Genomic DNA, 144,179 nt, shown 5'->3' with positions numbered 1-144,179 from the left:
AGGTTTGGGTTGTCCTGTAGTATACGAAAGAATTAAAAACAATATATCACAATTGTTCTATTGATATAATAGTGGCAGAAGATATATCTAATCTATTATATTTTGAACAGAATAAAACAATTAAAGATTATATACATATTCTAAAGGGTCCATGAAGGACTAGAATAGAATAGAATAACCATATCAAATATATAAATCAGATACAAAAGTATAAATGGATAAAAGGAAAGCAATGAACTTACGAAGTTGTCGCCTCTATAGTTAACCCTGAACTGATCTAAATATTCTGTCCTCTCTGAAATTGCCTTTGAAATAAAAAGTGCAGTCTTACTAGTGATATGACAGTTCTTTCTTAATGCCCTCCCGCAAATGTTTTATTTTTAAAGAAGAGTCAAAGTTAGCAGCCTTTTCTACACACCACAGTTTACAGTCAAAAAGAATGGCCCAATGTCTTCAATGACTGGTGTTCCACAAATCCAGTCTTTCTCCAAATGAAATTCCATGAAACTTCCCAATGTCTTACCATGGAGTCCAGTTATTCAAAGTGAGGGGGGGGCTAGAAAAAACTCATCTGAGATGTTGAGGCATGTAGGTTGTTAACAATTTTTCTAACTGGGAAACTGGTTTGTGTTGAGTCAACCACTTCAAAGGAAGGAGTTTTTCCCAGGAAGCAGAAGCTAAATGAAGCAAGCATCAAAAATTTGGAACTAGTCAAAAGTGAGCAAACCTTCAAAAGTGCTGATCCAACTCAGCTGAATTTCTTTCCCCTCAGACCAGGGTTGGACATCTCAAGCCAAGGTGGCCCAGTGGTTAAATGCAGCACTGCAGGCTACTGCTAGATCAGCAGGTCAGCGGTTCAAATCTCACCGGCTCAGGGTTGACTCAGCCTTCCATCCTTCCGAGGTGGGTAAAATGAGGACCCAGATTGTTGGGGGCAATATGCTGACTCTCTGTAAACCGCTTAGAGAGGGCTGAAAGCCCTATGAAGCGGTATATAAGTCTACTGCTAAGTCTACTGCTATCAAAGGCCTCTAAACATCTCTGGCCTGTAAGGGATGGAATGTGGGAGGGGAAAAAACTAAAATTCAACCCAGAGATGATGGAGTCATTAATGATTTCAAGCATTGGACTTTAGAGTTCAAGAGGCAAGGTTATTTTGGATAGGGTTGCATTCCCTCTCAAGGATCAGGCTTAAAATCTGTGGAACCTCCTGGCTCTAGTGCTGATTGATAATGTAACATCAGTTAGAAGAAGAACCTTATTTATCAGCTTCAGCACCCTGCTGGAGGAAAAAATATCTGGCTTCTGTTATTTATGTACTGGTAACCTGAAGACTGGATCATTTTAATGCATTTTAACTGGGGGGAGGGAGATTGTTAGGTACAATAAGCTGACACTGCAAACTACTTAGAGAGGGCTGTAAAGTATTGTGTAGCAGTATATAAGTCTAAGTGCTACTGCTATTTGTAATAGCTTAATGATTTCTGTTCTCTTTTCTGCCATTTCTTTTTCTCCTTAGTTTTCCTGTATCAGAAACTTCCAACAGTTTTGAAGCTAAAACAGAAACATCCATGTTAGTTTTATATATGAAATAAAATGATAAGTGTCAGACCTGCAGTTATATCCCTTTTAGGATCTTTGCCCTGCCACACTCTCTCTTATTTCAATATGCTGTTTCATTAGTGTAGTAGTTGGGAGGGGGGAATAGAAAGGAGTAGAATTGTGGAATGTGTTGTTGTCATTCTTTTCTAGAAGCCCAAGGTCATCTTTTGTCTCCGCACCTCTGCACCTGACCGGAACCAGCTGGGTGGAGATGCCAGCGTGGAAGAAGAAGATTGGACCATATGATGGATTTGTGGGTGTGGGGACAAGATCATGAACTTTCAACTGGGTGGGAATCCTAGGTAACTTCCAGAATTGGGATTCCACAGATGTGTCAAGATATCTGACTTATTAAATTGGAACTTTAAGGATCGTTTTGCCTTGGACTCTGATTTAATTCTGCATGATACTTGGAACATTGACAATAAGAAGTTTCAGGGCAGTGTCAGATGTGGCTTCTGATGCAAATGGAAAATAAAATAAGCTTGCTGCAGATCGCTCTACTTTGTCATAGGATATTTTCCATTGTGCTGGGTCCATTTCCTGCTGCTGCATAAAATCTCATCACTGCAGGCAATCAGTGATATTTAATGTCCATGAACACTGCCTGTTATAAAACTGGTCTCTTCCCCACCCTCTAGCTTTCCACTCTCTAAATCTGGCAACCACAGGGCAAAATGCTGTTTGGACCTGTAAAACTACAGTACAGCTGCAGATACTGTCTGGTTTCTGGCAAGTTACACTGTAGTTAACTACGGGGTTTTTTGCACTGCAACCTCTTGTGGGGATCCACTGTGGAGGGTAAAGCTTCAAGCTCTCTCAACAGCTGCTTGCTTCACAAAACAACAAAAAGCCTCCTGGCACTGTTGTGTACACTTTTTGTGAAGCAAGTATGATTTATATGATCTGAAGAGAAACCAGAGTTTGTGTGAAGCAAATACAGGTAGTCCTCGACTTACAACTAAAATTGAGCTCAAAATTTCTGTTGTTAAGTGAGTTTTGCCCCATTTCTTGCCACCGTTCTTAAGTGAATCACTGCAGTTGTTTAGTTATTAACACAGATCTAAAGTGAATCTGACTTCACCATTGTCTTTACTTGTCAGAAGGTTGCAAAAGTGGATCACATGACGATGGGGATGCTGCAACGGTCGTAAGTGTGAAAAGCAGTCATAAGTCACCTTTTTCAGTGCTTTTGTAAGTTTGAACAGTCACTAAGTGAACTGTAAAGGACTACCAATAGCTATCCATTTTATACCTTAAGTTTCAATCAAGCTCAGGCCTCCACACGCATAATTGCCATAATCAAAAATCAGAGGGCAGATGGACTGAATGCATTTGATATATGTAGTTTGTCAGGGTTAAATTACAGATAACAAAATACACTAGTTTCTTATGTGTTACTTGTCTGGGGTTAGACAAAAAAATAACCTGGGTTAATATGTAGCGTGAGATGCAATCTGAAAGTAAGCATAATGGGGTTCTGAACTATTCTAGCATCAGCATGCATTAAAGATCAGGCAGAAACCATCTCCCCCGCTCCCCGTGTTTTATTTATTTTATTTATATAACATAAAAATTCAATTTCCATCAAACAGTGTGTTGTCTGGGTACAATCGTTTTTAGGCAATCATAATCAAAATGTTTACAATAGTATTCATCACAATAATATTAATACTATAATAACAATAACATTTATTTACGTTAACAAATCTCCGTTTTAGCATTTATCCTTTTTATATCCCCACATTTCTAACTTCTGTTTCTATTGTCTAATCATTGGTAAAATAGGTCCCATATCAAAAAACATTGTTTCTTCTTTGTCCTTAATAGTAAGCGTTAGTCTATCCATTTCTGCACATTCTAACAGCTTCTTAATGAGCAGGTGGAAACCATCTTGTTGAGCCATTTGCTTTCTGAAATTTCCCTTTCTCTCTAAATTTCTATTGGCACCAGTGGAAATTTCTAGGAGAGGAAGGGGAAATGTTGAGAAGGCATTGGCTCTTCTTATTACTCTGTACTTCTGGTCCAGATCAGTACTTTGTGCATATAGAACAAAATGTAATCAACCTTAGAATGATTCTAGAGTTTAGAATCAAGTATAGAATCTTAGAGTTAATAAACTGTTTTAGACTCAGATTGACTGGTTGATTAACTAGGTACTACTGTGTCAGTTTTTATTCTTAGCAACCAGATTGATAGATTTTTCTTTATGATGATCCTTCCCTAACCTGGTCCTTCAGCTCTTCCAGTAGTGCAATAATCACTACTGTAACTGAATCCACCCACCTTGTTTCTTCTCTTCCCTTCCAGCATTCTCCAGAGAGCTATCATAATAAGTAGGATAATTTGAATCTGGTCATTTGTGCCACAAGAGAGCATTCTGGTTGACTTTACCCTTCCTTCTTTCCTTCCTCTTTCTTTCTTTCTTTCTTTCTTTCTTTCTTTCTTTCTTTCTTTCTTTCTTTCTTTCCTTCCTTCCTTCCTTCCTTCCTTCCTCTTTTTCTTTCTTTCTTTCTTTCTTTCTTTCTTTCTTTCTTTCTTTCTTTCTTTCTTTCTTTCTTTCTTTCTCCCATGGTACTTTTAGGAGTCTTTTCCCATCCCAAAGGCATCAATACTCTCCCTATCCTGTTTCTTCAAAATCCCCTTTTTACTTCCATCAAGTATCCCAGGGAATATCATTCCTTGTACAATTCTGATCTTTGTAAACCGAGAAGCAGAAAATGAGATCTTCTTACTGTTTAACTCTGTGATGACATAATGGAATGGAGGCTAATTTGTATTAAAACAATCTGACTCACTTCTCTTTATGCTCCAATTTCCCTAGTGGGATGAGAATTTGCCTGAATTGCTTTAGATCTGCTGACAGCTTGTTGAAGTAAGCTATTTCTAGGTTTACTCACAAAGTGAAAAAGCCACATAAATGCCAGGAAAGGCGGAGGTTTCAAGCTTAGCAAACAAACATCCATGGAATACCTGGCTTTTTAAACATAGGTTCTTTAGGGTAAAGCCCTTAGAGCAGGGGTCTCCAACCTTGGCAACCTAAAGCCTGGTGGACTTCAACTCCCAGAATTCCCCAGCCAAAAAGCTTTTCTGTCTGCTTTTCTGAGTAGGGAAATGTTCTTGGAAACACCTGTAGCACCACCTTGTGGGCATTGTGATATCTGTCACAAATAGTTTATACAAAGGATACTCTCTAGTGAAACATTAACCAAGTGTGAACTAGAATATTCTTATTCACACTTGTAGTTCTTTTGAACAAACTAATTAGTACTGAAGAAGATCACTGTATGTGTGTGTGGGGGGGAGGGAGAGTGTCTGATTGCTAAATACGAAAGTTATCTACATTGCTCCCACAGAAACCCAACTTGAAACATTGTCACTTGGCCTTTCTGCCACCCGCTTTTTGCAATCTTTCTCTAACTCAGGGGTTGAGTTGAGTTTATTATATTTCTATGCCGCCCTATTCCCCGGAGGCGACTCTGGGCGGCTCACAACCAAGTCGGGGGTGGGGTACAAATAAGAAAAAAGAACACAAACAAAACAATACCACAATTTAAAACACTCAACAACCATACCATTCGAGGGGGGACAAAAAACTCATTAGCCCCAGGCCTGTCAGAACAGCCAGGTTTTAAGGGCTTTGCGGAAGGCCTGGAGGGTGGTGAGGGTCCGAATCTCCACAGGGAGCTCGTTCCAAAGGGCCGGAGCAGCCACAGAGAAGGCTCTCCTCCGGGTGGTCGCCAGTCGGCATTGGCCAGTAGATGGAATTCGGAGGAGGCCTAATCTGTGGGATCTAATCGGTCTATTGGAGGTAATTGGCAGTAGGCGGTCTCTCAAGTACCCAGGTCCAATACCATGAAGGGCTTTATAAGTGACGACTAGCGCCTTGAAGCGTATCCGAAGACCAATAGGCAGCCAGTGCAGCTCGCGGCTGCATTCTGGACAAGCTGAAGTCTCCGAATGCTCTTCAAGGGCTGCCCCATGTAAAGCACGATGCAGTAGTTCCCAATCTTGGCAACTTTAAGACATGTGGACAAAAAGCAGAATTGTCTTCTGCTCCATTCCCACAGAAGTATTCTGCCCCTCAAGGCTCAAAGGAAGAATATTTACATATAGGTTGAACCAAAGAAGAAATTTAAAAACAAATCTTGATCATCATGATGTTACCAGGAGTAGAGAAACTTTCACATCCAATTTCAGGAAAGGTTTTGAAGACCTCATTCCAGTTTGGATGAAACCAAAGTCAATGTGAATGAAGAAAAAAATTGTAAAATGCCCATAGGCAACAACTGCATGAGCTTTTTTCTGAAGGTTTATTCAGAAGTAAGCATGGACATCAGTTGAAAAATATGCTACTCTCCATCCTTTCCAGAAGTGAGACTCGACAGATGCAGTATGACATATTCCCAGGGAAGTCTTTGTAAGAGTGCAATTTTCTTACATGGATCATGTCTTTCTCTACGTTCCTTTGGCCAATGCCAAAGCATCTATTTTACACTTTTGCCCATGAAATGTTTTAAATAAATTACTATTTACAAAGTGCAATCTTATGAATACCTAGTTCAATTGAGTTCAGTGATCTTTTCCCCTTGGAATTGGATAGGACAATTGCAACTTTCTTATACCACTTTCTGCAACAGAGGCAGCACCTGGGCATTTCTACATAGACTTTATATCCTTCATATCTCCACGTTGGTATCTTGCTTGTTATGCTCCATTCTCCTCTGCAGCAGGACAATGCTTTCTCCAGCTGTTCAACTAGAAAGATTACATTTGCTTTGCTGACACAACTGCTCTGACTCCCTCATGTTGCATTGCATGGTAAAGCAAGAAAGCAAAGCCAATAGGAAACCTGCCCACAAGCTCCTGTGTTTCAAGAAAAGGCCCAGGACTGGTGCACTTTCAAACAGACTGAGGGGAAGCTACTTCCTCTCTCCAGAGGAGCAGCGAGGAGTGAGGAAAGGGACAACTCACAGCCTGGTCAGCCCTTCTTTATTCTCATACTATCTGGAAGGAGATATAGAAGCATAGGTCCTATGCAGACAGGTTGAAGAACAGTTTTTATCCGTGGGTTTTCAGACTCCTGAATGAGAAATAACCCTACAACAACACAGTACGATTGACTTGCAGGGCTGGCGCGACCTGCAATAAGTTCACATAGTACAATAGGACTGGGTGTTTGTTAGTAGGATTCACTCAGCCGGGGATTTTCTTTCACTGTCAGTTGTATTGTGTTTGGGCGGGGGGGCGCACAAAGGGAGGCTCAGCCAATCTCACTATACACATGTTGTACTCTGACAATAAAAGTTTGAAGTTAGAACTGACTGGTGATGGTGCAAAAGAGGATGTGAAAGGCCTTCGGGTCCAGCTCTTGGGGCATATGGGGCTCTTGTAGGGCCGAATTTGTTATGGTTCCAATTTGTGGGGGGGGAGTGGTAGTCCCAGGAAATTCAAGAAAATTATGAACTATATTCTCTTCCTGCCCCTTCATATGTGTGTGTTGGTCATTATGTTTACTAAGTCATTTCTCCATGAAAACTTGCTTGAAAGCTGTGGAAAGTTATCACCCAGCCCTCTCCCAGAAAAATGAAATATCTTAGGAAATATCGAAAAGGCAGAATATTATATTTCCCTGGATGTGAAAAGGAGAAACGTTTTAAAGAGAAACTTCCTGCAGCTTCCTGCCTCCCCCACTTTTGTCAATGGGCCATTAAGAAGGCCAAGCTAGCCCCTTTATGTAATAAAGAGTTCTCCACTTCAGCTCCAGGGGGATGGGTTTAAGGCATGATAATATTGGCACTTTACCCAACTCACCACATGGCATCTGAGAACTCAACCAAACCTGGATTCAAAACGCAGCCTAGAGAGTTGCCCCTTGCATGGCCCCATGGGAGTCTGACAACCAATCAGAATACAAGCTCAAGAGCAAGGGCCAGAGGGGGATAAAACCAGGGTCTCAGCATCTCAGTTGGCCCTTCTCTTCTTCTCCACCAACATTGAAGCATGTGATCACCTTTTTCTGTTCAGGACTCAAGCCATGTGGTCCTGTCCACCAATAAACCATCTTTCCAAGCAGCCTCCATGTCTCCACTGTCTTTTTCCCCACTTGGAGCCGAACCCAGAAGGACATTTCTTTCAACAAAGCAAAGCAGTGATTCCTTTTGAGTTTATTTAAAGAAAGCAGGAAAGTTGGAGAAGGAAAAGCCATGCAGGGTTCTAATTCCTGACTCCTTTTTGCTACAGAAATAAGGCTGTGTAGAGAGGAGTACAATGAAGGGCATAACGTGGGCAGTTTATAAAGACCTGCACAGAAAGCTGCCTTGGCAAGATTTGGAGCTGCATTCTCTGGATGAGCGTGGAGTGAGTAACAGTCACAAAGAGATAATTACAAGCCTCCAGTAATTAACACAGCATATTAAAGTTAATTATATACTACTGAAATGGGGAAAATTCTTGTGATTGGTTGCAAACATCACAATCTCTGAAACCAAGAAATAGTTATGTCATCCTTCCTCAACCTGGCCTTCTAGATGTGTTGGAGCCTGACTCTTCAGCAATTATAAGCTAGGATAATTACACTGACTATGGTGATAAGTCATGAAGCAACCCATTTGGAGTACATTGGTTTTGGAAAGGTTGAATTAGAGTGTGGAACTCAGAGGTTAGTTTGCTTGTACTATACTCCCGTGGCTAGTAAAAATAAAAAGACCCCAAAAGCTGAGAATCCAAAAGCTAACAAAAAACAGTTCCTTAGTTCTGCAAGCATCTCGTCTCAGGACCCTAATAATGACAATCTCAAACTTACAGTAGTAACATATAAATCTGCCCCAAATTTAGAATCAGCATTTTTTTAAACTTTTAAATCTTGCTACTTTGCTTCCGTGACCCGTCAAAACCGCGGTCCACAAAAGCGCGCTCGACGAAAGTGCGCATTTGACGTCATCACAGTGCGACGAAAAAAATTAAACATTGAAATAAAAATAAAATTAAAGCAAGCCGATTCACATAAAGGTAAGGGTTAGGTTTAGGTTAAGGGTTAGGGTTAGGTTAAGGGTTAGGGTTAGGTTTAGAGCGTTAGGGTTACGTTTAGCATTAGGTTAAGGGTTAGCGTTAGGTTTAGCGTTAGGTTAAGGGTTACGTTTAGGGTTAGATTTAGGGTTAGGTTAAGGGTTAGGTTTAGGGTTAGGTTTGTGGGGGTTAGGGTAAGGTTTTCGCTTTATTTTTACATTTATCGATCACAGCACGATGTTTTCGTCGCACTGTGATGACGTCACGTACGCGCTTTCGTCGAGCGCGATTTTGTCGTCCGCGGTTTTGTGGTGGAACCCTTTGCTTCAGCCAGAACAACTGAGAACTAGAGGGATCTATTTTGTCTTTTCACCCAGGCGTTAATTTTTGTTTCATCTCCCATTGAAAGCAAGCAGATCATCCACCTGGTAAACTTTGCAGCTCCATTTGAGGATATCTAGGGAAAATAAGATAGGGGGAAGGCTTTTCCTGAGATATTCTTCAAACACGCCATTAGCAAAGTACCAGGATGATGGAAGCTATCTTGGGCCAACCTAGATCAGGTTTCTCAGCTGGCCTGTTTAGAGAAGAACTATCCTACCAGTGGAGCAACTCATCTATTCTGTCCAACACCCCATCAGCAGAATGTTGGATTAGTCTGTTAATGTTCTTATATATGAGTGGAGCTTTGATCTCTGGAAATATGAGCCCTTATCCAAGGAATTTAAAATTATTAAACCATAAAGGAAAGCAGTTGCATCAAAGACTAGTGGAAATCAGATAAAGCCAACATCATCAGCCAACAAGAAATTATTCCTGAATCATAGCTCTATTACAACTTCTTCTGTCTAATACCATGAATGTCTAATGCTCATGAACCCCAAGCAGAGAGAATAAGCTATGCAGAAAACCTACCATTTTATGGTGGAAAACTAGGTATCTATCTCCAGTGCTGCTTCTCTATTCCATAATCAAAGAAGTAGACTTTTACATCGATAGGCAACCACCTCTATATTTGTTGGGGGGAAATAGCTCATTAAGTGTCCACAACACTCCACATTGCCTCTGGGAGGAATAGGACTTTGCTATAACATCATTCTATTGTGTGATATTCCACATATGGCGTACTGCCATTCATAAAATAGTAGTTATGCCAACATGTTATTCTGGAAGTTAAAAAGAAAAAAATAAGGACATAGAAGGTCATAAATTCGACCATTGAATGAATTTCCAGTGATTTTTGTACGCCAACTCTTCCTTGAAAAGATTCCAACAGTACAGCCCTAACAAATATTTAGACTTTAATGTTCATAGAATTTCCCCTTCAATATAGAAATATGTTTTGTTAGCTAAAGAGACAGAAGAGAGATCATTTAAAGGTCTGTATTTTCTCAGGACTTCTCAATTGACCTCATTTGGATGATCTGCCATTCATCCCTTGCTTTGTAGTGTTTCTTTGGTGAGCAATAGTCAAGCCACTGAAGCGAGATTGTTGACCTTGTGAGTACTGGCTGGAATGTCTGTTTATTTATTTGATGGAAGTATGTCCCACCCTTTAATGAAAATATTTCTAGGATGTTTATAAAAGCAGCTGTGCTAGAGGAATAAAACATAATACAATAGCAAAAAAGTGCTTTAAGAAAGCAGCTTAGCAAGACTAAAACATTCCCCCCCAAAGGTCAAAAGGTTTGATAGTGATGTTCTTTTAATGTCTATGCTTGGCATTTCCTATTAGCTGGCCAGTGATTCAGGATTAAGGTCAGAGTTTAGTTTTGATGTGAAGTTGAATACGGAAATATATCTTTGCGCCTAAATCCCAAAATTAACTTCATTTGGTGAACCACTTTCTTAATACATTTAATATTATCAATATAACAATGTACATCAAAGCAAGGGAAAGAAAATAATGTTGATGGTCATTGTAATTTTTATTGTTATCAGTTTGGATGATACACTACATTGTTACTGAAATGCTATCTAATAAAGCACTAAAACATTCAGGGTCCTCTGAATTTGAAAAAATAAATCATCTTCTCTATGTGCATTTATCTTAAGAACATCCTACCCTCTCATGAGATTCCTGAGGTTGGAACAAGATATCTGGCTTCAATAGTCCCTGCACTTTGGAATCTGCTACATCCAATTTGCCCAAAGTCACCATTGAATTGGAAAGGCCTTGATGATTATTTTATTCTAATCGGTTTTTGTCCATAGTATGATTATCGGACAATCCTTGTTTATTCATGTCTGATTTCTAAGTTGTACTCTATTATGTGTTTCTTAATTTTTCTTGTCTTTGGAGTAACAGGTAAAAAGCATACATAAAATAAACACATGAATAATAGAAAATAACTCTTCATTATATCAGCCAAATGCCAAAACTATACAAAATTCACTCCAATTGCACTGAATACATAGAGTTGAATAATACAGACTGGGGGCATAGGCATGCTTCCATTTAAATTGCTCTGTGTTCATTTTGCTCTGCCTTGACTTTGAACCCTGCTTTAAAATAAAATCCTGTCCCAAGTAAGACAAATGGGCAACTGCTTGAAAATATGCAATCAGTAAAATCTCCCCATTGGACAATTCCTTCATCTGTCTCATCCAGGACAGTGACTGCCAATCACTTTCCTTCCTATGGGTGGGTCTTTAGGGGTTTATATACCTTTATACATATACATGTATAAAGGGGTTGATGAGTTCCCTTCCCCTCTCGATTGTGTGTCTGTTGGCTATTTTAAATGCTTGTGTTTGTAGTTCTTGTGTTTCCCTTCCCCTTTGGGGTTTGTGAGCCGCCCTGAGTCCCGCTGGGAATAGGGCGGCATATAAATAAGGTTCCACCACAAATCCGCGGTAGACTAAAGCGCGCTCGACGAAAGCGCGTACGTGACGTCATCACAGCGCGACGAAAACGGCACGCTGTGAGCGGTAAACTTAAAATTAACGCGTAAATCTAAACCTAACCCCCCCAAACCTAACCCTAAACCTAACCCTAAGCCTAACCCTTAACCTAACCCTAAACCTAACCCTAAACCTAACCCTAACGCTTAATGTAACCCTAACCCTAACCCTAACCCTTAACCTAACCCTAACCCTAACCCTAACCCTTACCTTTATGTGAATCGGCTTGCTTTAATTTAATTTTAATTTTAATTTAATTTATTTTTTATTTTATTTGTTGCGCTGCTGATGACATCACGTACGTGCTTTGATCGGGCGCGCTGTAGTGGACCGCGGTTTTGACGGGTCACGATAAATAAAACGAAACCTGAAACCTAAAACATGTGTGTATTTCTCCATCTATGTTGGAGCTATTGGGGAAATTGGAAATGAAACCTATTTATCTTAGGAGACTGGAAAAAATAGTGAAACTAGAACTGCCTTTACTAAATAACTAATAAAACATCAGGAAATAACCTAGGTGTCAAGACTAATTTTGATTTTGCTTGTCAAAAGGTTGCAAAAGGTGATGACGTGTCTTTGAGAAACAGAAGCGGTCTGAAGTCTGAACCAGTTTCCAAGCATCTGAATTTTGATCACATGATCATGGGGATTCTACCAAACTTGTAAGTGTGAAAAATGGTCATAAGTCACTGTTTTCAGTGCCGTTGTAACTTTGAGCAGTCACTAAATGAACTATTGTAAGTCAAGGACTAACCTGTGCTCAACCTGTATTGTTCTAAAATGTGTGCCCTTTTTATAACAAAACCAATGCAACAAAATTAAAATACTGGTCATTCATAAACTTCTGCTATATTATGGTACTTTAGAGCAGTGATTGTTTTTCATAGCCATCTGGAAGAACAGTTAAGAGGGTGGTTTCTAAGGCTTCGCACACTGGAAACATGATTAAGAAGTGCTTCAGATGTTTCTACAAAGCTAGAACACCCTGGCTCTTTATTAAAGCAGCCTCTCCGTTTGCTGGTTTCCATGTGAGGTTGAAAAAAAGGGAGGGGGGCTCACACAAAAGCCACAAAGAGGAGGGGGTGCTTTAACAAATGGCAGAACTGCTGTGATCAAGCAAGAGCTGAAGCACTTCTTCTCATTTATTTTCAAGTATGCCTAGCCACAACGGTTTCACATGAAGCACAATATTGGAGAACTGTATCTCCATCACCAGCTTCATGATTAAAATATTCCTACTTTTACTCAGAATAATGTCCTTTTCATTCAGAGATCCCTGGAGTATTAATGATGATCATTATTTGTATTGCCTGAGGAATGAAAGTTGATTGATTAAATGCCAAAGTATTGTTCCTCATGCAGTTGGACTGGAAGCACTAAAAGGGATGAAAAATCCTGACCGGAGAGAGATGGTGTTGGAACCATGGGATATTGGGATGATCATGCATTCAATCACACTGCATTTAATAATGACCTCATAAGTACACATCAAATGGGTTGAGCCTGTGCCAGTGTGTGTTTGATGTTTTATTTTTGAGTGCTATTTGATTTCTTAATTATTTCCAAGAAACACACTGATGTCTTTGAGTTTTATGTCTTCTAACAACAGTTCAGCCTCGCTCTCACAGCAACACATTATGGGAAGATGAATAAGTGTAAAGCGGTTTCTCTCCTCTCCTTTGAAGATTATTTTCTGTAAGCATCTCTGTGGCACAGAGGAGACAGAATCAGTCCAGTAGAGCTTTGCTTTGAATTTGCAGTTTAAGAATCTGCTCCTAACTACATCGGCTGCCTTTTTAAAAGCAACTCTGAACATTTCCCACCATCCTCCCATGTGTCAACCATGTGCCACAGTGTTCAGCTTTCTTCCTTGCTTTGCCAAGCTCATAACAACTTTAACCACTTGGTCTAACCATGCTAATTGGAATCCATCCTAATTGTGTCATCTTTTTCAGAGAAAAGTAAGACTAACTTATGAAGCACTGCATGCCAGCTTCCTTACTCCTACCTACACCTAAAGTAATCAAACTCATCTAATCTGTCCAAAAAGAGAATGGTCAGAATAACCATTTTGAGAAGTTTGAACTTCTCTCCTTTTCCATAAAGCAACCTAAGCTATTACAACATTTATTTGTTTGTTTGTTTGTTTGTTTTAACTCAGGTCTACAAACAGGAATTCATTCATTGTCCTATCCACCAATATGCGGACGATGTGCGCCAGTTGCGGCCCTACCTGAATCGGGAGGCCCTCACAACAGTCACTCGAGCCCTTGTGATCTCTAGGCTGGAATACTGTAATGTGCTCTACATGGGGCTGCCCTTGAAGAGCATCCGAAGACTTCAGCTAGTCCAGAATGCGGCCGCGCGAGTGATCGTGGGCACACCACGGTTCGCCCACATAACACCGATCCTCCGTGAGCTGCACTGGCTACCTGTTGATCTCCGGGTGCACTTCAAGGTCCTACTCACCACCTATAAAGCGCTCCATGGTAGTGGATCTGGCTATTTGAGAGACCGCCTTCTGCCAATTACCTCCCTGCGTCCCATCAGATCGCATAGAGTTGGCCTCCTCCGTATTCCATCTGCCAGTCAGTGCCGACTGGCGACTACTCGGAGGAGAGCCTTCTCTGTTGCGGCTCCGACACTATGGAACAATCTCCCCGTGGAGATTCGTACCCTCACCACCGTCCAGGCCTTCCGCACAGCCCTCAAGAACTGGCTAGCCCGTCAGGCCTGGGGATAATCTTATTTTCGCCCCTCCCGAATGCTGAGTGAATGTTGAGTTTTATTGTCTAATTTACTTTGTGCACATTTCTTTTTGGTATTGTCCTGCACTCCCCTTCCTTTTTTGATTGTAAGCCGCCCTGAGTCCCCTCAGGGAAAAGGGCGGCCTATAAATAAATAAATCTACAAATCTACAATCTATCCCTCACCTGTTTGCTTTATCCAATGAACACAAATGTACTGTACAAGATCAGGGGGATCAATACTGTTAATTCTTTTCAATGATTGACAATTTGATAAAGTTGTTTACCAGCTTCTGATAGCTAAACAGTCACCTGCTACTTCGAAGTTACATTCCACATGGATGCAATTATCTTACAAGTATCTTAAGATGCATTCATGTCATAAATCCCTGTATTCTGATGCAGCTCAACAGTGCCTCCCAGAGCATCTCCTAGGTTAACCCAAAACTTAAAAGCCTTAATATTGTATGTTTTGTCTCTGGATGCACATTCAACACAAACATCTTTGTGCAATTATCTGTTCACAAATTATTCCACAGAACTTGTTAATTTAACCTCCCTGTAAATTAAAAATGCCCTTTACTTATTAAAAAAGAGCAAAGAAATGCCAAAGAATCTAGCCATTAATTAATTGTGTACCCTTTCTGGTGGTTCTTATTGCAACTGAGCACCTGCATGAAGTATTATCGGATGTAACAAATCTAAAAATGATATTAATTACAATTAACAATCCAGGACTAGTGTTACAATTATTGAGGCCATGAATTACAAGTGGTGTGGCAGAAGATCATCTATACACTACCAACAATAAATTGGCGGTGTCAGCAATTATGTATAACTAATGGTGGGATTTAGCTGGTTTGCACTGGTTCGGGCAAACTGATTGTTAAATTACCCATCCCCCACTATCAAAGTGGATCCTGGGTGCTGTGTTGCGCTGCAATGGAGAAATGGGCAATGGAGTGGCTGACGTGAGGGAAGGAGAAGGCCACTTTCCCTCTTTCTTCACCCTGCTCTTCCTCCTCCCCTCGTGCTGGCTGCTCTATTGTCCATTTTTCCATTGCATTGCAGTGCCCAGGATCCACTTTGAGAGCAGTGTGTGTATGTAATAATTTGCCTGGCCAAAATAACCCCACAGCCTCCCCTACATTGGGCCCACCTTCGATCATGCTGCCAACTTAATTCCTAACCCATCTCACTTTGCCCACAGACTGACCAACACCCCCTGCACATAACTCCATGGGGAGGGTGGGAATCCCTACCTCCATTTTCCCCCAATTCTTCAGTTTCCCACATGAGCTCTCAGGAGCATCAACTTCTTGTCTCTATAGTAACCCACCCCTTTCATTCCTTGGAAACCTCGCCTCTTAAAGAGCTGCGTCCAGAAGGTGGAAACAGTGCGAGACCAACATGCATTGCAGATTCTCGGAAATAGCCTTTGGCAAAGGGTGGAAATTTAACAACTGGTTCACCGAGGGTCAAGCTGGCCATCACGGGAGGCTCATCCCACATGTGCAGTGGAGCAGGAGGACACGGATGGGCCAGACCTCCCATGATAGCCAACTTGACCCTGGGTGAACCAGTTGTTAAATTATTTGAATCCCACCACCACGTATAACTCTAACATGTAAGAAAACATGAGTGGCAAAGAGGCAATGTAATGTAATATAATGTAAATAAAAGGGACTATACATGGAGCAAAAAAAGAGAAAAGTCAGTAAAACATGTGCAGTCCAGAACTCCAATGAAAAGATCATAATATATTTGTATGGTGCATATCCCAGTAGGAACGCAAAATACCTTGTTTAAAACTTTCAACATATTTTGTAAATAAATAAAGGCATAGTATTGACTGATGCATACTCCAAGAAAATGAGGAACTTCCAGGTTATTTTACCTTTTTATTCCCTTGTGTGTTTTCCTGGTAGAAAGTAATTGTTATATCCCTCAAAAGCAACAATATTTGTGTACTATAATCATAACGGCACTGTAAAAAGCAAAGGGGGAGAGAAAGGAGTTCACAATCCTTTTAAAAGAAAATATGCAGAAGTCAGCGTTTATTGATAGAGTTCATTCGCAACTTCAGTTTCAGTGAACTCAAAGCAGTTTACAGAAGTAATAACAACAACAACAAAAACAACACACCAGATATCATGGTTGTAGAGGGCCAAAGTATATAGTTTATTGATATCGCTTTACCAGGAGAAGCCAGAGTCAAAGAAAAAGAACTTTAAAAAATCATGAAATATCGCAACCTGGCCATCGAAACTACATGGCTATAGATGAAACATGTAACACTGATACCCATTGTCATCAGGGCACTTGGTACCATGTCCAAGAATTTTACGAAACACATAAAGAAATTACAGCTTCCTGCAATAACACCAGTGGAACTGCAAAAACCTGCACTACTAGGAACATCATATATTTTAAGAAGGTACTTGGTTGATACCTAAGATGCTGGCAGTAACTTGAATCAACCATTAGCACCAGTCAATGGTATTTGTGACACATCTTTAAATGTTCACTTGACTGAGTTTCATGCATAATGAATAAAAGAAATAATAATAACAACAACAACAACAACAACAACAACAACAACAACTCCGCCGTTGCCGGTTCCAAGCCCAGATGAGGAAGGAGGAGGGTTGGGGTCAGGTTGGCAACCTGGTCCCATAAAAAAAATCCACCAACCCATACAATATGGTGAAAGAAACGAATAAAAATTTTATACCGCATCGGTCATCGCGCGGGTTAACAAGAGCCGCAGCGAATGTTGGGGTCCCTGGACATCTGTCGATAAGTGGGCTACAAGTGGACCAGCCAACAAAACAACAAAAATATAGTGCAGATGAAAACCGTGCCATAATGGCCTGTTACTACAACTCAGAGCCAGAAAAAAGAGGCTATTTAAAGCGAATGTATGAATTATGGAAACAACAATATCCAGATTCAAATGTTAGTGAACAATGACTAGCAGATCAAAGGCGATTTATTATACGGAATAAAGTGTTTAGTGAAGTTGAACTAGAGGAAATTCAGGCAAATTGCAAAACCAAAAAAACAATATCACAAGCGGAAATAACTGATATTCAAGACACAACTAAAGACATTATAGTAGAACTCCCAGAAGAAGCTCTCGGGGAGGCAATAACACCACCACCACTAGAACCAGTTATCACTGAACCAACTGATGAACTAACTCAAAAACAAAAAGAATTGAAGGATAAGATCATGGAGCATTTTCTGCTTAATGAAGAAAGGCAACGTTTACCATCGCTAAAAACTGTGCCTAAGAAAATTTTGGCCCCTATCATGAAAATGGTTAATGCAGTGTTTTCAACAATTGAATCGGGATCCATCTTGGAAACGAACCAGTTAATGTACAGCTCAGCTGTAATAGTCACTAACGAACTAGGCATTAAAATTAAAGTACCTAGTCACACAACAGAAAAAGCATCAAAGCCAAAGTGGAAAATCCAATTAGAACAAAAAGTCAAAAAATTAAGGGCAGATGCTAGTAACTTAAAGAACATGCATGAGCAACGGCTTAAAAACAACAAAATCATAGATAGGCTAATCAGAAGATATAGATTGGATACAAGAAACATCAATGAAGCTGTAGAGATTGTAAAACAGCAGATAACAGCAACAGCTAGAAAAATTGAAAGATATGAGGCACGAATCATCCAATATAAACAAAATCAGCAATTTCGATCAGACCAACGGCGTTTTTATCAAAGTCTTAATGTGAATGGTGACACCAAAAGTGAAAAACCAGAAAAACAGGCCACAGTTGAATTCTGGAAAGAATTGTGGGAAAATGCAAAGGACTACAATAAGGAAGCAAAGTGGATACATGACTTTGAGAAAAGCATTGACAACAAACAAATGCAAGTATTAGAAATAACAACTGAGATGGTCAAAAATCGAGTAAAAAGGGTAAAGAATTGGACATCACCTGGAAAGGACCAATTACATGGTTTCTGGCTCAAATATCTGACCAGTTTACATGCAATATTGGCCAGGCAACTGAATGAAATTTTACAAAAAGGCCAAATTGATGAATGGTTGACAACTGGAAAAACATACTTGATTCAGAAAGATGCAACTAAAGGAACAACACCTGAAAACTACAGACCAATAACATGCTTGCCAACAACCTTCAAATTACTCACAGGCATTATTGCAGATAACATGATGGATTATTTGGAAACAAACAACATCTTGCCAGTAGAGCAAAAAGGCAACAAAAGAAGGAGCAGGGGCACAAAAGATCAGCTCCTAATTGATAAAATGATATTAGAAAATTGTAAGAACAGAAAAACGAACTTGAATATGGTCTGGATTGATTACAAAAAGGCATTTGACTCACTGCCACATAGTTGGATCATAAAATGCTTAGAAACAACTGGCATTAGCAAAAATATTACATCCTTTACTGAAAAGGCGATGAAACAATGGAGAACTGAGTTAGCAGTAGGGAATGAGATCTACGGAATGGTTAATATCAAGCGAGGAATTTTCCAGGGTGATTCACTTTCACCTCTTCTCTTCATCATCGCAATGATCCCACTATCAGTAATCTTAAAAAAAATGAAATTAGGCTACCAAACAGCCAAAGAAGCTGAACAAATTTCGCATTTACTATATATGGATGATTTGAAACTCTATGGAATGTCAGAAATAGAAATCCAATCATTGACAAACACAGTCCGAGTATTCAGCACAGATATTTCAATGCAGTTTGGCATGGAAAAATGCGCCACTGTATCCATAAAAAGGGGCAAAATCACTGATATGAGGGAATTGAAATGCCCACTGGCCAACTAATTAAATGCAACGAAAATAAAGCCTACAAATACTTAGGCATTCTGCAGTTGGATAACATCAAGCATGGAGAAGTAAAAACTATTGTCAGGCGAGAGTACACCAACAGAGTTAGGAAAATTTTGAAATCTAAATTGAATGGTGGAAATACAATCAAGGCCATAAATACCTGGGCAATACCAGTTATAAGATACACAGCTGGTATAGTTAACTGGACACAAGCTGATTTGGACCTTTTGGACCGAAAAACCAGGAAACTAATGACAATGCACTACAGTTTACATCCACGTGGTGATACTGATAGACTATATCTGCCCCGAAAATCAGGTGGCAGAGGATTATTACAAGTGAAGCAAACAGTTGAAGAAGAAAAACATGCACTGGCTGATTATTTAAAAGAAAATCAAGAACATCTATTAATCGAAGTAAAGAACAAAAATCTACTGAAGGCCCAACAGACGAAACAAGAATACAGAAAAGATGTGATAAAATCAAGAATGGAGAGTTGGCAGAACAAAGCACTGCATGGCCAATTTCTGGAAAAACTAAAAGATAAAGTGGACAGTGAACAAACTTGGTTATGGTTAACAACAGGTACATTAAAGAAAGAAACAGAGTCACTAATCCTGGCTGCGCAAGAACAAGCTATCCGCACAAATGCCATTAAGACCAAAATCGAAAAATCCTCTGATGATGCCAAATGCAGACTTTACAAAGAAGCTGATGAAACTGTTGATCACATACTCAGCTGCTGTAAAAAAATCACGCAGACTGATTATAAATTGCGGCACAATTCAGTAGCACAAATGATCCATTGGAATTTGTGCAAAAATTATAATATTAAAACAGCAACAAACTGGTGGGAACATCAGCCTGAAAAAGTCACCGAAAATCAGATGGTCAAGATCTTGTGGGATTTTCGCATACAAACGGACAAAATACTGGCGCATAATACACCAGACATCACACTGGTTGAGAAAAACAAGGTGACAATCATAGACATCGCAATACCAGGTGATAGCAGGGTCGCCGAGAAGGAACATGAAAAAATCGCAAGATACCAGGACTTAAAAATCGAAATTCAACGACTATGGCACAAACCAGCAGTGGTAATTCCAGTGGTAATTGGCACACTGGGTGCTATTCCAAAAGCACTGGAATTACATTTAAAACAGTTAAAAATTGACAAAATCACCATCAGTCAAATGCAAAAAGCCGCACTGCTTGGATCTGCACGCATATTACGAAAATACGTTACGACGTCCTAGGCCCCTGGGTGGGGCCCGACTAGTAACCAATGCCAAATCCGGCGAAACAACTGGCCGCTGTGATACAATTGTACAACAACAACAACAATAATAATAATAATAACAACAACAACAACAACAACAACTAATAAAACTAACAAAGCAAATACATAGCTAAGAATGGCTCCACACTTGGCCCCTGAGAGTCTTCAGGAAAAGCCAGGTTTTAACCATCTTACAGAAGACCCTATGAGTGGTAGCCACCCTTTGCCTTGGGGTGCTACTGCAGATAACAGCTGGCATTTAGATTCCCTTTGTGCCTCACTTGCTGGTGGATGGGGATTTTCTGGCAGTATGAATTTGACAGGCAGAATCTCTATGAGAAAGACAGTCTCTTAGGCACCCAATTTCCAAGCTCTTTGAAATCTACCGGCTATGATCTTGAACTGCATTTGGAAACACATTGGCAACCAGTGCAGCTCCCACAACAACAGTGTGAAGTGACATGGCAATATTGAGATTGCCCAGTAGGCTTATCATCTATCATCCCCAGATCTTCAGGGGTCATGAGAAAGGCATGAGTAATTTTCTTTAGTTTATCCTATTCACGGTAAGATCTCAAATGGATGTATCAGCCAAAGGTTGAAAGGCTCTCCTGACCATGACTTCCACCTGGATCTGGATCTGTGTGTCCAGGAGTACTCATGATTGTGAATCTGTTCTTTCTGGAGAGGCAAAATCTTATCAAGAGTCTGGAATGATACAATCCTAGTAGATATATGGTATATTTCTGAAATAACAGCCCTTCTATTTTGCCTAGACTGAGTTTGAATCTTATACCCTAATAGTGCATGAGATAAAGTATGTTTTAATTCTGTGGAATGGTTCAGCATTGTTATCAAAATTAGATTCACACATCACATTAAGACATCAGGTGATTTCTTTAGTTTGGGTTTAATGCAGTAATCTGAGTGATTTATACATCTTGGTTTATCCCTTACCATGATATGCAAAGCCAGAAAAGTAGTTTATTATAACTACCATAGATGAATCAAGGCTTAGCATGATAAACATGCAAATATTGTAATGTATTCTTTGAAACATTGTTTTTATATATTTAAAGGAAATTAAGGATACCAGAGGATGAAATTATTAAGTGCTAGAGCATGGGTATAATACTAGGGCCTATTTTGAAATTCGGGTGAAATATTTCTACCTCAACTGACTGGAAAAATAATGCAACTGCATATCACTGGAGGTTTTTAGGATGAAAGAAAGAAGGAAGGAAGGAAGGAAAGAAAGAAAGAAAGAAAGAAAGAAAGAAAGAAAGAAAGAAAGAAAGAACAGGGAAAAGTAGAAAACTCAGGAGAAGAAAGGAATTATCACAACTATAACACATCCAGTTTTTACTGGGTTTTGAATCAGCAATCTATTTACAAGGTACCATTATGCTAGTTTAGAAGCTATAATCTAAAGTCATCAGAAACAAACAGGGAGTAATACAGCTTGTTGTACCTATCTGTATTTGCATTTTAATGCTTTGTCTTGGTATATATAAATTCAATATAATGTTGTATGTTTGTAAGTGTATAGGTATGTATTGCATTCCATAAAGCAATAAACATACAGGGTGTTCTCACTTATGTGAATTCACTTTTATGTGACTGATTATTTTTATCCAATGCTGGCTAGAGGATATATGGCCCCTGAGTCACATTGACTCAAGGTACCATCTCCTGCCAATGCAAATATTTGGATTTTAAGAATAGCAATAGCACTTGGACTTATATATCACTTCATAGTGCTATACACTGCTCTCTAAGTGATTTACAGAGTCATCATTTTGCCACCAACAATCTGGGTATTCATTTTACTGATCTCAGAAGGATGGAAGGCTGAGTCGCTTTGAGCCGGTGAGCATCGAACTGCTGGAGTGAACAGTGAATTAGCCTGCAGTACTGCATTCTAACCACTATGCCACCACAGCTCTTACGGAATGATTAATGGAGAGAAAAAGGACCCCTCTAATACCAAAAACAAAGTTAAGACACCAAAGCTGGTGAAGGGTCTTTAGACCAAGTTTTCAATCTTGGCAAGTGTACTGTGTGCAACATAACAATAACATAATTTGTAGTGCTGTAATGCACTGGTTCAAATATCTCATGTTATGCAATTGACTTTATGGAAGGTTACATACACAAACATACATTATACATGTATGATAAATGTATAGATACATAAATGTCTAGAAAAAGGCAGTCCCAGGAAGGAAACCAGTTGGCATATATCTCTCTGGACAAAGTGGGAGAGCACAGTTACAGAAAAGTTGGCTATTAGGAAAGCACATTAGCCAGCTATTAATCATTTGAAAACTGTATCCAAAGTTTTTCAGTCCAGACTGGATTTTCTTAAATTGGTTTGGAGTGAAACCAGCATTGAGTATAGGACCAGAGTATTTTCAACAAGAAATGTCAATATGCCTTCAATTTTATGCAGCTGCTGAATTTCAGTCAAATGAAGAAAATTACATGCAGGAAAACTAAGCACAGAACATATTTCAAACCCTGAATATTTGAGCAATGACAATAGACCTTTCGAGGCTGAGGGATGGCCATGTGATCCAAAGAAACACAAGCTACATGGTTCCATAAATAAATCTGGAAGTCTTCTACAAATGTATAATAATTAAAATTATAAAAGTTCCACAATATACGGTATGTGTGTTTAAATGCATGAACTTCTTTTAACTATAAGTTTCTATTCAAATTTTTACTGCACCATTATTAATTGCTCACTAGAGTATAAACTTTTAAAACAGAAAGCTGGCCTTAAGTCAATATAACTCTTGTCATGAAACATCTAATATGATTCTCTGAATCTCACTTACTGCTTTGAAGTATAGGAGAATAATTTCTGAAAGAGATTTAAGTATCTTGAAAAATAAACAGCAAGTTTAAGTAAAATCCTATTCACTTCAATATTTTTGTCAGTGAATTAGTTAACTTCCTCAACATCAAAGCTGGTGAGAAACAAGCATGACTTCACAGGATGTTCAGATATTGTAGGCTGTTCATGCAAACACGGAAGGACAAATGGCTATTTACACAACCAAAACATCTGGTTTCCAGAAAATGTACATCCATGTCATACAATGCATTCTCTGCAGAAAGGCACGAAGCCAATGATGTCAATACTTGGATGGTTCAGAGAACAGAAAGGAAATGGCAAAAGAGCCATGGGGCATTTTTTTGTCTGCTCTGTTTATATTTTTTTTTATCATTCTGACCTTCCAAAATCTGTGATCCCACACATCATTATTTAAATTCTGCATGGGGTGTTATCTGATAGCATAGTTTATTGGAATCTACATGTTTTTTAAAAAAAAAATTATGTTACATTATTGTACAATTATAATTATACAATAAATACTATGTTACTTATCTTCACTGGAGTGGTAATTCTGTAATGGTGTTCCATTCTTATAGAAAATCTTTATTTGGAGTTGCATGGCAGTAAACAAAGGGACTTCCTACATAGTGGAACAAATGCACTGACATTTGTTCAAACCTTTTCCAGAAACGGATTATCTCTATACATTATGCCAGTTGTTAAGCCCCTACCCCCCATCCTTTGCTATTGGCTGAGGTGTCTATTCTGCCATCATTTCAGACAATGTGGAACATATTTATTGCTGGCAAAATTTCATCATGAGAAAACAGACAATGAAAATATTCTGAGTTGTTTCCAATGAAAGGAATTATATGATTAATATCTTAACAGATGCAGCTCTAAAATAAAACTTACCAACTGGCAAATTCTGGGATGATGAAATGATTTCTATCAGATTTGTAATACTTTACCAAATTTAAAGGTGCACTAGATTTCAGAAGTTATTTGTTATGCAAAATCCTATGTATTGTTACATTGGTTTCAGATTTTCCTGATGATTAATAATCCAGCTAAAATATATTACCATGAAATCCTTATTGTTTTGAGGAATTTGTTTGTCGCAGGATCCCCAGCCCAATACCTCTGGCCACCAAAATGCCTTGGCACCTCCCTTGGCAACTCTCTCAAAAGAACAAATATGATTAATGAGCAAGTAAATGGCATGCTACTCATACAAAGCACAAGTTTCCAGCTTTATTTTTATTTCTAGGAATACTTCTGGACATCACTTGGGAACTAAGACATTCGAGAGATATTGCAAGAGAGAAAGATTGGCATCCCCACTTAGTTTAGAATGTGTCTAGGCAAGGAAGTGTTAGGCTGTCAACTTTAAGGATTAGTGGGGAACACACACACACACACACACACACCATAATCATCACAGCAGTGATTTTAAGGCCACCCACAATAAGATTCCATGTGTCCACTCCACTAATCTCTAAAAATTGGTGTCCTGTCCTATAGAACTCAGCCATTTGTAACACAAGCTGTATCTCTAGCTAAGGATCATTCTACAGTGCCTTCCCCAAAAGAGAGGAAATAGATTGAGCTAGATCAGGGGTAGCAAACTCACGTCATCACGCCATCATCATGCGACCTATTGGGACCAGGTGTGGGTGTGGCCAGCCAGCACATGATGCATCCGGCTTGCCGGCTGGGAGTTTGACTGCCCTAATCTAGATTAAGAAGATCCTGATTTTAGGAGGTAGCCCCAAAAGAGTTCCTAAGGAAACACCCATAATAAAATAACAGTTGTAATCTACAAATAAAAGTTGAACCTGGGCCAACTTTTCCATAACAATCATAAATCCCATGTAACTAGATATCCTTTTGTTTCTTTAAGTGGCTCAAATGAATGTGTGGGAGCTACACTTTACACAGACAATGAGTAAGACTCAAATCACAGTTTTAATAACTACTTTAATAGGTTGTTGGAGAGGGAGACCCTGCCCCCCACTGGGGCTTTTTTCTTCTTCTTACTAGTTAGCTTGGATGTGGAAATCAAGTTAGCCTGTGTGGTTGCTGGTATGTCCTGCCCAAAATTCATTTCAGCAGAATATGCAGGTTCCAAAACATTGAAACACCATTATCCAGGATATATTGTAACACATTATATTATGTGTTATAATGCCTTTATAATGCATGGTGCTGCATTAACCCCTTTTATTTAAAAGAAAACTAAAGAATTTGGAATTATATAGTTTGATAATATGTAACAATAAGACACAGTGAGGCAGAATAGATCCCGAGAAACACAGAATAGTAATTGTAATTCATTTAAGGAACTCAAGATGCAGATTTAAAGAAAAAATGTTTCAAAGGGGGGGGTGGAATAATCCAAATAAAAATATATTAAAAATACTTTGGGTAGGAAATTAAATATGATTCCTACCATGTACACAGGGCCTGTTGAAGCAATTTGAGACTCCAATGCAAGCAGAGGTTTGGGTTCCTGCCAAATTGGACATTATAACTATGTATTCAAAAATAATATCCAGAAGGCACAAACTGATATTTAAAGATGTACTGTGCAGGATTATTGGATACAAAATTTAAACAGTAACTCTTTTCATTCTAAGACAACATCTTTTCTTTTTCCAGCAAGTGGGATTGGAGAGGGCAATGCCTAGCTTTTGTAGCAGGATCTCCAATAATTGTGGCAAGCATGCCCAAGATGGCAGGATGTCCTGGTGATTCTAATAGCTGGCAAAAAAGGGGTGCCCTGATTAGTGATGCAGTGGGGATATGGCTGGGCATTGTCCAGACTGTTAGCAGCCACAGAGCTAGGGTTGCTAATAAAATATTCCAAAAAAGAAGAATATCACCCCAAGCTCCCCCACCCAATATATTCATTAACATTAACTCTATACAACCTTTCCTTTTTCTTGGCACTGATTTTTCCATCTAAGAAGTTTCTGAAGAGCATCTATTCCTTTACTTCGCATTGATATCGGCTGCAGAATGCATGACAATAATCTTGTCGATACTTTATTATGAGTTTATGTATTCTCTTGATTATCCTGTGTTAAATTAAACCATTCATTTTGACATGTTGCTATTTCTAGTTGCCACTGAGTCTTTCAGCAACATGTCTAGGGTTCCTCTGTGTTTACCATTAATCAAAGTCAGCATCATTTGCTCTGGCCCAAGGAGATTTCTCTGTATTGATTATTTATTTATCAAATGTATATAGCCACCCATCTCACAAGAAGTGACTCTGGGAAGTAGACAATAATCAAAATGAAAAAAATACATATTTAAAAACTGAGCATTTGAAATATAAAAAGGCAAAATTAAAAATTTAGAGGCTAATTAAAATGAAAATATATTTGCAAAATCCAGACAGAAAGAGAATTAATATATCCAGTTTAATAGTGGAGCTATCTAAACATGCTTCCAATTTCTTGGGACACCCCCAGGCATGGTGACAATACCAGTTCTTGAGGAATTTCAGGAACATCAGGAGGGATTGAACTATCTTTCTTTCTTTCTTTCTTTCTTTCTTTCTTTCTTTCTTTCTTTCTTTCTTTCTTTCTTTCTTTCTTCAAATTGAAATTGATGCCTATGGGTGAAAATTTGGTTACATGTTCATTTAAGGAATATGAATTCCATATTTTTTTCCAAATCCATTAAATGTCTAAATATGTGGTGGAATATATTCTGAATTCCCAACATGGAGGGGCTGCATTCCGGAGATGGGGGGCAAGATGCAGCAAAGTTTAAGTAATTTGGTTGGGAGAAAGTTAAGGCTCCTCCTTAGCAATTCTCAGAGTATATATTTAACAACAAATAGTTGCTTTCGTTTGGCAACATTTCTGTCTATTGGTGTGGAACAATAAAGGAAACTGCTCAGAAGTAATTCCATGTGTCATTCATGGTTCTTGGGGGGCTTCATTTAAGATGAAGCTGTCACAGAATTAAGAAGCAAGCTCAAAGCAACACTTGGTGTTTTAGGTGCTATTACTATAGGAGAGAGAATGCTTTCCTAGATTTGTGCCAAATTCTGTTTTTATCTTCTTTCATCCAGGAGAGGAATCCTGGCATTGAAAACTCCTGTGTTAAGGAATACAGAGACTACTTGGGTTCTTTTTTTTTAAAACCAGTAAGCAAATTTAAACTTAGTTTGCACCAAATTCCACACTTAAGCAGTCAGTATGTTCTATGCTAAAATAAATAGGTATGATTTTATCACACAGATATATGACCATGTAATATATAAAAGTATTCCCATAGCTAATTTTATTTATTTATTTACCCTGGCTTTATTATTTTTATAAGTAACTTAAGGTAGCACCCATACCTAATACCCCTTTTTCTATTTTCCCCACAACAACAACCCTGTGAGGTGAGTTGGGCTGAAAGAAGGTGACTGGCCCAAATCACTCAGCTGGGTTTCATGCCTCAGGCAGGACTAGAACTCACAGTCTCCTGGTTTCTAGCCCTGGTGTCAGTGTTGGGACTCAATTTTTTTTACTACTGGTTCTGTGGGCATGGCTTGGTGGGCGTGGCAGGGAAAGGATACTGTAAAATCTACATTCCTTCCCCACTCCAGGGGAAGGTTACTGCAAAATCCCCATTTCTTCCCAATCAGCTGGGACTCGGTAGGCAAAGAATAGATGAGAGTGGGGCCAGTCCAATGTTCCCTCTAATTTTTTTTCAGTGTGTGCGGAAAAGTATAGTGTTCGAGTGGCACATTTTCATGCCTGAGCACCTGAAATTTTTTTAGCCCTAATTGCCATCAGAGCAGATGTTGGGAGTGGGGCAAAGAGGAAAAGGGTCCCGTCCCTCTCCCTCAGACCCCCAGGAAGGAAGGGAGGGAAGGGAGTGGGAGGGAAAGGAAATGGGAAAGAAGAAAGGAAAGGAAAAGAGAAAGGAAAGGAGAAAGAAAAGGAAATGGAAAAGAAGGAAAGGAGAAAGGAAAGGAAAGGAGAAAGGAAAGGAAAAGAAGGAAAGGAAAGGAGAAAGGAAAGGAAATGGAAAAGAAGGAAAGGAAAGGAGAAAGGAAAGGAGAAAGGAAAAGAAATGGAAAAGAAGGAAAGGAAAAGGAAAGGAAAATAGAAGGACAGAAAGGAAAAGGAAAGAGTGGAATGGATTGGTACTGCTCAAAAATCAAGCCTCAATATCCCATGGACCCCTCTGGCTCAGGCAGTCCAACTCCACGCTGCTTCCCTTTCTCCCCAAAGCGAAGGGATCGCAGAAAAACTGCCGAGCCCAGAACGGGACTTCAGACGACGCAATGCCTGAGAAACCCCGGATGTGCAGAGAAACGCAGGCTACAACCAGCGAATCCCGTTTTCCCAGGAACTGACGAAGCCCCAGAGGACCAATGGGAATTCTTCCTTCTGCAGCACCATTGGTCTGCGGGCAGAGTCTTCCTTGATTTCACCAATCACCAAATGGAGGCGAGAGTTCGGTGCAGAGAGAGAAGGGAGGGAGGGGGGATATTTTTAGTCACATTTAAAGACATTAAAAAACACTGCGCTGCAATTTGAAACTTGTGCACAGTGTTTTCTTGTTACATGTGTGGCCGCGCAGGCACGCAGCTTAGAGGGAACATTGGGCCAGTCAGAGGTGGTATTTACTGGTTCTCTAAACTACTCAAAATGTCCACTACCGGTTCTCCAGAACTAGTCAGAACCTGCTGAATACCATCTCTGCCTGGTGTTAACCACTAGGGCAAACTGGACCAAACTGAATAACACAGTGTTTGTCAACCTTGTCAACTTGAAGATGTCTGGACTTCAACTCCCAGAATTCCCCAGCCAGCATTCGCTGGCTGGGGAATTCTGGGAATTGAAGTCCAGACATCTTCAAGTTGACAAGGTTGACAAACACTGGAATAACAGATAGGCAGGCTCCGCTTAATGAGTGCCCTGTTTAGGGTCTTTCTAAAACATGGGTATCAAACTCGATCACATCATGTGACATATTGCAATGTTTTTTTCCCTTTGCAGAGGCAGGGTGTGTGTGCCCTGCACGTGACACATCCGGGCCATAGGCCTCTAGTTTGACAGGCCTGGTCTAAAGTTATAACAGTGAAAAAGTGACTTCATGATTCTTCCTTACATTTCCAATTGTCATGCCACAATCACATGATTACAATTCAGGTACTTCACAACTGGCAGGTGTTTATGATCATCACATCATCCTGTGGTCACACGATTGCCATTTGTGCCCTTCACAGAAATCAGCAGTAAAATCACAAATTGTGGTTGTGTGAAGCCTTCTTAATAACTGCAGATGATTCATTGAACAACTGCAGTGGAAGTAAGGATGTAAATTCATTGTGGTCACATGATGTTTTGCTTAGTGACAGAGTTGTTGGTCCCAACTGTGGTTGTTAAGCAAGGACTATTTGTACTCCAGTGATGGATAACTCAACTTTTGAGAGCTTGCAGTTGTAATTGCTTTTCCTAAATTTCTAGAAAGACCCAACCAGTCATCTAGTGATATAATGAGTGGTGCTGAAATTTGGGGGCCATCTTTGTAAGGTTCGGGATAATTAAAGGGGAATACTGGAGGAGGAGATATTGGTGGATAAACCTTTATTTCTACCTTAATTTCTCCAAATTATTCTACTCAAATAAGCTGTTTTAAGATTAAAACATTAATTTTAGTAGGAGAACTATGTATTTTTGTTTATGCTAACAAAACTTTACAATTAGGCCCATATTCAATCTATTACCAGAATATCATTTTGAGTGGATAACAAATTGATGAGGAAAAGGTTAACATCTAGCTCTCATTTCCCGATTGCTTTTCACATGAGATCAATAGTGGTACAAACCCATGCCTAACCTTTGATTTGGCAATGCCATTTAGGCAATATGTCAAGACATTGGCTATAGATCAAGAGTTTTCTTTTGTTAACCTTATATGATCTTTTGTTTAAAGAGCAAAGTGATGATTTCAGGATTTGGGAACTAAAATACATGAAGAAGATAGGGGAAAGGTTATGGTGACAATTATGTGATAGAGAAAAAGGTGGAAGGCATAATTCTATATTTCCCCTTTTTTCATTTCTGCATTTTAAAAACTTTCTATTCTTTTCCTTGTTCATTTTTATTGCATTGGGAAAATTGTAATAAACTTATTTTTTAAACAACGACAACAAGAGTGCCCGCATTACACTAAGTACTATACAACTGGCTTTTAGAATTGTCTATTGACTTTATGCTTGCCTGAAAGCAACACCCTTGAAGGTGTTGTGTGGTTCATGGAGACATGCCACCTATCTGGAACTTCCTTGAAGCCTCCAGTGGTTAGAGATATGGAAGATGTGGGAGATCAGACACCACTTGTCACAGGGGGGGACTTATATTATCAGTTATTGGAAATAAGTAAATAAATATTTTTGAGCTAAAGCTTCTAATTAGCTATGTTTTTTTGAAACCAATAATGTGGAACATGGGAAGGCGTAGACATGATGTGATCATTTACAACAAAGAATAAATTTCCAACCCCTAGGCGTGCAAAAGCAGGCAATTTAAAGTGTCAAGATTACAATTTCAGGATGCCCCCTATCCATTTAATAGTGACATCCATGAGGTGAGATGGCACATAACCCCATCTCACAGGATTTGGATTTAGAGGGCATTAGATTGAACTCTGGAGGATTAGCTCCAGTAGGAGTGCAGAAAAACTGTTCCAAACAACCCCTTTCACAAACTGAAAGATACAAACAGAAAAGGGCCTAGCACTTAATGAAGTTTTAGAATGGGGGGACACAAATGACAAAGGTATTAATTAGCTGGGGCAGGCGTTTGCTGACCTTTGAATCCTTAACTGTCATCTACTGTCTCTGCTGTATCTCCAGTTTTAAAAGATAATGTAATTATTAAGTACTGCCAGCTCCCACTAGGTGCCAGATTAATTTAGCTGGAGGAAGAAGAAAAAAAGAACACTGAAGCTCTATGAAAAACCCTGCTGCTTTCTCTAGCATTTTAACAGCACTCAAGGATGACTCACTCACAAATATATACCCCATATTATGCATTAGCAGTTATAAATGACTAAGGAATCTGGGAAATTAGCACTTTGTTTCTTCAGATGGTTAACCGAATGGTGTCCTCACAGCTCAGCATCATCCACCTCCACGTTATGTGGGCTGCCTGAAGAGAAGTCTTTGGCCTTGGAAATTAGGCACACGCTGATTTGTTCTCCCACTTAGTCTTACATGGGAATCCTGTCCTGTATGGTTACATATATTTAAGTAGCATCAGAGCCAAAAGAGGGCAAGTGTCCTACCTTCCTGTCCTAGTGCTCTCTAGGTATCTCACAACAGTTTCACTTTCAGTCTTATTGGCTGCGAATGCTGGGAATTCTAGTTTCCTAGCACATTTTGGAAAGCACCAGTTTAGAGGCAGATGCTCCAGTGGCCCAACCCTGCATTGCAAGTGAGAAGGGAGAAGCAAAAACCCTTACAAAATATTTTATAGACCATTGATGGCAAACCTTTTTCACCTCAGGTGCCAAAAGCAAGTGCGTGCATACTATTGCAAGTTTTGTGTGCCAACTCCCATAATTTAATGCCCCCATTGCGCTGTGTCCCGTGTATGCCTAGGGCAGCAGTGGGAGTCACACGTATATGCATACATGGCTTTCTTAGAGCTTTGGGAGGGTGAAAACGCCCCCACCCCCCAGAGGCCCTCTGGAGGCCAGAAATGGCCCATTTTCCGACTTCCGATGGGCCAGGTAGGTCCATTTTTTCCCTCCCCAAGGTCCAGAGGCTTTCTAGGAGCCTGGGGAGGGCAAACAATGGCCCAAGACACAAACTGGAAGTTCGGGAACATACTTCCGGATTGCCTGTTGGGCTGTTTTTCTCCCTCCGGGGGCTTTAGGAGGCTTCCCTGGAGCCTCCGGTGGGTGAAAAATGGCCAAAAATCAAGGCCAAAAGTCAGCTGGACAACACCCACAGGGACGCTGGAGTTGACAGGGCAACGTCTTGCATGTCCTCGGAAATGGCTCTGCGTGCCACCTGTGGCACGGGGGCCATTGGTTCACCATCACAGTTATAGACCCATGGGAATAATTGTATCCAACTACACAGCTTTTAAAAAGGCAAAAACAGTGGTGGATTCAGCCAGTTTGCACCACTTCGGGAGAACCTTTTATTAACTTTCTGAGCAGTTTGGTGAACTGGTTGTTGGAAGAAATAATTAGGGCAGAGAATTGGTTGTTAAATTAATTGAATCCCACCACTGGGCAAAAGGTTTAAAGAACAAGAGCTTTTGGCTAAAATCTTCATTATTTTTGGTTTATCAAGTCATTGTCAATTCCTGATGAATACCTGGGCAAGTCCCTACAGACGTTTGGCACAACAAAAAGAAAAAGAAACAAATATGTCACTAGCCATTACCACCTTCATTCTAGGGCTGAGAAAGAGTGACTGGCCCAAAGTCACCCAGCTTGCTTTGTGCCTAAAGTAGGAGTACAACTCACAGTTTCCTGATTTCTGAAAGCTTGTGCCTTAATTATTACTCCAAACTGATTCTCATGGTTAAAATCTAAGCAGATAGAAATATATAAAAGTACCCTAGAAACCGTGGTAGAACCATACATTCTATGTCTATGTCACAATGGTCTGATTCATTTCCTCATATCCCACATCCAGAAGCTTACGTATTGTCAAAACTATTTCCTTTCAGGTGAAGCCCCAAATTGTGTCTGTGATATTTATCTCACTGTGGATTGGACTGTGTATCCACGTGCAATTGGATTGGTGTTTAATTTCTTCTCCTAGCATTGGCAAAGGGATGGACATGATGGCTCGCAATGGGATATTTAAGTTATTTTGTTATTTTAATAGTTTTCAATTATTTATATGAGTTTCTCATTGTTCTTTAACTTGTGAGGTGCCCAGAGTCACTTAAGTGAAATAGACATCTATATAAATTGAAATTGAAATAAATAAATCACTGTGGCATCTGCAGCATAGTCACCTAAAAAAATGAGCTGGGAACAAAGCGTTCGGGATCCTCTGTCTTGTTCTTGGCTGCTGATCACTTTGCCTAATGAAAGGCCTTTTGACTTCTCTTGCACATGGAACAGTCAGGCCAAAAAATCTTCCAATAATCATCATATTTTATTTCATGGTCAAAAATATCTTTTATACAAACAACTTTCTCATATACTTGTTGACTTATTCAAATTGAGCTTCTGTTTCTGCCACTTGCTTGCTTTAAGAGAAGAGCAGAAAAAGGGATGGATGGATGGATCAATCAATCAGAAAACATTTGGGAATGCCTAATTTGATAGTGGGCTGTGGAACAAGTTTAAGCCAGGCATACACAGCATTTTGGGAATAGGCAGCATGCAAATACAATTAATTAACTAACCTGTAGGGTAGTCTCAAAGCAGCATGTTTCCCCTCCCACACAAACTTGGATTATAATTCCCAACATGCTTCCAGAAGGAAGATTCAGTTTATTTTTTAATACAGAAGTGGAAAACTATGAAGTATATGGGGAAATAATAATCTTAACTCTACTCACCCTGATTAATGTTTTAAGTTGCATTAGAAGTAAGTTAAATGCATTTCTTTTCCTTACTGTTTTCATGGGTAAAGTACAATGCAGTAAATGGAGAAAAAGTACTTGAGGAATTAGGCTTTGTGTTGAAAACAACAAGAGCTACACCTTGTAGTACTTGGAGAAAACATCCTAACTCATCTGTAGTGAAGTCTCATTTTAGAAAAGGGATCAGATGCCTGGCAATCCAGAAAATTTTGAAGTCCTCTGTGTGAGAAACTGATGGACATATTTTCAATTTCTTCTTTAAAGTATATGAAAGATTGGGTAACTCAGCCTTCTCTGCCACTTTGCTTTTTTCTGCCATCACTTTGTGCCATCCTAAAGTTGTTATTACAGATCGAAATCCTCCCACACAGATCCAAAAAAAACCCCTCTCTTTTATGATGCTGGGTTGTGAGATTCGCTCTGCATTTATTAAGGGAAAGGCAAACTTGTCATCTTAAAATTTGAAGGAAAAGTGTTCTAATTAATCAAACCATAAAAAACAAGTTGAATTTGTAAGGTAATCCCCTTTTTGAGAAGAGGTACTAGGAGCAAGAGCAAGAATATTTCAACAGACCTAAATTACATAATATATTGCACCAAAATCAATAAATGTGGTTATTTATTTTATGGGACCTACTGTCCTTTCTCTACTCCATGCCACTTATGAAAACAACAGATGCATTAACAATCAGTTTGAAAAAAATCCTGCTTTTGGCGGCTTAATATCTGACCATACAAATAATTTGTGGAACTGACTACAATGGTCGCGGTGAACTGTTGTTAAAGAAATTCATGATTGCCCCCACTTAACCTCAAGAAATCTAGGAACCTCTAGCATCCCTTATCATTGCACAGAATGGTTGAGTCTATCACAACAGTAATAAAAGCACAAGGAATAGAAATGATGCAGCAAAAATTCAAGGCAAGCCAGGTGCTCAATCCATCAATTGTATCATACATCTATACAATCCTCTAGGTGCCACCTTTACAATTCCAAAAGCCATGATAGAGTTCGAAAGCACTATGAGTTTATTTCATGCTACCTATTCACAAAAATCTGATCTACAAATAGTCAAGGAAAATTGGTGCCAGATAAGAGTCAATGAACTTCAAGGGAGGCTGGATTTAGTCTCTTATGGTGACATAGTACTCCAACCTTATGATACATTTGACCCCACTCTCAGGTTCAGCCTAGTCATCTCCTACAGGTGTGGAGGAAAATCCTACTTTGGGATATGTGTGCCACAATGTGAACATCCACAAAGATCTAGGGATGTTAAATCAGCGGTCCTTCAGACAATATTGAATCACAGCTTTTCGAAGCTCCAACCATTCTGGGCAAATATAAGAGATGCTGGAGGTTCACAGCATAACTTACCAGGCCAATAAAGGTATATGTATCCAAGGAAGATCAGAATTTGTTTCATTTTTTTTCATTGTGCTATTAAAATATTTTGATAATCAAACAAATATACACTGCTTTGAAATACCTATTTTTCTTGAAGAATGATCAAGACAATATCAAAGCATGCAACAACATTTTTTTAAAAGAAAACACTAAGATGGCAAGACCATCAACATAGAAGCAAAATACCCCAGAATATTGCCATAATTGAGAGTTAATGTTTAAAGTTAATGAAAAATCAAAATGGAAAAAAGAAGGAAGAACATCTGGAGAGGTAACAGATGTAGTAGAGGACTGTAGAGGAATATGCAGGTACTATGAAGAACAATTCTGTTAGAAAATGATGATTCCGCTCAACATTTTGTTGATGGCCCATTTGTTAAGAATTGGATGCAGAGAGCTTAAAATAAAATGCCAAATATTCCAGTGCCTTGACATAATAGTGCTATAAAGCAGCAGCGTCATCTGGAATACTAATAAAGTATATACTAAGATATATACTATAAAGTATACCTCTTGCCTTTCCATTTTGAACAGGAGCAGAAAAAATGTAATCCAAAGGATCAAGAGCATCTTTAGCAGGAAATGCTAAATCATTTTACAGATTTTTTTTATCTCTATAAATGAGAATATTCTCAGAGGAGTTTGCTTGTGGTTTACAAAAATATAAACAGTGGGGTACAGGAATGTGTTTCTTCACTTACAAAATTGGAACTTTGGAACAGCCAACAAAAATAATTTGTGCAGATTCAGAACAGACAAATTAAAGAATGTCATGCAATGTATAACTGATTCGTAGAATTCACTGTCATGATTTATAATTGAATATATAACTGCCTATCTACAGATTATCTGCAGTGTAATTTTTAAAACACACCATGCTGGCCATTATTTTATGATTTGTCATTAAGTGGTTGAAATTTCCATTTCAACCATTAGGATTCTCCTCCCCCCGCCCCACAAATGAACACCACTTTGTTGGTATCCTGTTGTTGAACTCCCACCAAAACTGGAAGGTTTTGTATGACTCACTCCGATAATGCTGCTGTCACTTAATAGCACAGGGAATGTTCACACACAGAACAAGATTTATGGATAAATTGTAACTGTGAATATTCTGAATAATCTTATAATAATGCAGGTAACTGTCAACAGCATTCAACATATACAAGACAAATTGCAAAAATCTTTTCATGCTATACGTATGTTTCACAATATTTTAAGAGTTATTGTGACATGCAAAATGTAAAATCCATAAAAGAAACCTACAATTATGCTATATCTTTTTAATAAATTTGAAAAGGCAAGATTTGGTGTCAGCATTAGGGGTGGTACTGAGAATAATAAGGAAAATGTCAATGTTTTAAAATAATGTAGCTAGAGACATTATCACTCAGGAGAGTGCAATGTACATATCTCACTGGGTTACTTATTATCTGTGCATACATTAACAGAAAACATGAAGTCTATCACCTTCTTTTATTGCTTGTTATCAAACTAATGGTTTACATGACCCAGATCTACATGAGGGTACCATCAATAGATAGATGTCAGAATAATCAGATGATCACTAAGGATGAAAAAGCCATAGAAAACATGAAACAATGTTTGATCTTTGTTATAGTTTCAAAAATCATGGTTGATTTGTTCCTTTTTCATACAATCCTGGGTATGTGCTGAAGGGAAAAAAAACCTCCACAATACTGTATCTGCAGCTGCCCCCTCACATTCCATCAATTGGACTGAATTGTTGCTGTATCATATTAACCTTTTCCATTCTTCCCCTTCCACTTGCTTTTGTAACATCTCCAGAAGAGAACTGACTATCAAAATCATTTGTGTGTGTTCATGATCCTTCATTTATGGCCACCACATTTGGGCTACAAAAACTTGAGTAACCCTGTAATTCATTTAGCTTAACAATAGTTGTCAGACATTATTCTGGCAGTATTAAAAACCTTGTAGGCAAAGATCCGGACACAAATATTTCATTACATTTATTGGAAGAACTAGAAAATCTTAAAGAAGCAATTATCAAGTATAAAATGCAAGCCCCATTCATAATAGAAACAATGTTCAATTCAGCATCTTATGCTCTTGGTAAGAGGATAATGGCTATCCCTGCCTTGTTTGGGGAGAGTTGTCTTTGAAGGAAATATTGGACTCAAGGAAATTCTTTGCATCTGTTCATTGTGTCATTCTTATTGCAACCAGACCTTACTGCTTGAAGGGCAAAGGGAAGACTTTTCCTCATTAAATGAATCAGTCAAGCAGTGTGTGTCTTAAAGCAGTGTTTCTCAGCCTTAACAACGATAAGATTGATGGACTTCAGCAAGGCTAGCTGGGGAATTCTGGTAGTTGAAGTTCAGATAACTTAGAGTTACCAAGATTGAGAAACATTGATCTAAGGAAAATCAAGTCTTAACACACATTGCCTTGGAACCACTCTAGCTACTGATATGAGATGATAGAGCATCTTTCTTCAAGCTGGCACCCAGCAAGCATGAATCCTTAGAGTTGCAATGGCATATAGCTAGAGGATGTTACATTAGGGAAGGCTCTGACAGACAATGGAGATAGTGAGGCAAGTGAGTGGAGGATAACCACAACAGTTTGTCTACACTTGGCACATATAGTTTCACTTTTGTAAGTTTCTAGAAAAAGTCTTGGAGAAGAATTTTTAAATCATATGCACAAAGTTTTGGTAAGAATAAAAGGTGCTCAAGATACTTGAAAACAAAGTAAGAAGGCTTGGTAATACTTGGAGCAGAGGTGGATTGCTCCTGATTTGGCCGAGATCAGGTGAATTGGTAGTAGCGGTGGTGGGAGACTCCACCCACCCACCTGGATGCTTCTGCACATGCGCAGACCAAACGCACCCAAACCAGTAGTAAAAAAAAATGGCAACCTACTACTGACTTGGAGTTTTATTAAGCTACCAGATCTGTTACTGCAGGAAAGAGCTAATGAAAACTCTCTTTGCTGCTAATGGCTTTGGAAGTTTTGCAGCCCAAATCTGGCATGCTTAGCTGTATGCTAAGGAAAGAAGTCAAATAGATTGAATGTAACAAGGGCTCCTGAAGCTGCTTCTAGTTCTAGATGAATATCTTTCCTATTGTGACCCTATATGTTCTTCCCAGAACAAACAGTTTTTTTAAGAGAGAATACTACACCAGACGACATATTACAGATTGTTCCTTTTAGCAGTGCAAATTACATCAGATGGCTGTACAAGTGTTTCTCTCATTAAATATTCCCTCTATTAAATTTGAGTAATAAAAAAGAAACCTTGTGCCCAGTTCTTAAGAAGGCATATTTGAATTAAGGTGCTTTTCACCTGAACTGTCATTAAAAGTTTATTTGGGAATAAAACAAACAGATATCTTGCCTTAGCTCCAGGGAAATAGTGCTAGGATCACTAAATGGTATCAGTCCACCAACTGGGCCAAAGATGGGGATTTAGACTTGAATGCCCCCTCACCATCAGTATGGCCATCCAACAACATAGAATAATAGAACACAGAACATGGTGGGGAAACTCAAGGACAACTCATGCTTGATGCCTGTACTTGCGGTAAAATTAGCAAACTTCCTATGAAACATTAGCTCAGAGCATTTTATTTACTCACTCACATCAACACCAACTTTACATTATGGGAATCTGTGGATAGCAGTTGTGAACATAGTTTTCAACTTACATTGCAAATTCCTAATGGGAATGTTGTGTTTCAACAGTACTTGCTATGCTTCTACTAGTAAACATGATTGCTAAATAGACATGCCTGCTAAAGACAATCCCATATATGAATATATCAGTACGGTTTACCACTACTAAAAGATAGTCAGTAGTCCTCTGGAGAACATACAACATGAATGTTTGCTGACTTCAACATTCACAGTACATGAAGCTCCTTATTCTTAGAGGGTTTGAAGAGAACAGCAAGTCAGAAAGCATGTTTCAAACAAAGAAATCCCGAATTTCCTACCTCTTTCTCTATGAACAAATGCTTGTACTGCACTGTATGCTAGGTAGATTTATCTTGTACTCATAATTTAAATTTTTAAATTTAAATTTCTTTATTTAAGAGGAAGATCTACTAAAGATTATAATCATCTGATAGCTGATGGCTGCCTGCCTTCATTTCTCTCCACATGCAAGGAACAATTGCAAGAAGGGTGTTTATCTCCACTTTACCAAGATTTGTTAAGATGAATTCTATCAGCTGAACTATCACAGCCAATGTATTACCATGTGCTTTAGGGCAGAGACTTTCTGATTTTCTTTCTAGAAATCTTCCAGGTTTCTGCCTTGACAACAAAGAAGCTTGCAGTGGCTGTTTACATATTTCTTCTGAAACTTTGAACTCACTCAACTCAATTGAACCCACTTTCACAGCTATGACCTAGTCTTATATTTCTGTCTTCCTGAGTCTGTTTATTACAATATCAAGGTAACTTCACCAGGTATCTGGAGGTTAGTTACCTTCTCCAATAAATAATGCAGTATCTGCCTGAATAGTTGTTTGCAATATAATCTCATATGATGGTATCAGAAGTATGTGAGTAAAACAAAACTGCTAAATTCTGCTAATAAACAGTTGGCAATTGAATTTGCAAGCTGAAAATAAATTCTGGTCTTGTTTACCAAGTACAGCAAATATTGCAGTATAATCTACATTAGAGCCCCTTTTACAGCTTGATGGTTATATCCTAAAGAAGGCAAATACAGTATTTCAGATTCAATAAAACACCCAGTGCAAAGTGTCCTATATAGTGTTAATAAACCCACATTGGTAAACACATGCCATAAGTTACCTGTAGCATTGTAACTGTAGGAATATCTTTCTATTTGCTATTTATGGTCTTATCTTTTATATCAGGTAACTTCATGTAAGCTTCTGCTGATTAAACATTAAAAATAAAGATTGTATATTCACAGTTGTGCAGTGGAAACTGTACCCCACAGGAAAAAGATTCTGACAAGTATAATTTTATTTTCTGATGTTAGAGGAAAAAGGCAAAATGTCAGGAGAAACTTGGTCCCTCAGAAAATGGTCCTTCCAGTGTAGGATAAGATAGTATTCAGCTACATTCATTCTGGAAGTTCATAAATTGAACAAATGACACATAGCTCTTTTCTACTGTTGCTAATTATTGTTATTATTACCTCATATTTAAGGTATTCTATCTGTGATTCAGATTCAGAAAGTGCTAAACAGCCTATAAGACCAGTAACTATTGATAGCTCTGGCTTCCATGCATTTGTATGGTTTAAAATCATCCAATTTATTTTCAAACCACCTTAGGTGTCTGTGAATTCCACCATTTATTTGTGTTATATATTATCAGCTTTGATGCACTCCTGCAATGGATGTTTCCAAGATGTCACCTGGGAAAGCAGGTGAAAAATGAATCTTTTGGTACTACAACCAGCCTACGAACCCCTTAGAATTCAAATTTAAACTGCACAGTCAATCAACAGTACATACCCTCAACCAGCCCACATAACCCCCCCATCCCACCCCCAACCAGCATTTCACCTCCCAATGTCACTGATGTGACCTCCCCATTTCAAGACCCATCACAAGACCTTCAACTGACACAACCCACACTTGACCCATCACAAGATTCTCACCTGCTGTGACCTCCCCATTGCAAGACTTAGTGACCACACAAAGCCCTTCTAAACAGAGGAACATTGACACTGACATCCCTTAAACTCAGCTGAAGATGTTACCTAGCCTGGCATTGAAACATTCAGAAGTCAACCCACAAACTTGGAGAATGAACCTCCACCCTCATCCTACATCCAAGCTACAGATATTTGCCAACATGGCAAATATATCTTTTTCTCTCACATTTTTTTCAGTAACTTGCATGAAACTTGTCTTCCTTTATTCCAGACACTGTAGTATTTCTTCATAGTGCAATGGTATTAATAAATATTGGAAACACAAGTTTAGTAGCTTTAAAATAATGTAAGAATGATCATAGCCACCCCCACCCCCACCTTCCATACTAAGGCTGTGCCTATCTTACATGGGCACTGTCTCCCTGTGCTGCAGCATTTGTAGAGTTTGGGAAGATAACTGATTAACTACAGGCTCCACTCCTACCTGAGAAGAAATATGGAGGGTATAAAGTTTATAGCATTTCCTGTTAGGATGTAAGGTGGGCAGTTTCCCCACTGTTGAGAAGCCTCATTGTATCCTAGCTTCTGGTGTTTCCCCCTTCCCTCCTATATTCAAACCAATAAGCTTATTGTTGTAACCACAGGTCGTAATAATGTGAAATGGGATGAATTGAGTAGCAAGAACAAGGAAAGCAGAGAGAAAAAACAAAGAAAAAAGCAATGGAGAGAATTAAGATGAAACCAATATTACAATTAAGAGCTTAAGCATTTTTAAGTTTAAATGCAAACTAGCAAAGATGGAAACCTAATTGTTAACATTTGGAATCACACTTATAAGAAGGTAGTTCAGTGGTTCAGCACCCAACCCCTTGTTTGTATATTGACAATGTCAACATCTATTTAGTTTTTATATTAAGATGATACAGTATATAGCAAATTAAACACACAATGTTTACTTACAGTTAAAGTAATTATCTTCCATGTTAATTAGGAAGCTCACATTATAGACTGTCATTCAAAAATAGTTGAGCATGCTGAAATGTCACTGAAATTCAGTCCAAATGGAAATGCATTTGTATTTACTCCATACTCTGATACTGTTATTATTAATTTCAGTGGCGATTGCATTGAGTTTCCTAGTGGAAGATGTGTTGCTTCTAACAATCAGCACAACCTGACTGCTTTTCTTTCTCTCTTTTAAAACATGCGGTTTCTGTTGACAGCAAACAGTTTCCTCACTCCTACACAAAGTGCATCAATTCTAAATAGATTTATTGAGGCCTTTTGCTCTTATAGTTTAGTGTACATCGTAACATGAAAATATTTGCTTATGGCTAATTTTTGCTTGCTAGCACCTCTTTACAAGTTAGTCACACATTTTAAACATGTAATCAATTCCTATAGTTATCCTAAGTGTGCAACTTCCTAGAGGTTTTGTTATTAAGAAAGCAGGTTTTGAGCACAGATTTTGTATCAGGGAAAAGATACCAAGTTATTGAAAACTTATGTAACTTGTGCACCTTCACTGCATTCTGGAGATGTAATACCCAAAGGAGAAACATAGTATGTACATAATGTTATATAAATATACATGACATATTTATGTATGACATAAATATAGTGCATTCAGAAAGTATTCACTCTTGTCAATTTTGTTATGCTGCAGCCGGACTCCACATTTGTTGAAATTCATTTTGTTTTCATTAACCTACACTTAGTACCCCATAATGGCAAAGTGAAAACAGAATTTTAGAAATGTCCAAGTCTCTCATCCCTTGCTCAGTTGATCCTAAAGTGTTGGAAACACAGATTAAAGGTCACTAATACCGGAATTACTGACCTCAACTTTCCTATTATCATGCTATCTTGTTTTTTCAGGTACAACAAAGAATGTTAAGAGAGAACAAAGAGTCTCCACATATTTGCATTTCCAAACTTAATTCAGCTAGTATGTTTATACAGGATGTTCTCTATTAGACAGAACTTTATACACTTTTTAATTTTGCATTTAAAATACATACAAATGTTTTCTTGTACAATAAATGTAATGAAAATGTAATTTAACATAAAAGTAAGATGAATTTCCCTTCCCTTCCATCTTCCTAGCCCATTAGATTATTCTCTTGACAAGCACTAAATTTGTGTACTGTTTTAAAGCCATTTCCCCCCACGCAGATTTTTTTCACATTATCTCATTACCCCCCACCCCCGATTTCTTCATGGCCTCTGTTCAGGCTCACATACTCCAGTGTGAGAACTCTTGCTTTATCATAGCCCTATGGTGACCCTTCCCAGGAATTAAAAAAAAAGCTGTTTAAAAAAGTCCATTATGAATAACTTTTGAAAAGTGTTTACTTTTGTACTAGAAACTGACCTATTAATAACAATACTGTTTGTGTATGTACAATTTTTGCATATGTTTATGCAAGTTTATTCAAAAGCAAAACTTATGTTCAATGGAGTTCTAATTTTTAGGACCTGAAGCCTTGGCATTGTTCAGTTAATAAATGTTAATTCTATTTTGAATTAGTTACATTTTCCTTTTCTTCTGGTAAAGTTTATATTTCCCTTCTGAAAGTTTTTATACAGTTAAAAAGATAAAAACTAATGCAAACAAAACATAAAAAAGAAAAATAGCAAGAGCAGAAAAGAAAATATAAGAAATGAAAAGTAAGAATATAGTACAGAAAAAGAAATGGGTAAAGAAATGACTTCCGTCTTTATCATAAAAAGTATGAACAGTTTTAGCAAAATATTAGCTTCTTTTAAAATGAAACAAATAAGTTTTTCTTCCCATATCCCATCTCTTATCTATAAACAAATCTTTAAAGCTCCCAATTTCAGTCCTGATCAGCAAAAGACTATTAAGGGTTACAGAGATAACATATCTATTTTAAATTTGATCCAATAAACCAACTTTATATTCCTTTCTGCTAACAATCTTGATATTTAGTCCCTTCAAACAATGCCCCAGAACTTCACTTCTTTTTATTTTTTCTTTGTCCCTTCTCAGAAAATTCTTCAAAGCTTTAACAAATCTGTTTTGTAAATTCAATATAGGAAAGTTATTCAGGTCATTCTGTTTATTTTTCATATATCCCATTTAATAATTAAAAAACACATAAACCAGTTTATTTTGTATGTCCAGTGTAGCATCGTTCCCCGTATCACTCTTGGAGTCTGTCATTTTTAAATATACTTTCAGATCAGTCTAGTAAAACTTGATCCTCTTCTATAACATCTTTTCAACATAATATCTATAGAGGTAGACAATGTTAAAATTAACTTCTGGGTCCATTGTTCAAAAATGTCCTTCAGTATATGCAATCTTAAAATATTTTGCTCCATTCTGTATTAGCACAACAAATTTAACTGTTCTACTTGTTTCATTGTAATCTTTAGTTCCTTCTTGTTCCCTCCAACCATCTCATCTATCATTTTTTTAAAGGGAGAGATCAAATCAAAAGTATTTTTCCATGGGAAGTATTCTTTTAATTAATTCCAAAATCTTATTTCAAATCCATCTAGCCTCTCAGTCCATTTGTCCATCATTTTGCAAATATAACTTTTTTTTCACTAAGGATTGAAGGAAACTGACCCAGAGATGTAAAATCACCCTTCCTTCCCCAGAAATCCTCCTTTTAAGAATTTTGAGCATTCCGTATAAACTTTTAAGTAGGATATCTTCCTGACTAATGAAGACCATATAATATATTGCTGAAGATTGTGTAACAGTTGTGAATATACTTTAGGTTAACCAAGGTCCCTATTAGAATAGCAACAGAAAAGACACATCATGTTCTTTGTTCCTCCTTTTTTTTGTGTTTGCCACCACTCATAGCAAGAGAAAGAAGTAGGCTGGTTGCTAGGGAGAACTGGGAAAGTGACCCATCGTGTATCATTCAGGGTGTCTAGTGTCTAAATTTAGGATTCAGCAGTGCCTGAAAATCAAATCAGGCTCAAATACTGTCAAGTAACACAAAACAGTTCTGGAAGAAGCTATTGCTGGGGAAATCATTCAACGTTCATTCAAGTTCATGTTAATGACAACACATATGAAGCTCTGTGGGTTTTGTGAATTGCTAAAATAGTGAATTGAAAAAGCTTCCAAGTGACCAGTATGTTGTTTAATAGCCTGCCCTTGAAGAATTAAACTAGAAAGTGGATTTCCCATTTATTCCTTTATTCAACCATGCCTCAATATGGAAAGTAGACTCTTCCTGTCTCTCCAGACATTCAGTTACCAGAAAGCAGAGCCTTCACATGAAAGTTCTCAAATCATTTGTGACCAGCTTAGAAAGGTCCTAAAGGGAGTAGAGTTGAAAATAATATTTAAAAAAACATCAGTAATGTTAAAAGCTATGAGGCTGATTGCCTTTGCCCTTGGAAATGTTTAAAACAAGTATAAACATGACAATTTACATGGATACAGTCACCATAGCAGCATGGTAACAGTAAAAGCTTGTTCTAAACATACCCAGAAGGAAACTAAAAATAGTTTGATAGTGTCAAAGTATCTCTGAGTGAGTGTGTGTATGTACAAGTATGTATGTATATGTGTGTGTATGTATACACACATACAAAACCACATATGCTAGCTAAAAGAGACATAAAGCAGATTGAGGGTATACTTTTTTTATATGGCAGTGCATTCGATTTAGCAGTTAATTGGCTCGGTGATTTTTATCAGCATAAGCAGCAATGTAGATTATTCAGTTCTTAATCAACAAGCACCAGTAAATTTCCTTAGGCCACCAGAGACTTTTTTTTCTAATATAGGTAATATAGGTCCAAAATAATGTCGCTCTGGTATGAAGCATCCCATACTTCGTTAGTCTCTTTGAAGAAGCAACTCTCGAGTCCTACTTCATGAACATGCATTTGGACTTTTTCATTATGGGATTAATTGGTTAAGAAGTAATAAATTAACTGTGCTTCTGTGTTCTATAATGTCCTGTTTTTTAAAAAAAATATATATTGCAAGTTGCTCAGTTTATTTAATGCAGCATATCTTTTACATGGATCAACTCCTGGCTACGTTTTTGACATCTGTTAATATTTATTACTTCAGGGCTTTATGTATTTTATAGCTTTTTAAGCTGCTCCAATATGTCCAGTAGATTCTGTGTGGCCTATAATAGAATAAGAAGTGTAAAAGTTCATAACTGCCCATAAAACACTCACCGTTACACAAGCAGTTCTGGTTAAAAGCATGATAATACAGATGGCTTCACAAATCACCAGGGAGAAGGAATCTCTGCACAACAAGAGGCAAGAATTTCAAAAGTTATGGGGATGGGAGCACAACGGAAGAGGCTAGTTGAGATCTCCTGGGATTCTTAGTAGGTCATCTCACTGTGTCTTTCCTGGAATGGGAAATCTGACTTATTGAAATGTTTCTGATGTAACCTGGTGCTACACCATACAGGGCTACAGATGATGATTAGCACATCAAACTGCTGTCAGAAATCTATTGGTAACTAATGCTGTGACTTTAATCGTGGTGTTCTCACCGGCTCAAGGTTCACTCAGCCTTCCATCCTTCCGAGGTGGGTGAAATGAGGAGCCAGACTGTGGGGGCGATATGCTGACTCTGTAAACCGCTTAGAGAGGGCTGAAAGCCCTATGAAGCGGTATATAAGTCTAACTGCTATTACTGCTATGTTGTCCCACATTGTTGGATGTCAGATCCTATACCATTGGGCATGATCAAGGAAACAAGAGTTATACAGCTTTCAGTAACGCTAGCCTTGAAGTAAATTGAAGACTATATGTAGTTCAACATTACATTAACTGTTGTAAGTTGAGGACTACCTGTATTATTGCAATAATTTCAGGGCCTTAATAAGATGAGAAATAACAATATCTTTGAAATTTGGAAATTTGTCAAGGTAGAGTGCAAACAGAAGCTGTTTACAATGCTGAAAACTAACCTCATCAGAGTCTTCTTTCTAGCACTGCCTACTTTATTGTTTTCTTGGGGAATTCCATCTATGCAAAAAACAATCAAAAATGTGTAAATATTTTTCTAGTCCCTCAAAACATTTTAATTCTGGGTAATTGAATAACTTGGTATGCACAAAAGTTATACAACTTAAAATGATAATGCATATCTAGATTGCTATTCTGATTATTTTTTATCTCGTAGTATGTATTACTAACCAGCTCCTACATTGCTTAGCTTTTTTAAGATCAGAAAAATCAGCAATAACCTCAAATAATGGAAGTGGAAAGATGGTTTTGATAATGAAATCATTCGAAGTCAACTGACAAAATTAAACAGAGAAACCAAAACAAAAATTGCAATTAACAACCCATACATTCTAAGTTAGTAAAATTGAGAAATCCTTGCAAGCCTCTTAAAACATAAGAGAAAATACCATTTTTCATGATAGCGTGTTTTAGAAAGGGCATGAACTTTATGCCACCATTCGCAAAGCTTATCCTGCCTCTATTACTTCTGTTCGTAATCAGAGCCAACCGCCTATTTCCCTCGAAAGTAATGAATGAGAAAACTTAGTATATTTCACAAACATTGAAACTTCTCTTGGCCAAACGATCCAAGAGAAAAAGAGGCCAATATGACTGTCTCTTTCATAAACTGGAGTTGAGATGAAAGCAATGTCATGAGTACATGGCAATTAAAAAAAATGTGTTTGTTCTGTTATTTACCCACTATTAAGATTTCCCTACTCTTGTTCCTTCCGGATCCTACAACTTTCATAATTCCTACCAGAGAGCTTTGCCAGCGGCTGCTTGTGTCAGTTCCACTTTTCCACCAGTATAGATTTATCACATGGCAGTCTAGTGGCAAGTTTACTCATCACAAGCTGTAGTAACTACCAGTAGTAGAATCAATGTTAACAATTTTCAGTACTAAAACATTTTTTTAAGCTTACAGGAAATTTGATGTAGCAGGATAATCCTTGAGCCATTTTTACCCAATGATGCCCATACCATGCATAGGTAAAATGTATTAATGCACCAAATCTAGTACAATTCATAATCTAGCAGTTCTATTAGACAGTGAAACACATATAATTCCAGTATTTCTTAAAACTATTTTGTAAAACCAACTTCATTATGAGAAATAAATACTACAATATTTGGTAAGTCTTGTTTGGCTCCTCCTATTCACATGAGCCAACTACCTAACAAAACCTCCATCTAGTTTGTTTAATATTGATCTATGTGATCTAGGATGCTTGGCTTGTTTATTTCTTAACAAGCCAAAATCATAAGACAGAGTTTATTTTTTATTATATGCCAACTGGATGTGTGCCATTTTAAATTTCTCTTTCCTGACAGTAACAGGAGAATCAATTTCCTATGGAGAAAAGTTCACATTTGTTCTGAGCATATTTCCTCTGTGCTTCTTTTGTTTCTATCTATTCAACTGTTGCTGTGGTGATTATTATTATTTTTTGCTAGTAATATTATTTCAACGGATTTTTTTTCTGAGTCACATGCAAAGGTCTCCAATATTGCTGAGAAAAAACCAGAAGGGAAAACTACTTAGTTCAAAGCAGGGTAATCACTGAATTATGTTAGACTGTAGCAATGATTGATGAAAGAATGTCAAATTAATTTAAAATATATTGGTTGAGCCTGTGAAGGTCACAGCCAAGTCCCTTGCTTAGTTTAAATCAGAATTCCTTCACTTGAGTGCCCTGCAGATGTATACATCAGTTCTCCAAATTCTCCAACCAGCATGCTCGTTATTGAAAAATACAAAAGTAGAAGTCTTCTCAAATTTTGGATGGCAGGTCTAACCATCTTATTTTAATATTTCTTTCTTATGAATCTCTTTCTAAAAGCTCCTTAAGGGAAGGGAACTTTGCAACTTTGCAACTTTAATAAGATTTGTATGCCGCCCACTCCCCAGGGACTCTGGGCGGCTCACAACAAAAGCAAAGACATAAAAACATTAAAAATACAATTATTTAAAATATCATCCATTCAATCACGTGGGGCTGGATTTCAATCAACAGCCCCAGGCCTGCCGGAACAGCCAGGTCTTGGTCGCTTTACGGAAGGCCAGGAGACTGGTAAGGGTCCGGATCTCTGCGGGTAGCTCATTCCATAAGGCCGGTGCAGCTACAGAGAAGGCCCTCCCTCGGGGAGCCGCCAGCCAGCATTGTCCGGTCGACGGCACCCGGAGGAGGTCCATCCTGTGCGATCTTATTGGTCGTTGGAAGGTGAATGGCAGGAGGCGGTCTCTCAGGTAGCCAGGTCCAATACCATGTAGGGCTTTAAAAGTAATGACTAGAAGGAAGGATTCAAATACAAAAAATGGACAAATATAATGGATTACACAATGGATTAGTAAGAACCTTAATTACACCCAAGCAATTTATTGGAGGTTTCACAGTTATTTTGAAAATACTGCGTATGCATTCCCTTGTATAACATGTTGGAATTTTTTTCTTTGGAAAACAAAACAAATATATTTGTCCCCCAGTAGATTTCCAGGAAGACAAGCAGCATGTTGAGCTAAGCGAGTTCACCCAATCCCTTTTGAAAAGTCAGTTGTGCTCTTGGTTGATTTCCTGTTACTCAGCATTATTAAGTTAGTTGCGATCCTGATAATGCTAGAAGAGAGGAAATCTTTTTGGTATTTCCAGATACTAAATTCAGACAGATAATGACAGATACTGTAGCTCCAGGCATGAAATCCTATTTTCTTTGCTACTAGTTTGGGAGCACTTCTGGACATGCATGATGACATCAGCTTGGCTACCACTACCGGTTTAGCTTCAGCCAAACCAATGATGACATCAGCGCCACCGCCACTGCCGGTTCGGCCGAACCAGTGCGAACTGGCAGAATACCACCTCTGTGCACATTGCTATCAATCAATGTGTCCTGTACAGTGATAACGTCTCTTTTGCTCCTTAACTGCTCTTTTACAATAAGAAGAAAGAAAACAAAAGAAACGATGTTACAGGAAATAAAATATTTAACAGGAGGTATAACATGCATATAGTTTTATAAACTTTGATTCCATCTCCCATTGTATCCTGTCGAGAACCAAGAACATAAAACCTTTGCTGGCCTTTTGGCAATAATGAAGCTTGATTTGATAGTAAAACTGCAACTGTCTACTCACTTTCCCCTTGTGAAATCAAGATGAAATTAGGTAGCTTTCCGCTTGGTATGGTTTTTGTGAAGGACTAATGCAGGGCTCCCCAAACTTGGCAACTTTAAAACTTGTGGACTTCATCTCCCAGAATTCTCCAGCCAGCATAACTCCAGCATAAAATACCTGGCTGGAGAATTCTGGGAGTTGAAGTCCACAAGTCTTAAAGTTGCCAAGTTTGGGGACCCCTGGATTAATGAATGGCTCTCAGCTATTATCTATTTGCTGAATTCATAAAAGCCTGAGGCAGTTATCAAGTTTCTGCAAGAGACTTTCATGAATACCAAAACCATTCTGGAAGAGCAGATGATGTCCTATTATGGATCTTCTGAGCCAATCATTGTCCTACTTCTGAAATGCTGCATTCTTAGTGGAAACCTATCAAAATGCACAGTTCCTGGAATTCTATATATGGAGATTAGAGGGTGAATGTTCTCCAAGCTAAAGTACCTTTCTTGGAAGGATTTAGGTTATTAATACTTATCAGTAATCTAGTATAGTCACATGTTTTTTTTAAAAAAAATCTTTCTGTTGGTTTCTTGCTGTTTTGATCTGGGTTTTTTTTTTCTTGCAGCAGAAATGTTCCTTCTAGGAAAAGTCATCACAACACATCTGAATAAAGTTTGCTATCATTGCTGCTGCTGCTGCAAAAAGTAATCATGAAAACAAATGAAGGAAGAAACTTTAAAAGGAAATTTCTTCTGTCATAAAAAGGAGACACAGAAACAATGACTATCAAATGAGGGTTTTTTTCTCCTTTTATTCTATTTCCTATTATTTGCATTTCTTTTTAACTCAGAGAACTGCACTGGAAAATTTACCTTGAGAGTATTTAATACAACCTTTACAAGAGATACATTCTTCTTCATTTCTGTGTTAAACGATATTTATACCACTTAGTTTAAAATTTCCTGTAAGCCATTTTGGTGCACATTGGCAGGGTGCAGAATGCAGCCAAATTAATACACCAGAATACTCTGTGTACTGATTAAAGTATACCATCTGTGAGCAAGAGTGACTTAAAGCAATCACGCTGAATACTTTCTACACCACAACTAATGCTCCACAAACATTAACTGATTTATAGCTAAACTTAAGAGAATATCTAACGCATACTCTACCAATACATGAAAAGTAAACCTGTCATCAAGCAAAGAATTTTTGAATAAGAGACCAGGGATATAAAAATTGTGGTCTAAGGACTTTATAGATGTCTTTTCTGAGGCCTCCAGAGCCTCTCCAACTAGAGTCAGGGGTGTGAAACTGTTTGCCTGAGGGCTGGATGTATCACACACAGGCCACGCCCATCCCAGCTTTGTGAAAGGGAAAATGTCACGAAATGTCACATGACGGCAACATGATGCTGTGAGTTTGACACCCATGAATTAGATGGAACAGAAATATTGTATGTTTGAGAGTTGGAAGGAGACTTTAAAGGGGAAAAGATTCCTAATATTTAAAGCATTTAAATATTAGATATTTAAAACATTTAATTTTATCCCTAAAGTGTCTGTTTTTTCCAAGTAGGCCCTGATCCCACTCACTCTGGAAGAGCAATAGCAATAGCAGTTAGACTTATATACCGCTTCATAGGCTTTCAGCCCTCTCTAAGCGGTTTACAGAGTCAGCATATCACCCCCACAGTCTGGGTCCTCATTTCACCCACCTCGGAAGGATGGAAGGCTGAGTCAACCTTGAGCCGGTGAGATTAGAACTGCTGAACTGCAGATAACAGTCAGCTGAAGTGGCCTGCAGTACTGCACCCTAACCACTGCGCCACCTTGGCTCTTGCAGTCTTCAACATATCATTGTTTTGCCTTTAAGTGGACAGAATTGCCCAATTTTCTGTAGAGCTTTCAAACATCAATGTAATAGAAATATTTTCAATGGGCAGTTCTTTTTACTAGCAAAGATTTTTGTCTTTGACAACTTTAGTTCTGTGTCTGTGTCATGCAAGTCAAATGATAGGCAAGATGGATTCAGATCAGAACCACAATGGTGATGAGAACTATTCCCGCTGCCCCATCAGCATCTTGGTTATTTTGGACATTATCTGCTCTTGACTTTTAGAAAACCATTCATTAATTTAAGAAGGTAAGAATAGGAAACTGCTGACCCAAATCATTACCATTCCACTGGATAGCATTTTGGTAAACAATGGCAAGCAGATGCTAATGTAAAACTTACCAATCAGGACATAAAGAAGTTATTTTCCCATAGTTAACCATGAAACTTTTCTCCCTACCCTTCTTTTTTCTATATGCACTTTTAATTTGATTTTTGTTTAAAGAGGGATTTAATCATGTGAACCCAGCCAAAAAAAATTCCTGTGTAGTCTAGATAATCAGTTTGTTTTCTTAGTAAGAACTGTGCCAAAATCCTAGACTGCATACCAAATGCTCTTTTGGGGATTGGCTTTTTACAGCTGACTACTAAGAGATGGAGTTGCATTTTCTATATTTAAATTATACATTTGAATTATATTATTCTGTTCTCCAACTAGTAACTTCTTTGAGCAGGTACAGGATGAGGAAGCAAGGACGAGACCAGAGGATCTGATTTCTTTCATCTCATAAGTTGCTCTAATATTATTATTTTTCTTATGGTGCCTGAGGATCTTATTATTCCTGCTATGACTTCCCCTGACTTGCCCGTGGAGCCAGAAGCTTCACCTAGGAATGCTAGCTATGGCTCATGGCACATGTTTATTCCTAGATTTGTGTTGTGGTGACCAAGTTGTCAGAAAGCTGTGATTCTGAATCACTCTTCTGCACTAGAATGAGTCTGGCATGAGATAGATGTGAAGTATGTCTGACTATATGATGAGTCAAATAAAATTAAGATATGTCTCCTGAGAAAGAACACTGCCCTTAAATAAGATCCACTTACCAGAAAGAGCAAAGACAAGCATTCCTAAAAAGAAAAAGCAGGGAATAAGCAAAGTGTTCTTTGAACTGCTCCCTTATACTTCGAATATTTCGTGTTTTTTGGTAGTCATGAAACATACAGTCATTTAACTTTTTGTGTGTGTCAGTACAACCCTATAGCAGTGAAACTAATCTCCTTGATGATTGCTAAAGGGATGTAAAAGAAATCTGCCAAAAAATATTATGGGAACAGATCTGCCAAGATGGACTCTTCTCTGGTATAAATAGCAGCCCTGAATATGGTCTGCCAAGACCCATTAAAATCACTCTGCACTGGGAAAACATTCATAATATTTCTATTCAGTGGTATTCAGTATTGCCACCTGGGTAGATGGGAGGATTATAGATAATGTAGTTCTTGTGGTTTCATATGTTCTCCTATGTATTATCCCACTCTCTCCTTATTTATCTCTTCTTGGCTCTCTTCTTTTTCTTCCTGGTACCCATTCCCATCACTGTGCATTCTCATATCTACCCACAAGATATATTCCAGCTCTCCCCCAAGATTCTCCTTGTAGCCTTTTCCTCTGTACCTTCCAATAGCCCCTCCACAGTTGCTTGTGGACTTCATGTCTTGTGCTAATGTGATCATCTCTCCTTCCTTGTTACTTTGAATAGCAACAGCCTCTCCATTTTATTGGTCTTGCACCCCCTTTTGCTCTAATGCTACATAAGTAACAGAGGATAGAAAATTTTAATTTTTTTTTTTTGTTAAAATCCAAATTTATAGTAATTGTTGAAATCCTAGTTACCGTTTTCCTGGACCAGGAATCAAGAATACCCCCCCCCCACTTGTTTTTTTTTTAATTCTGATTATGGCATACCACATCACTGCAACTTCACAGAATACCACAAAGTGTGGGGCTGTTCATAATTAATATTTGCTTTCCTTGACTATTGTACACATTTGTCAAGTGGAACATCTCATCATCAACAAAATTCCATTGGAGCTTTGGATACCATTAGACCCATTATGCCCAAATAGAACATTGTAATACTTTATTTAATTCATCTTAATGGGCTATCACTTATAGAGAGAGATTACTGGATGGTATCTCCATGATAGGAACAGGTAATGTTCTGAAGCTTTAAGAAAATATATGTAGATATTTTATAATACTGTTAAATAAAAGATTGCTCTCTTAATTACGAGATTTTCCATGGAGCAATGAGTAATCTTTATTCTGCTGCATTGAAACATATTTATTTGATTTTTTATATCTCAAATAAATTTCTCATTCCTGAAGCAGCTAAGAACCTATCATAATTTTTTTTTAAAAAAACACACAATTTAAAAAATCAGTAGAAAGCAAGGATTATTATTCTCAATTCTAATTTATTCAAAAAAGTATTTCATCTTGATGTTCTGTACCAATGAGGCACGAAGTAGACGAATGTCCCAGGGGGGGGCAGTTGCATTTTTAGGAACCCACATCAGAGAAAGCCTTTAATTTAATTATTTTTATATAAAATATTTTGATACTGCTTTCTATCCAAAGAAGCATTTGCAAATTAAGCCTGGCAATTATAATTAAAAACAGCTAAAACAATAAGATATTTTACAAACTATGCCAAAAAAAGTCAACATTATTCAACATTATTCAAACATACATTGTTCAAAAAATCAACATTAACTTATCGGAGAAAATAAAAACAGAAATGAAGTTTTCAAAATATCACAACATTAACCCAGGATAAGAAGCCCTGGCAGAATAAAATAATGAGGACTGTGTGTGTGGTCCCCAAAAAACAATAAGGTTTGTGCTAAGACAATGGGGAACATTCCAAAGTTGGGAGGGGGAGTTACTGTTTGGAGAGGTTCCCTCCCAGAAAGCCATTCTCCATATTTCAGTATACAAGAGTACTTGGGTAATTAACTTTTTTTCACTGAAGAGTGGAGCAGAATTCAAATTTATTTGATAGGTGATGGTCTAATCAATATAATTTATTACAGAGAGATTAGACAATGTTTCAACCAATCTTATTGTGCTCTAGTCATATGACTAATGAATCACAGATTGCTATATCATTTGCAGCTGCCACCTGACCAGCAATTGGGTGAGCTCTGAGAAAAAGCTGGCATGCTGAGCCAGGAAGTGAACAGTCTCCTCCACAGTGTTTATCATGCTCCCCTGGAATCCATCAAGCAGCTAATTGTCAACCTACTGGGAACAAAGGGCTGTGCAAAGGGTTGGAGCACTAGCAGTCAGATTTATACTGTCTACTACAGGTTGTTCACCTGTTCTTTGAAGAAAATACTAAAATATGAAACTGTCCTTGGAAAGAGGCCTCAAACTGATTAACATTGGGTTATATGAGAGAGTGTGTTCTAATATATAAACCTGGGTACAATTTTAGGCTGTGATATTCTGTGCAAGTTTCTAAAACATTTTTTCCATGGGATATTCATCTCCAGCAAATCTCAAGAATCTAAGCTGGATTTGAGCAAGCAACTTGTGATAAGAAACCATAAAAGATACTGTGGGTACCTCTGACTAAATTACCCAAAACCTTTCTACCTGCAACCACCATCCAATCACCCAAAAGCAGAACCAAACCCAGGAGCACTTCTGGTTCTAAAAATGCCGCAGAGCAGCTTTTTTACACATATTGCGTCATTTCTGGCTTTTTGCACTACTTCTCAACTGATTAGCTTACTCTTAGCTTTCCATAAATATCAGATTATTTGTTTGTTTATCACATACGGCTGCCTATTTCTCAAAAGTGACTCTGGACAGAATACAACAATCAGTAAAATAGCAATATATAAAAATAATCATTATAAAAATATAAGTCATTATTTAAAAACCAAAAAACCACTATAAAATTAAAGTATACAAACCACATGGAAAGATCAACTACGATGGAGCCATTTAAGGATATCTCTACTTTCAGATATTGATGGAAAAATTCTGCTGCTTTGAACTGAAAAGACTGTTAGATTTGAGCATCATATCAATCCTGAAATGTTCAAATTCTGCCAGTAGATTCAGGGAAATGTTTAAATATCTCAGGGTTGTTCTGAGAGTGAGATAGGCAGTTTCTAAATTTGATAAATAAATGAAAACTGAACCAACAGCAACAGGTACAAACTGAATTTATATGGGACCTTATCAATTAGTGATCATATGCTGAGCAGCCCTGGTACACATTGTCAGCAAGGCAATCTTTAATCTTAAAGAAAAGATTTTTTTTTAAAAAAACCTAACTAAAATACAGAAGAAGAAAGAAAGAAAAGAAAGAAGACAAATCTACATTATGTTTTATACCAGTAGTTCTCAACATTCAGCCCACTCCCCACAGGGGAGCAATTTGAACTTTGTTTAAACCAAGTTAATGGCCTTTTAGGCTTCCTCTGTATGAGTAGAGTTCACTTTTTGATTAAAGTAAGGATTATATGTCACTGGGGGGGGGGATCAGGATTTTAGAGATGCTTAGGAGGGGCATGGCCAAAAAAACAGTTGGGAACCACTGTTTTATACTTATATATAGTTATTAGCTTAATAATGAATTCGCTATTATAACAGGTAAAATATATTGTTGTAAGATATCACAAAATATCTTCCATTGTAAGATGTTTTGCTGCATCTTTTGATTAGTAGAAAATATATACAGGTAGTATATTTATACAGGTAGTATATATTGGAATTGTATAACCATAATTCAGCCCAAAATTTCTGTTGCAAAGTGATACAGTTGTTAAGTGAGTTTTGCCCCATTTTACAATGTTTCCTGCCACAGAGTTTAATTAGTAACAGAGTTGTAAAGTGAAACTGGCTTCCCCATTGACTTTACTTGTCAAAAAGTTACAAAAGGTGATCACATGTCCCCGGACACAGCAACCTTCATAAATATGAAGTAGTTGCCAAGTGGCCAAATTTTGATCACAAAACCATGCAGATGCTGCAATGGTTGTAAGTGTGAAAAACAGTGCAGTTATAACTTACAAATGGTCACTAAATGAATGGCTGTAACCTGAGAACTATCTGTAGTTCAACATTACATTAACTCCTTTAATATTTAAATATTTCCCCATATTATACTGTGCATTAATACATTCTCCCCAAAATACCATATGATATCAGATGGCTCATTGAATTCTCAAATATTTTACCTCCAGCACAACAAAATCTGATTCTCATCCTCTGATTTTTGATGAATTAACCTTAATTTCAGATATTTTGATATCATTTTAACAGTTTTAAGAACATAAGTGCATTGGTGAGACCTTATTACAAATTCCAGTTCTTTAATTCATGTCTCAAATATCCCAGAAATGTCCACTTTAAAAATATTTTTAAGCTTTTGATCGAGATGTTCTATTGCCATGATGGTGAACCCCTGGCCTGTTTGCCACAGGTGGCATGCAGAGTCCTCTGTATGGGCACACCAGCTGTCACCCCAGCCTAAATCCACCGCCCATCCGTGCATGCCTCCCATTGGTCATGGTCCCTGCTGCGTATGCATTGGGCGGGCACATGTGCTGGGGGCTCATATTGCATTTTGAGGATTCAAATGCATGCACACACAAACCCTGCACCCCATTTTGGGCCTGGAAGGCCTCCTGCAAACCAAAATGGGGCACAGGGTGCTGCATGAGACTCCCGAGTTCCGTTTTGGGCCTGGAAAGCCTCCTGCACCAACCTGCAAGCCAAAAATGGGTGAGAGGGGTGGGGCACATCAGTGGGGGGTTTAAGGTTTAAGGTTTAAGGTTTATTGGGATTTATATGCCGCCCTTTTCCCTGAGGGGACTCAGGGCGGCTTACAACCACAGGGGAAGGGGGTGCAAGGTCAAAAACAAAACAATATGTGCACAAAGAAAAAAATAATAAAACACAACTTTCATTCAGCAATCAAACACTCGGGCGGGTAATTGGAAGCCTATCCCCAGGCCTGCTGGGAGAGCCAGATCTTGAGGGCTGCGCGGAAGGTCTGGATAGTGGTGAGGGTACGGATCTCCATGGGGAGCTCGTTCCATAGGGTCGGGGCAGCAACAGAAAAGGCTCTCCTCCGTGTAGTCGCCAGTCGGCATTGACTGGCAGATGGGATTCGGAGGAGGCCCTGTGCGATCTGATTGGTCGATTTAGGGAGGTAATCGGCAGAAGGTGGTCTCTCAAGTACCCAGATCCACTACCATGGAGTGCTTTAAAGATGGTCATCAGTATCCTGAAGCGCACCCGGAGACCAACAGGCAGCCAGTGCAGCTCGCGGAGGACAGGTGTAACGTGGGCGAACCGCGGTGCGCCCACTATCACTCGCGCGGCTGCATTTTGGACTAGCTGTAGTCGCCGGATGCACCTCAAGGGCAACCCCATGTAGAGCCCATTGCAGTATTCCAGTCTAGAGATCACAAGGGCTCGAGTGACTGTTGTGAGAGCCCCCCGGTCTAGGTAGGGCCGCAACTGGCGGACCAGGCGAACCTGGGCAAACGCCCCCCTGGTCACAGCTGACAGCTGGTGATCAAAAGTCAGCTGTGGGTCCAGGAGGACTCCTAAGTTGCGGACCCTATCTGAGGGGTATAAAATTTGACCCCCCAGCCTAAGCGTTGGTGTATTAGCCAAATTATTGGGGGGGAAACACAACAGCCACTCGGTCTTATCCGGGTTGAGTACCAGTTTGTTAGCACTCATCCAGTTCTTAACGGCCTCCAAACCCTGGTTCATCACGTCCACCGCTTCATTGAGTTGGCACGGGGCGGACAGATACAATTGCGTATCGTCCGCATATTGATGGTATTTTATCCCGTGCCTCCGAATGATCTCGCCCAGCGGTTTCATGTATATGTTAAATAGTAGGGGGGATAGGACCGAACCCTGAGGTACCCCACATGTTAGGGGCCTCAGGGACGATCTCTGCCCCCCGACCAACACCGACTGCGACCTGTCCGAGAGGTAGGAGGAGAACCACCGCAGGACAGTGCCTCCCACTCCCACCTCCCGCAGTCGTCGCAGAAGGATACCATGGTCGATGGTATCGAAAGCCGCTGAGAGGTCAAGGAGAACCAGGATGGACGCATAGCCTCCATCTCTGGCCCTCCAGTGGGGCACATGCACAGGGGGATGCTCGCATTGCATTTTGGGGTTGCACATGGGCCCTTGCGCTTTGGGCACTCGGCACCAAAAAGGTTAGCCATCACTATCCTATAGGTTTTAATTCTGTACAAGATTCCATTAAGAAAGTAGAATGTTATGTAAGCCTACTGTGAAACGCAACATTATGGAACTAGTCTTGCATTCACGTTATTATTTTTATTATTTCCCATGAAATAGTGAGGCATCTATGTCATCCTTTATGATATCTAGTATTCTAATACCTCTGGTCATTGTGTGTACTTTCTGTGTGAAAACTCTGAAGATGTACCACCGAGCATAACCATGTAAGAACTAATCAATAACCAAGAAGTTGATAGATGTCCAATACTTTGTTTGTGTGCCATTAATCAGACTCTAGTGTTTTTCTTGCCACTCAGGCAATCAAAGGAAGAGCTTGGAGTGCAAACACTGTTCAGTTAAGATGATGAAATCATTAGATTGTTTACATGTTTGGATAACTAATGAACCTCAATGAATCTGTGCATTATACAAGGATGTGCTATGGCTCCTAGGCATGTGGATGTGACAGATCATTGCTTATTTGCTGCTATGCAATTTCTGGAGCAGTGTGAGGGGCAAAAATCCATAATCTTCACCCTCCTTAAAAACATGCTGAGAAAAAAAATGTTATCTGTAGAAAACACCATAGACTTCCTGTAACAGACATCTCCCCACTGCTTTCCTGGGCAGCTTCTAACAACACCCCATGGAACGCCTGCAAATCCATATCTTGCTCTGTGAGTTGGAGAAGGGCTAGCAGCTCCTGCAGCAGAACCTCCTCCCTCAGCTCCAGTCACAGGTTAGGAAGAACAGTGAGTAGTTGAAAGTCTGTAGATATTCTCAGTCATCCAGGTCCCAAAACCATGGGACTTTTAGCTATACAATTTGAGATGAATACCTTTTGAATGGTTTGGGAGTAGGAATGAATTTCAGGGGTGGGGTGGGGATTGCAGACTACATTACCAGGAGCACTGCTCAGGTGACCCTGAGGACACAGATAAACCTCCAAGTGCTTCAATGACCCTCTAAAAGGATGTAAATATCCAGCTGTCTGCAAGGAATATATAAATCCTTCCATTCCCCACTATCCTGTCAGAGCTGAAAAAGCTTTTTGGATGAGAAGTGAAACATCTTCACAAGAAAAAAAACAAGGAAGTCCGGTTGCCTCCTGAAAAATCACCTTTGGAACAGTGAGTAGTTGCTTTTTCTACCAGCAAATTATGATTAGTGGGAAGAGAAATTTAGCCAGGAGGAACTCCTAGTTGGTAACTTGCAGGCATTAAAACTGTAAGAATATCACCCCTTGTTGGGCTGATTACTGAGGAAGAACAGAACTCTACATCATGGCAGCAACTTTTCCACCAGGATTTTTTTTAAATTTGGCTCTAGGACTGATACATTGCATGTTAATGTGGTTGTTGAGTTGCATTCTAAAGTAATTTATTATACTGAGCAAGAGTTTAGAATTTATTCTAGATATGCTTAAAACTTTGACTCATTATTTGCATCGCTATTTTCCCATAAAATGTAGTCTCCATTTTGGATAGGCTTCTCTATTTTCTTTGGTTTAGTCTTTGAGTCAAGTCCTCTTTTTCTAAACTGAATACTCATCCATGTTTCTCTTGTGCTGTTGCACAGAGGAATAAAGGAAATTCTATTTAAAACATATTTTTGATGCCACAATGTCCTGGCTGGAGAATGTGCTCTAGTAACATTGCAGATCTCTACAAACTGATTACCAGTTGCTGGACTTGGATTAGTTTTTCTTAACAGAAAAGGGTAAAAGACTTCAACTTTCTGACTGCCTTCCTCTTTGCTTTGGGGAGAGTGAAGAAGGAAGGTGGCAGCACAACCAAAGAAGAAGTTCTGACCACATTCATCCCAGCCTGTCCTGGTTGGGTGGACAATTCTGATGAGTAAAACATCTTATACACCCTCGAATCATTCTTTGTTGTGAGTTTTTTTTAAACTGTTCTTTGTAATTTGTTTCTTGTTTTGTTTGTTCTTGTATTGTTCCCTTCCCCTTGGTTTGTTAGCCGCCCTGAGTCCCTCTGGGAATAGGGCAGCATACAACTTTAATAAACCCTTAAACCCTTTTTAGATAAATATCATTTCTATTATATGAACTTTAAGAACATTTTAGATAAAAATCACACAGGTCGTTACCATTTAGTGACTGCCTCCTATAGGGACCATTTGCAGTTTCAAGGGATGGAAAATAACTTTGCAACCAGTCCATGATTTTACAGTCTTCACAGGTCTATAAAGCAAAAGAAAATGGCAGTAAAATAATGATGTTTCACTTAGCAACAGCTTTACCTAATGACCAATTGTGGTTATTAAAAGAAGGACTATCATAACTGTTCTCTTTCCAAACATTACTTTGGCCCATGGCTCTGCTGGTCCTTTGTAAGGCACTAAAGATGTCATTTTGTGCCCAGGCCTTGAGCCACATGGGTAAGAAGAGACCCATCTCCTGGTTTGTGTTAGTGATTTTTGTATCTCTCTTGGTTATTATGTGTTTTACATTTTGTAGATGTGATTTTAAATATTGTTCGCTACCTAGAGTTGCTTGCTAAGAAGAGAGACTATATCAGTTGGCCAAATAAATAAATAAATATTAGTTAAACCTGTGATAAATGGTTTCATTTCTACTTCTTGATTTGGTAAACTGATATAACAAATGCCAAATGTGTGTATCTGAAACTTCCTCCATGGCTGTAACGACTGCAATGCTTTAGCAAAATTGGGCAAATAATCATTTCTAGCATTTGCGTGCTTACTGTGCAAAAACATTCCATGTCTGTAAAAGCAGACAATTTTGAAGATCTGGGTCTGCTAAATTAGAAAGTAAGTTGGACTGCCATGTGTTATGTTAACAAATGACCTGAGTCAATTTTAACGGTTCTTAATAATTTTACAAGGATAATAGATTAAAGCAGCACTTGTGAGTTTGCAAGTGCCTGCAACACTCAGGCAAGTGGGGCCGCAAACACGAGCAACGCTCACATGAGTGAACCCCAAAATGCTTGCATGAGTGGGGTTGTGCATACATGTGCAAGTCTGTGTACCAGCCAGCTACTCATGTGGTCCAGTTGCAAATAGACCACAAACCTGTACTGGGCCATGGCCCACAGGTTGGGGACTCCTGGATTAAAATTAAGCCACACCTGGTTTTGTCTTCCTTATTGAATAACTGAATAGCTCATTGGACATTTTTGGTTGTGTAAATATTGTTTTCTCTTCCATGTGAATATATTTAAATAAGAGCTGAATGTAGACTGTCTGGAATGGCAATCTGGAATGGCAGTCTACATTCAGTCGTTACATTAATGGCAATGAATCTACTAATGTAAAAAAAATCACAAAATACTTTGATACTTTAAGAATCAACCTCTGTGATTGGGCCACCTCTATTCATTTATGAATTTGTTCACCTTCATCCTTTCCCTCTGCTCCCCCCCCTTTTTTTTCATCTCTTATGTTATACCTGTACATATTTAGATAAAAACTCTTGGAGAATTAAAGCCTTCCTTTTTTTACTGGTATTATCATGTAAAGCATCACATATGAGGATGATAAGATATAACATCGCAACTGACAACAGATTGCCTTTTAGATTCCTTATCTATGCATCAGACTGCAAGCCTGCATTCATTCATCAGCTCATGATCATTTCGTTTACATTCTCTTCACATGTCCTGACATGATTAGCATGTGAAAGAAGTATCACTGGATGTTACTAGAACTTAATCATGCAGCTACCTAAGGCTGTGCAAATTCAGTTCAGAGGAAGTTAACACATAAGGAACTACCCAGAGGGACACATTAAATATCCACCAGTCCAAATGGCATAGGCTAAAAGAAGATTCTACTTCCATCCTAAGTGTAGCTTGCTCTATTCCTCTCCAACTTTGTTAATTTTAAGGTTAATTTTTCTACTAATATTTATTATTTTAATATTGTAATGTTTCATTTTTTTTTCCTTTTACTTGTTGTAAGCCCCCAATTTGCCTCTTGGCAGGGATGAGCTGCATATAAATTTCATAATTAAAAAAAAAACATGCCAAAATTTGCTGCCACAATCACTAAACTTTATTGTCTCACTATAATGAAGTTGACCACATATGATGTTCTTTACTTTTTGCTGCATCGCCACCACATAATCAAACAGGTCTGCTAGATTGTATCCACGGTATAAATTGCTCAAAAGTTTTTACTTGAAAACTGGAACAGTTAAATGAAGTTGCCTCTGCTATGGACTGGAGATGAAATGAAAGAAAAGACAGTTGAAAAATGGTGAACAGGGCCAGTTTTCCCACTTTGGGAGAAATGAGGATGAGTCTACAAACTGTTTAAGAAATTTTTCTCTGTTTTTTTTTAAAATTGACACCAAATATAAAATCAAAATATATATGGTTAAACCTGATGCACTTGCATATGAGCCATAGTGGCGTAATAGTTAGAATGCAGTATTGCAGGCTAATTCTGCCGATTGCCAGCAGTTCAACCATCTCAAGGTTGATTCAGCCTTCCATCCTTCTGCGTTCAGTAAAATGAGGAGCCAGATTGTTGGGAGCAATAGGCTGATTCTGTACATTGCTTAGAGAAAGCTGTAAAGCACTATGAAGCGGTTTATAAGTCAAGTACTATTGCTATTTTTGTATGTTCTTAAAAACTCTTCCCAATAGACGCAGCTGTGTAGAAAATGGAATACAAAAGCAGCATAGCAATTAGTAACCATCCTAGACAATTTTCAGCCTTTTCAAGAATCATTTTATCAATATCCAAGATTTGTTGCTTAGAAATATAAGCATAAAGTTTGATGCAAGATTGTACAACTAGAAAAATAGGATATAATAGCTCTGTTAAAGTGATTCTTTAAGGTGATTCTCTGATTAAAGTGATTCTTTAGGACAAAGGATCAATTGTCAGAGATGATAGGAAGGGTAAACACATGTCTTCAACATGTGAAGAGATATAGCTTCCACATAGCTGGCCTACATAAAACAAAACTAAGAACAAGAGTAATTTCTGGTACAGCATTGCTGTATCTCAGCAAAAGTTTTCTTAATCAGAATTCTGTGTTTAAATTTTTCTTTACATTTTTTACAGCAAGAGATACGCACATACAATGTTATATATATCCTGCTCTCACAGCTTGGGACTCCTAGTTGCAAAGATCTTTCTTCAGATCTGACTTGCTTAATCCTTGAGCTTTCTCTATGTGTGTTCCCACAGGTTACCTAGTTTGTATGCTGACAGGTCTGTGAAATTTGGACTGAATTTACAAATTCGCGATAAACCTGATAATTTATTATAACCATAAAACAAATAAACATTGCCAGTTTAAGAGTTTTGGGTAGTGACTGCTTAAATGATTTTATAAACTTGTACAAATTTATAAGCACAAAAAATAAAATATAACCATATAAATCTTGAAACACTAAGGTTGTAGTTTTTTTCTAAGATAAATATTATCACAATACTTATATGCTGTTATAACTTACTTGTTATTTATTTGATCTGTGTAACTTCTGTTTATTCAAATATTAAACACATCATGCCCAGGGCAAGATCTGTTTAATCTGTACATATACTATATGTATGTATTTTAATTTTGTATTTTATATTTTAAATTTTATGTCATATAAAATTATGCTTTATTGTAATTGTGATGTTTCTGACATGAATAAACACACAATTCAAATATTTAAGGTGGAGAACTTACCACCAAAATGCAAAACATATCCATCTTCCACTTCCTATAGTAGGAAAGCTGCTATAAAGTAACAGTTAAAAATAGTATTTATGTAGGATTAATCCGTGGCACAACAAAACCGCGGTCCACTAAAGCGCGCCCGATTAAAGCGCGTCACTGACGTCATCAGCAGCGTGACAACAGCGACCGCAGAGAAAAAAGGGCGCTTTAAGAAGCGCTTTGAAAGCAAGCCGATTCACGTTAAGGTAAGGGTTAGGTTTAGGGTTAGGGTTAGGTTAAGGGTTAGGGTTAGGTTAAGCGTTAGGGTTAGGTTTAGGGTTAGGTTAAGGGTTAGCGTTAGGTTTAGCGTTAGGTTAAGGGTTAGGTTTAGGGTTAGGTTAAGGGTTAGATTTAGGTTTAGGTTTAGGGTTAGGTTTCGGGGGTTAGGTTTAGGGGTTAATTTTAGCTTTAGCGCTCACAGCGTACTTTTTTCGTCGCGCTGTGATGACGTCAGGTACGCGGTTTCGTCAAGCGCGCTTAAGTCGACCGCGGTTTTGTGGTGGAACCGGATTAATCAGCTTGCTATTAACTCGCTTCCCAAGAAAGTCTAAAATATATAAGAATACAGAACTAAGATGGTCTACACAATAACTTAGTTCTGAGTTGCTAGGAGTTTGGATAGCTTGAAGCTGACTTGGCAGCAATGCTACCACCAGTTCACAATATATGTGTGCCGTGGCACCCCAATTGATTTCATACCTTTGAATAAAACACACCATAGAAATCTAATCTGGTGTTTGCCAATGTCTAAAACACAGCAGCTAGTCTGTGTTTTCAAGAATATTTATATTAGGTATATAACTGTAAGGAAGTCATCAAATAAAATACTGGATCCAGGAGCAACCCCAAACTGCAACTTTGTTCAGGAGTGCTAGCCAGAAAACAGAGATTCTCTTAATTTTGAAATCTGGGAACTGCTCCAATTTTCAGTTTTAACATATTAGACTTTACCTAATAGTAAATATCTTGGAAGCTGGATCAGATTTAACTATATAAATCCTCCTTTCACACCATTCAAAAATAATTGAATTACGATTAATAAATAATATCAAGTAACTAAATGACATAAATCTATGACGCATAGAGAAATAAGATATAGAAAATACAAACAAATTTACTGAAAAGTAAAGACAGATACAATACACATACAGATTTATCATATTATGGTCTTGCTATTAAAATAATACTATAAATCCATCCAAATTTGATAGTCTTATAGTTCTTGGCTCAGAAGTTCCCTTATTTTAATTTTAATGTAGCAATTGAAGAAGCCATATTCATCTACAATTGTTAGATTATCTATAGTTTTCCAGTGTTGGTCAATTATTATTTCAGCTGCTAAAACTGAGCAGATAATAAATGCTTTATTTTTAAGCCTGAAATTGAGTCCTATAAATAAGTGCAATAAATGTAACTTTAGGAGCATTCAATTAATTGTTTAGCAATAATTTGTAATTATTATTTAGTAATGTCCAAAACATTTATGCAAACAGGATACACTGTAGCTTTACTACATGACCATTGCAAATAAAAACTTTTTATACCCTTTCCAACATCTGAAAGAATAATTCTGAGATATATATGTGCAAATCAAAAAGTAGTCAAGTGCCAGCAACATACAATTTTCCACTGCAGTTGTTGCATTGAAGCTGAAGTAAATCCATCCAGTTTCCATAATTCTTATCAATTTGTCCCCTGTATGAATTTTCCAAGATTAGCATTCTAAACTTCCTTTAAACTATGGGGTCAAACTCCTATTTCTAATTGCAATAATACCTTATATATTTTTGAGATTGCTCCTTTTGGTTGTTCTAAGTAGTTAAATATTAAATTCTGAATACTGGTTTAAAGCTGAATTGCTGAAGCTCTAATATTCATATTGCCTCAAAGCGTTTTGAGTTATTAGCAGAAGAACCAACGAATCACCATCATAACTTATCATCTACTTGTTGCTCTTTCTGTCCTTTATTGATAAGTTCTTATTGCTATTAAAATATTTTAGTCTATAACAAACATTTCATTTTAACTAGAGCACAGTGATTGCCCTGAACTATACAGGTAGTCTTCAACTTAAGACCACAACTGATTCCAAAATTTATGTTGCTAAGTGAGAAATTTGTTAAGTGAGTTTTGCCCCATTTTATGACTTCTCACGCCACATTTGTTAAGTGAATACTGCAGTTCTTAAATTAGTAACAGGGTTGTTAAGTGAATCTGGTTTCTCCACTGACTTTGCAAAAGGGGATCACATGATTCCAGGACACTGCAACCTTCAAAAATGTGAATTAGTTATCAAGCATCCGAATGTAAATCATGCAGCCATGGGGATGCTGCAATGATCATAAATGTGAAAAATAGTCATAAGTAACTTTTTTCAGTGCTGTTGTAACTTTGAACGATCACTAAATGAACTGTTGTGAAGTCAAGGACTACCTCTGTGTTATTTTATTTATTTATATATATATATATATATTAAGGCTGATAAGGAGTCGTTCTCTGTAGCTCAAATGGTTAACTCCCTGCCTGGGAGGCAATAGAGCACAGGTTCGATTCCCAAATTGGGTATGGCTAGCTGATGAGAGCTAAATAGCTTGAAATAGATCTATACTAGTCTCCCTTTATTTATTTATCAGCATAAATATAGCAAATGTAACAAAAAGGCAACAGTAAAAAATATTGGGTTTCTGTCTGGATGGTCTCTTGTGACGAGCCTAATGACAGAGAGTGGAAGTGTGACCTTCCTCCCATACTTGGGCATACCAGGGGTTGTGACTTTAAGTATATACCTCCCACCCTGGCTGGCTGATAAGGAGTCGTTCTCTGTAGCTCAAATGGTTAACTCCCTGCCTGGGAGGCAATAGAGCACAGGTTCGATTCCCAAATTGGGTATGGCTAGCTGATGAGAGCTAAATAGCTTGAAATAGATCTATACTAGTCTCCCTTTATTTATTTATCAGCATAAATATAGCAAATGTAACAAAAAGGCAACAGTAAAAAATATTGGGTTTCTGTCTGGATGGTCTCTTGTGACGAGCCTAATGACAGAGAGTGGAAGTGTGACCTTCCTCCCATACTTGGGCATACCAGGGGTTGTGACTTTAAGTATATACCTCCCACCCTGGCTGGCTGATAAGGAGTCGTTCTCTGTAGCTCAAATGGTTAACTCCCTGCCTGGGAGGCAATAGAGCACAGGTTCGATTCCCAAATTGGGTATGGCTAGCTGATGAGAGCTAAATAGCTTGAAATAGATCTATACTAGTCTCCCTTTATTTATTTATCAGCATAAATATAGCAAATGTAACAAAAAGGCAACAGTAAAAAATATTGGGTTTCTGTCTGGATGGTCTCTTGTGACGAGCCTAATGACAGAGAGTGGAAGTGTGACCTTCCTCCCATACTTGGGCATACCAGGGGTTGTGACTTTAAGTATATACCTCCCACCCTGGCTGGCTGATAAGGAGTCGTTCTCTGTAGCTCAAATGGTTAACTCCCTGCCTGGGAGGCAATAGAGCACAGGTTCGATTCCCAAATTGGGTATGGCTAGCTGATGAGAGCTAAATAGCTTGAAATAGATCTATACTAGTCTCCCTTTATTTATTTATCAGCATAAATATAGCAAATGTAACAAAAAGGCAACAGTAAAAAATATTGGGTTTCTGTCTGGATGGTCTCTTGTGACGAGCCTAATGACAGAGAGTGGAAGTGTGACCTTCCTCCCATACTTGGGCATACCAGGGGTTGTGACTTTAAGTATATACCTCCCACCCTGGCTGGCTGATAAGGAGTCGTTCTCTGTAGCTCAAATGGTTAACTCCCTGCCTGGGAGGCAATAGAGCACAGGTTCGATTCCCAAATTGGGTATGGCTAGCTGATGAGAGCTAAATAGCTTGAAATAGATCTATACTAGTCTCCCTTTATTTATTTATCAGCATAAATATAGCAAATGTAACAAAAAGGCAACAGTAAAAAATATTGGGTTTCTGTCTGGATGGTCTCTTGTGACGAGCCTAATGACAGAGAGTGGAAGTGTGACCTTCCTCCCATACTTGGGCATACCAGGGGTTGTGACTTTAAGTATATACCTCCCACCCTGGCGGGCTGATAAGGAGTCGTTCTCTGTAGCTCAAATGGTTAACTCCCTGCCTGGGAGGCAATAGAGCACAGGTTCGATTCCCAAATTGGGTATGGCTAGCTGATGAGAGCTAAATAGCTTGAAATAGATCTATACTAGTCTCCCTTTATTTATTTATCAGCATAAATATAGCAAATGTAACAAAAAGGCAACAGTAAAAAATATTGGGTTTCTGTCTGGATGGTCTCTTGTGACGAGCCTAATGACAGAGAGTGGAAGTGTGACCTTCCTCCCATACTTGGGCATACCAGGGGTTGTGACTTTAAGTATATACCTCCCACCCTGGCTGGCTGATAAGGAGTCGTTCTCTGTAGCTCAAATGGTTAACTCCCTGCCTGGGAGGCAATAGAGCACAGGTTCGATTCCCAAATTGGGTATGGCTAGCTGATGAGAGCTAAATAGCTTGAAATAGATCTATACTAGTCTCCCTTTATTTATTTATCAGCATAAATATAGCAAATGTAACAAAAAGGCAACAGTAAAAAATATTGGGTTTCTGTCTGGATGGTCTCTTGTGACGAGCCTAATGACAGAGAGTGGAAGTGTGACCTTCCTCCCATACTTGGGCATACCAGGGGTTGTGACTTTAAGTATATACCTCCCACCCTGGCTGGCTGATAAGGAGTCGTTCTCTGTAGCTCAAATGGTTAACTCCCTGCCTGGGAGGCAATAGAGCACAGGTTCGATTCCCAAATTGGGTATGGCTAGCTGATGAGAGCTAAATAGCTTGAAATAGATCTATACTAGTCTCCCTTTATTTATTTATCAGCATAAATATAGCAAATGTAACAAAAAGGCAACAGTAAAAAATATTGGGTTTCTGTCTGGATGGTCTCTTGTGACGAGCCTAATGACAGAGAGTGGAAGTGTGACCTTCCTCCCATACTTGGGCATACCAGGGGTTGTGACTTTAAGTATATACCTCCCACCCTGGCTGGCTGATAAGGAGTCGTTCTCTGTAGCTCAAATGGTTAACTCCCTGCCTGGGAGGCAATAGAGCACAGGTTCGATTCCCAAATTGGGTATGGCTAGCTGATGAGAGCTAAATAGCTTGAAATAGATCTATACTAGTCTCCCTTTATTTATTTATCAGCATAAATATAGCAAATGTAACAAAAAGGCAACAGTAAAAAATATTGGGTTTCTGTCTGGATGGTCTCTTGTGACGAGCCTAATGACAGAGAGTGGAAGTGTGACCTTCCTCCCATACTTGGGCATACCAGGGGTTGTGACTTTAAGTATATACCTCCCACCCTGGCTGGCTGATAAGGAGTCGTTCTCTGTAGCTCAAATGGTTAACTCCCTGCCTGGGAGGCAATAGAGCACAGGTTCGATTCCCAAATTGGGTATGGCTAGCTGATGAGAGCTAAATAGCTTGAAATAGATCTATACTAGTCTCCCTTTATTTATTTATCAGCATAAATATAGCAAATGTAACAAAAAGGCAACAGTAAAAAATATTGGGTTTCTGTCTGGATGGTCTCTTGTGACGAGCCTAATGACAGAGAGTGGAAGTGTGACCTTCCTCCCATACTTGGGCATACCAGGGGTTGTGACTTTAAGTATATACCTCCCACCCTGGCTGGCTGATAAGGAGTCGTTCTCTGTAGCTCAAATGGTTAACTCCCTGCCTGGGAGGCAATAGAGCACAGGTTCGATTCCCAAATTGGGTATGGCTAGCTGATGAGAGCTAAATAGCTTGAAATAGATCTATACTAGTCTCCCTTTATTTATTTATCAGCATAAATATAGCAAATGTAACAAAAAGGCAACAGTAAAAAATATTGGGTTTCTGTCTGGATGGTCTCTTGTGACGAGCCTAATGACAGAGAGTGGAAGTGTGACCTTCCTCCCATACTTGGGCATACCAGGGGTTGTGACTTTAAGTATATACCTCCCACCCTGGCTGGCTGATAAGGAGTCGTTCTCTGTAGCTCAAATGGTTAACTCCCTGCCTGGGAGGCAATAGAGCACAGGTTCGATTCCCAAATTGGGTATGGCTAGCTGATGAGAGCTAAATAGCTTGAAATAGATCTATACTAGTCTCCCTTTATTTATTTATCAGCATAAATATAGCAAATGTAACAAAAAGGCAACAGTAAAAAATATTGGGTTTCTGTCTGGATGGTCTCTTGTGACGAGCCTAATGACAGAGAGTGGAAGTGTGACCTTCCTCCCATACTTGGGCATACCAGGGGTTGTGACTTTAAGTATATACCTCCCACCCTGGCTGGCTGATAAGGAGTCGTTCTCTGTAGCTCAAATGGTTAACTCCCTGCCTGGGAGGCAATAGAGCACAGGTTCGATTCCCAAATTGGGTATGGCTAGCTGATGAGAGCTAAATAGCTTGAAATAGATCTATACTAGTCTCCCTTTATTTATTTATCAGCATAAATATAGCATATATATATATATATATATATATATATATATATATATATATATATATATATATATATATATATATATATATATATATATATATATATATATATATATATATATATATATATATATATATATATATATATATATATATATATATTTAAACAAACAAGCATACACAAACATAAAACATAAAACCATCTTCCAGTTTTGTACAGTGTGTCGATTGGTTACAAAAACTTTTGTGCATCCTCACCATAGTCTTCACTTACAATTTATATAGAAACTCGTATTATCAATCTGATATATATGTATACAATTATCATCATTGTTAAACATTTATTTGACTATAACTATAACTTCATTTTATGTGAGATATTCTAAATTTTGAATAAATTTATATTATGGCATTTCATTACATCATCTTAAATCCATCCAGTAGTAATACATCTTTATAAAATTTTCTAGCATATTTACCCATCCATATTTTTTTGTCTAACAATTGATAAGTCCCATGTTTTATAAAATTGTTTATCTTTGGTTACAAAACTTTTGTGCACCCTCTCCATAGTCCTCACTTACAAATTATATAAAATCTCATATTATCAATCTAGTATATATGTATACATTATCACCATTGTTAATCATTTATTTGACTATAACTATTATTACTTCATTTTATGCAAAATATTCTAAATTTAAATAATTTCAAATTAATTTTTATTATAGCATTTCATTACATCATCCTGTATCCACCCAAAGTAGTATAATCTTTTATCTCTTGCCATTTGTGATATTTGTATTCTAATTGCTTTTTAAGTAAATCTTATATGGACATCTCTTGGCAACTTGTATTTCACTGCATATCTTGTAAAGGCTTGAAACCCCTCATCTGTTCCTTCCATCATCTTCCCTTTGGTTATCACCAATGCTTCTGCCAGAATTTCTATCATTACTTCTGCCAAATTTTCTCCTTTTTCTTCTTCTATATTCTGGAATCTGAGCTAAAATTCTAGTCTGTCCATCTCCCATTCCAATATTCCAGTCTTGTATTTTTCAATCACGCTCAATCTGCTGGCAATATCTCCAATTTTCTTATCTCTTTGTTCATCTTTTTCTTCAATTTTTTGAAATCTGTCCTCATATTTCATCATCGTTTAGTGGATATTCTCAATTTTTTCATTTGTTTTTTCCTGTTCTTTGTTCAATATTCTCTGTTCTCTTTTCAATGTTGTCTGTTCTTATTTGTATTTTTTGAATTTCTTGCATAATCATCTGCAAGGTCACTTCCTTTTCTTTTTCCTGCTGCAACATCATGTGTATTGATCTTTTCGTTCAGATAGTAAACACTCTCTTTTCTAAACAGAGTTAACAGTTCTTTTTCCAAGCTTACTGCAATCTTCTTTCTTTCAACTCCAAGCTTTTCACTCCAGTCCAACTACTGATAGTACCCAGAGGAGCACCTGTATAAACAATCCATGCTCATCCCACTATCATTTTCAATAAACAAGCTCAGAGTACTTGAAATGTTATCAAATGCTCAAACAAAGAAAAGAAAAACAATATTTCCAAGCCTCCAAACCTCTAAGTGGCAGTGTTACTTCTTTTTATCTATTTTCACTTCTCTCTTTATATTCCAGGAAAGAAAAACATTTTCTTTTAAAAAGAAAATACTCTAGGGCATTAAAAAAAAGAAAAAGAAAGTCTTAAAAAAATAAAAATAAAATCAGTCCAGTTTAAAAAATAAGAAGCGTTTGTAGAAATTCCAGCAGTAAAAGGATTAAAGAAAAATAGCACACTAAGTTTGACTCAGGCTTAATTTTGCCGCTTGACCTCTTGCCTTCAATTTTAACTTTACTTTTAATCTTTTGGGGTGTTCTCTCATCTAATAATACAAATTATCTCACCAATTCGACACACTTTCTCTCCAGCTTGCCTTCTGTTTCTGGAGCTGTCCCAACTTTCAGCAACTTTAATGGCTGCTTCTCTGTTGCCGGAAAAAAAGGGCTTCTCCTGGATCTACCAGGAACTTTGCGATGTCCCTGGGATCAGCAGGATGTGCCCTTCTCTATCACTGTCTCTACAGGATGGTTTAGGTCCAAAAGGACCCCCAGCAACAGAGATATCGACAGCGATCTTGAAGCTTCAAGATCTCACATCATACCGTTGCGATGTCAGCCCCATCTCCCCTATTTCTCTGTGTTATTTAAGGAGTTAAAGAAGTATCCTTTATCAGAGCTATATACTTAAGTTTCCAAATTTGAAACATCACTTTAGTGAAACTTTTTCAGTCTTATTTCTTGTAGCATTATGTTAGAGGTGAAATACCATGGATTCAAGCAATTCTTTGGTTCTAATATAGTTTCTATATAGTTCTATATAAACTATATAGTATATGTAATTTCTCATATAGAGCATTAATTTGATGTAGTGGTGTAGTGGCTGAGAAACCAAGAGACTGTGAGTTCTAGTCGTACCTTAGACATGAAAGCCAGCTGGGTGATCACTGTCTCTCAGCCCAACCCACCTCAGTTCTTGTTGTAGGGGAAGTAGAAGAAAGGTCTATTTATTAGATAAGTTTCTACCTAGACTTAGTATAAAATAATAAAGACAGGACAAAAAAATGCAATAAATAAATAGTTTCAACTTGCATCCATTGTTTGGAAGGTTCTTCCATAATAAATGAATCATATGCCTTAACTGTGCTGCTTGATTATATATTCTCAAAAATGGATACGCCCCATACCTCAGTATCCCTTTTACAACATTGTTATACAAAATGCAGGTAGTCCTTACCTTTGACCACAATGGAACCCAAAATTTATGTTGCTAAGTGAGAAATTTGTTAAGTGAATTTTGCCCCATTTTAAGACTTTTCTTGCCACATTTTGTTAACTGAATCACTGCAGTTGTTAAATTAGGAACACGGTTGTTAAATGACTCTGGTTTCCCCATTGACTTTGCTTGTCAGAAGGTCACAAATGGGGATCACATGACTCCAGGATGCTGCAACAGTCATAAATGTGAGTTGGTTGTCAAGCATATGAATATAAATCACATGACCATGGGGATGCTGCAAGGTCATAAGTGTAATAAAGGGTTGTAAGCAGAGGGTTGTAATTCAGCAGGTTCTGACCAGTTCTGGAGAACCAGTAGTGGAAATTTTGAGTAGCGGTGCTACTTAACTGAGCCGCGGTGGCACAGTGGTTAGAGTGCAGTACTGCAGGCTACTTTTGCTGATCACCAGGTGGATGCAGTTTGGCAGATAGAATCTCACCGGATCAAGGTTGACTCAGCCTTCCATCCTTCCAAGGTGGGTAAAATGAGGACCCAAATTGTTGGGGGCAATATGCCGACTCTGTAAATCACTTAGAGAGGGCTGTAAAAGCACTATGAAGCGGTATATAAGTCTAAGTGCTATTACTATTGCTAGTTCAAACCGGTAAATACCACCTCTGACTGGCCCATGTCAAGCATATGAATATAAATCACATGACCATGGGGATGTTGCAAGGTCATAAGTGTAATAAAGGGTTGTAATAGAGCCGAAGTGGCGCAGTGGTTAGAGTGCAGTACTGCAGCCACTTCAGCTGACTGCTAAGCTGCAGTTCGGCGGTTCAAATCTCACCGGCTCAAGGTTGACTCAGCCTTCCATCCTTCCGAGGTGGGTAAAATGAGGACCCAGACTGTGGGGGCGATATGCTGACTCTGTAAACCGCTTAGAGAGGGCTGAAAGCCCTATGAAGTGGTATATAAGTCTAACTGCTATCTATTCTTTGCCTTCCAGGTCCCAGCTGATGGAGGAAATGGGGATTTTGCAGTATCTTTCCCTTTCCACAGCCACCAAGCCACGCCCAAAGAACTGGTAGTAAAAAAATTTGAATCCTACCACTGGTTGTAAGTCACTTTTTTCAGTGCTGCTGTAACTTTGAAGAGTCACCAAATGAACTGTTATAAATATACCCCAAGCTCTCTTTTAATCAGCATCCCTACCCCCAAAAAAGTTAAGTCATGGGGGAAAGCTTCATACATCAAGGTTTTGTGAGCCCCTATAATTAGTATTTTGCAGTTGAATCGCCTTGTGAAGCCAAATTTTCACTCGCTTTCTTCCCTTGCTTTAGTTTATAGCAACTGAGCCAAGCCAGCTCGTTTAATATAATCGTTACATTCCCGTTTAAAGGCACTCGCCACGGCGGCGTTAGAACTGTTCACGCTTGGCGCCTGTATCCAGCCTGAGGAACTACATTTCCCAGACTCCTCCAGAGGGCGGTGCGTTTTTATGAGCTCACCATACCCCCGCCCCCTTTTATGTATATGTGTGGCGGAGCTACCGCTGACCCAGAGGGCTAGTTCTAGACTCGAGGTTGGTTGGTCGGGGAATTGTCCTTCCGCCTCGTTCCCAGCCACAAAGGAGGCGAGCTACTTTGTTCCCCTGCCCCCCCTCCCCACCATCCCCTTCCCGGGTTTGCAGGCGCGCGGCGGCCGCTTTGGCGCGAGCCGCTGGCAGGATTACTTGAAAAGCTCCGCTGCAGAATTGCTCTCCCGCCCTGGCTGGCTGGCTGGCTGGCTGGCATTTGGGTGAGGGTTGTTTTTCCTGGAGGTGATTGATTTATTACAGCATTTTTTCCTCCCCCTGCCGTTCTGCGAGGAGCAGCGGCGGGGTCTGGTCTACCTGGTGTTAACAGAGGAGGAAGAGGAGAGCTCGGTACAGAGGAACGCCACCAGTTCATACCGGGTCACTTTCCCGGCTCTCAGTCCGTACAAGGTAAGAATGTATCGGTTTGACTGGGGTGGGGGGGGAATAGTCCGGGGGGGGGGAGAGGGAGGGTGGGTTGAGAGGAAATTTTAGAGCAGGAAGAATTGCCTCCCCCTCCCGCCGCCTTTTTCTCCTTCCTTGTCCAATCCCACCACCACCACCAACACACATACACACAGAGACACGTTTGTTTTTAGCCTCCTGTTGTGTTTCTGTTGTAGGCTTTGCGTTTGCACGTTCTTTGTCCTCTTTCTCAAAAAAGGAAATTGCTCAGGCGTCTTGAGATGAATATTTCCACATCCTGTCTTCATCTTCCTTTAGCCAAAAAATAAACAAACAAAAAACCTGGCGTGTATGTGATCTGGGAAGGCTTTGTCAGGGAGCTTTTCGGCTGGGAAATCTGTCTTTGTGTGTGTGTGTCTGTGTGCCTTAGCAGCGTGTGAAGGGTCATGAAAGATACGTGCTTCTTTGAAACTCTGAATACGTTTCCTAATTTGCCCGAGGTAAGCGAGCAGGCCGAAACGTTAACTGATGCTAAAAGGGGTAAAACAAAGGAATCCGACTCCTTTGTGCTGATGTGTAACAACAGCTTGATTTTTTCGGTATTCCGGTTATCTTTTCCACCCTCCTTTTTTTTAACCATTCGAAGTAATACATTTTTCAGATAACGTGATCTTTGTTCTTTGTTTCTATTTTCACTGCCCTTTATATTCTGTAGAATATTCCTAATCCGATGTGTTGGTAAGAAATCTCTATTTTCCTAATTTAACTGGTTTTCTCAGGAGCGTTTAGCTTCAAATGGCTAAATTACTGCAGGGAATATTAGTAATTATTAGTTTTTTCTGGCTTTGTTCATGCAAGATGAGGTTGAGGGTCTTTTTTTTTACTTTCAGTATTAAATTATTTCAGCCTCCAAAGAGACCACACTTTTCCTTAAGAAAGAATACCTTTGAGGATGATAGCTGCTAAATTGTGTCTAAATTTTATATTGTTTGGGTTTTTTAAAATCTGCAGTTCATTGTAAAGCATAGAGTATTTCCACGAGTAGATGCATATAATCATGTACTTTCCAATGAAGTGTATTGTTTACAGACAGCCTGTTTTGTCTTGGCTGCTGGTTAGCTGGTTACTTTTTGCAATCTTTGTGACACACTGTAGTAATTTTCTCGGTATCCTACCAACAATTTTCTGAGTTATGCAGTAACATGTTTACCTTAATATTTATGTTGAATTTCTACAGGAAGGAAGGAAGGAGCAAGAAATCTGTTTCTCTGACTTTAGTTTGCATCTCATAAACATAAACAATGTATTCTGTGCTGCTGCTTTAAGTCTTGCTTTGTACCTGGTATATGTTACATTTGGGCTGACTTGCTCTCTCCAAAGATCTTGTTGTAATTTATGGATACTTGAGATGTCATAATCTCCTTTCATATTAATATTTCTCTGCTCACTTGAAAGCTAATGCTAAAAACATTTCCCTAAAATTTGTTTTATTTTAAAAGTAGTGGTTAAAGCAATGGAGCCTGGTTTTTAAGCAGCTCCTAATGTTTTAAATTAAGGAATATGAAGAAAATATTGACATTTTAAGGCTGCTTGTTACTTCAGTTATTTTGGCAATAACTTTGGCTATTATTTCATAGAAGTAACTTGAATGTTTTCTTTGGGGTGTTAAATTAGCGACTTTTGAAATCAGTAAATTTGATTCTACAATTAATTTGGCATTTCAAGGTTTCTGAATACTTAAGTGAAGACCATCAGAAAATGTATTTAAACAAGTTAGAAATTTCTCTGTGTTTTTCGCTATTACTCTGCCTTGCTTTTCAATTGAGACTGAAAAAGGAATAGCGGTATATCTTTAGTCATAGTATTTATACAGTTTTTGTTAAAGGCAAGGATAGAAAATACACTGATTCTGCTTAGCAGCAGGACCTACCCTTTTCTTATAAGAATTTCTTATAATACACCTTATTACTGGAAGCCTAGCATGGATAACATAATTCTACATCTTTTCCCTTTCATATTTTGGCTCAAGTTTAGAAGAGTTCAGATTGTGTTCATTGGTCCTAAGTAACTAGAAATATGACTGGAACCCGCACAGGGAGCCATGTTTGAATTAGAGCATTTGTTGTGAAACAGTAGCATTTTAAGCTCAGTGAGGTTGAAACTGGTTGCAATATTGGCACGTTGTTTAAGAGAGTATAGATCATATGATACAAGATTCTCTTGTAATCCATGTACTGGATGCTATTTATATAAATAAGGAAATGTGTTCCATTTGATTGATCAAAGCTGGGCATAACATAGGGATTATATTTCCAGGAATTTATTTCAGCAACATAAATCTTTACTTTGGCAAAAATAAAAATGAGCATTAGTTTTGTTTTGACTCCTGTGTTAGCTGTACTGAGTTACATTTCATGAATGTGGGGCAGCCATATAAATTGTATAAATAAATGTCATCAAAACAGTTGATAAAATTGACCACCAAGTTTTAAAGTATTGTGTAAACATAGGACTTCTTGATTGTATGCCAAACCTTGCAAAAGATTCCACACACTAGATTAACAATATGCATTAGAAGATATTAATGTTATTCAAGTTGCTGTGCTAAAACAAATATCACTTCCTGTTGTTTTCCCCCAATCTGCATATAAAGCAAAGTGTGCAAGAATTATAATACTGATTCTGTTGTAGCTTTGTAATTCATATAAAACTATTGCAGTAAATCAGCAAAAGGACTCTTCTATATGGTTTGTGGACTATCTTGTCAAAAATATAGATCAGCTTTGTCTAAAGATGTTTCCTAAACAAAAGTATGCATATTTATCATAATATTATAATGCAAATAAATACAGCCCTATGTTAACTACTAACATCTGCTTATGATGATCATATGTTTTTAGTTCACTACTTTAAAATTCTACTGTATAATAGCAATAGCACTTAGTCTTACATACCGCTTCAATGTGCTTTCCAGGCCTCTGTAAGCAGTTTAGAGAGTGAGCATATTGTCCCCAACAATCTGGGTCCTCATTTTACCGACCTCGGAAGGATGGAAGGCTGAGTCAAACTTGACCCCCATCGGAACTGAACTCCCGGCAGTGGGCATACTTAGCTTGCAATACTGCATTCTAACCACTATGGCTCCTCTTTAATAGTTAAATTTTATTAAAGATTAAGTCTATAGCCCTGTATCCACTTAAGATGGCAAAATTTCAGTGAAGTCAGTTTGACTTCATAAATTGTCCATTTAATGCATACAAGACCCACAAAAATGGTGTAACAAAGTCTAAATGGCCTTCAATATTGATATTTTTTAATGCAGCTTTTGGGTGATTCATTCAATATCAAAATAGGGAAAAGAAAAAGAAAGGAGTAACATTCAGAGGTTTTGGTAAAATTTGGCAAATTTACCATTACTTTATTTAAAATTTGTTTTGTTCTTTGATAAACTATCATAGTTATTCATATTGCTTGAGGAGTTAAAAGGTGAATTATATTATACAATCAGTGATGTCCCAGTCAGACAGTAGTACCTGGCCTGGTTTAAAATCAAAAGTTAAACAAGATCAGGCCTGGATAGGGTTGAGTGGGAGATCACCAGAAATTTCAAAGGCTTTGGACTAGAATGGTAAAGTTGAAAACATACCCAGAAAAAGATATGTGCAAGCCATTCCTTATTTTTGCTATGAAACCTACGCATTGTTCATCTTGACTGGAGAGAATTTTCAATTTTCTTTCATCAGTCTTATAGGCTCACTATATAACATCAGCTTATGTCTCACCAGCAATATCTAGACTCCTGATATGTTTAATTGGTAGTCTTTAGTGTACAATATTTAGCTTGTCTAGCTAATGAATACTGTCTACACTGTTGCCCTTGAATTCTCTGATTTCTGCCCCTTATATTGTTCACTACTGCGTGATGAAAAACAAAAACCAATCATTTTATCCTGGAAATGCATATATTCCCACACTACATCATTTGTGTTTCTCAACACTAAAAATAGCACTAGCTGCCTGGTACTTGAAGCCATAATGTTTACATACATTCCTTTATTTTGGTCAATGACCAACATAGTAATTAATCTGCTTTGAGGAACATTAGGAATTCACCCTGTTGGTTTCTAACATGCCTATTCTACAGTTTCTAAATGCACAGATACCTTACAAACCAGAAATGCTAACAAAGTATTGATGTGTCAAGTAACATTAAATCCTGACAAGTAATATCTATAAGGGAAGAAAGCTCACACACTTTCTTTTGATCCATTGTCTTATATTTAATTAGATAAGGTGCCTTCTACATTCAGTCTCAATACCCATGTCACAATATATATTCTGAACTGATGCACTGAATTTGTGAGTTACTTACAGAATAAACTTCACCTATCTTTTCTGACAGCTTGATAGATGCAAACTAAGACTTTCCGTATTCTGTTGCCTTCTATACCTTTCCTGGCCAGGATGATGGAACCCTGGAAATCAAAATTTCAAGACATATGGGGAGAAACATATTGGGAAGACTGCATTAGACAGGGTTCAGATAATCCAAGCATTTTAAAGTAATACTATTGTTTGATCACTTCTATGAATTTTCTTCTTGCTTTTGGAGAGTGGGAGCAGAAAAGAATACTAAATGAAAGTGTTAAGAAAATGGTAAAGCTGTGTGCTGTTTTTCTAAATAGGGAAATGAAAAATTTGCTACTATTTTTAATAAATGCATACATTAATACTCAAGCACAGTTCAGAGTGATGGGTTAGATCTCAGTGATTAACATGTGGACCTAAAGATATAATTCAGTAGCTTAAATATTTATAAGGATAAGGAACTTATAATGGTAATTTATATATAAAAAAGACCTTCCTGTTTTTATGCATATACTGCTCATTTTGTGAATATTCTTAATGTTGATTTTACAAACTATGGTTTTTACGATTACGATATAAACATCAATATAAAATGTATTCCGACCAAGAACCTTAGTCCTACACAAATATATTTTTGAACAGGTGAATCTTTAAAATGAAATTAGCATCCTTACAACTTAAATGATCATAATTTTCTATGTTTTCTATCATTTTTTTCTGTTTGGAAAACATTCATGAAATATTTTTGGAATTGAAGAGATGGAAAATATGCAACTTCTATACAGTCTAAGAGATGCATGAGGCATCTCAGTTAATTTATCCAATCGGTGAGTTTTGATTGCATGATAATATACAAATATTCAGTTGATTTGCATATGTCGGTATACATCTCCTTCCTCTTTGAAGTTTTTCTTTACTGCTGACAGGTGAAGCAGGCTACCAAGCTGGAGAATCTGCCTTCTACACCTCCCACATTCAGACAGAATTAAAATCTGATTGCTTAGTTGAGATTATGCAAATACTCCAAAGTGATTCCACTATTTCTTGTTTGATCTGCAGTATTGAGAAATTATTGTATTTTCTGGAGTATAAGACACATCTTTTTCCCTCAAAAAGAGGCTGAAAATCTGGGTACGTCTTATACACCGAATACAAGATTTTCTTGCCCCCTGAAACCCCGCCCCCTTCACCAAAATGGCTGTGCATAGCTTGTAGGAGGCTTGTAGAGTGTTCCTGGGGGCTGGGGAGGGCAGAAATGAGCAAAAAAGCGCCGTTTTTTGCTCACTCCTCCCCCGCCTCCAGGAACACTCTATAAGCTTCCTAATGCCCTTTTTTTGATGAAAAACAGGCCATTTTTTGCTCGTTCCCCCCCCAACCCCCCCCCCCGGAACACTCTACAAGCCTCCTAAGGGCTATTCATGCCCTTTTTTTGGAAGAAAAAAAAGCCATTTTTGGGAGGTTTGCAGAGTGTAAAAAGTTTTTTTAAAAAAATTTGCCTCTCAAAAGCTTGGTGTGTCTTATACTCCGGTGTGTCTTATATTCCAAAAAATACGGTATTCACATGTGTGAATGAGCCATTATTGGTCCAACAACTGGTATAACAGTTTCAAATTATCAACTATTGTCATGAATGCAGTATTTACAGTACAGCTGACTTAAATCTTCAATTGTTAAACTAATGAAATGAGCTTGGATTGAAAAGTTGCAATTATTTAAAACTTATCAATATAACTTGAAATATGAGTATTCAAATGTGTTCAGTCATAGGGGAAAGTATGTTGAAATAACATATAGCTGTACTAAACCTTTGGCATGTAATTAAAAAAGCTTCCCATATGTGGGCTTACTAAAAAAAGAATCAATTTCCTTTCAAAACAAGCCATAGCTTTTGTACTTCAGTACTGTATCACTTGGAGCATGTTGTTAATTCTAAAAATGCATCTTTGATTTCCCATCATGTGCTATAATATCGGTTCCTCCCTGCTTTTAAATTGATATGTGAAAATGTGTGTTTCCTCTAACAGATGTTGGAATGTAGGATGAAATGTTAGTAATTAAAGTGCCTGCTTCAGAGTTCTGTTGTATTTTATGGCTCAAAGTAAATGTTGTTAAACCTTGCCTAGTAAACCCCAGAAATATATATACTAGTAGGTATTAAATGTGAACTGTCCTTGGCTTTCAAATCCACTTTCCTCTGCAATCCCAAATTGTGGCATTTTATTTTCCTATTGTGTTAAATTTGAGAACTCTTTCAACAAAGTGGACACATCTGGTCATATGAAAACCAAAGAGATTGATTTTGATAAGTCTATATCAGAAATGAGGATAACCACTTGAGAAAGAAGGTTTATGGTACCACTCAGCCATGTTACTTATGTGCATTTGAATGCTTACAAACTGATATTTATAAACACATGAACTGCATGAAAAACACAAATAGTGGTTCAGTGTAAGACTCAAGTTTGGTAAATCAGTTTAAAACAGGAGATGGCAACCTTAAACATTCAAAGAACCACAAAGGTCCTAACCGGAAGCCCCCCGTTCAATTCTGGAGCCAACCAGAAGTCGGGTTCCCCCATCATAGAGTTTCCTCCTAGCTCGGCGTCCTTTTTCCTCCACCTGTCCTAACTTAAAGCCGTATCAATTGTGGAGCTGACTGGAAAACCCGCCCCCTTTCCATAGAGCAATGATGGCTAACCTTTTTCCCATCGTGTGCCAAAAGCAGGGGGAGCGTAGGATGTGTGTGCATGCCCATCCCCACCCCCCGCACACATGTGTGTGCAACCCTGCGCATGCGTGCGCCCCCTGCTTTTGACGAGCGATGGTCCCGTTTTTTGCTCACCCCAGGTTCCAGAAGCTTTCTAGGAGCCTGGGGAGGGTGAAAACAGCCTCCCCCGCCCCCCTGGAGGGCCTCCAGAGAATTCCCTGAAGTTTCCAGAAGGCAAAAAACAGACCTATGGGCAACCCAGAACTTCAGGAATGGGTGAAAAATGGCTGAAAATGAAGCCCGAAGTCAGCTGGCCAGCGTGCACATGCCCGCTGGAGCTGACAGGGCAATGCCTCATTTGCCCTAACAAATGGCTTCATGTGCCACCTGTGGCACGCGTGCCATAGATTCACCATCACGGCCATAGAGTTTCCTCCTGGCGTGCTGTGCTTTTCCCCCTTCCAACTGGAAGCTTCTCTCAAAATTGTGGCGCCAACTGTCAAGAGGCAGCCACAGCAGAGGTATGAAAGAGCCACGAGTTGCTGATCCCTGGTTTAGAAGAACTGCTTCCTGTTAAATATATTGTACTTCTTGAAATCCATCAGTTGGCCTGTATTCTGACTTAAGGATAATGGACACTCTAATGCTGTGCATCTCAATGACATTAGGCTACAGAAATTTACTATAGTGTCACATGGACAAGAGAGGGTATGGTGATGTTAGAAATTGTTTATGTTATTTAGGATAACAGTGAATTTGTAAGTTTTAATAGCTTTTTGTAACTTCTGTGGCTATCCAGAATCTCATTTATGAGACCTGTTAGCAGTTTATGTACAACATTTCATAAAGCTTGCCAGATAGCTCCAATGTTGTAATGCATTTGGAGAATATTTTATAATTGTGATATTTTTTTAGAAAAATACTTCATATGAAAACAATAAATAGGCCTGCTTTTTCTTCAAATCATAGTTGGTATATTATTGGTTCTTGGTAGACAGTATCTGCAAGCATTTTGTACTCAGTAGTGATGTTGCCAGATTTGATTTATACATACTAAAAACATCCAAATCACAACTTGTTCAGTTTTACATTCTGCATTTAGTGTTATTGAATGGCCTACATTTCTACGGTGGGGTTCTGGGTTCCTCTTGTCCTAAGCCTACCTCTTAGACAAAATGTAAAACAACCTTAATGGTATAGAAAAAGGGGAGAAGAACCTATCTCAGGCCATGTAAATTATGCTACTCTTGGATTTAAAGGCTCTGTTCTAAGGATTAAAAGTCTCCTTTAGAATGGTAGACTATATAGGTAGATGGCTCTTGTAAAACATCTAGTTCAATCACCAATTAAGGCAGGAATCCACTAAACCAACCTTGAGGTGTCCTGTACTTACTGGAAAACTTCCAATGAGAGGGAGTCTACCCCTGATTTAGGCAGGGTTTTTTTTCATTATTTTAACAATCATCATACATCAAGTGTGGTGTCTAAAATTGGGCATAATAATGAAGTGCAATGGATTTATTGCTCCCGTGTTCTGAACCCAATAGTTTTGTTAACAAAGCCCACAACTGTATTAGGTTTTTTTTGTTGCTGCATCATACTGTGTGTTCATGGTGGTGATATGCTAGAGTCCCTAAATCCTTCTCACATTTACTGCTTGTCAAGTCAGGTCCTTTCAATCTGTGGTTTTAGAGTTTTTTTCTATTCAGATACAGGACCATTTATTTGTTACAGTTGAGCACTCTACAGTATTGCATTTTATCCAATGAGCAACCTTGTCAAGATCATTTTAAGTTGTGCTTTTATTCCTTAAAATATTATTATATGTAAGTCTGATGACCTTACCTTCTATTCCATTCTCTAGGTCATTTATAAAGATGTTAAATAGCACTGAGATGAGCATGGATCCTTGGGGGGCCTCATGTATTACAGTACTGTCCTCCAAACCTCCATAAATGGCTAAACTGTTTATGAATGACGTTACAATGCTATATTGTCTAACTTGTTATCACGAAAAATCTTATCACTTTAATGAGATCAAGAAAAATTGCATCTATATTAAGCCTTTTGTCTATCAAACTAGTCACTCTACTCTCCCACCCCACCACCAAAAAGAGAAAAAAATGTTCTTGACTTCTTGAAGTAGGATAATGTTTGGAAGGCAATAATGTGAAATGTAGTCAAACTCCAGAACAAGAAATGTATAATTTATTTCCAGAACTCTCTGCAGTGCATACAAAAATGAATAGTCAATAATATGGCAGAGAAATGTCACAGACTGGCTCAATGTATATAAACTGATACCATGAAAAATAAACAATGTATAAATATTGATTTTGCCTTTGGACAAACTAAAGGAAAATTATTTGTTTAGTTTTAATAGCGACAAGATATTTTTGCTGGGAAATTATTGGAAAATGCCACTACAGTCAAAATGGATGTTAAGTTGAAAGTTGTTCAAAACACCACAATGTATTATTTAGAAGCTGTGTTCCAGATCAATATTTCAAAAATTCCTTTTAAATGTTTTTATATCTAAAATATGGTGAGTAAAGATATGTATATATAGTAATTTAAATGAACCATAATTAAAAATATATGGACCATTTTCTAACTGGTATTAATTCAGAAGACTCTTGATGCGGCTATAAAAATCTGAATTGAAGATATAAAGAGTTTTATTCTGGAGAAATAATGTTAATTATAAGGGGATTTGTATAAAGAAATTGAAGACAGAATTGCTGAGTCTAAAACACCAAATGTATGATCTTCTAAGTATATCAGAATAAGGAAGCTTATTGAACAAGCAAGACAGCTGCTTATCTAAGAGAATGGGGGTAGGGGAGATAATTGAAAGCAAGACTATAAATTAGTTCTGTATTGGTGAATTTCAGCCTAGATGTATTCCAGTTTCACTTTGAATTTTGTTTTCTTGCACCTCCACCTTTCACCTAGCTAAGCAAGTCACAAAGAATTTTTTTTACACCCTGTGTGCAGTTAATGGGAACCTGCTAATCAAAGAAGAAACCATATCCAAATTACAGAAACCATATCCAAATAGCTAGATCCAAAACAATCAGGAACAGATCAAGAAAAGACTATATATGTTGACCTTTCTAGCCTTCAGAGGTACCTATGTTCTATGTTAGTGGCTAGTAGGTGTGCTTTGCACATGCAAACTGCCTTCTACCTTTTTACTCTCCTTCCATTCAGAATTGCTGAGATAAAGTCCCCCTGCTCCACTGGAAATCACAGGGTGGAAGAAAGAGACCTTGTGGCTTCCTCATTGTCTATTGGGATGATGATGATGATTAATGTATCCATTCAGTTGTGTCCGACTCTTGGAAATTCAATGGGTAGGTCTCTCCACCTCTTCCAGTTTTGCACTACAAGTAGTCCTCGACAGATGTGGGCTTCAAACATTTTAGCAAAGGGTTTTCTGTCCGGTTGCTGGGTGGGTGTGGCAATGGTGGGCATGGCCTAGGCCAGAACAGGCCAGTTTCTGGACTTCCGGAACTTCTAGGAGGTCTGTTTTTCACTCTCCCCAGGCTCTGGAGGGCGGAAACAGCCTCCCCTGGGCTCCAGAGGCCAGAACAAGCCTGTTTCTGAACTTCTGGGAGGCCCATTTTTTGCCCTCCCTGAGCCTCTGCCTGTACCTACCTGGCATGAGGAATGGGCTGCGTGGATACTACAGGGATGGGAGGGGTGGCCAGGGCCAGCCAGGGGTGGGATTTGTGGGTTCGCTGAACTGGGCAGATCCTTAACCAGAGGATTGCCCGAACCCATAGCAGCCCACCCCTAGTCCTCGACTTAACTACTATTGAGCCCACAATTTTTTATTGCTAAGGCAGATGTTTGTTAAGTGAGTTTTGGCCCATTTATGACCTTTCTTGCCACAGTTGTTAAGTGAATCTGGCTTCCCCATTGACTTTGCTTGTCAGAAGGTCTCAATAGAGGATCACATAACCCAGCATACTACAACCGTCATAAATAAGAGTCACTTGCCAAGCGTCTGAATTTTGATCAAGTGACTGTGGGGATACTGCAACAGTTTTAAGTGTGAAAAATGGTCGTAAGTCACTTTTTTCAGTGCCGTTGTAACTTTGAAAGTCAAAGGCTACCTGTACTTTTTTGAGGTTTTTTTAAAAAGTTCTGTCTGGTGTTGGGTTTTGATGGTGTCCAGCCATTTTATTCCTTCTCATTCTCTCCTACCATTGAAAGCAGGATCTCTGAGAGGAGAAAGGTTCTGTAGGGATGACCAGGATTGGACTTTTTAAAAACTCATTGCTGATTGTGGTAGCAAAAAATATCTCCCTATCCAATCACTAACCACCTACAGTCAACTACCTTGTTTAAGCAAGGTTATTGTAAATAAAGAGTCTAGGGTTTTTTTGAGCAGCAGTGCTTGTAAGTGACTGTTTTCCTGATGCAGAAAACCAGGAATACTCTGTGGGAAATGGAGGAAGCTCAGTGTACCTCTTTCCATTCAAAGCTTCTGTGAAAATCTTGTCTGTGATTACTGCAGTACTGTAATTTAGCAAGTGGTAGCATATAGCTAACCTTCACTGGTCCTGGAAGCTAAGAGGAGTCAGCTGGGTTAGTACTTGGATTGGGAAACTGTTTGGGAACTTAGTGATGTGGCTATAAAGTAAAGGTTCCCCTTGCACCAATGTGCTAGTTGTTCCCAACTCTAGGGGGTGGTGCTCATTTCTGTTTCTAAGCTGAAGAGTCAGCACTGTCCAAAGATGTCTCCATTATCATGTGACCCGCATGACTAAACACCGAAGGCGCACGGAACACTGTTACCTTCCCATCAAAGGTGGTTCCTATTTTTCTGCTTGCATTTTTTACATGCTTTCGAATTGTTAGGTTGGCAGAAGCTGTGACAAGTAACGGGAGCTCACTAGGGATTTGAACCGCTGACCTTTCTGATCGACAAGCTCAGCATCTTAGCCACTGAGCCACCACGTCCCTTAATATTGCTATAGTGTTTTTTTAAAAATTCAGAAGAAGGCAATGGCAAACCATTTTAGTAACTTTGACAATAAAACTCTAGGTACAGTGGCTTGATATTTGATCACTTTTTAAACACCAGCCTTAATTTACTAATTGTTCATATTTATAATTAGCAATGTTTTAGGTGTCTTGATTTGAAATAGAACAACCTTGCAGAGGAAGTTAATGAAATCTGAGTGAACTGATTGGGCCAAGTCTAAATATTGTGGAAAGATATTCAGCTTTTGGTAGAAGTTCAAAACTAAGATATTTGTAAATATAATGAACTGTTGTCCCATGTTTTTTCCAGATTTTCTGTGTAGGGACAATTATTATTCCATTAATAGATAAGAGTTCAAAACTTGCCATCTCAAGATAATTGGCTGAAAATGAGTGTTCTTTTGTTTTATTTCTAATTTTCAATGGCAAAATAATTACCTTGAATCAGAGCAATATGTCAACATTTAACAGACAATACTATCTATTGCAGAATTTTATTGAAGATGAAACTTTGTAAACTTCAGAAATATTTTTTAGTTTGACATTTCTTTTTGGAGAGGCAAATGCCGAAGGAATGCATTTATAAAGCTGGATGAGATATGTTTATCTCTTTGTTTTTAATGTTTACATCTCATTTATTTGTACATTAATTGGAATGGCTCGGTTCTAGCTAATTAATATTTGGATGGGAAACCACCAGAACATTCAATACTTTAAACTATACTGGAAAACTGGAAATTATTGGGAATAAACAATGACAACTTTCTTCCTTCTTGTTGCCAAGAAAACAACATAGACATGCCCATGTAGTCATCAGGAGATGAGCTAGACTCAAGGGACACTTTACCTACCAGTGTGCATGTAACTCATCTTGAAAGTTCTAGAGCTTAATCTCATACCGCTTAGGCTACAATTATGAAAATGTTAACTTTAGAAGTATTTGAAGTACTTTTCAAAATATTCCCATAATAGATTTTTTATATAACTGATTAGGAACCTTTTCAATTATATTCTCTTGGTATATGAATCAGCCTTTAAGATGGTAAATGATATGGTAATAGTTGTGGGGTGGGAATAGTTATATTATTTTAGCTATCTGTTTTCAAGGAAAAAAGGCTTTCAATTATAACTTTTGTTGATACCCATATTCAGTGACTGATCATTTTCTCACTAAAATCTGTACACTTAAATGCCATGTATAATAGATTTGGATGTAGCAAGTTTATTTCTTGATCATGGGAGATCAAAGTGACATGAAGAGTATTAACTCCATCTTTTCTAGTTAGAGAAACCAGGCTGCAATATCTTCCCTTGTTTATTCAACCTATATGCTGAATATACATTAAAGGAAACTGACTTGGAAGTAGTTTAGCATGGTTTTAAAATTGGGAAAGAATCATCAATAACCTGCAATATGCTGAAGCAGAGTAGGAAGTGTATTGGCATGTTTGAATTTTGTTTTTGGAGAAAATTCCTGGGAATATCATGAAAAACCAGGAAAACAAATAAATGGATCATGAAACAAATCAATCCAGAATTCTCTGTAGATGCATGGCCAAGTTCAAATTATCCTACTTTAATCATATTATATGATCCTTAATTAACCAGTTAAATACTCCACTTAGAGTTTGATGATTATTGTCCAACAGTCCAACAACCTTTGTGTCTACAGAATCCCAAGGGGCAAAGTAAGCTTTCCTTACTATGATTATTATGTATCGCAGAGCTCAGTTGTCATACTCAATTTCCCAAGTAGCTAAGGGAGAGTAGAAAATGGCCTGTGGCATCTTTAGTGGAAAGCAAATTGTATCTTCTATCTATGGAACTATGAAATAGCTGGTGATACATATCCAGAAATATCCTTAACTCCCATTGGTACGTTCAAATTATCTCCTCCCAGAAGTGTTGGTTGACAATTAGCTCCTAAGAGATGATATCAAGAAACATGCCAAAACAACAGAAATTGTGGTAGATATAGCTAGGAATCGCCTTCTGTTTGCTTCCAAATCTATCACTTTGGAACTGGTGGCATGGCAGATTAATTCTTCAGAATTGGGAAGTGGACCATCATCAAAATCTAACCTTGTATTCTTCTTTGGAATAAAGACAAAATCAGATTGCTTTTGGTACAAAGCAAGGATACAAAGACATTTTTAAAATTCTGTTTTCACTTTGTCATTTTGGGGATATTGAGTGTAGATTATTGAGAAAAAATGAATGTCAACAACTGTAGAATCAGGCTGCAGCATAATAAAATTGACGAAAGTGAAGGGAGTCTGAATACTTTCTGAATGCACTCTAAGTCAATGGTAGATGCTACTCCTGTTAGACAATGTTGTAGCTTCAGCGATTTGTCAGATACCTACTTAAATACCCAATCAGAATAACCCAACAAAGGTCACCAGGAATTATTAGTTTCAGTTCATAGAGGTCCTATTACAATCTATTCATCAAGAGGATGGTAGTTGTTGTGAGCTGTTTAAGAATATAGGTGTCTGAGTTCTATATTTATGTCTATCTAGTGTTCATAATTGCCCACAAGGAGCACGGTGGCTCAGGAAGAATGCTGGACTGACATTTGGTAGATTTGTGTTTGAGATCCATTACTGCTGTGAGGTGGGGTGAGCTCCTGTCACACGCTCCAACTCCTCACAACCCAGCTATTTGAAAGTGGGTAACCATGAGTAGATAAATAGGTATCACTTTGGTGGGCAACTTCACAGAGACATGAAAGGAGCCCCAAACTGGATGTCCCCCAGGCAACGGTGATATCATCGGCAAATCCTTTCACCACGGAAGCATGGAACTATTAGAATAGTTGCCTATTATCAGAAAAGCAGTTAACAATTCCAAAGTAATAGTTTACTGCTGACAGAAACCTGGCAAAGAGCATAGGGGCACTCCTGGCATGAACCAAGTGGATTCTATAGCAGGAAGCCGTCATTGACACAGATAAGGCTTTCCTATCTCTGAAGTGCTCTTTTAAACTGGGAGACAAATCCTAGCAGCTTCTTTTTCCCAAGATCTTAATTAGGTGAATGACTGCCTCTCTAGACGATCTGTTTGGAACAGCAGACAACTAACAGGAATTTCTTCCCTTTATTCCAAGACTACAGAGCAAATGAGATCAATGTTGTAATGGCACCATGATCAAAAGTGTTGCTTTGTAAATTCCTGTTTTTTTCCAGGGCTATTCAAGTGGAACACAAGTAAGATGCACAGTGGATAGGTGATTCATTCTGGCCCTGGAGGGCTTGATTCATCACTCTAATGGACATGAGGGAGGAACACCCATGCCCCTTCCTGAAATGACAAAACATCCTAACCCAGGGTGCAACAATGCATCCAGATTCAAATAGCTACAATTATATGTCTGAAAATTGAATTGAGCAATTCCTGAACACAGATCTTCCAAGTTTGTAATATAGTCTTAATTCCAAGGAACTACTTCTATCAGTTAACTACATGCATAACTACAAACCTCAAGGAAAGAATGCAAAAAATGTTGAGGAGATTGTCTCAGCCTCGAGAAAAGAAAAAATATGAGAGGGGGAAAAAGATAACTCTGCCTTCATACTGTTTGGTGTGAGAGGGAGTAGAGGAATATTCCATAACGCTTCCAAAATGCTTGTTATTCTCTATAACTATCAAATAGAGTTCTAATAATCATTGTGTTGTCTGTTTTGTGATTGCCTTATCTCAAAGGGCTGACAGTGTGAAGAGGCATACCTGCTGCATGGACAGGCAGGCAGTTTCGACTCTGTGCTCCTTGAGGGGCAAAGGGCAGTATTTTCACATGCAGCATTTCGTTAAGGGTGTGCTCTTCCCATCTCCAGTGATTCACTGTTTCTTCATATGGGACTTACCATGATGTCAGAGCCTCAGTGACTTCCACACTTCAAAACTACCGTATTTTTCAGATATAAGACGCACCTTTCTCCATAGTAAGGGGAGGAGTATCCAGGATTGGTTGACCTTATCCTCTCGTTGATTGGACCGAGTCAGATAGGTTTTGGGACAAGCCCCTGGTCCACCAGGTACCGCCCAGTTATCGACTCAGTCCCTCAATTGGACAGTTTGCCATTCTGGATCTCCATTAAATTTGGAGGAAAAATATATAAAAAAAGCAAAAAATCAGCAAGAGGAATTGTCTCCTTACCGCAGCAGCCGCATGCAAGCTGGACAGCTCCCTGACCTGCGAAAGGACTGCCGTAAGCCCTCAGGGGCAGCACGTTGCCCAGGCCTCTAAGTGAGACAAGCCATCACTCAGTAAGGAACCCTGCCAGGCAAGCCGGAGACAAAGGGCACAAGCCTTAGAAAGGCAAGCCCTGCCGCGGAGACTCCGGCGGTGCCGAAGCGCTCCGCCGCTCCCCACAAGGATCGAGCGGTGAGCCGCGGCTATTTCAAGCACCATGGAGCACCCGCACCGCTTCCACGTGCCCCGTCTCGTCGGAGGGGGCCACCAGCAGAGCCAAGTCTACAGCGGTGCTGGAAGGAGGCAGGAAGCAGAAAAACCGGCGGCAAGGGGGTGCGGCAGCTCCTTGGAGTACAAGCCACTTGGAAGGACTTTTAAAAGCAGTGCCCTTTGTTTCCTGGCACGTGGCGCCAAGCCACTTGGAAGGACTTTTAAAATCAGTGCCCTTTGTTTCCTGGCACGCGGCGCCATTTTGAAGCCAGGAGGCTGGTGGTGCCCAGCAGCACCTAGGAGGCCAGCTGCAGCTATAGCCAGCAGCCCCACTGGAGGGGCAGAGGATCACTCATCCAAGTTAGTGGCCACCCCAGAGGCTGCCCAGAAAGGGGGGAGCAAAGGCTAGAGCCAAGAAGAGGCACCTTTCCCCCAGGGCAGATCTAGAGGCAAGCCTTCCAAACCTCCCTCTAAGTACAAAAAACGAAGGCTCCAGAAACTGGAGCAGATCTGCAAGAAAGCAAGCAGCCATAAGTCCATCCCAGGCCCGGGAAAAAAGGGAAAGGACCCTGGAATCCCTCCAACAGGCAGGGCCACAGGGGAGGACCCTGCATTGCAAGCAAGGATCCCTATTGATACAACAGGTCTTTAAGGTTCTGCTCAGGGGTGGCAATCACCCCCTACACTGCTTCACTGGGCTCAGCCCTGCCCATGGGGCTACCACCTCTAGGATTCCCCCCTGCAGAGGTGGGCATGGGCACCAGCAAAGCAACCCCCCACAGGGGTTCCCAACTTTCAGGACCCGATGATGCGGGCTTTCCAGCAGTGCATGGCAGCGGCATTTCGGCAGCCACAGATGCTGCCTCAGGTGACATCCCCTCCTAGGATACCAGAGAGCCTGGAAACCCAGGGGGAGGACACTCCTAGCTCCCCAGCCTCATCACAAGAGGACAGTGGCCTGGAATGTGATGAGGGGAAGATTAGACAGGATAAACTATCCGAAGGCGAAGGCATGCCCTCTCCTAAGCCAGTCTTCTCCGGGTTATTCCAGCCCTCATTGTACAAGTCACTCCTCTTCAAAGCCAGGGCAGCCGCCAAGCTCGGAAACAGAGCAACAGAAGCACCGCCTCAGCACCAGGGCTTCTCAGCAGAAACCATCTTTGATGAGCAGGCCATTGAGACCGACATGGTGCCAACCCCCAGGGCCTTTCTTGACTTGGTCAAGCGCCAATGGGCATCTCCCACAGCGGGACCCACGCCCACATCCACAGACAAGGCCTTCTTCAACGTGGATCAGGACATGGCCCATCGATGCACTGGTCATGGCACTGCATACGCCTACCAATCTGCCAGGGGAACCAGAGGAGGCTCTGAGGTTGGAGGACAGGAAGGCGGACCTCACCCTCCAAAGGGGTCATCAAGCAGCTGCCCGGGCGGTGAAGGCAGCCACCACCACCTCCTCCTTCAATCGGTCTTCCTTACTCTGGCTACAGGAGCTGCAGCAACGAATCCCCATCACCGATGTCAGAGCACACCAAGACATCAACAAACTGGTGGCAGCCATCCAATTTTCATCGGAGGCCACCTTGACCACAGCCAGGTTTGCCTCCAGGGCAATCGCTTTATCTGGTACCAGATCTATTTGATACCAAAACAAGAGATAGATGGAAATTAGGCCTCCTGTAAATAAAATGTTGTTGCATAGCTTGGGGTGGAGAAGGATGAGCAAAAATGTGAATATTGATTTCCCTATAGATAATATTTTTGTTTGAAATATAGCTTGAGATATTTATTTCTGGAATTAGTTTGTGAAATATGTGTATGTACGTCTATGTCAGTGGTTCCCAAACTTGGCAACTTTAAGACTTGTGGACTTCAACTCCCAGAATTCTCCAGCCAGCAGCTGGCTGGAGAATTCTGGGAGTTGAAGTCCACAAGTCTTAAAGTTGCCAAGTTTGGGAACCACTGGTCTATGTGACTGAGAAAATCTATGTTCCCTCCTTCCTCACAGTTGTACGTATGCACTTCCCTCATGAATTTTATAAGCTCCTTGCTGGTAAAGCATGATGTCTGATCTGTACTTAAATTGTAGCACATGGACAAAGTTGCCCATCCAAATAGTGCAGTATTCTTGCCATACGAATGACTATGTACAGAGTCAGCTGGACTTCTGTGATGAGTCATTAGAAGATGGAATCAATATGAAATTCCATCTCCTCAAGCTAAAAGGCAGAAACTTAACTGTCCTATGAAAGAAACCTCTATGTTCAGTATACTGAGTTCCTGGAAAGCTGGACTGGAACCAATAAACAAGAACACTGTAATCCAGAACTTTTGATAAGAAGTGTCATTGTAGAAAATGGCCAAGAAGCCATTACAACAGAATTGCAATAGCTGCTATATTTCAAACAAAGTTTTCCATACCCAAAATGTCACGTGAAGGTGGGATTTCACCTCAGATTGTTTTTCGAAGGACACACTGCAATAGAATAAACTTTCCTCCCTGAATAGTGATATACTTGGGGATTTGATTGAAACTAGGGGATTCTGATTTTCTGGTTTTTGGCTGGAAGAACAGGTTTCTTTTTTCTTTTGCCTTCCCCATTGCCTTCCGTTGTAGTAAGATAGTAAGTTCCAGATAGTAAGTACTATCCTTTATACATCTGTTTCTGTTAAGAGCATCATCTAAAAATCCTGTCTAATCCAAATTCTTCTCCTGCAGTGCTTAAAAATGCCAAACCAATCTTATTACTTAATTCCACCCCCCCAAAAAAACCCATTCACACCCTTTTTACTCTCTATTCTTTGCCATTGGATAAATATGGGAAAGTGGGGGGTTTTTCCCCCTGAGGGGCAAGGTTTGTCTTCAGTGGTTTCCAAGGGTACTGGTAATCCTCGATTTATGACCACAGTTGGGACCAGAACTTTCATTGCTGAGCAAGGCAGTTGTTAAGTAAGACAGGCATATTTTACTACTGGTTTTGCCCTGGTTGTTAAGTTAGTTACAGTAGTTGTTAGGTAAATCATGAGGTTATTAAGTACATCCTTAAGTGCATTGTTAAGTGCATGTATTAGAGCCGAGGTGGCGCAGTGGTTAGGGTGCAGTACTGCAGGCCACTTCAGCTGACTGTTAATCTGCAGTTCAGTGGTTCAAATCTCACCGGCTGAAGGTTGACTCAGCCTTCCATCCTTCCGAGGTGGGTGAAATGAGGACCCAGACTGTGGGGGCAATTTGCTGACTCTGTAAACCGCTTAGAGAGAGCTGAAAGCCCTATGAAGCGGTATATAGGTCTAACTGCTATTGCTATTGCTATCCTTCTTTTCCCATTGATTTTGTTGGTTGGAAGCTCCCTAGAAAGTTCATAAATGGTGATCATGTGACCCCCAGATTGCTGCAGCTGTTGTAAATACATGCCAGTTGCCAAGCGCATAGATTTTTGTCACATGACTGAGGGAACACTGCGATAGTCATAAGGAAGAAAATCAGTCATAAGTTACTTTTCCCAGCAGCATTGTAACTTTGAATGGTCATTAAACAAATGGTCTTAAGTCATTGACTGCCTGTGTTTTTTATGGATTCTGATATTTGTGCTTACTTTGATTGCTGATGCCTCCCCTTTGGGTGTGCACTACACCCAGAGTGTAGCAGAGAAGACATGAATCCGTATTAAAAGGATTAGAGGCAATAATTAAATTTGCTGTGTGAACTCCATTGGGATCAAATCTCTAATTACTTTCCAAGCTTTTTATTTGAGAGTATGTTTTATGTATTTCATTATTTATTGCTGTAGGCTTACGTTTCTTTGTGTTAAATGGGACTTTCCATAGAAAATCCTAGTATTATAAGTGTTTGGCTTTCTATATTTACCTTTCTTACTATGGTATTGTGAAATATGTTTAAACACACACACACATTTTTTTTTGTAAAATTGATTGCTGATGATTGTTTGAGGATGTGCTAGCAAATATCATCTAAGACAGAAGTCAGAGATCTCTTTTCTTGTCCAAAACATTTCTTCTGCTATAATCAAAATAGAGGTGGTGATGTACCCCTCCTAAAAAACCCTTTTTCTCCATTGTGCTGAGCAGAGTCCAATGGAATGGGTTTTCACTGCAATTACAGAATAGCCTAGGTGAGGTAGATTATCTTGACCCCCTTCAGCAGTAAATGTTCCATTCTGATCATAGGTTGGAAATACCATTAATTGCTCTGGCTGATGATCTTTCTAGGAACTTGGCTGAGAGATTGCATCCCTCTTGGTCCTTCTAAACAGACTCTGTCATCAACCAGAGCAATAAATGATGCAAAGGTTGGGAACAGAGACTATAGTGGATTGGTTGAACCCTAATCTTTATGGATCTTCACATCCTCACCATTCCTCCTGCTTTGAGAATAGTGGCTTGGTAGTTCCCACTGTCACCATTCTATCTTCCAAGGGACATTTTACATGGCCTCCATCCCATAATCTAGGCATAACAGTAGGTTCTGAGCTGGAGAAATATTCTCATTTTGTGCACTTATCTCTTATCTCGCTAAGAGGATGGCCCCTTCTCCAATTCACATAGAGGCCATGGTTGAAGGGTTAAGAACTTCCAACCTTAGCATATTGGAAAATAAAATGGCTTCTGAAATGTTTCAGTTGCTGAGTTTTTTTGTCACCTTAATCCTTTTCTCCTTTCAGTAAGTCTGAATAAAGAAGCCTCTATGAGAACTTTATTTTTTGAGGTATACATACAGTAATGAGCTATCAATAGCTTGACAATAGAAGTCTTATAATCTCTGCTGCATTTCTGTTGATTCAAAGTAAACTTGCAAAAAAACAACATTATTTCTGTAGTGCAAGCCCTCAGCTGTGTAGCATAGTTGTATGTGACTAAATGATTCAACCCTTCCTTGCTTCCTTGGGCTATAGAGCAATATCACCAGAGATCAACAGATCAAATCTTATTAAACAGAAGAAAACATTATACATAAAACCCTTATTAACAGAGTATGAAAATTCAAACATTCAAAGGGAAAGAGAACAAGTTCCAGAGCTGTTCCCATTCCAGTAAAAGAGTTGGTTAAAAGAAACATAGAAAAGAAAATGCAATGCTCCAGGCAGAACACAAGATTAGACTAGTTTCCTACAAATTATTAACTACCTGCCTCAACATTTCATAAAATGATGATGGATAGAAGTTTCAAATTAATGTTAGCAAACAGTAAAGTTCAGAGAAAAATTGTCTCCATATACAGTCTGACAAATGGAAAAAAAGGCTGAGGTAACATACTTAATTTCATAATTTGTTCAGAGGAATAAAAATATTAAACCAACACAGCACAGAATAAATTAAGACCCTAATGTGAGTTCCTGTCTAGACTTACCTATTTCTTCTAAAATAAGAGTACCTATACTATAGCATCAGTTCCTCTGCTTCAGTTTTCCTGGATTTCCAAACTCTGGGAAATTCCAAACTTTAATTGGAAGCTGCTTTGAGGTGGTAAACTTTACTCATTTCCAGCTTCAGCTCACAGCTTTGCTTCTGATTTTTTTTAAAAAAACTTTTTTCTATATTCAGCAGAAGGAGGGGATGGGGTAATCTGATTTGGTATATGATTAAGAGCCAACTCGCAATTGAGAGAATGTGGACTGAATATCTGAATCTCTCTAGCAAACAAATTGCACACACAGCAGAGGCATTACAATGCTTCTGCTTTTCTTTGAGGGAGCAGTTTTAATTGTGGGAAGGGGAGATCAAAGCAATAGTAACTGCCTTGTAATATTGCAAAAAGATGTTATGAAAGGGGAACACATTTTACTAAATAAGACTGAGACTGATCTGACAGTGGATTTTAAAATGGCAGGCTACAAGAACGATATGGAAAAAGATGTTACACTCAACATACAAAAGAAGCTAGGTAATCAAAAGGGATATGCAAATAACCAACCAAAAGATCCACATAACTTTCCTATATTCTATTAACAAAGACCCTTGTTGAAACTTTGAAGACTCTTGTACGAAGGGACAAAGAAAAGAATTAAAAGAAATAAAATTCTAGGACATTATTTGAAAGAACTAAAGATCCAGATTATTCAAAGAAAACGGAAGGAATAGAAAGTTGATTTATTTGATCAAGGTTAAATATGTATATTTTCTCTAGTAACCCTTAAACAACTATTGCTGATCAGGACTGAAATGGTGTTTTAAGGATTTGTTTATAGTTAAGAGATGTCATGGCCCTGTCAGAGTCCAGTTCCAAGGAGGAGGGGGCGCAGCCTCTCTGGCCCAGGAGGAGTAACTCTGGAGGAGTAGGACAAGGCAGATCTGGGTCCCTTGAGCCTTGAAAGAGTCATCAGAGAGGAAGAGAGGGTGCAAGATGACCGAGTGAGGTGAGAGGAGCATCAGAGCTCTGGAGACAAGCAGCTGCCTCCCCTGCGCAATCCACTAGTGTGGAGAATGAAGAGGTGGAGTCAGCGCAGGATGACACCTTCACAAGGCTCACCTGGAGACAAGATTTAGGGAGACACTGTGGGGAGGGGCTTTTGTTGGGAACAAGTCTTGTACTTGCCAGCAACACTTGCCATGCTTCAAGAAGCCTTCCTGTTACCGACGATTTGCTGCCTTGCCTTGCCTGGACTGGACTGGACTGAAAGTGAACTGTGGGCTGAAAGTGAACTGTGGGGACTGTTGGTTCAATGAAGGCGGATAAGCCTACACATCGCCTGTGTTACTTACGCCCCCAGCCCCGGTCACAACTCAGTTCAGTGATTGTCAAGTGAGGTTATAAATTATAAATTGGGGTATTATCAAAATATAGGTAATACTTAAATATACCTCTCAACACTAGGTAATGCCAGTGAAGGAGGTTCTGAAGGAGGTTGTAGGAAGTTACAAGCTGTAGTTGAATCCCTCAAAGTAGAGACACAATAAACCATATTTTTGATACCCTCCCTGAAGGAGGAGGTCTACCCTCGTTGATTCATGGTTGCTGGACAAGCAAGTGGTTAGTTGGGCTTTTGTTCAGTTTTAGCTAGTATGCCTTGCCTGAAGTTGGAGATTCTGTCACTTGTTAGCCAAGACTGTATGGACTTCTGCTATAATGCAATGCATACTACATTAAACACACAGCTTATTTTCAAGTTGGCTCAGAATGCAGCATTCTTATCTCTGGGTGGACAAGAGCTGCCAAAATCACACATCATCATCAGTGCAGTGATACTGCTCTGGCTCTGAATTTTTGATTTAGACCTAAAAAGTCCTTTTATTGCTTGTGGACCTGATATCTTCAGAAACCACCTTTTTTTAAACACATTTCTCATTGAACATGTTAACATTTAGAACTATTATAAATGTATTATGGTATGGTGGGGGTTTTTTATGTTGAAGAAATCTTTCTATTCATTCTGTATACTACCCATAGTGTAAGAATGAATTTAAAATTTTATTTCATGCTCATAGTATTATCTAGATGAAGGCAGTAATACAAGCATTTGGTAATACATAGTTGTGTTACTTGAGAAGTTTTTGGTGTGTGCATTTTCTTCACTTTATAATTTGGTTTGCAATAATATGATGTCAATGTAACATATTCATTGGAATGTAGAAAGCATTTGTTTTTCTCTCTGGCAGGTACATATGGAAGAAATAAGCAGCATAGCAAAGTGTTTGTAAATTGTGATAAATAATTTATCAAAACAAACTAACCAATGGCCCTATGAACCTATGTATTGAGTTATTAATTAACAAAAAAACCTAGAGAATTAAAAATCATAAATTTTTAATTCGCTGGTTTTCTAGGATTGGATATAACACTAAAACTATAATTTGTCAAAATATAAGTGCAAGCTTCTGATTCTCTTGTTGAAAAGAAGAGTACTGCAGACAAAATCTTGCCCAGCTTCATTTACATAGTCAAAAATCATTTTTGCTTTATATTTGAATAGAGCCATTGATCTGTTATAAAGATTGGGTAAAGCCATAATATTTGGTTCTTATTTAGCTCATTGTCTAAATCTGGTCAATTTTCATTTATTCAATGAACCATAGTTAGACAAATCATGGCTTCCTGCAATGTATGAACCCAACTATTGAGTCTTTTATCTTCTTTCTAGTAGTCTTTATCTTTTACAGAAAATTAAAGCTACAAGAAACATTTTCAAATTGCATTACAGCAGTTCTTTACAATATATCAAAGCCTAAACAGGGATGGTTTGGACTGAACATGTTCTTTGTTTAGAAGCTGGAATTTTGTGAGGTCTCTTACCATCACTGGAGTGTAGAAATAAATAAAATTGCTCCTAATGCCCTTTGCCAAATCTTAAGCTACATTCCTTTCAAACAGTTTGAAACCAGCGGTTACATCCAACAATGCACATGTGGACTTTGGCTCTTGTTCTGTAATGAGCTTTTCCTGTCTTTTCCTTGCTCTGACTTACATGTCTACAAAATCTGTTGTGGAGGTTCCTGCAATTCCAAAAAGAGACTAAGGACTCTGGAAAGAAACTATGGAGAGAGAGAAGGAATCTGCTATGCTGGTAGATCCTACTAAATCATGTGCTATCTTCATTTCTGCTTTTATACCTGTGTGGTGAGGAAGCCTTTTTCAACAGACTTTGGGAATTCAGTGTGTGTGTGTGTACACATATACACATTGAATTTTACATACATACATACATACATACATACATACATACATACATACATACATACATATATATATATATATATATATATATATATATATATATATATATATAAACATTTATAAAACATTAACCATGGAAGCTGTCTGTTGATTTGGGATACCATTACACATTGACATCAGAATTTTGTCTTCATGTTAAAAGCTGTGCTACCTTTCTTCATCTTGCTCCAAAGGATGCTTTGCTAGCTAGTAGCAAAAGGAACCAGAGACACAAACCTCCAGGCTTCAGGAACGAGTGGGAGTTCATACTGATGAACAGTCTTGAAGCAGGTGGTGTGTAGGCCTTTCCTTCTGTGCAGTTGCTGGGGAACTTTTCTGTTGAGATACTGAAGAAGTGGGTGGAGAGAGCTGGTGGAAATAGAATTGTGGGGAATGATTAACCTATGCAGCGCACAATTAGGGATCATTTGTGCTCTTTTGGTCTTGTGAATTGTTTGGATTTCTCATAAGGCTGAATGCATAGAGCGGGACATGTTAAGGACGCAAGCCAGATACCAATGGATTTTCCTACAGGTAGGGCTGTTAGCTTTTGTTTTTAATTCTAAGTTTGCACCTGGGGAAAAGGGGATTGAAAAGAGTTTATTTCTGGCTGTATATCGCCCACAGATTATTAAGATTGAATAGGGAAAAGGTTGACTTGAAAGAATGTTGTATAAGCATATCTGTGCTGAAATATCTTAAATTGATACTCATATTCATTTCAGCTTCAGATTTAATTTTCATTGTTTAGGGCAGTGTTTCTCAACCTTGGCAAGTTGAAGATGTCCGGACTTCAAATGCTGGCTGGGGAATTCTGGGAGTTGAAGTCCGGACATCTTCAACTTGCCAAGGTTGAGAAACACTGGTTTAGGGTAACTGTTGACTCTCATGGCTTTCTAGAAGGCCATAAAGAACTGCCTTTTCTCCTAGTTTAGTCCAGAATGTCTGAGGTATGCTTCCCTTGTAAATTTGTTACAGTGGATAGTACTGATTATTGTGCTACAGTTTCTTTTTCTGCACTTTGTGATTAAAAGTTTTATTACAGCTTATGTATGAAAGATGAGTAGCTACATAAGTTATCTAAATTAAGTACACAAAGTTTGGGGTAGTTATTTATATATTCCTTGACTAGGAATATATCCTTGAGAGCAAGTTTGGCATTTGTTCTGAATAGCAGACATTATTTTAGGCATTAAGTATCAGGTAATAAGGAAGCTTGCAGAGTTATTTACTTGCAATAAGATATGCCTCCTTTTTTTCTTTTACCTCACTTCAATTGAATTTGATTATTCTCATTTTCCATATAGTTTAAAGAAGGATATTGCCATGAAGATGATAAGAATGAGAAGGTTATGTGCCTGTCTTTTTGAATGAAGAAGGCAAAAGTAATTTTGAATCCTAAAATTTCTTAGTGTTTACTTAAATACTGGATGTTCTAATTGATATTCTAATGATTAAATGATCTTGGGGAGTAGGGAAGGCTAATGTTGAGGTAAAAAGAATGTAGAATTTTTAAGATACACAAAACTGTCATGTATCATCCAGTTCATTTTGAATGGAATCTCTTATCCTGGGCAATGTAAACTCAGCGTACTGAGATCTAGTTTGAATGACAATAAGCCTTAATCCACTGTTGGAGACATACACTAGGGAGCAAAAGGGAGCCAGCCAACTGGCATTATAGGGGCTTTTATGACAAAGGATAAGCTATGTTGTGCTGTTATTCATAAGTATCTTGTGTGTTCCAAGTGCTATGTTAATACAATGGAATTTGCTTTATAGTAGGGCATGTAGAGAGGGAGGCACTAAAGTTTAGTACTATGAAAACAGCCATGTCTGTTTTTAAAAAGGGTGCTGCATAAAACAGATTGGCTTGCTTGGGGCTCCCTGATGAGGTTCACAATCATTTGATTTGAACCTTTGTTTTCCACTGCCCTAAAGCCACAGCATTTGCACTGGAACTTCATATTGCTCATATAATGGTACATTTATTGACTAATGTTGAAATGGAAAACATGTCAGACTGGTACTTGATATGTATCTGCAAATGATGTCAGTTAGTTTTCTTGAAATGCTGGTTAAGCTAGTTTAGTGGTGGGTCATTAACTACAAAGTCTATTGGAACTGAAGGCACTAATGGAAATTAACCCAAACCTATTTTTGCGATATAGTAAACCATAATGACTCTAGCCTGAAGAAGTTTTCAAGCTGCTCTAACAAGAAAGTGAATGCTCCTAGATATCTGATTTCATAATTGTACAGCACATAAAATGGCGATAGCTAGTAAGTACATGCAGAGAATTCAAAGCAAAAAGAACTGGAAGATGGCCAGTAAGTTCTCTATGGAGTTTGGGAAGACTTCAGAACAATTTGGAAGACTTCTCCTTTCATTATAGAAAACAATATTGGGGGGGGGGGGGGAGACTGGAGAAATTAAAACTTGAAAGGAAAATCAGAGTAGCTTTGATTTCACCCTTTTGATTTTGCTTCTAAGTGTCAAAGAATCAGTCATACTAACTCTATGATGATATCACTACTAATAGTTGCCTGTCCACTTGCTGTGGGTGTTCACAATTTATCTCATTTATAATTTATCTGCATATATTCAAAGCTGGCACTAGACATATCAGTGCTTAGGTAAAGTCATATTCTGGCACATATCCTCTCCCCCACCCCCACCTCCCTGATTTGATTCATCATCCTGTGTTGCTAGAATTTTAAAAATGTGCCCCCTTTGCTTCTTTTTTCTTTTGAGTTTTGAATAGTAAGCTTTACACTTACTATTTTTATCCCATACATTTTCTTTCTTTCCTTGCACATTTTACCCTATTTTCACAGTAATTAATTTTAATTACCTCAGCATCCATTTTGTCATATGGCAACAATTCCGAAAATTGTATTTAACTTTAGAGCGGGTGCATTAGCTTTCAGAGTATGCTGTGATTGCTTTTCACTTTTTTATGTGTATTTTTCTGAAGTCTCTTCCATTTTGGGAGATCTGTCCCCCCAAATATGCCATCCCTCAGAGATTATTCACTTAAATCATTTCCAATGTTCTACAGTCTTTGCAGTCCTGCAAACATTACAAAATATTCCAAAAGTAAGTTAATGAGCAGTGGCTCATTTATAGTCTCCTGATAAATTCATACTGTGACCTTAGGTTCTATCAATAAAACTAGTCGTTTAAGTTTTACTTTACTGCATGTTAAAAATGAGGCACGTTTTCTGGCAGTGGGATCACAGATTTGTCTGTTTGGAAAACTTCACTAATTCTTGCTTCTGATGACAGCTGAACAGCGTGCCATTCAGTTGCTATGTGAACATAATAGTGTGATGATGGCATGTAAAAACTTCCTGTAGGTTTAAGTAGTGCCTTTGGAGCATACAGGGCAATAGTACTGACCTTCATGAAATTAGCCTATTCTGCTCCTCTGAAACATTTTCTATGTTCATAAGACATTCCGTGTCACAAGATCAACTTTTGTAATGTTCAAGAACATTGGAAATGATTTTTTTTAATGATTTTTTTGCAATAGGAGGATCTCATACTTCCAAAAGAACATGACTCAATCTTTTGAAATTGTTTAATTTGCAAATTTGCATGGATTTTAGTGGGAATGACAAAAATAATTTAGTCCATGTTTTATTTTGCAATGGACAATGTTTCTATATAAAATGTTTTCTTACAAAAAGGCAGAGGAAATTTTTTGTACCAGCAGTTTTAATTACTGCTGTTTTCTGTTTTAATTCTTTGGCTTTAGAATTGTTGTAAAATGTCTTAACATTATTTCTAAAAAGGGCGTTGGTACTTACCTGATACGCCTCTTCTCATAGTGGGGGGAGGAGTATCCAGAATGGGTTGACCTTGTCCTCTCATGATTGAATGAGTCAGATAAGGTCTTTGGGCAACGCCCCCTGGCCACCAGGTATTCCCCAGTTATTAGCGAAGAACTCTATCCGACTCGTTGCACCATTCACTCCAGACTCTTAATTCAGTTCTTAGCTTTTGATGTTTCCAACTTCAATATTTATATAACTTCATAAACAATGAACATAACATTTTATTAGGTTGTATGCCGCCCTGAGTCTCTCGGGAATAGGGTGGCATACAAACTAATAAAATCAAATAAAAAAAATCAAACACTTAGTCATACAAACATAGTCAGGGAGGGGCTGGATACTCCTCCCCCCCACTATGAAAAGAGGCGTATCAGGTAAATACCAACGCCCTTTCTCCATAGTGAGGGAGGACGAGTATCCAGAATGGGACGTACCAAAGCCTACACATCCCTAGGGAGGAAGACCCCTGATGCCACATGCCCTCAACTCATGCCAGTTGAGGCTGGGCCCCGCCCTATGAACCGCCTGCAACACCCTGCAGCCAAATGAGGCTTCTGCCAAGGCAAAAGAGTCCAGTTTATAGTTCCTAACAAAGAGAGAGGGGGAAGCCCACGTGGCTGCCCTGCAGATTTCAACCAGGGATGCCTGCGTGGCCCAGGCCATGGATGTGGCTGTGCTCCGCGTGGAATGAGCTGTGATATGATTGGTGTCTGTAAGCCCTGCGATTGGTATGCAGTGGCAATGCAGGTTCACAACCACCTGCCTATTGTGGTGGAAGTTACCTTGTTACCCAGGGACCCTGGTTGGAAGGAGACAAACAGATCTTCGGATTTCCTGTTTGGCCTGGTTCTCCTGAGGTAAATCCTCAGAGTCCTCCTTACGTCCAGAGCGTGCCACTTCTTCTACAACGGGTGAGAAGGGTCTGGACAGAAGTTGGGCAAATCAGTTCCTGGGCTCGATGGAAGCAGTAGCACACCTTGGGGGTGAAGGACGGATCCAGTCGTAACCCCACCCTGACTTGGTGGAAGATGCAGAGATCCTCCCTGGTGGACAGAGCTTGCAGCTCGGATATCCGCTTGGCGGAGGTGATGGCCACCAGGAAAGCCAACTTAAGGGAAACTGTTCGTAAAGGCTTAAACAGAGTGGCTGTTGGAGCGTCCCCTACCCTGTGTAAGTCCCAGGAAGGGTACCTGAGTACCATGGGCGGTTTGGGATTGGAAGCCCCCTTGAAGAATTGCCTGACCATAGGATGGTGAGTCAAACTCTGGTTCCTGCCACACAGGAGAACTGGCGAGATGGCTGAAACCTGTCTCCTAATCATGTTAGGAGCTAACCCTCTGTCCAGGCTTGCCTGGAGGAAGTCCAGAACCTGTGGCACCACGGCCTGGATAGGATTGAGGGATCTTGTGAATAAGGGCGTCCGAAGCACTCCGCCAGCTCCTCGAAGATTGCTGGTTGCAGTTTCCACTCCAAATTGTGCACCTCGGTCCGGCTGAGCCAGTCGGCTCTGATGTTCTCCACCCCTGCTATATGTTCTGCCCTCAGCGAGTGCTGTCTAAGATCATAGGCTATCTGAGGTGCTTCTGCGATTTCTCATAGTCAGACATCCCATTCTGAGTTTGTGGTGGGTTCTGGCATGGGGACCGGCCCTTTTTCCTTGGCTATAAGGATGTTATGATTCTATGACTAGGATTAGCTCAGAAATATTCTGAATGCAAACATAGACGGAGTTCAATAGTCAGCCACTAGAGTGCGTGTAAAAATGAAGTGAGGGAAGCTAAGGCTCACAATAAAGAAAGGCCTGCCACAAAGGTAAAGAAAAAAAAATACAAAAAGGGGCATCTTCCAACATGTTAAAAACAAGAAAGGATTAAGGAAACAATTGGTCCATTGCTGGGAGAAAGTGGCCAGAAGGTGACAAGCAGCAGGGGTAAAGCAGAACTATTTAACTCATGTTTGGCATCTGTCTTTACACAAAGGGATAAAACAGTCCAACCTGTCAAAAACAGCACCACAAAAATCAGATTAGGAATCCAAGTTGAGATAGGGAAGAAAATGGTAAATAAGCACCTGTCTACGCTAGACAAGATCCAATTCCCAGGGCCGGATGGATTACACCCCAGGGATCTGAAGGAACTGGCAGATGAGATCTCCAAACAACTGAACTATATCTTTCAGAGATCCTGGAGTACCGGGGAACTACCATAGGATTGCTGATGTGGTTCCCATCTTCAGAAAAGGGAGAAAACAGATCAAAAGCCAAAGCCAACATGAGTTTGTCAAAAACAGATCATGCCAGACTAACCTTATTGCATTCTTAGATAAAGTGACAAAACTAGTGGACCAGAGGAATGCCTTCGATATACTTGGGCTTCAGTAAGGCATTTGACAAGGTAGACTATAACCTACTACTAGATAAAGTAGAAGAATGTGGGTTAGACAGCATCACACCAGATGGCTTTGTAACTGGTTGACCAACCGCACTCAACATGTAGTCCTCAATGGAACTGCCTCTTCATGGAGGGAAGTATGCAGTGGAGTACCACAAGGCTCTGTGTTGGGCCCAGTACTCTTCAACATCTTCATCAGTGATTTGGATAAGGGTGTTAGGTATGTAAGCTAACAGTTGGGTTAGCAATATATATGCCATGATAGTAGTACTGTTTCTTTAAGTATTGCTGCAAATGTGGTTGGATGCTGTTACCTCAAACGGCCATAAGAAGGAGCCAGAATGACTGTTAACTCTCTGTTTGTTAAATGCTGATCGGTGGGGGGACTCATCAAATTTGCAGATGACCCCAAGCTGGCGGGAATAGCCAACATTCCAGAATACAGGCTAAAGATACCGAAGGACCTTGATACACTTGAACATTGGGCACTATCTAATAAAATGAAATTCAATGAAGTAAGGTTCTACATTTAGGCAACAAAAACGAAACGCACAGGTACAGTATACCTTGCTCCACAGTAGTAACTGTGAAAGGGATCTTGGAGACCTAGTGGACAACCCTTTAATATGAGCCAGCAGTGTGCAGCAGCTGCCAAAAAGACCAACACAGTTTTAGGCTGCATAAAGAGGGGAATAGAATCAAGATCACATGAAGTGTTAATACCACTTTGTAAGTCCTTGGTAAGGCCGCACTTGGAATTCTGCATTCAGTTTTGGTCACCATGATGTAGAAAGGATGTGAAGACGCTAGAAAGAGTGCAGAGAAGAGCAACAAAGGGGATTAGGGGACTAGAGTCTAAAGCCTATGAAGAACGGTTGCAGGAACTGGGTATGTCTAGTTTAATGAAAGGAAGGACTAGGGGAGATGTGATAGCAGTGTTCCAATATCTCAGGGGTTGCCACAAAGAAGAGGCAGTCCAACTATTCTCCAAGGCACCTGAGTGCAGAACAAGATGCGATGGATGGAAACTAATCAAGGAGAGAAGCAACTTAGAACTGAGGAGAATTTTCCTGACAGTTAGTACAATTGATCAGTGGAACGACTTGTCTCCAGAAGTGGTGAATGCCCCAACACTGGGAGTCTTTAAGATGTTGGATAGCCATTTGTCTGAAATGGTATAGGATTTCCTGTCTAGGCAGGGGGTTGCGCTAGAAGACCTCCAAGGTCCCTTCCAAGTCTGCTATTGTATTGCATTGTATTTTGCTCTTTGCCTAGTCGCCCCCGCTCTTGGATGGACCTTCAGGGGTAATTTCTAACCTGATTGGAGGCTCTTCTGTCCCTCCAGTGGAGCTGCAGGCCTTAGCAGCGAGGTCTTGATTCCTGCTTGTGTCCTCCCAGCTGCAGGGGGTTGCCATCTTGGGCCACGTGGGGCCTTTCCTCCCCCTTCTTCCCAAATGGCTCTGTGGGGCAAATACCATAGCCCCACCCTCAGGACCTAGCAACAAAGAAACAAAAAACAGCTTGTGCTACTAAGAGCTGCCACCTCCTGCTGTTAACTGTGGCCTCCTGCTGTTAACTGCCGATAGCTGAGAGCCTTCTCGCCCCCTCCCTCTTTCTCTTACTTAAAGGAGAAGTGTTCTTAAAGGAGATTGCTACTTAGGCAATCAGAAGGGACAGAATAGGGCTTGCATAAATCGTGATAGCAAGGTTGCTGGAACACCAGATGACAAAGCCGAAGGGAATCCTCCCCTGGAGGGAGGGGACCTTGCTTCCTGAAGAGAAACTAGTAATCTTTCCTCAGTTTATGGGGCGGGGGTGTGTGGTTCTTCCTGCTGCCGGCCTTGTGGCAGCTGCCTCTGCCTTTCCTACTTGGAGGTAGGCTTGGGGGGAGGGGAATTGATCCACAGCCTGCCTCTTTAACCCCTCCCCCTTGATGGAGATATGCCTCCTTTTGGCCTTTGCCTGCCTCCCCTGCCCTTGCCTCTGCGATGGTGTCTAACCTTTTTAAGGGCTACTCAGAGCCTCCGATGTTGCTGCAGGGCTGAGAGCTCGGCTCCTGCCAGCCTCCTCTGAGCTGCTGGGGGCAGTCATCTTGGACCTCTTTGCTGGAGCACATGGAAATGGCTTGTCCCTTTGCAGGCTGCCATGCGGTTGCCACTGGGGGCTCTCTCTCTCGCCCCCGCCTCCCGCAGCTCTTTCTGAGCCTCTCCAGCTCTCACCTTGTTCTCTGGTGATCTGGTGATCGCTGCAAACACAGGCCCTCCAGGGCATTTTAACAAGCTGCGGTTCATGGCTCAACCCCTGAGGGTACAGGGGCAGCGCTCCTGCGCCTGTGAACCTCTGCGGCAAGGACTTGCCTCCAGGAGGCTTGTGCCCTCTCCTCCTGCTTGCCCAGCAAAGGTCCTCACTTGAGTGACTCCGGTCTCACTCAGTGGCCAGAGCAGCGTGCCGCCCCAGGGGGCTTGTGGCAGTCCAGTCCTTGCAGGAAGAGGCTGTGCGCGATGTAGGGAGGCAAGATTCGCCAGATCCAAGCTTATTTTCCTTAATCCCTTGTAAATTACTGGAGATCGAGAATGGTGCACCTTTCCAGTGAGTTGGATGAGTCAATAACTGGGGAATACCTGGTGGCCAGGGGGCGTTGCCCAAAGAGCTTATCTGACTCATCCAAACATGAGAGGACAAGATCAGCCCATTCTGGATACTCCTCCTCCCTCACTACGGAGAATGGAATATATTCAGCTCTTCAGTTACCTTTCTGCCACAGCTTTACCTTTCTGCAGCTATGGTTAGCTGCTCTCATCAGCTAGCCATACCCTTACTGGCTTAGTGGTTAACACATCTGCCTAATATGTAATACACCCCAGATTGGAATCCCAGTAAGGGTATGGCTAGCTGATGAGAGCTAAATAGCTTGAAATAGATCTATACTAGTCTCCCTTTATTTATTTATCAGCACAAATACAACACAAATGTAACAAAGGCAACAAGAGATCATCCAGACAGAAACTGTTGCCTTTTTGTTACATTTGTTGTATTTGTGCTGAACTGTCCATTTATATGTGGGGATAGTTGGAAGAAGCTTTAATGGACATCTTTATGGATGGCCTGAACAAAGATATATACCAGAACTGTGCTAACAGCCCCCCCCCCCCCGGTAACCTGCAATGCTGGTACAAATTGGCAGCAGATGTGGAGATCGATCTAGCCAGGGATAAGTACCGCGAAGACATTGAGAAAGAGAAAAATCCCCCTCCCCCCCCAAGGAACTCTGAAAGGAGGAAAAAGGTCTACAAGCAAGCCCCGGTCTACCACTTGCTTCCGATGTGGAAAGGAGGGGCACCAGGCAGCAAATTGCCACTCTAAGATTGCCGCTCTAAGATTGGCCCAAAACCCCCCGCCACAGGGGAGAAGAAGCCAGACAAACAACCTGGGAAACAGAAGGACACCGACATGAAAGGAGTGGAACCAGTTGCACAATTCCCCCCCATCCTGAGGGAAGAAAAACCCTCCTCTCCATTCTGATGACGACCATCTGGTAAATTCCTGATCAGGCTCCATGACTATCCCAGTAGAACTTAAAGTGTCCTCTACTTGCATCCAAACAAACATTTTATTTTATTCTTGTGATGCACACATTGCATTATTAGCCTGGAAGTGGTGGAAAAAATGGGTTTAAAACTGATAACTTTGAAAGTCCCCATTGCTTTTTGCCAGCTGCATGGGTCTGTAGCTGGGGGGGGGGGTTCCTGCTCATTTTGTGACTGAACCAATAGATATGTGGATGGGGGATCACCAAGAAACTTTAAGTTTCATTGTTGCACCTGGGATGGATTGGCCCCTCATACTGGGCTTACCCTGGTTACGGAATTGGAACCCACATATCAACTGGAGGAAAGCGTGGTTGCGCATCCAATCCACTAAACCCTCAGAGGGAGAGGGGAGGATTTCCAACATAGCCAATGCTGAACCTAACCTAGCAACTGCAGTGCAGGAAAAAATTGAGGGAGAAGAAAATCCCAAAAGAATATTGGGACCTAAAGGACATTTTAAGAGCCAAGGTGGCGCAGTGGTTAAATGCAGCACTGCAGGCTACTGCTAGATCAGCAGGTCAGCGGTTCAAATCTCACCGGCTCAGGGTTGACTCAGCCTTCCATCCTTCTGAGGTGGGTAAAATGAGGACCCAGATTGTTGGGGGCAATATGCTGACTCTCTGTAAACCGCTTAGAGAGGCCTGAAAGGCCTATGAAGCGGTATATAAGTCTACTGCTATTGCTACTGCTATTTTCAGTGAAAAATCTTCTGATAAATTACCCCCCCCCCACCGTGCAACGGATTGCAGCATTGAGATCCTCCCAGGAGTAAAACTCCCAAAACCCCAGATTTACTCGATGACCCCACGCGAAATGGAGGAATTACGGAAGTTTATTGACAAAAATTAGGAGAGAGGGTTGATAGAACCTGCTAGGCCACGGGTGGCTGCTCCTGTATAGTTTAGAGCAGTGGGTCTCAACCTTTCTAATGCCGTGACCTTTTAATACAGTTCCTCATGTTGTGGTGACCCCCAACCATAAAAAAATATGTTTTCCGATGGTCTTAGGTGACCCCTGTGAAAGGGTCGTTCGACCCTCAAAGGGGTCCCAACCCACAGGTTGAGAACCACTGGTTTAGATAAAAGAAAGATGGATCTTTTCGTCTATGTGTTAACTACAAAAACCTCAATAATGTTTGCGTAGAAAATGTATACCTCTTCCCGCTGATGAAGGATACGTTGTACCAATTGGGTAAAGGGAAGATCTTCATGAAATTGGACCTAAGAAAGCCCTACTACAGAGTCAGAATCAAAGAGGGACATCAATGGAAAACTGCTTTCAACTGTCCTTTGGGATGTTTTCAATTCAGGGTACTCCCTTTTGGTCTACAGGGGGCGCCAGCAGTTTTCATGCAATTAATAAATGAAGTTTTACATGAACACCTGTACAAAGGTGTGATGGTCTACCTTGACGACATCCTTATCTACACGGAAACACGTGAACATGTGACTTTAGTGCGATCAGTACTCAAGAAACTCCAGGCCGCCGAACTTTATGCCAAATTGTCTAAATGTGAATTTCATCAAGAGAAGGTCGATTATCTTGGCTACCGCATCTCCCACAATGGCATCGAGATGGACCCGGTGAAAGTCCAGGCTGTAACTGAGTGGGTACCTCCTCGCACCTGCAAACAATTACAAAGTTTTTTGGGATTTGCAAATTTTTATCATCAATTTATTCCCTCATTCACCAGCATTGCTCTGCCCATTACAAATCTCCTAAAGTCTAAAGGGGAGGCCAAGCCCAGACCGGCTAAGCCTTTGAATTGGACTATGGAGTGTCAAGCCGCTTTCGAAAAATTAAAGCAACTCTTTGCAGCTGACCCTGTTTTGAAACACCCAGATATGGAGGCACCATTTATCATTCAAGCTGATGCCAGTGATGTGGCGGTGGGGGCAGTATTACTTCAAACGAACGCTGATGGAAAATTGCAGCCATGCACTTACACCTCTCGCAAACTGACAGAGACGAAGAGACAATGGGCTATATGGGAAAAGAAGCTTTTGCGGTCAGATGGGCTTTGATGACCTGGCGACATTTCCTAGAAGGGGCTAAACACCCTTTTGAAGTATGGACTGATCATAAAAAATTGGAAGCATTAAAGAACCCACGTAAGCTATCTCCTAAACAGGTGCATTGGGCACAACACTTCAACTGTTTCAACTTTACCCTCAAGTACATTCCAGGGGGAAAGAACTTCATGGCCTATGCCTTGTCTAGGCTTCCCCAGTACAACAGCTCTAAGCTGAGCATGGTTCACCCAATCATCCCAACAAAAAGTCTGGCTGCTCCGGTGGTTACTAGAAGCCAAGGCGCAGCGAATTTAGAGGTCACTATGGACCTAATGTACAAACTCAAGGAGTCTGATGACTGGTTCAAGGAACATTGAAACAAATGTACCATGAAAGATGGACTGGCTTGGGTAGGAGCTAAATTGTATGTTCCTGCTAACATGAAACCTATTGTTCTTCAACGGGCCCACGATTCAAGAATGGCAGGCCATTTTGGATTTGTAAAGACTTTACATCTGATTAAGAGGCAATTTTGGTGGCCTTCATTGAAAAAAGACATTGAGTCGTACATAGCCAGTTGTCCCATTTGTGCAGCCGCAAAACGACCACCGGGGAAACCCCAGGGCCTTCTCCAAAGTGTGGCCCGCCCTGAGGCCCCATGGAAGGAGATATCGATGAACTTCATTGTTGAATTCCCAGAGAGTCTAGGAAATACCGTGATTTGGGTAATCACCGACCTGTTTTCCAAATAAGTTCATTTTGTACCCTGTTCCAAAATCCCATCAGCTAAGTCGTTAGCTAAGTTATTTATTTCACATGTGTACCGGCTACATGGGGTGCCTGAATGCATAACTTTGGATAGGGAGGTCCAATTCACCTCCCTCTTTTGGAGGGAGTTTCTGAAGTTAATTGGCTCCGCCCGGGGGCTAAACTCCACCCACCATCCTCAGACTAATGGGGCTTGTGAACAGACTAATTTTGTTTTGGAACAGTACATCTGGTGTTTCATCAATTATCAGCAAGATAATTGGGCTGAACTGTTATCACATGCTGAGGTGGCGTACAACAACTCTGTGGACAGCAATACCGGCTTGACCCCTTTTAGAGTTATGTTTGGGCAGGACTTTGTACTGATTCCTGGGTTGCCTCCAGAGAAACCACAAATTTTGTCCCTCTCCGAGTGGAGTGATCAACTTCGCCAATTTTGGCCCATGACCCGCATGGCGTTGGAGGCTGCTCACCAGGCGCACAAGAAACAGGCTGATAAAAAGAGGGTGAAGCTGAAAGAGTACAAAGTGGGGGATCACGTGTTTTTGTCCACCAAGTTTCTGCAAACCACCCAAAAATTTAAAAAAATTGGGACCAAAGTATGTCAGTCCATTCCCTATTGTGAAAATCATTAATCCTGTTTCTGTGTGATTGGAGTTGCCAAAGCATCTTAAGTGGATTTATCCTGTGTTTCATGTGAACCTGTTGAAACCAGTGGACACTTCTTCCTTTCGTGCGCCTCAACCTGCACCCCCTGCCCCTCTTCTTTTTGAGGGAGAGCAGAATTTTGAAGTTAAAAAAATCTTGGACTCCAGGAAACCTAGGAATCGAATTCAGTATCTAGTGTCCTGGAAACATTTTCCCCCTCCCAGGCTGAATGGGTTGATAAATCTCACATTAGGGCTCCTAGACTTTTACAAAAGTTCTACGCCAAGTACCCTGATAAGCCTTGATATTATTTGAAGTGTACATATTTTATGTTGTCTTTTCTATTGTTTTGTTTTCTTGCAGGGATGACTTCTCTTCCTGAAGGAAGGCTGGATGTCAGCCTCTGTTTTGCTATTCGTTTTCAGCTGCCATTGAAACGGGGAGGGGGTGGTATTTGGGAGAGGAAGATTTGGTACAGGAGAGATTGTTAAGAGGGAGTTTTATTCTTACCATCTACTGCGCATGCTGAAGGCTGGTGTTTAGAGTTGGTCAAGGCCAACCATCCTGCATAACAACCTGATGATGCTTCTTGGAGATGAAACCCACATGACACCTGAGGGATTTGCAGATTGGACAATTGGATGGGGGTTACCGGGGGAAGGAAGTTGGAGAAATATTGATATGTATGATTTCGCGCGCAGATAAAATCAGCAAAATTCTCCACAAACACAATATCAAGACAGCCTTCAACACTGACTAAAAAATAGCCACATCTTAAGAAACCCCAAAGACAAAATCCAGCGAGAACACCAAGGAGTCTACGAAATACCATGCAAAATCTGCTTTGCAACATACATAGGACAAATGAACAGGAGAATAAATGCATGCATCGCAGAACACAAGAACGCAGTAAGAAAAAAAGAAAAAACTTCCTCCCTTTTCCAGCACCTTAAAGCTACAGGACATGAAATTAATTTTGAAGGAACCAAATTAATCTCCAAAACTGAACGCTTCAACAAGAGAATAATTATGAAAGCTATTGAAATAGAGAAACACCCCCCACAACATGAATAAACATGATCTACCAGTCTACCAGACATCTGGAAACTAGCCCTAGTCAACAAACGAGCCCCACCCACCACCCAGGCCGTTACAACACAAAACAACAACGGACACACAGCCAGCACCAATCAGCACCAATCTACCAATCAAGATACAACCACATAGCTAATCAATCCACTTACTGAAACAAAGCCAGCACTCCACACACCCCCACCAAGATTTATAGAAAGACGGCAGCTCTGACTACACTTTAAGCCGAAAACACCAGCCTGAAGATGGCGAGTGAGACCTTGCTGAAACGTCAGCAAGATACTCTCAACCTTACACAGGAAAAGACCCAAATACGCCAAGACCTGAATGTGTGTGTGTGTGTGTGTGTGTGTGTGTGTGTGTTGCATTTGTGCTGATAAATAAATAAAGGGAGACTAGTATAGATCTATTTCAAGCTATTTAGCTCTCATCAACTAGCCATACCCTTACTGGGAATTGAACCTGGGCTGTATTACATATTTGGCAGTTGTATTAGCCACTAAGCCACAGGCTCTCGTCTTTTATCAGCTAAGCCAAGGAAATAGGTACGTATTGTGTCACAACCCCTTGTATGCCCAAATATGGGAGGGAGCATACTGCTTCCCTTTTCTGTCTTTCGGCTCACCCTACATCATATATATATGAAAGAAAAGGGAATACAGCTGGCAAGAAGACATTTAAAGATATAATCAAAAAGACCAAAAGGATACCAAAGGGGTTTGTTTCCTATCCTTAACCAAGGCCTGGAAAAACAATGGAAAATAATAGAAAAGTATATTTGTGCCTACTCTTTCTATCATGTTGTTAATGTATGATGTAATTATATTTTGAAGGAGATAGTTCGGAAACTTGAAAGAATTATTTCCAATAAATTGTTTCAAATTTGAACCATCATTTTCAAGGGGCAAGTTAAAACCCTTGTTTTAAAATTGATTCCCAAATAGAAAGCATGTGACTAAATTGAGTGATGTGTAGGATCAAGTACACGTTTGATAGCACATCAGGGAAAGAGTGGTACTTTTTGAATGGTAACATCATAAATCAATCAATGTGGATGTCATTCACATGATACAGATAGTTCTAGACGTATGACCATTCATTTAACAACTGTTCAGAGCTATGGCAGTGCTGAAAAAAGTGACTTACGAACACATCACCATTGCAGCATCTTCACAGTAATGTAATCAGAATTTGGATACTTTGCAATCAATATGCATTTATGATAGTTGCAGCATCACAGAGTCACATGAACATTATTTACGACCTTCCTGGAGGGTTTCTGACAAATCAGTGGGAGAAGCTGGAGTTGCTTAACAACCAAGTGATTTGCTTCCTGATTATGGCAAAAAGGCCATAAAATCAAGCACAACTCGTTTAACTAAGCATCACTTACTGATGGAGGTTCCAATTATTTATATATTTTGAAAAAGAGGACTATTCTGTAGAGTTATAAAGAACTCACATTTATTCAAGAAAATAAGTTGAAGGATAATATCAAGATGCAACATGCAGCTTTAATGACTCAGCTGGTCAAAGGATTAGACTTATTATTGTCACATGCTCACATACTGGGGAAATATAATAAAGGAAAGGTGCCTTCTTTCAAGAATCAATAATGGACTCAGGAACCAAAAGAACTTTTACATTTCTTTGATAGAACTGTACGAACAGCCTTATACAATTTGCTCTCATTTGGTAATAATTGTTATTTGTTAAAGCTCTGAAATGGCTTGAATATATATGACTGTTCAAAGATATTGTTAATCTGGGGATGGGGTCTAGGGTGGAATTGAAGCATAGTACGTAGCCATACTATTCTGACACAAAAATAAATTTTACTGGTAGATGATAATATCACGCTAACAAATTTAAAATAGCCTTTCTGGGCAAAAAATATGTGTAATTCTGAAAATCTGTCTGTGGGAAGTTGAGAACATCACATATATATGATGGTATGTGGTTTCCTCAGAAGAGGATCAGCTGTTGCTCTTTCATAACTGGAAAGTGTTCTGTGGCTTTTCTTTTTTTTTTCTACTTTTTTATTTTTCTTTAAAAAAAAAACACAAATATGTCATCATTTGTCAATCATTAAGACATTGAAGTACAATTTTTTTTTGTTGTGTATACCCCTCCCTCCCTCCACCCCCCCATCCCCCCTCCTCCTTCCCCCCCCCCGACTTCCCAGAACCCGTACACGGTATGGATTTTTAACTAACACAGTCTAAAATCTATTGAGAAAAAAGAAATAAAGAAATTAATGACATTCTAGATTGAACTTAGCTTCTTCTTACTGAACTGACTTTTAACAGTTTAAATCATTTCTGATCTTAAGCATAGGCTAACTGGAATTTCTTAGTCCCGTATTTATTTTGTATATAGTCAATCCATTTTTTCCAGTCTCGTTTATATCTCTCATTTGAATAATCTTTGAGATATGCCGATATTTTAGCCATTTCAGCTAAGTTTGTTACTTTCAATGTCCATTCTTGGATTGTAGGCAAATCTTCCTTCTTCCAATATTGCGCCACCAACAATCTTGCTGCAGTTATCAGGTGCAAAATCAAATTGGTCTCTACCACTGTAAAATCAGTACATATACCTAGTAAAAATAACTGAGGAATAAACTTTATCCTTCTTTTAAAAACATTTTGCATGACCCACCATATTTTTATCCAAAATGCCTTAACCTTTTGGCAGGTCCACCATATATGATAATATGTAGCATCGAGAGAACCACACCTCCAACATTTAGGCTGTACATTCGGATACATAGAAGCCAACTTTTTAGGATCTAAATGCCATCTGTAGAACATCTTGTAAAAATTTTCTCTCAGATTTTGAGCTTGTGTAAATTTCACATTTCTTACCCAAATTCTTTCCCATGTATCCAACATTATTGGTTCCTCAATATTTTGAGCCCATTTTATCATACAATCTTTAACTAATTCTGTTTCCGAATCCATCTGTATTAATACATTATATATCCTCTTTATATGCATTAAGCTTTGATCTCTTATTTGTTTAAACAGATTATCCTCAACTTGAATAAAACCAATTTTTTGATCTATTTTCCACCTAGCCTGTAATTGCCCATACTGGAACCATGTTTGAACTACCTTCTCCTCTTTTAATACCTCTAAAGATTTTAATTGTAATACCCCCCTTTCCGAGGTAAGAAGCTGTCTGTAAGTAAATCTGTCCTGTTTTTGTGCTGTATTCATATTTTCAATTGCATGTCTAGGAATTGCCCACATGGGTATCTTGTCATTTAATTTATATTGGTATTTCTTCCAAACCCGCAGTAAAGCATTTCTTAAAATATGACTTTTAAAGTTCTTATCCAATTTTTTGTTGAATAACAGGTAAGCGTGCCAACCAAATACCAGATCGTGTCCCTCAATGTTCAATATTCTATCATTGGTTAAATGAATCCAATCACTAATTACAGATAATGCCACTGCATCATAGTATAGTTTTAAATTAGGTAGTTTCAGTCCTCCTCTCTCACGTACATCTTGCATTATTTTCATCTTTACCCTCGGCTTCTTTCCTGCCCACACAAATTTGTTGATACCCTTCTGCCATTCTAAAAGGTTCGCATCTTTTTTAAGTATAGGTAACATTTGGAAAAGAAATAAAAATTTTGGTAAAATGTTCATTTTCACTGCCGCTATCCTGCCCAGCAAAGATAAGTGCAATTTCTCCCATTTTTTCATCTCTGTCTGTATGCTATGCCAAAGTGGTTCATAATTATGCTTATATAACTTCCCATTTGAAATTAAAATGTTAACTCCAAGATATTTGACTTTTTTAACTACCTCACATCCTAGCATCACTCCTAATTCTTCCTTTTGTTTAATATTCATATTTATAGCTAATGTTTTGGTTTTTCCTAAGTTTATTTTAAAGCCAGACACTTGACCATATTGATTAATCGTATTCATTAAAACCATACTGGATTCCTGCGGTTGTTCCAATATTATGACCAAATCATCCGCAAAAGCGCGGACTCTATATTCTTGCTGCCTAATCTTGATCCCTTTTAAGCCATCCAAGCCCCGTATTTTATTCAACAATACTTCCAAAGTTATAATAAACAATAATGGGGACAAAGGACAACCCTGTCTTGTACCTTTTCCAATTTGAATAGAGTCTGTTAAACTTCCATTGATTATGATTTGTGCTGTTTGCTGTTGGTATATTGCTTTAATTGACTGTAAAAAATTATCTCCTATCTGCATTTTTTGCAATATCTTCAGCAGAAATTGCCAGTTAACTCGATCAAAGGCCTTCTCAGCATCCAAAAATATAAACGCAGCAGGGATCTGGTTGTTCTTTCCCAAATATTCTAATGCATTAATAATTAATCTGACATTACTTTTCATCTGTCTCCCTTGTATAAAACCTGTTTGGTCCGTATGTATCAATTGTTGAATGACCAACATTAACCTATTTGCTAATATTTTAGTAAAAATTTTATAATCTACATTCAGTAATGAAATGGGTCTATAATTTTTGGGTTGAGTAGTATCTTGATCTTCTTTGGGTATCAAAGATATAAACGCTGTCTTCCAAGATGGAGGGACTTTACCTTCCGTTTGAATCATATTAAATAATTCTCTAAGAGGTTCTACCATTTCTAACTGTAAGTTTTTATAGTAAACCGCTGTCAAGCCATCTGTACCTGGTGCTTTCCCTGGCTTTAATTGCTTAATTACCTGCAGGATTTCCCCCGAGGTTATTGGTTGATTCAATTTTTGCCTGTGTTCTTCTCTAACTGAAGGTATTTTCTCCTTGTCTAAATATTTGTCTATGTCTAAACCATTAATTTTATCCCCTTTATACAGTTCTGTAAAAAATTCCCAGAAAGCCTTTTGAATCTCTTCCTGTTGGAACACCTCCTTCCCTCTGTAAATCAGTTTAGATATATTTCGAGTTTTCCTTTTTTTCCTAATCTGATAAGCTAACCATCTGCCAGGTTTGTTTGCATTACAAAAAGTATTGTGTTTTGCATATAATAAATTAGTAGCTACCTGGTCAGAGATCAACATGTCAAATTGAGATTTTAATATGTTAATAGTTTCCTTAACCTTTGTATCGTCTGGTTTCCTTGTTAACTCCAGCTCTTTTCTCTTAATTTCCTCTTCCAGTTCTGTTCGTTTTAACCCTTGCTTATTTCTATGTGTTTTATTTATATTCATCAAAACTCCTCTCATATACGCTTTGCTTGCATCCCATACAAATTCCATAGATGTACCCTTATTCATATTCAAAACAAAATATTCAGATAGTAATTTTTTACAATCATTAATATAGTTTTCATATCTAAATAAATTTTCATTCAGTCTCCAAAACCTTCTTGCCTGCACTACCCTTCCCAACTCCATCCAAACTGGGTTATGGTCCGAAAGGACTCTAGCTGCAATCTTTGTTTTCTTGACCCTAGAAAGCAAATCATTAGTGGTTAGAATAAAATCAATCCTTGAAAGGGATTGATGCCTGTCCGAGAAGAAAGTGAAGTCATATTCCTCTGCATTTCTTTCTCGCCAGATATCTCTCAATTCAAAATCATCCATAATGTCAAAGAAGGATTTGGGTAACTTTGCTCGCATCTTGGTATTTAGGCGGGAAATCTTCTTATCTCTCTTAGTGTCTATCACTCCATTCCAGTCACCCAATAGTATACAGGAACTATAGTCCCACTGTACTAATTTAGCATGAAGATTTCTATAGAATCTATCTTGCTGTTGATTGGGTGCATAAATTCCCAAAAGTAATGTCTTTTTCCCTTCTAAGATCAAGTCTAAAGCAATATATCTTCCGAAGGGATCTGCTTCTATTAATTCAGCTTTCATATCTTTTCTTAAGTATACAACTATACCATTCTTCTTTTCCATAGCAGAAGCTGCAAAATGTTGACCAAGTTTTGAGTTGATCAAATATTTTTGATCAGTTGACTTGATATGAGTTTCTTGCAAACAAATTACATCGTTCTTAAACTGTTTAAGATAATGAAATATTTTCTTCCTCTTCTGTGGAGAGTTCAGTCCGTTGACATTCCATGTTAAAATCTTAGTTGTCATCTTTGGTTGGTTGAAGCATTTTTAGAGCTTCCTGCACGGCCTGTTTAACCTTAGGTTTAGCTCCTCCCACTGCTTCCAGATTTGTTGTTGTAGTTCCTTGATCGATGGCCGATAATTGTTGATACTGTTGCTTCTTAGCTTGTTTCTCCATACGTCTAGTAGTCATGCGGCTAGGTCTTGGTTCCATAGCACCTTGCACTTCTAGAGAAGAGAGATGCTCCATCTTGTCTGGTGGTTGTGTAGTTTGCTGTCTATCCTGTCCTTCTTGTGGTCTTTCTCTAGGTCCAGATGGTGCAGGGTGTCCGGCCTTCAATATATTATAATAAAAATCTCGGGCTTTCCGTACAGAGTTGAGGCGGTACCTTTGCTTATCAAATGTAAATATGATGCCGAATGGTGCATCCCATCTATACTGTATCTGACGGTTTCTGAGTTCTTCGACCAAAAAAGCGTAGTCTCTTCTGGCTCTTAACATTTGAGGTGGTATCTCTTTCAAAACAGCCAGGTCTTGACCGCCAATTTGAAGCTTAGTGTTATAAGACGCTTGCAGTACCATATTTCTGAACTCTCTTGTAGTAAAATATATAACGATGTCTCGAGGAAGCTGCTTCTGCTTTGCCAGCCAGGAGTTAACGCGGTAAGCTTTGTCAATTTGCCAGCCTTGGTTGGTCCCTGGTCTTCCCATCAGGCGGTCAAAAGCTTCCGATAGGATCTGTTTCAGGTTCTCCTGTTTCTCCTCACGCAGCCCCCTTACTCTTAATGCAAGCTCCATTTGTCGGTACTGTATCATAATAATTTCTTTTTCAGCATTTTCCACTTTTTGTTCCACCACCTCTGTTTTCAATGTCAAGTTAGCATTGGCATCATTAAGAACCTCTAGAGTATCTTCCACTCCAGAAATATGTTCTGTTAATACAGTTACAAGACTCAGCATGTCGTCTCTAATTTTATCAACCTTAGCCTCAAATTTCTCATACAACTCCTGTTTAAGTCCTTTTATTTCACTTTTAATTTCACTTTTAATTTCTTCTTTCATTTCTTTTATTTCCTCTTTTCTCTCCTCTCTATTATCTCTAAATTTATCTTCCATTTTAGTTGTCTGTGCATTAAGAGCCTCGCTTAGATTACTCAGAAAAAATTCTTTCGTTAACACATCCCCAGCAGGGGGCGTAGGAAGCGGAGGCTGCAGCTTTGTGCCAGGCACTGAGGGTGTGCCCCTGGAAGTAGAGGGTGAAGACTTCAAGTTAATATTTGGTTTTGAGGCCATTTCAAAATTTGTCTGCCTGCAGTTAATAAAACTCTATCGCCTAAATATGCAGCTTTAAGTAAAGAGGCTTTTATTTTGAAGTTTAAGGCTTGGCAAAACTTTCAGTGAGTAAACATTGTAACAAGACCGTTCAACAGATTCATCACCATTTAACTTCCAAATAACAAAGTTAATGAAGGAGTAAAATTCTTCTATTGTGAAACCAAAACATTTGATAAGCTATCTCTTTTGTTTTGAATTCTTTTGAAGTCTTGTGAGGATTAGCAAAAAGTGTTCGTTATTACCGGAGAAACCAGCCTGCTCGGCGCCATTTTAAAAGCCTCTGAGTAAATAATTTTTCGGAGGAGAAAAAGAGAAGAAACTAAAATGTTGATAAGCAATTATTGTCCTCGCAGTAAACGGATTCAGCTCGTGATAAGATTAAATCAAACAAAACTTAGAGCAGAGTGGGAGAGACCTACTTTGTCCTGCACAAGGCAGTTTGAAGTTCCCAGCACGGACAGCCGTTCTGCCTTGGGCTCGCCCCCCTTTCCTTGCAAGCACAAAAGCTGCAAAAATCGAAGAGCATTTGCCAGCAAAACAGTTTCTTCTTTCCCTCTTGCCTGAAGGATAAGAAAACCTGATAAGACGTCAGATGGAAGATCCTCTAAACAGGTACGTAGCCAGGAATTCGGAGGCAGCTGATTTTTTGCTGCCTTCACCAGTAGGCTCCTCCCAGGAAGTCTGTGGCTTTTCTTAAAACACAGTTTTTGTCCTAATCACTTGCCTATTTTCCTGAAGTTAAGGCCAATTTTAATATTTAGTTATATTATAAACCAAATATGGTTGTAATCTCCCAGAACTTTTGCCCTACCTAGCATAAGGCTCATACTGATTACTTTGAAATAGCAAGATATAACTTATGGAAATGAGGTTCTATTGCTTACACACTATTGGCCATAAGGAATAGATCAGAGTAGTTTATGTACAGCTAGAGCCATTATATCAGAAAAAAGATGTCTGAAACCCAGGCAAACTTTTTAACAAGGGAATTTGCATAAATGACAAATGAAATGCTGCTTGCTGTATAATCTGAGTGTATTGTATACTATTTGTGTTCTTGGTAGTTCTGTTTTTGCAGAGGTGGCTGACACTCTTAAGAATGCTGAGATCACACTGATTGAAAATGATGGGATTTGAAACTCAGCATACCTAGACAACCCTACATTGGGGAAATGTATAATAGATTCCTTCCCAGCCTCTCATTCGTGTTGCCTGAAGTCTGCTGAATTCAGAAACCAAGTTCTTTGTCCCTGCTTGATTTTAATGAGTACTATCTTTTTTCAAAGCTATGTAATGTTCAGCATCTTTGCATATAGTTAGTCAGCAAAATAAGCCATGGGACATTTTTTACACATTTGCATACCTAATTTTTGGACTCTCAAAGCCTTCATTGCAATACTATCAGCAAACTATTTGGGGGGGGGGGGAACCAGCCAGTCCTTAAAATTTCAGTAGCATGCAACAAATTATTAAAATGTTTGGATCAATTTAGAATCTAAATTTATCTAAATTTCAAATAATAATTGAAAACATGCTTCTAGAGAGATTAATACATGGGCTGTTGAGTGGTATTTCCCTTGTAGCCTCAAGAAAAAACTTGAACTGATCTTTCATCATCCTAATTTTTTTACTCTACAGGTAGCCCTTGACTTATTTTGGACTGATTTGTCCATCGACCATTTGAGACAACTGGTTGTGAAGGGCCAGGTTGTGCATGCCTTATCAGCTGGAGCAAGAAGAAAGCAAATATCAGCTGGGGCAGCAGTGTGCAGGGTCACAGGGGGCCCAGAGTGCAGAATGTCGAGGGTGAATGTGGCAGGGACTGAGCTGGGATTCCCAGGTGATCCATGTTGCTGGACGGAGGCTAAGCTTCACACAGCAACACGGTGCAAATTCCTTTGCACCCAAAACCCAGCCTGGCCCAGCAGCACAGTGTAAAAGTAGTTGTTGGCCTGTTACAGCTCCTGGGATGGCAAAAATTCATTTTGGGCTGTGCAGGTGGGCTGGGCTTCATGCTCTGTTGTGCTATGTAGCCCCAGAACCACAGTGCACCAAAAAGCCCCTAAGCAGCAGCTTATTTTCCCCCCAGTTCCTTGCGCTCACATGCATGCACACATCCCACCCCCTCTTTCCCTGGTCTCCCTGAACTTGTGCTGCACTGCAACAACCCCCCTTCCCCAGCTGCACCAGGCCTCTCAGGACCTCCCCCATGGCATCTCCATGCTCTTTATTCTGGGACTTGCTTCACTTTCCACTTAATGAACCATGTATCTGGAGTTATGATGACAACTGAGATGCAGTCACTTAATGTTAGGCTCTACAATTGAATTGATTAGCAACACAAATTCCGATCCCAGTTATCGGTTGTAAGTCAAGGACTAGTTTTATTAAGTTTTAGAACATCTTTTTAGCAGTCTTTCATCATTTCTCTAAGAAGAAATTTCATCATTTCTCTATTCTGGTTCAGTATAGTCTTAGTTAACAGAATCTTTAAGGCATAGATCTATAGTACTAAATATACAAATGCAGATATTATAACAAAGATTTTAATTTGGTACATGCACAACTAAGCAAGATTTCTACAGACATTTTTCTTGGTATGTTATTAATGTGAGTTGACTTCCCCATTCCACTGTGAGATTGAGTGGCACTTTTGTAACAATTTTGACGTAGCTTGCTTTTGCAACAGCGATCATTCTCTCCATCCTAAATTGTTGACGTTACCACTTTGAGGTTATGTAGCAATAATACTGTAAAACGCTGCCTTTAAGCCACTGTTCTAATGGTTAAGTGGTTAAGATCTTATTTTAAAACATAGGGGGTGGGTGGTTTTCTGATTATTCATGGACATATGCAATACAATTTACAGGTGACTGAAATGTTTGTTCCTCTTTGAGCCACCAGTAAAACAGATTGTAACAATTCAAGCTTGGACTGACTTAAGTTATGAAACATTTGGAGGAAAAGTGGGGTTTAAATATGTGACCACACATGTGAATCAGATGGTATGCATTTATGTCAAAAGACTGCCTTCCCCTTGCCAGGCTTTCATTGTGCACAGATTTTAGTTTCAGAGGAAAGTAAAAATGCTTGTTCAAACTTAATGTTGTGATTTAAAGAACTACTTCTAAATACATGAGAGCAGAAAAATGCATACTGAATTAATACTTGTTTATTATATGTTCTATCCTGCCCAGTCAAGTTAATGCAGGTAGACAGTAAATATGAAAGAAAAACTGTTGTAGTGTTTGAGAAGAAGTAAAAACTGTTTTTGCTTTTAAATTGGATATTTTCTGGGTTTTTCTTAACATTGAAATACAGGCTGTTCTCAATTTACAGCCACAGTTGAGATCAGAAATTTGGTGGCTAAGCAATCACAAAGCAAAGCATTGTGTGATCATATCACTTTGTTACTACAATCCCTGCAATTCCCAGAGCAAATTTTATCAGTCATTAGCCAAATAGCCATCCAAATCCAAGCCATTCCAGATTTGGTCCCTCACAGCCCCAACAGTTTGACGCCTACCTAACCCCTTCCCCCCTCTACCTTTTTGGGCTCTGTCATCCTGCTCCCAGCTGCTCCAGCTAACCTTCACTTCCATTTTCTTATTCCCTTCCTGGCAAGGCATGCTCAGCCTGACTGCTGGACTATATGCAACTGGCTTTTCAAGGCAAAAAAAAAAAGAGGGAGGGAGGGAAGCATCTTAAAGAGGCTGGAGTGTGCCAAAGTGCCTCTTGCACTACATTCCTAGGCCATATGGGGCTGATTTTATGTTGAGAAAATGGGGGGTGGGAACCAAAAGCAGGCTTCCACCCCTCTTTTTCTTTTTTTGCACCACAAGGTCTGCCAGCCTAGTTCAGGACCTCTTTGCAAAGAGGCAAGACAGGAAGTGGTTTCACCCAATGGGAAAGCGCCAGGATTGGCTCAACTTCTCTTCCATGTGGCTCCCTGAGCCAACCCGCAGCTGTTTCCAATTGGGCGTAACCACTTCCTGTCTTTCCCATCGACTGACACTCTTATTTTCACTGCGCTACTGGGCAGTAATGCTAATTGTTGGCTATGGAGACCATGAGGCAAAAGAACGAATGAACAAGAGGTGCCTGAGGTGGAAGCAGAGCAGTTGCGTTATGGAAATGGCACGGCCAGCCATTGAAAAGCATGAGGGGGGAAGGAGAGGAGGAGGGAACACAGTGAAGGTCAACTGGATGCAGCAGAGTCTGTGGAGCCTGTGGCAGTGGGGCTTTGCACTATGGCACTGGACTGGCTGACTATGGTGCATAGCTTGAGCCTGGGACTGGGACTGAAGTAGAGACCTGGGAGCTGTGGAAGCTGGCTGAGACTGCTGAAGGCCCTGGGCCTCTAATTCAGCCTCAGCACTGGTGAGGAATGCCTCTGTGCAGGACATCAAAAAGGGCAGCAATGGCAGGTAAAGGGAGCTGAAACACCCTTGTGGTCATAAGTATAGGTTGGCTACCAAATGCCCAAATTCTGACATAGGACCGCAAGGGCGCTGCCAGTTTGTACGTCCTTTCGCTCAGCACCATCATAACTTTGAACAGTTGCTGAATGAATGGACTCGCTTTACTAAGTCAACCCATCCCCTGCCACTTGAAGCAAATTAGGAACGATTGTCATTTCAGCTTTATATAGCTATATAGTGCGATCTCTAGCAAGTGATAACAAAATACTTTAGGAATCTCTGCTGAAATTTGTATAGGTCATATTAGCTTGTGGGTTTTGTTCACATAATACTAGATTCTAAGATGTGGCAGTCTCCATCATACTTCTTTCTTTTTGTTTAGGAAATGACAAAAGCGTGCCAAGATTCTTGATTAGAGAAGTGGAATTTGAGAAAAAGGACCTAACTAGGCTCATGTTTTCGCCTGATCAAGAAAATCATCCATCAAAAGCACCAGTGAAGTATGGTGAACTGATTGTGTTGGGGTAAGTATCTGGCACTGACATCAGAACTTCTAAAAGAGCAGTTTTAGTTAATCCTGTTTCTGTCTCTGAAACATGGCAATTCCTTGTAGTGCAGCTGGTTTTAGTATCCTGATTTCAGATTGACATTAGCATCAGTCTGAAATGTTCCAACATTAGCATCAGAGGCATCAAGGTTACATCATCCCACATAGTCTTATGAGTTGGATGTGATGCAGCCAAACATTTCCAAGCTTCATCAAATTTCACTAAAAGAAATTTGAGTGCAGGTTTTTCCCCTCATGAAATCATTAAGGCTTAACTTTAGAATGGCCAATGGCATTTGCATATTAGTATTACAATAGATTGTGGCTAAACTACTTGTCAGCACAGGAGATGTTTTATTCTTAAAATAAAGGTAAAATAAAACAGTGGCTCAATTTTTCCCATGCTACAAATTATACAGGATATATAATGAATGAAAACTAATTGAAAATGGTATGGCATTCCTTTTACATTAGGAAAATATCCGATTTCTGCATTCATATACCTGAACCTGTTTGTGATGAGTCTTAGGAATGCATAAAATTTCATATTTAGTATATTGAACAAAATACTCAAGTAAAGTATAAAAGTTTTGATTGGTCCAAGGTTTTTCACAGTAACATCACTGGATGTGAACCACCAAAACAATCTATTTCTGACAAAGCTTTTAACAAATATTTTATAATTTGGTTCTAAATAGGAAAATATATAGTTGCAATTCTGCAATATAAAGTGCTTCATCATTTTCCTATTTGGCTCTTAAACGTATCTGAAGTAACCTCTGACCTCTAGCTTGTTGTTTGCCTGCTTTTTTCTTTAGAGGTATGTATTCTTACAATCTTTGTTTTCTTTCATAAGCATTAAAAAGTATCATGTATTGTGATAATATATTAAATATTTAGAAAGTTATTTCTGAAATATTTAGTTCTGCAACGTTATGGAATTGTACAAATTAATTCAGAGCCTTTATCACCCAATAATCCTCTCATCTCTTCAATTCTTCCTGCATTGTTTTCCACAGATATAATGGCTCCCTGCCAAATGGAGATAGAGGAAGAAGAAAAAGCAGGTTTGCTTTATTTAAAAGACCTAAAGCAAATGGGGTGAAACCTAGTACAGTGCATATTGCCTGTACACCTCAGGCAGCCAAGGTAAGCTTGATTAATGAGGTAGCATTATTTCTTGATCTACCACTGTAAATTTTCTATCAATGACATTGTATGTGTGTGAAATTATATGTGTTTTTTTAAGATGGCATCAGGCAGGCATTATGTTTTTTTAAAAAAACTTTTTTATTTTTTGAACAAACATAAACAGAACAAAAAACATAAAAGCATCTTCCATTACAAATTATAGAAAGTGTGTCAGTTGGTTACAAAATTACTGTGTATCCCTTCCATAGTCATTACTTGCAATACATATCAAATCACACACACACACACACACACACACACACATATGTGTGTGTGTGTGTGTGTGTGTGTGTGTTTTTGTGCTGATAAATAAATAAAGGGAGACTAGTATAGATCTATTTCAAGCTATTTAGCTCTCATCAGCTAGCCATACCCTTACTGGGATTCGAACCTGGACTGATCCCAGTAAGGGTATGGCTAGCTGATGAGAGCTAAATAGCTTGAAATAGATCTATACTAGTCTCCCTTTATTTATTTATCAGCACAAATATAACACAAATATAACAAAGGCAACAGTAAAAATATTGGGTTTCTGTCCTGATGGACTCTTGTGATGAGCCGATTGACAGATAATGGAAGCAGTTAGCTTCCTCCCATAATTGGGGCATACCAGGGGTTGTGACTTTAAATATATATGTGTGTGTGTGTGTGTGTGTGTGTACACACACACACACACACACACACACACACACAAACCTCCACCTTCATTTGGCTATAGTTGCTTTTACATCCTTTTATATGAAATATTTTAAAGCTAAAGTAAAATTATATAATGGCATTCCATTAGATCTTCCTAAAAACATCCAAAAACATTACATCTTTATAACATGTTCTAAATAAAAATTAATTATATTTAATAACAAAGCTTTTAAATCTCCTCTCATAGTCTCCATTTGTAATTTATATAAAATTTCATATTGTCAAACTAATATATATATATATATATGCATTATTATCATTATTAATCATTTATTTGACTATAACTATTATCACTTCATTTTATATATAATACTCTAAATTTAACAATTTTTATTATACACTTTCATTACATCAACCTGTGTCTTTTCAGTAATAGTGCAGTCTTATGTCTTTTGCCATTTGTAGCTTTAGTATTCTGATTACTTTTTTAGTAAGTCTTGTATGGACTTCTCTTTGCAAGTTGTTCATTTCGTATCTCATGAAAACTCGAAACCCTCCATCTGCTCCTTCTATCAGCTTGTCTTTGGTTATCACTGGAGCTTCTGTCAAGATTTCTCTCATTACCTCTCTCAATTTTTCTCTCTTTTCTTATTCTATGATTTAAAATCTGGGGTAGAGTTCCAGTTCATCTATCTCCCCTTTCCATATTCCGCTCTTGCCATTTCCAACCACACTCAATTTGTTGTCAGTATCCACAATTTTCTTATCTCAGTATCCACAATTCTCTTATTTCATAATGCCTCAGGCAGGCATTAGGTTGAAGCTGATAGTAGATGGTTGTTTGGTCAGATGATGATATATAATTGGTAAGTGCAGTGAGTTAATAGAAATTCATGTTTAATTGCTTATTATAAGACAGGCAGAGTTTACTGTCAGTAAAAGATTACTCTTTTGAAAATAAAGACCAGAACCAGGTCATCTAGTGCCTCACAGTCATTTTAACCCAGTGTTTCTCTACCTTAGCAACTTTAAGATGTCTCCCAGAAATCCACACATCTTAAAGTTGCTAAGGTTAAGAAACACTGTCTTAAACAGTTATCTCAGTCCTTTCTGATGCTTGGGTTGATAGGCAGACCATGAACTTCTGGAATGCTGATAGCAAATCAGTCAATTTTAACTGTTGACCAAGTACATAATTTCATTTAATTTCACTTTACCTTTCTGTTTATTGTGATTAAATTATGCCTAATTCTCTTTGCTTCCTTTTCTTCATGAAGAGAAATTTAACTTTTGTTGAGTGTGGTTTATCACACTGTTCAACCTCAAAAGCAGTGATTAAACAGTTTAAGCCATAGTCAAGCCATGGTTTATTAAGATAGCTTCTTGTAATAAAGCATATTTTAATGAGCCATGGTGGTACAATGGTTAGAGTGCAGTATCAGTGGTGGAATTCAAATAATTTAATAACCAGTTCTATGCCCTAATGACTGGGCGGGTGGGCGAGGCTGGGTAATCATGTGACTGGGTGGGCATGGCCAACTCACTGTCACTCACATCAAGGGTACCTTGCCCAGCCCCTCCACTCGCAGCCCCTCCTTGTCACGCCTGGCCTCAACCAGCCTCAACATATCTATAATTCTGTAAGAATGCTGTTCACCTTTTTTTGACTTTATTATCTGCATCTGCAAACTATAGATGTACTTTCACGTACCTCTGAAAGGAGAAAATAGCTCACATGCTCTATCCAAGAATGTAATAGGCAGGTCACAAAACAGGTTTTTAAGGGGCTGCCACAAAGAAGTGGGGGGGGGGAAGCAATGTATTTTCCAAATCAGCTGAGAACAAGAAGCAATGTATTGAAACTGAACAAAGAGAGAAGCAACCTATAACTAAGAAGAAACTTCCTGACAGTGAGAACAATTAACCAGTGGAACTGCTTGTCTTCAGAAGTTCTGGGTGCTTGATCACTGGAGGTTTTTAAGAAAAGACTGGACTACCATTTTTCTGAAATGGTATAAGATTCCCCCCTACCCCAAGGTCCCTTCTAAGTGTTATCCTGACACCTTTCCCAGACCCTCCACTCAGATTTTGGCATCCTCAGCCTGAGCAGGGGGTTGGACTGGAAGACCTCCAAAGTCCCTTTCAACTCTGTTCTATAATGCCTGAGTTAAATAGCTAAGACCCTCATTGGGACCCTATCTATTTTGCTCCCTCTGGACTAATGAGTTAAAGATCTGCCTTTAGACATTCATTTTAATAAGATTTTTAGAAACCTGCAGTTGAAACCTCCTTACCCTGAAGACCCAATTTCATTTGTAATTTAATCCCAAAATGACTGCCCTTCTAGCATTTTTCTTGCTAGCACTTCTCCAAAATGCACCCCCAAGAAGCCACATATCCCTCCCTTATTTAAGCTTAGAAAGTCTGCCAGTGCTGTTTCTTATTTGGCAATGCTTAAGGAGAATTAGGGACTAGAGAAAGTTGATATTCTCATCTCTGCTACAGGTGAGGCTGACGGAAAGGCTTTTTAGCAGTCCCACAATGCCTCCTTCTCAGCCTCTCTGGCACTAATGAGACATGTGGGTGGCATGGGTGCTGAAGTTCTGCCACTAGCCCAGCCTGAGCCACAGGGTTTACAAAAATTATTTTCCCTAGGGTGGGGGGCACCAAAATGGGAAGCGCGCCTCTGCCTGCGTAACTAGGGGGAGACTCTCCACCCCACAAAAACCAATGGCTTGAAAGCAACTCCTCTTGTCAACTCCCATTCCCCCACTGTCTTCTCCAAACACCTCCCTCCATTGGAAACACGGTGTGCCATTTGGGTGGGAAATGCCTGGAATGCAATAAAGCCCACTGACTCACCTCCTGCTGGCAGGCTGGCTAATGAGGTGAGAGGCGAGGCGGAGAAGCCGGAGGGGAGCCAATCGGAACCTTCTGAAAGAAGGGGGCTGAGGGAAAGTGTGTGTGCTATGACATGCTGCGGATGACCCCTCACTCGCTCCTTTGCCTGGCTTCCCTTCTCCCATGGTCTCCTCAGCTCGCTTGTGCTCTCTCTCCAGTCTAACTTGATGCAGGCAAAGCCACATTGCCCTTTGCAAGCCTGCTGTCGGTGAGGGCTGGCTTTTTGCCTAGGTTTGTCCGGTTGTCAGGGGGGAAACAGCTTCCTCCTCAGGCCCCCATCCATGACTCTAGGCATCGCCCAAGCTGGACTAGGCTCGATAGGAGTGATTGGGAGGGATGGGGCCAGCCAGTGGTGCAATTTGCCAGTTCTCCTAACTGCGCAAAAATTTAACAACCGGTCTGAATCCCACCTCTGGCAATACTACAGGCTACTTCTGCTGACTGCTGGCTGCCTGCAATTTGGCAGTTCAAATCTCGCCAGTCTCAGTCTTCCATCCTTCTGAGTTGGGTAAAATGAGGACCTTATTTATTTATTTCCTTATTTATTTATCCCAAGTGTTTATGCAATCCTATAATCATAAAAGAGCTCAAACAATATGAGTACAGTATTAGTGGTAAGAGGAGAAGACATTCTGAATGGGGCAACTCTTCAAAGAAAAGCTCAGTGCCATTTGCTAAAGGAGAAGCCTTTACTGGCAAAAGACCCTATCTTCTTACTGCATCATTCAGACTATAAACTTGAGCTTATAGTGGCAGTGACCAGCTATAGATGAATCTGTAGTGGCATCTGGCCAGCTATAGATGAATCACGATCTCTCTCACAGACCAAGTCGTACAGCTTTAAGCTGTCAGATAGCCAACTCTGCTATAATAGCTCTTTCCCAGCTTTGAGGGATTTCCATTCTTTCATAATAGCACCTGTTTTGTCTAATTGATCGTCTATTGATCATAACATTTAAAAAAAACTGTTTAACTTTAAAACCTTTTCTTTATCCCAGTATGCTGAGGGGATGGGATGGAGGCAATGTTGAGCCACCATGTTCAGGGCCTCATCTTTTTGTGCCTCATTTGTGTGACATTTGATCTCCCTGAGGATCTTAATCATTCAGTATGTCTAGGCCAACATATGGCTAACAGTAGCCATGACTAATAGGGTTATCTCATAGCAACATATGTTCTGTTGTGAAAGATTAAATGGGACCAGTTGGGACTGTTTTCTTGAATACATCAGTCATGCATTTAAAAAAGTTTCTCTACAGTTCATTGTTTTGAAGTGACACACCTGCACATAATTAGCATCAATGTGTTCAGAGTTTCAGTAAGCGCAACAGAAGGCCAGTAACACTAATTTCAAATGCAAGCTTTGCATATGGCTCTAAACTGGGAAATAATAAAGGGTCTTTATAGCAGCCTCTGAAAGAGCTGGGACTCAAAGCACTAGAGTACATGTACATTGCATGCAATATGTTTGTGATTCTCCCCCCTCCTCCCCCCACCTTTGTTTATGTCACAGAGTTGTATTTGGAGGTGGTATGGCCATAGCATTTCCTCCATTGTTGAATAAATAGGCTCATTGTAATTTATTTCAATTTATTTTACTAAAAGGACTGTTTTACTTGTAGTCTGAATCCTGATACCCTTCATTGGTTCTCTTCAATTTGGTGCCTTCCAGCTATTGACATAAACTAGTACAGTATACATAGATTGTTTGAGCTGTATAAGGAATTTGATACATGAGATATGCACACCTTAGATGGTGTGCATATTATGCTAAGTTTAAAACACACGTTTGGTGTGATGTATGATTAGGATGGGCTTCTCAGAAGACCATAGTGATTCAAAATCAGCAAAATGAAGACTTATAGTGCAGAAATCTGAACTCAGTGTATTTTGGGCTGTCAATACTATCAACTTCAAAATAACCAATATGTGCTTGACTTGTCAGAAGTGGATGGAAATGAAAAACTAGTAGTAATTTGGATAGATAACAAACCTGTTTATTTGAAATCCTACAGCATGACAGTCATGGGATAGATATAAAGCATGCAAGCAGCCTAAAGTAAAGGGCTATGACCTTCCTAGCTATTGTATGAGCCTTTGCCATTTGTATGTTGCTTCTTTCTCATACATAGTTACAAATAGAACATATCTAATAAAATGGTATCATATCAATGTAATCATGCATTAAATTCCCTGTTAATAAATACAAATATGAAAACTTCAGCTGATTTCTGTAACACATAAGGCATTTGAGCCTTATCTATGTTTTTGGCCTGAAATAGGTGTAGTGTTCCTATTTACCATAAAAACAGGTTACCTAGATACACCGATTCAACAAGCAATACAATATGCACAGTAAGGAATAAATGAGTGAATTTACAGTCCAAGACCAGAAAATATAATGTAAAAGAACCATGTAATCTGAGAATACAACAAAATAACATTAAGTCAGTTACTTACTTCAATTGTTGGGTCTGAACACAGTGAAAAATGTAGCTATTGCATTGTTTCAGGACACTTATCATTTAGGAAAAATTGTAACTACCATGGCTTTGAAGAGCCAGGGGTCTTTTTATTAAGGGCTGGAATTTCTTGTAAAATCTACAACTCAGAAAGATATCTTCTAAAATTTCAATTTCACAAAGGCACAAGGAATAAAGTAAGGGGGAAAATGTGTAGGTAAAATATATTATTCAAGTCTCCTTTGTAATGAATAATGTCACAGCTAGTGGCCACGTGGCGGGAGTGGGAGTGATGTTAGTCATATTGCAGGGCATCAGTTTATGAGTGACTGGTTCACAGCATGAGAATGGAGAGGGACCAACATATTTAGATTAGATGGCATTAGTAACAACCATAACATGCTTAGTTAGCAGAATTGCTCAGAAGAACAGCTGCTTTTATGATGGAAAAGTGGGGGAGAGAGTCATGCAAAGAATTACTGGTTTTGTTCCATTACAAAGGAACAGCCACAAAAAGCTGAGGGTTAGCTTTGAAGATGCTCTTTAAAAGTTTTCTTCCAAGAAACTGCCACAACTCCCTGATTGTCCATATTCTTAAATATCATACTTGAGATATAGGAGATATATATCATAGGATTTTTATAGTAATTATAGTATTTTATTTTATTGACTAAAATAACATGTTGTTCTTATTTAACTAGAGAAAGTAGATCAGATGGGACTAAATTTTCCTTGTTGAATCATGAATTATTTCACCTAGTAGGATTGTACTCTAGTGTAATGTTTTACTAATCAATATATTTTATGGTTTTATATTGCTGAAATTTCTCCTATTTTCCCTTTTTACTAGGCAATAAGCAACAAGGACCAGCACAGTATTTCTTATACCTTGTCTCGAGTGCAAACAGTGGTGGTTGAGTATACCCATGACAGCAACACTGATATGTTTCAGGTATTATATTTAAAGTATTCATATGTTGGGAATTGCATGAATTAATGATGAATAATATGGATAAAAATTGTATAAATGTGTATTAGAAACTTAATATTGTGGTTGTACTAATACCCGTATTTTCCCAAAAATAAGACCCACTCATATTTTTTTTGCCACCAAACAAGACACCAGATCTTACTTTCAGCAGATGTCTAATTGCTGACTCACCTCGCGATGTCACCAACAGCCCCATCCAGCAGGAACTCTCTGCCTGCCCACTTCTGCGGCTGCTTGTGCATGTCATCCCCAGGCTTTGTTTCGCCATCAGAGGCCTTCTCGAAAGGCCTCTGCAGCTGAGAAGCGGGCTCCGAATTGACATACGTGCCCCTCCCCTTCCGGCTTCTATTTTGCTGTCAGAGATCTTCCAGGAAGCCCGCTGCAGTCAATAACAGCTCTGGATAGATCCAGAACTCTTTTGTCGGCTGCAGAGGCCTTTCTGAAAGACCTATGATGGCAAAACAGAGGCCAAGATTGATGCATGTGAGTGGCAGCAGCAAGCGGCTGCAGAAGAAGTAGCCCTGAAAGGTGAGACAGGTGTTGGGATGGGTGAGGCCTGGTAAATAGGGCAGCTTCACCATCCCCACCCTAGCTTAATTTTTATCTGTGCACCTCGCTCCAAAGTGGTTGGGGTCTTAAGTAGGGCTTATTTGGGGGGGGCTTATATTGGGTGCATGTGTAAAAGTCAAGCTAGGACTTACTTTCAGGGTAGGTCATATTTTCAGGGGAAACACGGTAGAAAGTAAAGAGTTTTGCTTCATTGTTCAGGCCACCAACACTGTACACAGATGAAACTTCCACAACTCTATTCCCTGAACTAGAATAAAAAGATCTGGGAATTTAAGGTTAGGGGTGACTAATAGAAACAGGAAGGAAGGGCTTCCTGTTCATTTTTATTACAAACATCCATCTAGTAAATATTTTCTGAGCACCCTGTTTTGATCTTGTTTGTCTACAGACAGTTTATGACTGCTGTTAAGATACTCAATTCACAATAAACTTTAGCACTGCAACAAGTAGCAACTTGCTACCTAAATATATATATTGGTTGTCTATTTTTAAAAAATTACTACATTTTAAATGATAGACTCCAATTTTGTTCTAGTTGTTCTAGTTGGATAAAACATATTTGTTCAAAAATATTAATATTTTACATAATATATTCACATAATATACTTCATATGCATATTAACATATTTTTCGGAGTATAAGATGCACCTTTTCTCCCCAAAAAAGAGGGTGAAAATCTGGGTGCATCTTATACACTGAATACAACATTTTTGGCCTCTCGAAACCCTGCCTCCTGTTAATTAACATTGTGCTCTACTGGCTGCTTTCAAGTGCTTTTGGCCTTTAATATGGGCGATGATCAGCTTTTCTCGCCCGTTTCCTCTGTCTTAAAGGATGATGTGGATGTGTACGTGTGTATGGGCTCATGTATGAATGCAGTTACTTGAGCTCGGCAGTAATAGCGCACAGGATGCACAACTTTCTGGAAAACAGCTCCCCCCTCTTTCTTGCTCTTCCCTGGACCTGCATTGCCAGACAACTGGCTCAACTTCAGGCAGCTTGCAAATGTGCCACAGCCAAGTGCTGCCACCTTTCTGGCCCCTTTCTCAGTGATTCGCACTCGAGGGTGGGAAGAAGAAGCAGGAGGACTTTTTAGGAAATTATCCTCACCCAGCAGCAGCTGAGAGAGCCCACCAGTCTGGCCACCTCTCTTGCAATGGAATAGGAGGGAGAACTCCCAATCTCTTTCCCAAGTAGCCGAAGGGTGTGTGTGATTCCTATCACTTTGAATATTTCAGTGTAATAGATTGGGTATAGCTTTGGTGCTCTCTTTTTGGCCTCCCCCCACCCCTTTGAGTGGGGCAAACTCGTTTGTGGAATGAAGATCCAGAGCAGCTCCTCAGTTCAAGTCAAGGTTGGATCTTCTCCCGTTAGAAGAGAGCCAAAGCCATCCCTTTTTTGGTGCCAGGAGGCTTCACAGAGGCCTACTAGCATCAAAACAGGGGCCGCATGTACATGCGCAGGGGTGGGTGGGGTGAGTGAGATGTGCACAGTGCGCACATGCAGAAGGGGGCATTGGATTATGGGTGTCAGCATGCACGCACATGCTATCGCGCATGCACACACGCTTTTGGCACCCAAGGGGAAAAAGATTTGCCATCACTTCTATATACTATCCAAAGAATAGTGGTGCAACTAGGTAATTTTAATTTTAAATACCAAATATATTGAATTTGACTATCTGTAGGTGGTGTCTTAGGCCAAAAGTGTCAAACGCAGATCCAAAGACCACATGTAGTTCACAACTCTTCTGAGTAGGGCCTAAACCAGATTAAAGGGCATTCGGGCAATATTTAACAAACATTTCCCTTCTACTTTCCAAAAAATAAAAATAAAGCAGAGTTAATATTACATTTTAAAATTAAATAATAATAAATTTAGTCACCAACCACCAAAAACTCAGAAGTGTGCTTCTGAGTGCAATTCAAGGTGCTGGTAGTTACCTTTATGGCTTGGGATCTGGTTACTTGCCGGACAATCTCTCTCAGGTTGTTTCTACCCATCCCAGTAGTCCAGCAAGAGGGGCAAGAGTGTCAGCTGACATGGCCCAGTGTCAGCTGACCCTGCCTTGACACCAGCCCTATAGGATCATCAGTCCACCTGAGATTAGGTTAGCCCTGACCCTCCTGTCCTTTCATAAGGCCCTAAAAACAGCTTGTTAGACTTGCTGGTGGTGGTTTATAAAGCTTGGCTACTATGTTTTTATTTTTGTTTTATGTCTGTTATTGTCTTTTATCTACCTGATTGCAAACTTCCCAAATCACTTCTGTAAGATAGGCATCTATGGAAAACAAATAAATAATAAACTCGGTTGAATTCATTTCCCTTCTCTGTCCGTCCCCCCCCCCCAAAAAATAAGATTTTTCTCTACTGCTTCCAAAACAGATTGAATTTTATTTTTCTCCAGCTTCCAATAAAGGCTTAATTAATATCCAGTGAGCTTCAGTCTATGTATGATCACAATTATTATCCATTTTCTAAAAAGAATAATAATTAAAGTTTATATAATTTCAGAATACATGCAAAGAAGAATGAGGGAAATGAAAGAGAGGGGGTGATCTAAATGCTTTTTATGCTTTCTTTTTTTTCTTTTTTTTTTCTTGTCTTATGATATCACATTCAAGGAAAGAAAGAAATTTAAATGCTTACAAAATATTGATTGCAGCTATCAGTGACTAGTGAATTTATAGTATAATCTTTAAAGATGTATGTATAGTGTAGTGGCTAAGGTGTCAAACTAGAAACCAAAAGATGGTGAATTTAGTCCTGCCTTGGGCACAAAGCCAGCTGGGTGACCTTGGGGCAATCAATTCTCTTACCAATAGAGTGGAGGAAAAAACTGTCAAGTCATTTCTGAAAACTTCTGCCAAGAAAAGTGGAGAGAACAGTTGCCAGGAGTCCAAAATTACTTGAATACACACCTTCCAAGTGTCTATGTGACAAGCTACTTCTAGTTTCTATACTTTAAGAAATAAATAAATATCTTAATACGTAACTTTTGCATGTATTTGCTTAATTATATATCTAATTAATTAATAACATCATATAATGGTGCACAAATTTGTACTTGGTTTGAGAAAAAGTTGCAAAAAAAGCATTATTTTCCATGCACAGCATATCAGAAATTCAAGGGATAAGTAGAAGGTGTGGAAATGGTTTTTCTTATAGTTTGGCAATAGGAAGCATGGAGGAAGCTCAGAGTTGGTTGGTGGAGATACACACACATTAAAAAACAGACAAACTTACATATTTAACTGTTTGTGTGTGTGTGTTTGTGTGTGTGTGTGTGTGTGTGTGTGTGGAGAGAGATATATTTTCTAAGTCAGCATATGGTCTGCAGGGATCCTTATGTAATGGGATTTAATGGGCCCTATTTATACTTGAGCTTGATGCCATTGTATTAAAGTACAATCCACACAATCATCACCCATGATGATATATGCCCCACGGGTTGGAAATTGTAGTTCGACACACTGGAGGGCACCATTTTCATTTATCCATCATATATTGAAAATTGAGGTTTGCAACTGAAATTAAATGTTGTGGCTTAGTCTTGGATCACATTAACGTATTTTAAAAAGTAACACAATTCTTAAAGTTTTCAGCCAAACAGAGCAAACGACTCTATAAATTCTATCTAGAGGCCTTTTAGGAATAGAGATGTATATAAAATCTATAAACAAATGCAAAAATGATGAGATATTTTATGAACACAATCGCCTCACCCAGTCTTGCTGCAAAAGAAAAGTCCTATCAACTTTACTTTTTTACTCGGAGGCAGACAAGAACGCGCCAATGGATACTGGATGAAAAAATAAATTTGTGCATTCTTTTAACCGGCTCATAATGCTGAAATAACAGATTGGTAATTTTCATAACATTAGATGTTTGCAATATATGTGTATAAATGAAAGATTAAATTTACAAATACTTTATAATTATTTTAATAACCAAATCTAAATTCATTTTATTTTTGCTAGATTGGGAGATCAACAGAAAGTCCTATAGATTTTGTAGTGACAGATACTGTTCCTGGAAGCCAGAGCAATTCAGAGACTCAGTCTGTCCAAAGCACCATCTCAAGGTTTGCCTGCAGGATAATATGTGAACGAAATCCACCTTTCACAGCAAGAATATATGCTGCCGGCTTTGACTCCTCCAAAAATATCTTCTTAGGGGTAAGGAGCTTGTCTCCCTCTACTGCTCAAGGCAAATGTAACATTTCGGTTTGCTTTCCAAACTTCAACTATTAATAACTACAAAACAACAGTTTTTTTAGTCATTTGTTATCTCCCTGTAGGAAAAAGCTGCCAAGTGGAAAACACCTGATGGGCAAATGGATGGATTAACCACAAATGGAGTCCTTGTTATGCATCCACGGAATGGGTTCACTGAAGACTCAAAGCCAGGGGTGTGGAAAGAGATATCTGTATGTGGGAATGTGTTCAGTCTTCGTGAAACAAGATCTGCTCAGCAGAGGGGCAAAATGGTAAGTGTGAGGAGGACAGAGGTTCTCAAGCAGGCTTTGGTGACTCCCTGGGAGATTATGAGGAAATCTGTGAAGCAGGAGGGGCTTTTTCAACCTTCCAGGATCCCAGGAGCAAGAGAGTTAAAGGAAGGGTGTTGCTGTCTTGCATGGAATGTCAGAATCCCAGGCAAAGTTTGGGTAATGGTGGGGGTTGGTAAGAAATGCATTGGGGGATGAGAATTGCACCTTTGGCTCTTTATGGCTTCTCTTCCTCTTCTCATTTCTTCTTTGTGCACTGGAAGGCTTCCTGAATCAAGAAGCATCATTTAGAATTTTATTCCATCTTTTAGCATGCTTTTGTTTTACCACAACCTCAAGTTTTAAGTAGTGCCATCTTCCCAAACTAGATTATTGGTCATGGGAGTTTCTACTCCCCCTTGTGATGCTCCCTATGGCAGACTGGCTTTTCATGCATTGAAACAGAGCCTTGTATTAATTGGCACTATTCTGCCTTGAAAGGCCATGTGGTCTCATTTTAACAGTGATGTGGAGCCCTGGGAGAATGATGGCTTGAATATGAAAATCTGGATTGCTGACAGATGTCCCATTTTGTGTGTTCAAGCCAGCAATTACAAGGCTTCACTTTTCATGCCTAAGGAGGAACAATATCAATGTTATATGCTGCTGTAGTCATCTGCTACTGTAGAATTCTGACAAATAAGGAATGGGATAAGGAACCCATTGAGAACTCAACTGATAGCAGGATAATTCACTACTATAAAATAAAGCTTATTAATTTCATTCATGTAGGGACATCCCTGCAATTATTCCCTTACTCTCTTAAGTATAGATCTCTACAGGGACGTTTCTAGCTATTTCACTGCTTTCAGTGCCATTCCCTGGATTCTCCACTATTAGACATGATAGTTAGACATCCACTATTCATTTCTTAAGTAAAAGGCATATAACAACAAAATAACTGAGTTTTTGAAATAAGATTAATTTGATTTAGAACTCTGCATATTTCATCAATTCTATATTAATTTTCCAGGTTGAAAATGAAACCAATCAACTCCAGGATGGGTCACTGATTGATCTTTGTGGAGCCACACTTTTGTGGCGTACAGCAGAAGGACTTTCACGTACTCCAACAGTGAAGCACCTGGAAGCTCTCAGGCAGGAAATCAATGCAGCCCGCCCTCAGTGCCCTGTGGGCTTTAACACATTAGCCTTTCCCAGCATGAAGAGGAAAGATGTTGTCGATGAAAAACAACCCTGGGTTTATCTGAACTGTGGCCATGTGCATGGATACCATAACTGGGGGAATAAAGAAGAGAGAGATGGCAAGGATCGGGAATGTCCAATGTGCCGGTCTGTTGGTCCATATGTGCCTCTGTGGCTTGGATGTGAAGCTGGATTTTATGTGGATGCAGGGCCTCCAACTCATGCATTCAGCCCATGTGGACACGTGTGCTCAGAAAAGACAACAGCCTACTGGTCTCAAATCCCTCTTCCTCATGGTACCCACACTTTTCATGCAGCATGTCCATTCTGTGCACATCAGCTTTCTGGTGAACAAGGCTACATAAGACTTATTTTCCAAGGACCCCTTGATTAATGTACACGTGTTATTCAAGGACTGCATCTAAATACATAAGCTAAGGAATTCTGATTTCAAAGGAACTGTTGTCTTAAAATCAACTATATTTCTTCTCTGGGCTTTGACAGTTTACTTTGAGATGAAGAATACTTTCATTAATATTATTATCATTATTTCAGTGGTTACGTTCCTCTGTAGATAATGAAAGAAGTTGCTATGTAGAAAAGACTGGTGATGGGTAAGTAGGATAGATGGAAGGTAGTTCCAGGCTCATCTTTTTTTTTTTTTTTTTTTTTTTTGAGATGGAATTGATAAAAACTTTTGCCTTCATTGTAATGTTTTGAATAACATGCCTTTAATATCTAAAAGATATCTCTTTTTTTGTAAGTACATATCTGAGGGTAAAAGTGATCAGATCAGAAGGACATATGTTTACAGCTTGGATGCAAACATGTAAAATAGAGCAATCTGTATATTAACTCCTTTTTCTATTTATCTTTACTATGAGTAATTATCCTAGATGATTTGGATAGAGTAGCAGGGTAGTGTTGTTACATCCATTGATGGGATGTGTAGATTAGTTCTTGATGAGAAAAGTTAGAAGGGGAAATGGTAAAGGAGCTTTATTTTGTAAACGTCTAGAACACTATTGAGTTGATGGTTAAGCAAGAAGTTATAGAACCCAATCAAAGCATATTGCTTTTATATGCTTTTTAAAAATCCTTAATTATACATCAGATAATACAGATAAACACTTTGGTGTTTCTTTTTCTCTGTCTGATGGAAATGTAACACCTGGTCACATAACATTTACCTGATACTTGGAATATGCAATTTACCCTCAGTGAAGTTATTTTCTTCCTCTGTGTTAAATATTCTGTGTTTGTTTTGCTCTTAGTTTTTGTTTTGCCTTTTTTCAACTCAGAAGGGTTTATGTTTATTTAAATAATAAAAAAATAACCAAGGCATCTGAGGTTGGTTTTTTTTCTTCAATATTAGGAAAAGGGATATATGTAGTCAGCTTCTGTACATTATACTGTATAAGTAGCTGACCAATGTAATATGTTTTGATGATATTACACTTCCTAAAGTCTTGGGATTAGAATGATAAATATAAATTGATATAAAGGGTTAACTGCAGATTAGGGTAGATTTACCAGACAAAAAATAGATATTTTCATTGCAAACATTATTGAATTTTATGTTTTTATATATATTGGCAGCCCTGAAAGACTTTTCTAGCATTATTCATAGAACAGAAAAATAGACACTGGGATGATAACAGCCTTCATTTTCTTCTGATTTGAACAGTAAAATTGTAAGCCAATGCAGCACTAGTAAGGTACCAGGAGCTGATAAAACCCATCACTTTTTTGCTGTCTCTTTGTTGAATAATCCCAATATTCACATAATTAAAGAAACGTACGCCATTAATGTTCTACACAAATGACTGATAGCAGTGAAACCCTATCAGA

At 39.1% G+C, this 144,179-nt stretch overlaps 1 protein-coding gene across 1 annotated transcript; it reads left to right on the top strand.

The window, feature by feature from the left end:
* The first annotated feature begins 75,638 nt into the window (after window positions 1-75,638).
* PELI1 (pellino E3 ubiquitin protein ligase 1) lies at window positions 75,639-143,677 on the top strand. The gene is made up of 7 exons (XM_014057022.2): window positions 75,639-76,045; window positions 127,718-127,859; window positions 128,902-129,031; window positions 135,926-136,027; window positions 140,617-140,814; window positions 140,937-141,125; window positions 142,156-143,677. The coding sequence occupies exons 2-7, from the start codon at window positions 127,789-127,791 to the stop codon at window positions 142,720-142,722; spliced, it is 1,257 nt and encodes a 418-aa protein (XP_013912497.1). The 5' UTR covers window positions 75,639-76,045; window positions 127,718-127,788; the 3' UTR covers window positions 142,723-143,677.
* The last annotated feature ends 502 nt before the right edge of the window (window positions 143,678-144,179 follow it).

The sequence above is a fragment of the Thamnophis sirtalis genome, unplaced genomic scaffold (genome assembly GCF_051295495.1).
Source record: "Thamnophis sirtalis isolate CommonGarterSnake01/CBP01778 unplaced genomic scaffold, rThaSir2_p1.2 scaffold_5, whole genome shotgun sequence".
In the NCBI taxonomy this organism is placed as follows: domain Eukaryota; kingdom Metazoa; phylum Chordata; class Lepidosauria; order Squamata; family Natricidae; genus Thamnophis; species Thamnophis sirtalis.
The sequence above is the reverse complement of the archived record's forward strand: the minus strand, read 5'-3'. Positions and strand labels throughout refer to the sequence as shown.

Coding starts and splice junctions, on each gene's coding strand:
- PELI1 (XM_014057022.2), top strand. CDS start 127,789: ATGTTTTCGCCTGATCAAGAAAATCATCCATCAAAAGCACCAGTGAAG. Junction 136,028..140,616: donor GCAACACTGATATGTTTCAG/GTATTATATTTA, acceptor TATTTTTGCTAG/ATTGGGAGATCAACAGAAAG. Junction 141,126..142,155: donor CTCAGCAGAGGGGCAAAATG/GTAAGTGTGAGG, acceptor TTAATTTTCCAG/GTTGAAAATGAAACCAATCA.